The sequence below is a fragment of the Mirounga angustirostris genome, unplaced genomic scaffold, assembly GCF_029215605.1.
Source record: "Mirounga angustirostris isolate CCGP_5_RB_7025 unplaced genomic scaffold, mMirAng1.0.hap1 SCAF_2, whole genome shotgun sequence".
In the NCBI taxonomy this organism is placed as follows: Eukaryota; Metazoa; Chordata; class Mammalia; order Carnivora; family Phocidae; genus Mirounga; species Mirounga angustirostris.
The window spans coordinates 18,198,687-18,342,865 of NW_026991710.1; the positions used below are offsets into that span (position 1 = coordinate 18,198,687).

Genomic DNA, 144,179 nt, shown 5'->3' on the forward strand with positions numbered 1-144,179 from the left:
CCCAGAACTCTGGGATCACGACCTGAGCCAAAGGCAGATGCTTAACCGACTGAGCCACCCAGCCCCCCCACCCCAGGGTATTTAAATGGAAATCCTGGAAGGTGACTGGAAATTCGTATCTCCTTTTCAGGTTAGATTTGCTGGTAATCACCGGTGCCTAGAAAATGGTTGAAGTCATAATGGATGAGAGTAGTTGAAATAGGGTTTTGGAGGGAAGTGCAAAGAGGAGCAAAAGTTGCAAAGTCTGGATTGAATGCTGTAGAAGAACTCCGAAGACTCAGAAGGAGCCCACATGGAACTGACATTCTTTTAGGACATCAGACTGACTAGAAAGAATTCTAGAAACCTTCTAATCTAGTGGTTTTAAAACATTTTTTCATGCAGCAGAACTAGGAAAATCTAACTTAGAACTCTAACAAAAGAGATACTGATGCAGCTTCTCTGGTTGAAAGGTGGGTGGACTGTCCCCCCCAGCATTTCCTTCTTTAGTGTTTTTTCCCCAAGTGGCGACTCTTGACTCCACTTTGGGGAACATGGTTTTTAAAACATCTTCTGGAAGCAAGAGAGATGGATTGATATTATCGATGTCGCACAACTCATTAGTGACAGAGGGGGAACATGATGAGATAAGGCCCACAAGAAACAAAGCAACAAAGACAATGTGGAACTCATGGCCAAAATGAGTGGTGCAGAGGATATGGGTGTTAAGGCAGAGGGTTAACATTTTGGGTTGTGATATTCAGGGAAGGAGTTGAAGAGGTAGTAGATTTTTAGAGGATAAGAAAACATTTAGGGATTTAGTTTCTTGCCCATTTAAAAGTCAGAGCTTAAGGTTTGTGCTGGGTTGGAGAAAGTTAAAAGGTGAGTCTTTCCAACTTCTATAAAATTGAGGCAATTGTTATGTATGTGACATCATAATTATTGCTCAGACTCCATCCCAATTCCAATAGAAGTGGAAATTTAATGATGGGACAAGCTGAAGAGTCAGAGTGAAGGACACAGTAGCTCTCCCTTCCAAGGAGAAGGGACTTTGGGAGGGGCAGCTTGTTTGGAAGGCAATGTCTTGGTAACTTATCTTGAAGTTATATTTGCAAGGCAAGCGTGCTCTTCTTAGTAGAAGGCATTTATTTCAGAAAGCTGTTTTGGGAGGTTTACCAATGGAATACCCCTTTACACTGCCAATTGACATACTGTGGAAACGTTGGGGCTACCACATCAGTCTTTATCATGAAAAGTCCGGAAAACTCTGTACTCAGGGAGTTGTTTTGAGACATCAGCAGAAATCTGCCAAGACTGAAGACTGACCCAGTGATTCCTGGGGAACCTTGAGGAAAGTCAATTAGTTTATGAGTCAAAGAAACCTCAAATTATTCTAAAAGGCATTTGCTGCCATCAGAAGGTTTCATTCTTGAATTAGCAAGCTGCTGCAAGTTCCAAGCTGATATTCTTTCTTAGAAAGATGCTTATGGGGTATAAATCTTTTTAAGTGCATTTTTTGAACCAGTTGTTTCATTTAAAGAAGACCATTAGTTGGTTATTAAGGATCTATATAATAGTGTCAATACATTCTAAAATTGGAGACTGGGTATGTTGTTTTGGATATTTTAATGGTCCCGATTGTTTAAGTTACTTGGCCTTGACTCATTTGCTTGACGTTTGCTTGTTTTAAGGGCTTGGAAAAACTCTCCCAACTACCCAGAGTTGATGTAATGGCTCTTCATATATGGGATACAAATATGAAAAATATCTGAATAAGTTAACTAACAGTATTTGAATGATTGGATCAGGTCTACACAACCAAAGTGAAGTAGATAACTGTGCAAATTTTCGAGGAATCAAAAAGTTTATCTTTTTTTTTAAAGGTTTTATTTATTTGACAGAGAGAGACACAGTGAGAGAGGGAACACAAGCAGGGGGGAGTGGGAGAGGGACAAGCAGGCTTCCCGCCGAGCAGATGGGAGGCTCGATCCCAGGACCCTGGGACCATGACCTGAGCCGAAGGCAGATGCTTAACAACTGAGACAACAGGTGCCCTGAGGAATCAAAAAGTTTAAAGAAAAATTCAATTTTCTACCAAAAAAGGCTTAACTTAATACATTATTATTTTGAGTGTAATTGTAACTGTGATACCTATCCAGAAAAAGGGCTGGAAGATTATACTACAAAATGTTAATACAGAGATGTAATATAGTTGTTATAAGCACCAGTGCTTCTTTGCTCTACTGATTGAGGAAGAATATGAGTTCATATTTGACTTTCACAAGCAGTGTGGTCTTGTTTTTGTTACTTAACCTTTTTAAGATTACTTCCCTCCGGTGGGTAATATCTATATTTTGAAGATGATTGGGAATAGTACATGAAATAATATAGGCAACCTCTTAGCACAAGGACTGGCTTTTTTTTTTTTAAGGATTTATTTATTTATTTTGAGGTGTGGGGGCCAAGGGGGAGGGAGACAGAAACCCAAGCAGACTCTGTGTTGAGTGCAGAGCCTGGTGCGGGGCTGGATCTCAAGACCCTGAGATCATGACCTGAGCTGAAACCAAGAGTACGTGTGTGCTTAACTGACTGAGCCACCCGGGCGCCCCAATGGCCTGGCATTTTTAAAAGAACTCAATAGATGTTAATTATCTTGACTACCATCAATACCACCACCATCATCAACATCAACATTATCATCACCATCATCATCATCACCATCAAATGGCATGCGAGACTAGGTCCTCCAGGAAGCAGAAGCCAGGATGGTATTGAATATGCAAGAAGTTTATTCTTCATGACAGAAACGAGTGAGGGCTGGGAGAGACTGGGGATACAGGTCTTTTGAGTGAAGGAGAGAGGGAAGGAAAAAGGAAGTTTGAGTGAAGCATTTAGACTACAGGACAGGGCAAGGGAAAGCTCAGCCAGGTCTTTAGGGAAGTCGAAAGTCACCTGTCGGGAAGTCCCACCTCTTTCAGGGACAGGCTTGTCATAGTAGCCTCGCCACATTCAGCACTGCCTGTGATCGGCTCGGGGAAGTGTGGCCTCAGTGCAAACTGCACCTATGATGGATTCCAGGGCTCAGAGCTAGAGCCCTCGGTCAGCTGGTCAGCTATGCTCCCTGAGATTGGGGGTTTACAAATGTGTTGTTAATGGCCGTCATAGTTATGAGTGATTTTATTTTATTTTATTTTTTAAGATTTTTTACTTATTCATTAGAGAGAGCAAGAGAAAGCACAAGCAGGGGGAGGGGCAGGGGGGAGGGAAAAGCAGGCTTCCCGCTGAGCAGGGAGCCCGATTCAGGGCTTGATCCCATGACCTTGGGATCATGACCTGAGCCTAAGGCAGACGCTTAACCGACTGAGCCACCAGGTGCCCCAGTTGTGAGTGATTTAAAAAATTTTTCCATTTTTTTGGTATTTTATTAATTGTCTATATTAAACCTGCCTTACTTTAACATAAAGAAGCTGTAAAATAATGAATTTAAAGTATTTTCTTTTGCTTGCATAACCTGAAAGTGAGACTTGCCCAAATCTCACAGTAATTCCCAGCTTTCCACTTTGCTTGGATATTTTAGTACGGCCAGGCCATCACTGCAACCGGACCTTCCCATGAAAAGTTTTGCTGTTCTGCTCCAACTTTAATTTCTATTTAGAAACCTGATTTGATTAAAGAGTGAAAGTTTAAGTGTTTGTAACAGGATTCAATTAAAATAGGTCATACTTGGGGCTCTGAAAATGGTAGCTGGCCTTGGGCAAATTAGGAACAAAAGTGATAAAATTCAGTTGGATGCATCACAACATCTAACATCTTTAAGGAGGACGTTTTGTCTAATAGATTCAATTTAGAAATATTTAGTGTAGGTCATCAGCTTAAGCACCTAAAAAAAATGTGTTTGTTTGGTTTTTTTCTCCCTTTAGTTATAGCTAGGATCAGGATACCTGGACTCTAATCTACAAAATAAACAATTTGTGGTGGGACCTTGAAGAAAGTCAGTTAGTTTCTGTGACTTTACCAGTAGGTTAAAAAAGAGATTGTAATATTGGTGAATAATGTGCTTAGAGATGTTTGCATAAAAGATGCTTTGTCATTGTAAAGTATTATTGAATATTTATGGTCTACCAGACTGAGCCAAATGGCCCAGAGGAAAAAACAGTCAGATTTATGTAAACCTTGTTCAGTGTCCCAGATACTTCAGGATGGGTGCTCTATATATGAATGAATAAATAAATGGTATAAACATTATTTTAAAATTTGAAGGTACATCAATATTATCTGGGGTGTTAGCCAACGGGCCTGACCTCTGACGTTGAAAGGAAGTGTCTGCCTCCAGGTAACTATGTCGATCTCATAAATATTTTTAAAGCCACAGGCATTGATGGCAAGATACGTTTTCTTAGTTTTGTGTCTGCAAATAAAGGTAAATTATATCTTTACCTAAAAGCTACAAGAAATTATTGTCTCTCACCCACAGGATTGCTCTGAGAATTCGCAGACTGAAATTGCGAATCTTATACATACTTCTTCCCCCCCCTCCTTTTAAGAAGTGTTTTACTCACTATCTGTACTGTAGTTTTCTATCACTATGTGAGAAATCTGAGCTTCAAAGAAATAATAAAAACAACAGCCGTAAACACTGCCCAAGGACTTAATGGATCTTACTGAGCCACACAATGCAGATGTATTGGGACATAAATAGGTGATAAGAGAGAAGAGGCACAGAAGCAATGTGTTTGGAGGGGGTCACTGCTTAATCCAAATGGGTTCAGCACGAAGATTCATGAAACGTGACAGTGGGCCAGGAGGAGCTTGCTGTGACATTTCAGATTCCCCTACCTCTTCTAATTAACCATTTCAAGTGTATAACAAAACCTAGATCACATACAGATTTAGTAAGACCCGTCAGTACCAAGTGCAGCCCTCTCTGGGGGGGATGGATGGTTCTGCTCTCCTCAGGCAATGGACTATGACTCAGTAATACCTCAAGTTGGGCTTTTAATTTCTGTGATACATTGGTTCTGAAGAGCATCTGTCTAAAAGACAAAAACCGTAGCAGAGCTGCTTTATGACCTATCTGTCATCAAATGCATTTAAGTATATTGCATAGGTCTAAATATACCTTAGCGAGTCTAATGAGATATTTGAAAACATGAAAACCACATATAGAAAAAACTTGCTATCATAGGAACGACAGGAATAATAACAATAACAATAATAGCTGCCTTTTAAAATATTTTATTTATTATTTTAGAGAGAGAGGTTGTACGTGTGCAAGTTGGGGGGAGGGGCAGAGGGAGAGGGAGAGGGAGAGAATCCCAAGCACATGCCACATTGAGCACAGAGTCCCACGGGGGGGCTTGATCTCATGACCCTGATCTAAGCAGAAACCAAGAGTTGGATGCTTAACTGACTGAGCCACCCAGGTGCCCCAATAGCTGCCTTTTTAAACAACTACTATTTGCCACCATGCCAGACATTTTACACACTTCCCATATAATTATTCCCTTTTACGGATAAGGACACAGACTCAAAGAAGTGAAATTATCCAGGGTGAATTAGTTTGTGGGAGTTCTGGAAATTTTTTTTTAATACAGAAAAAAAGACCCCAAAGACCCAACAACCCCAAATTCTTGCTGAGGCAGGTTGTCAGGAGTTCTTGCCCCATTAGTCGGTGGGCTCAGAAATCTTCAGGGTGCTAATATCTGGACATGAACCACCTCTCTTCAGGTCAGCCTCTCCAAGTCTACTCACTCCCCAGCTCTTCTCGCTTGTCTTGCGAAATGGGAACCGGGATTGAAACCCCAGAGTCATGCCTCAGTATCTGCAGCATTGTGTGATCTATAAATATTAGTTGGTATGATCTGAAAGATTCAGCGGACTCTGAAGCCTGTGATTTTCATTAGTCAAGAAAAGGATGCCATTAGCTCATTTTCACAAGTGCCAGATTTATAGAGGTGTTCTAGAAAACATCTACTAAAATGGAATTATTTAAAATAAGACATTTGTATTTAACTGGCAAACAGAATCAATTTACCTGGTGCAATTCATAGATTAGATTTAGGAAGCCACCCCCCCTTCTTTTTTGCTTAGTTGTGTGATACAATGAAAATCTGATTGGTGATTGATAGGAAAATAACGAAAAGCAAATTAGTGTTCATAAAATTTTTGAGTTGATTTGCTACTGGAACCTGGCCAGGCAAACCCATAGGGGTTGAGGCTTTTAGGAGTATTTCATGTCTGTGGTGATGTCACTAGGAAGTTACAGATTAATAGCATGGTGCTGTTTATAATTTTCATGTAGCAGAGGGAGGAAAGAGTTAAAGGATTTAAATGTTGCAAAGGGTATTTCTTCTGGGCAGGAGAGGTTTGAATGTAGGGCACCTTTTGCATTTTAAGCACGGATGTTTGATCCCTTGTCCCACAGTTATGTAATAAAAGAACTTTATTATTATTTTTAAAGGGAAACAGAGAAAAGGCCACTAGGAAAAATACTTGTCCCTGGGGGACAGCTTTTATAATGCATGTTGTTCAGGAGCTACTTCCTCCTGCCCCAAGGTTCTGGAACAGGATGAATGCCCTTCTCAAGGTGCTGAGAGGCCAGAGGGACGACTGAGTGCAGATGTCAGAGTAACTGCACGGACGGGGTTCACTGCACGCCCAACAGGCTTGGATGGTCCCAGGTGCAAAGAGCTGATGCAGCCAGGCAGTCAGAAGAGGGAATCTCGAGGAGGCCAGCAAGACAAGGTGGGCTCCATAAAAGACTACTTACTCTGAAGTCTCTTCTTAGGAGAGCCAGTGTAGGTTGGCACAGTGGGCACAAAAATCATTTACTGACAACCATCATATACGCTAATTCCCGGAGAGTCATTTCCAAATGCATCCGCTCCAATAATACATCCAATACTTTTCGTCAACACCACTATCAAGTAGGAAGACACAGGTGTTATTAGCACTCTGCTTCTGCAGATGAGGAAACTGAGGCACAGAGAGGTTGGGTGAATTGCCTGAGGTCACAGAGATGGTAAGGCATAGAGATAAACTGATATACATATAGAGAATGTAAGAGCAGTCTCTGTTCAGTGACCCTTGGCTTACAGATTTACTTTAATCTGTTACCTATGCTCTCTTCCAAATCCTTAAACTCAAGGAAACCCCAGATTCTTCCAGTTTAACTGGGGGTGATATCAGTGGTATAAAGTATGGGATGGAGTTCAGGGCATGGTACAATACTTTGGAAGCTGAAGGAGTTTGAGAAAACATCAGTGTGAAGGTTCCTCTGACTTCCCCTGCCCTTCTCCCCTGAAACAGGTCATAAAACACTCATTGAAAGGTACCTATACCTGGAGGAAAGGAACATCCTTATCTCTGAAGACAGAGGGACACTGAGCAGAATCTGAATAAACAGGCCTTGCTAAGTTTCCCCCAATTTCCTCCCCTTACCTTATGCTCTGTGACCATCGTATTCCTCCACAACCGTCACTCGTCATCAAACCAGGCATGAAAATACTCAGGTTTAATCATTTCTTTGGGTCCTCATTTCCTTATGAAGGCTCCCAGGGCATATAAAACTTTAAAAAATCTGTATGCTTTTTGCCTGTTAGTCTATCTTTGTCAGTTTAATTTTCAGCCCCAGCCGGGGACCCCTAAGAGGGTCTAGGAAAACATTTTTCCTTCTCTACACATGTAGAGTGCTTGGCAAAGTGCCTGTCCCATCGTAAGGCTTAATAAATGATAGCTATTATTATTATCATGATGCTTTTTCCAGTGTACTGTTCCATCCTTCCAAATGGGGCTCAGATTAGCATAGTGGCAATCAGAAGCTGAAGCCAGTTTAGATTACTGCAGTGCTCTGATGGATGAAGAGAAGAGCAGAGATTTTTCTTCAAAGACAGAGAAAAGTGTCTTTCACTAGACAGCATATTTCGATGCATAAATGGCTGAATGCGAAGAGACTTAATTGAAAGATATAAGAATAATTACAGCAGAATAGCTGCGGCAAAGGCAGTTAAGACAAAAAGCCGCATATGTTAAACAGGACTAAAGTAAATGAAAAAGGGAGTCTTAGAAGCCTCTGTAGCTAAGCACATTAGGATCATCAGAAAACAACAACACGACAAGTGCAGGGTTGGAGCCCAAAGGGTCGAGTCCCAGAACCAGGGCTGAAATATTTCCTCTCACTATTTATTTCTAGGGGAATTTATCACTTCCCTGAATTACTAAATCAGTAGTTAAATTATATCCACATTGTTATACATTACACCGTGCCGTCCACAAGGAGGACACTCAGGGCACACTCAAAAATAACTTTGTTTTTCTCCACCCCCCCACCCCCGTCCCTTCACACTTAGTGGGGGTAGCTCTTCTCTTCCCCTCAGAAGTCAACACAGGTGGGCTCAGTGATCTTAAGGCTTAATGTGTGCTGGATATTTTCTCTGTTTAGATCTACTCTCCACCGCCTCTGCTCTGGGCCCTGGGCAGCCAATCCATATTGATGTCATTGTCCTTCGACTTCAGTTTGCATTTGATGAATGGGAAGTATTAGCAGGAGGTGGTAGAGTCAGGTGGGAGGAGAGAGAAGCCAGAGTATTTATTCTTCGGGTTCCCTCCCTCCTGGATTGCAGTGGGTTGGCTGTGTCCCTGAGCTAAAGGCCTCCTCTTCTGCCAGGCAGCCCTTGGCAAGTATCTACTCTCTACAGGTTTTGGAAACTGATTCTGCCCCAGCCCCTTCTGGGGTGCTAATGACTTCATGCTGTTGCAAGCCCTGAGGTACTGCACTCTCCCTTGTTGCTTCCCGCAAGCCCTGCTCACACCATTGTAAATAGTCCTTTATGAAACTCTCCTCAGTTACCCAGTGTGAGCACCATCTGTTTCCTGCTGGGACCCTGGCTGATACATATGGCCACTCTTGGTTACAAAACACAGGCTTATTTTATTTTGGTATTTAGAATAATTAGTCCATGAAATAGTTAAAACTTCAAATCTGATTTAGGGCTGCCTAGGTCTTAGCTTTTTGGAGGAGAGGGTGTGGTCAATCTTCTTTCTTCCCTTGCTTCTCTTATTTCTGCTTGTGTACTAAGTCTTCTGACCTGGTCGAACCTGATGGACCTGGGTGAAGGCAAGGTAATAAAAAGGAAAATTCTTAAGGCAGTTTCACGACATCTGATTTGGGCCCTTATTTATTTATTTATTTATTTATTTATTTATAAAGATTTATTTATTTATTTATTTATTTGAGAGAGAGAATGAGATAGAGAGCATGAGAGGAGGGAGGTTCAGAGAGAGAAGCAGACTCCCCGCTGAGCAGGGAGCCTGATGCGGGATTCGATCCTGTGACTCCAGGATCACGACCTGAGCCAAAGGCAGTTGCTTAACCAACTGAGCCACCCAGGCACCCTGGGCCCATATTTAGAACAAATTCTTTTTCTCACGGACATGCCTCAGAGTCCTGCCCATTGCTGTAGAGCATCCCAGGATACCAGATGCACGTGAAGCGTCTGCTCCAGCTCATCACTTGCTCTCTCCAGCCATTTACCTCAACTTCCATCTGTTGAGGGGAAATCTGTTTTAAAGCCTTTAGCTGCATTAAAGATGTTTGTTTTCAGGTTTCTGCCTTTTCTTAAGACAATTTTAATAACACATTTTTTTTCCTTAAAAATCATTCTGCTTTTATTTTCTCTTTATTACAAAATTTATTTAGAATTAAAAAAAAATCCAAGTGGATAAATTGACTTATTCTTTTCCTGTTAATCTTCCTCTCCCTCCCTCCCTTCATTTTCTCTTCCACTTTTTTCTTTCTTCTTTTTTTTTTTTTTAAGATTTTATTTATTTATTTGACAGAGAGAGACACAGTGAGAGAGGGAACACAAGCAGCAGGAGTGGGAGAGGGAGAAGCAGGCTTCCCGCCGAGCGGGGAGCTGGACGCGGGGCTCGATCCCAGGACCCTGGGATCATGACCTGAGCCAAAGGCAGACTCTTAATGACTGAGCCACCCAGGCGCCCCCTTTCTTTCTTCTTTTTATGTTTAATTGTCAGAGAATGTACCTGTGTGAATTCAAGGTGTTTGAAAATAATTTTCTGTTGTTGAATAGCAATCTCTGTCTCTCGTACGTCTGTATCATGTTATATACACATACATACATATGTACCTATACGTATAAAGTCAGAGACGTCTTTCCACAAGAGAATAAGTTTATAAACTATGTTAATTAAATGCTCTCTTTGTCATTTTCTGAGAGAGTCTCTCCTCTGTTAGTGGAGTTTTTGTTACATCCCTGCATTTATCACAGGTTTTTCTCTTGTGTTTGTCAAAACTCTATTGTCAAAAGTTCATGATTGCTATATGGTTTTGGTGGGCTGTAACTTTTATTAATATGAGAATATTACTCTGTCCCATTTAATGCTTTTCCTTTATATTCATTTTATGTAATTTTTAAAGTTTTATTTATTTAAATAATCTCTACACCCCATATGGGGCTCAAACCCATTACCCTGAGATCAAGAGTTGCATGATTTTCTGACTGAGCCAGCCAGATGCCTTTTTACACAATATCAATAGTCCTAAGTCTACTTTATTTTTATCAGTATTTACATCATAAATATTTTTTCCTCTTCACCTTTACTTTGTTCAAACAGGACTATTTAGTGGGTTTGTGATTACCAAGGTCTCAGCTTCTTTCTGCCATATTATTATTTTATATTTTCTAATGTGATAGTTTCCTTTTGCTTCTCCCTCTTCTCTTCTACCTCCCCCTCCCCCATTATATTTTCTTTACTCTTTTTCCCATTGAGTGGTGTTGCCCACTGGAGGTGCTGTTGGCATTTGGTCTCGTCATTTCTCGGTTCTGTGTGTGGCTGTCCTGCCCTTGGAGGGCCTTCATCATTGGCCCTGCCACTAAATATCAGAGTAGCCCAGTCTCTGGGACAATGGGAAGCTTATTGGCACATGCTCCCATGCCTCTGGGTGTTACACCGCTCCTAACCTCCAAACAGGGTCGACTTAGATCTGTAATTTCTTTTCTCTTGTGGTTATCTTGACTTTTCTAACTTAATTTTTAATTTTATCTTAGCAACATGTACAATGGTTTAAAAGCTCAAATAGTACTGGGGTGCCTGGGTGGCTCAGTCGTTAAGTGTCTGCCTTCGGCTCAGGTCATGGTCCCGGGGTCCTGGGGTCGAGCCCCGCATCGGGCTCCCTGCTCTGTGGGGAGCCTGCTTCTCCCTCTCCTGCTCCCCCTGCTTGTGTTCCCTCTTTCGCTGTGTCTCTCTCTCTCAAATACATAAATTTAAAAAAAAATCTAAAAAAAATAAAATAAAATACAGTGTAACACGGGGCACCTGGGTGGCTCAGTCGTTAAGCAACTGCCTTTGGCTCAGTTCATGATCCCAGGGTCCTGGGGTCGAGCCCCGCTGCGCGGCGGGAAGCCTGCTTCTCCCTCTCCTGCTCCCCCTGCTTGTGTTCCCTCTCTCGCTGTCTCTGTCTGTCAAAATAAATAAAACCTTAAAAAAAAAAAGCTCAAATAGTACTGTGAGAATTATAACACCCGACAACAAAGAAAGATCTTTTATGTCACTTCTGTCAACTTCTTACTTAGTTCCCTAAAGCCAACATATTTGAGTCTTTTCACCATCTTTTTCTAGTACTTACTTCTGTGTTTCTAAATAGCATGCATATACAGTCATTATTTGCACTTGGTCTTAGCCAAAAGGCCGAGAAGCGATTGGCAGTCATTATTTGGTATTCTAGTTGAAAGTATATCGGCTTCCGATTTTGTAAGATGAGGTTTTTTCAGCCTGTTCTAGTACCATACTCACAAAGCAAACTTTTTCGTCTCCGTTTTTTCCCACTTGGTTGTTTAACAAATTTTGTCTAAATCTTCATTCAGTTTTTACATCACTGTTTTATGTAAAAATGGTGCACGACTGAGCCACCTAATATCCTATGATTGAGTTTCTTGTCTTGTACAGTTTTTGTTTTGCCTGAGAGTTAATAATTGTCTGTTGTTGGTGGCTTCCTATTCTAGGATTCTTTCACTAATTCATCCCCACACTGTCGGCCAGAAATGTAAATTGTTTCTTACATGTTCAAACACATCAGATGTTTTATCAGTTTCTCTCTCTCTCTCTCTTTTTCTTGGAGACATCTTTTCTGGAACCCTCCATCCTCCTGTGACACGATATTGAAATGCATTTCCATAGAGTCTAGTGGTTTTTCTTGTCACTTTGGAGGCTCTGTCCCTTCTGAATTAGCTTTGGACACAGAGTGCTGTTAGTAGATGAGGGAATCTTTGCTCACCATAACCTCAAAGTTCCACATAGAATAGTTATGTCTAATACATTTGAACGTTAATTGCAAAAATAAACAAATATTTTTTGTCTGAAAGTACACCAGATCATAATTTATAAATGGTAACTACTTGAATTTTTAGCCACATTTAATTTCTCAAATAATTTGCAATACCGTACAAGCATTAAAATAACTCCTGCGTATTTCTGTGAAGTGATGAGATAGCAAACATCAATATTTATGTTTTATGCTAAACACACCTCACAGAAACTGTTTTACTCAGCACCTACTACAGGTAACCTCCACTTTCCTAAAGTTCATGGTATGCCACTTATCTGCATTAGTATGGTAATGGCTTTTTTCATGAAAGTGACATAGCATAAGCTAACCTTAGGAGAGCAGGGGGTACTCTTCGCTTTACACCTTTTCAGGTTATGAAAAGTTTCCTAGGAACGTTCTGCTTTCAGATAGCTGAGAAACCTTATTTTCAAACATTATCCGTGGTCCTGGAGAGACACAGGTAAGAGTGAAACCTGGCCCCTGCCTTGACAGAGCTCCAAGGGTGAAGGAGGCAAAGGTATTTTTCAAGATGACTCAACTCTCTGTGTTAATTGTACCCAGGGTGCACCCAGGAGGGCATGGTTCTGATGGGGAGTCAGAGAATACTTCTAAAAAGTGGTGTCGTGGTAATGCCACTTTTTTTTTTTTTTTTTTATAAAAGATTTTATTTATTTATTTGACAGAGAGAGACACAGCGAGAGAGGGAACACAAGCAGGGGGAGTGGGAGAGGGAGAAGCAGGCTCCCCGCTGAGCAGGGAGCCCGATGTGGGGCTCGATCCCAGGACCCTGGGATCATGACCTGAGCTGAAGGCAGACGCTTAAAGACTGAGCCACCCAGGCGCCCCCACTTTTGGTTTTTAAAGGAAGAGGACACACACACATACACACACGCTCACACACTTACTTTTTATTTGACCTGATTTCCTTTATGCAGAGGACTGAGATCTACATAGATCTATGTCCTCTCAAATGGCATTGTTATGGCAAAAGTGAAAGTTTCATGGCCCCATTTGTATTGATGACTTCCAAATCAGGAAGCTGAGGGCCCCACAGACAAGTCATGCAAGGCTGGACACCAGATCTTAATCACAGGCAAGTCTGCAAATATTTTTAGAGTAATTCCTATGTATGCACTATGGTATCAAGAGCAGGCTGCCAAAAGAAGAGAAAAAGAGCAACTGGTCACTTTTTGTGTAAATGTAGTTAGTGTTTGTTTTGAGTCTAGAAGAGAAGAAACAGGACACTAGTTGAGCACATACCTTCTGCCATGTACCTTGTTAGGACCTTTGCTTTGGCTCAGTTGATTTTTACTAAAGTACCCCACGATACAGATCTTATCCTCCCACTTTTTATGTACAGAAAAGTGAAGTGAGTGGTAGAGACAGGATTTAAACTCACCTATTACTGGATCTAAAGCTTGTGCTATTTCCGTCATACTTTGCAGCCTTGGAAATCTTTGATTTTAGGTTGGTAGGTAATATCAGTATTTTACATTTTTGTGGGAATCCCTTCCATGTCCTAACATGGTAAGGACTTCAGAGACAATTTTATTTTCTTCCAAATTATTAAAAAAATAAAATATAGGGCGCCTGGGTGGCTCAGTTGGTTAAGCGACTGCCTTCGGCTCAGGTCATGATCCTGGAGTCCTGGGATCGAGTCCCGCATCGGGTTCCCTGCTCAGCGGGGAGTCTGCTTCTCCCTCTGACCCTACCCCCTCTCGTGCTTTCTCTCTCATCCTCTCTCTCAAATAAATAAATAAAATCTTTAAAAAAAAATTAAAAAAAAATAAATAAAATATAGAAGCCTATCATTTCTTACCAAAAATATTGCAATAACCAGCTAAGTGGGGGTCTTTGGATCCCTAGTGCCTTCTTTCTGCAATTCACCCTGAGCATTACCACTGAATTATGCATTTGCTTTTTCCTTATCAGGTCCACTGTGAGAACTCTTACTCATTTTTTCAACACCTGCCTTAAAATCTTCTCTTGGGGGGCGCCTGGATGGCTCAGTCGTTAAGCGTCTGCCTTCAGCTCAGCTCATGATCCCAGAGTCCTGGGATTGAGCCCCGCGTTGGACTCCCTGCTCAGCAGGGGGCCTGCTTCTCCCTCTCCCACTCCCGCTGCTTGTGTTCCCTCTCTCACTGCATCTCTGTCAAATAAATAAATAAATAAATAATAATCTTTAAAAAAAAATGTTTCTCTTGGGCAAGTCTGACTCCCAATGACAAAAGTAACTCAAATGCTTTTCTTGATTCCTCCGTAGTGTTTTTACATGATCTTAATACAACTTTTATCTTGATGTAGTCTAAGAGTTTATTTGTCTGCTATCAACTGGATTGTGAGTTTTACATGTTTTGGATATTATGTAAATGGAAATATATTATGTATATTTTTTGCAATTTGCTTTCTTCTCCATATTACATTTGGGAGATTTATGTATGTTGATCTGAATAGATGTAGTTCATCCACTCTTACTCCTGTATGGTCTTTACTGTATGACTGTTCTCTAGTTTATTTATTCATTTATTGATTAATTGTCCCAACAAAGGAAACCTGGGCTATTTCCAGTGGGGTTTTTTTTGTCGTTTGTTGGAATCATGGATATATACGTTTCCTGGTTTGCATTTGTAGAAATAGGGTATATGGTGCTATGTGAATTATTGGGTTTTGGTTTATGTGTTTCTTCAACTTTACTAAATATTTCCGTATTGCTCTCTTACCAGCAGTGTATAAACATTGCTGCCATGCACCAATCTCTCAGATGCTGGATATTGCCCGATTTTTAAATTTGTACCAACTGTGTGGGTGTAGAATGGTATTTCATTGTGGTTTTCATTTGCATTTTCCAGATTTTTAATGATCTCTTACATTTTTTTAAATGTTTACTAGCCATGTGTTTTTCCTTCTGTGAAGGAACTGTTTGCATCTTTTTGTCCATTTTTATATAGTCTTGTTGGTCTTTTTAATTGAAATATCCAGATACAATCGTGAATTTTTCTATTTTTGTCAGTTCTATTAGGTTCTGCTTCATGTATTTTGGATCTCTGTCATAGGTGCATAAACATTTAGGATTGTAAATCTTCTTGATAAATTGACCCCTTTAATTTTATGAAATGACTTTTCATATACCTGGTAATATTCTTGCTCTGAAATCTACACAGGTATTAATATAGCCCCTCTAGTTTTGTTTGATTAGAATTAGCATGGTATGTCTTCTTTTCATTCTGACACTTTTGACCTACTTTTGCCTTAATATTTAAAGTGGGTTTCTTGGGGCGCCTGGGTGGCTCAGATGGTTAAGCGTCTGCCTTCGGCTCAGGTCATGATCCCAGGGTCCTGGGATCAAGTCCCACATCGGGCTCCCGGCTCAGCGGGGAGCCTGCTTCTCCCTCTGACCCTCTCCCCTCTCATGCTGTTTCTCTCTCGCTCGCTCTCTAAAAAATAAATAAAATCTTTAAAAAAATAAATAAATAAAGTGGGCTTCTTGTAGGCAGTATAAAGTAGAGTCTGATGTTTTTATTCAATCCGATTATCTCTGCCTTTCAATTGTTTAGACTCATTTACATTTAATGATACTGATATGGTTGGGTTTAAATCTATCATCTTGCTATTTATTTTCTATTTCTTCTATCTGTCTTTTATTCTCATTTCCCTCTTTTTCTGTCTTTCTCAGATAACTTATTTTTAATGACTCTATTATATATTCTTTGCTGGCTTACTAACTATAACCCTCTGTTTTATTATTTTAGTGTTTCCCGTAGGATTTATAGTATACATCTTTAACTTGCTACGGTCTACCTTCAAGTGGTATTATACTACTTCATGCATAACTAAGGACTGTTACAACAACATACTTCTATTTCTCCCTTCCTGACCTTTGTGCTCCTGTCACCATACATTTTATGCCTACGTATGTTACAAACTTTATACTACATTATTTTTCTTTACCTAATAAATTATCTATTAAAGAGATTTGAATAATAAAAAAATCTTATGTATTTACCCATGTAATTACCATTTCTGGTGCTTTTCATTCCATTGTGTAGATCCATACTTTCATCTGGCATCCATTGCTGACTGCCTGAAGGACTTCCTTTAAGGTATTAAGAGTTGGCTGGTGATGAATTATTTGAGCTTTTGTATGTCTGGAAAAGTATTTAGCCTTCATTTTTTTTTTTTTTTAAGATTTTATTTATTTATTTGACAGAGATAGACACAGCGAGAGGGGGAACACAAGCAGGGGGAGTCAGAGAGGGAGAAGCAGGCTTCCTGCAGAGCAGGACCCTGGCCCCTGGGATCATGACCTGAGCCAAAGGCAGATGCTTAACGCCTGAGCCACCCAGGTGCCCTAGCCTTCATTTTTGAAACATATTTTTATTGGTATAAAATTTTAGTTACACAGATTTTTGTCCCTTTCATTTTTTTTAAAGATGTTACTCCGTTGTCTTCTTGCTTGCATTGTTTTTGACAATAAATCCACCGTATTCTTATCTTTGTTCCTCTAGACGTTTTATATCTTTTTCCTTTGGCAGTTTTAAGATTTTTCTCTTCATGACTGTTTTTGAGCAATTTGATTATGCTTTGGCATAGTTTTCTTCATTTGTCTTGTGCTTGGGGTTCATTGATCTGGGATTTCTAGGTTTATAGTTTTCATTAAATTAAAAAAAAAATTTTCAGTCATTATTTCTTCAAAAAATCTTTGTCCCCTCCTTTGTTTTTTTTTTTTCCTCCTTTGGAGATTCTGATTACATGTATATTAAGTTGATTAAAGTTGTACCAGAGGTCACTGATCCTTTGTTTACATTTTGAGTCTTTTTTCTCATGTTTCATTTTAGAGAGTTTCTATTGTTATGTCTTCAAATACACTAATCGTTTCTTTTGCAATGTTTCATTGGCTGTTAATCCCATCTGGTGTATTTTTTGTTTCAGGCATTGTAGTTTTTATCTCTTGAAGTTCAATTTAGATTTTAAAAAAATTTCCATGTCTCTATCTACATTTGCAAATATGTTTATGAGTGAGATTGGCTTCTAATTTTTCCTTCCATGTAATGTTATTTTCTGGTTTTGAAATCAGGATATTCTAGCCATATAAATTGAGAAGTCCTTTAACAAAATTTTTTTTTGGAATAATTTATACAACAGTGGATTTTTTTTTGTGTTTGTTTTTAAATGTTTGAGAGAAATCAATATTAAAACCAACTGGCATGGCATTTTCTTTGTGGAACATTTTAACTACTGATTTAATTTTGAAACAGTTAAGATCTTTCAGGTTTTTCACTTTTCCTTGAATCAATTTTGTTAAGGTTTAATTTCCTAAAATTTGTCATTTCCAAATAATTTTTCGAACATGTTTTAATAAAGTTTTAAAAATAATATACTATTTTCATCACTATAATCTCGGCAGTTTCTGTAGCTCTATTCCCCTTTTCATTATTAATACGTACTTTCATCTTCTCTCATTTAAAAAAATTATTTTGCAGGGGTTTTTCTATTTTGTTAGACTTTTCTAAAAACCATTTTTGCCTCTGTTAATCCTCTCTATCCTGGTTTGTTTTCTATTTTATTATTTCTGATATTACCTTATTTTTTTCCTATTTATTTGTCTCTGTTCTCCTCCTCTTCCTTCTCCTCCTCTTCTTCCTCCTCTTTCTCTCTCTTTTTTACACATTTAAGTGAGATACTTAGCACGTTAACTCTGAGGCTTGCTTCTTTTCTAATGTATGAATTAAGGCTTTCTCTCTAAATACCACTTAAACTAGATACCACAATGTTTTCATATTTATCTTTCTGTTATGAAGTTTTTAATATTTTCTGGTGACCACCATTATGCCTTCTTTAAGCCTTAAGTTATTCAGATGTACCTTTTTAGATTCCTCAACTTTTGGAGGTTCCTTTCTTTCCTTCTTTCTTCCTTCCTTTCTTTTTTTAAGATTTTATTAACTTGAGAGAGAGACACAGAGAGAGCACAAGTAGGGGTGGGGCAGAGAGAGAGGGAGAAGCAGACTCCCTGCCAAGCAGGGAGCCTGACCTGGGACTGCATCCCAGGACCCTGAAATCATGACCTGAGCTAAAGGCAGAGGTTTAACTGACTGAGCCACCCAGACACCCTTCAACTTTTGGAGGTTTCTAATGTTATTTAGTGTTTGAATTCTAATAAAATTGGTGAAAGATTGTCATCTCTGTTTCTCCAAACTTTTGAAATTTATGGAGACTTTATCTATGGACTAATTTGTGCTCAACTTTCATAAAATTTTGTCTTCTTGACAAAATATATATTCTTCACTTGTAGTATTTATTATTGTGCAATGTCATATATATCCATTAGATCAAGATCGCTAATGTCTGCTATCCTTATTCTCTCTTTTTTCAGTTACTGAGAACGTTTTTGGTATCAAGGTTATTCTAACCACATAAAATGAATTGAGGAATTCTTTTTTATTTTCTGGAATAATTTCTGCAAGAGTAGAGTTTTTTTGTTAGTTTGTTTTGCTTTTAAATGTTCAATAGAATTTAGATTAATCAAAATCTCCCATCATGGAAATGGATTTGTCAATTTAGCTTTTCAGTTTCTTAATATTTGCTTCACATGTTTGAAAACCAGACTCCTGGGTGCATACATATTTAAAATAGTGCTGTCAGGGAGTGGTCCACGTTATCTCCAGGAATGCTTACTTAGTTTCCCCTTGAAGTCCTTCACTTTTTGATGGGGGGGGGGGGCAGGGGTATCTTTTCCATATTTTGATTTTCAAATTTTTCTGTATTTTTATATCTTAGGTATATTGGTAATCAGTATACCACTGGATATTTTTTTAAAAAAAAATCTGATCTGGTATCTTTGTCTTTTATCTGAGGAATATAGTGCATTGACTTTTATTGTTATAAGTGATAATTTATATCTTGTCATACCATCTTATTTTATGGATTATGCTTTTATTTTTCTTACCCTATGCTTATTTTTTTTTGATTTTCTTATCCTTCTTTTAGTTTATTTATTTAGTTTTCCCCATCTAGCCTGCCAGTTAAGAGTATGGGCTCTGAAATTCAATTGCCTGGGTTAGAATCTCAGCTTTAGTATATGCTAATCTGAGCAAGTTACTTACCCTGTTCGCTCAGTTTCCTTATCTGAAAATGGGGGTGATAATGGCCGTTACTTCATAATATTTTTGTGAAGGGTTAACATATATATAATGTGTAGAATTGAGCCTGGTACAGAACTTTTGCTATAGATGCATTGGACTCTTCTTTAAAACAATAAATTCCAGTTTGGACTTGAGAACACTTTAACTCTGATTTCTCCCTTTTGTGCTTATATGTTGTTTTGGTTCAGTATTTTAGTTCTATCTAGTTATTCTTTTTAATTCTCACAAAATAGACATTTTGTTATCCTTTTATATGTTAAGAGCTTCTTTAGATTATCCATATATTTATTAATGTCTTTATTTATCATCCTCTTCTAATGTTTCACTTAATATTATTTCTTTAATTTTCATGCTAATTCAAGTTTATATAATAAAATAATTTAAAGAGTCAAAATGAGACTGTTTCAGAAACCATCAATCCCTGGTCCCCTTCCATGTTCCTCTCCCTAGAGGAACCCCCTTTCCCTAGAGGAAACCCCTTTAACTGTTGCAGTTAATCCTTTTGCCATTGACTACTGTATTTTAAACATGCTTATATTATTAGTTCTTGATTTTAGTCCTGTTGTAGGCATATTCTATTGACTCCTTACTGTGAAAAGTGAGGATTTACCCATTTGTCCACTTTCTCTCCTTCTACCTTTCCGCTTTCACTGACCCCCATGTATGATTCCAATACCATAAAAAGTGGGGAATTACTGCTAACTTGGTATAGAGTTTCAGTTTTGCAAGATGAAAAGAGTTCTGGAGATGGATGTGGTGATGGTTCCACAACAACATGAGTGTACTTAATGTCACTGAACTGTACACTTAGAAGTAGTTAAGATGGTTACTCTTACGTTGTGTGTATTTTACCACAATTAAAAAATACTCTTGTCAGAGCACATACTACAATGTTTACAGATTGAATGAAGGAGCTTGGGTGGATACAAATGAAATAATATCGGCACCATGATGAAAACTGCTAAAGCTGAGCCATGGGTACACAGGGCTTTGCTGTATTATTCTGTCTACTTTTGTGCATGTTGACAATTCCATAATAAATTTTTAAAAATTTATTTGGGGGGGGTAGAGAGGGAGGGGGAGAGAGAGAATCTCCAGCAGACTTCCACTGAGTGCAGAGCCCCGTGTGGGGCTCGATATCACAACTCTGAGATCATGACCTGAGCCGAAATAGTTGGCTGCTTAATGAACTGAGCCACCCAGGTGCCTCTCATAATAAATTTTTATAATTAAAAAAATCATACTAGGGACACCTGGGTGGCTCAGTTGGTTAAGCATCTACCTTCGGTTCAGGTCATGATCTCAGGGTCTTAGGATTGAGCCCCGCATCAGGCTCCCCGCTCAGTGGAGAGCCTGCATCTCTCTCTCCCTCTGCCGCTCCCCCCTACTCATGCTCTCTCACTCTCACTCTCTCTCTCTCTATCTCAAATAAATGACTAAATCTTTTTAAAAAAAATCATACTAGATATTCTATTAGTTGAATCTTCTTGAAGAACTATTTCCTACAGCCTGTGATGTGCTTATATGGGCTGGTTAGTCCCTGGGGTTTGCTGTACAGGGATGTCCTTGGAGGTCTCTTTTTATTATTAGCCCAGAGATTTCCCTTTCTTGATTTTTTTCTGCTGAAAACCTGTTTCCTGGATCCTAGATTTTTATCTTTCTTGGTCTACATGATTATTCCGGTGAAACGTATCCTCCTGTAGTATCCAATGAGATGAAACTTTTTTCTCAGTATCCAATGAGAGCTCATATGTCTGACAATATCTTCTTTCATTCTCACACTTATTCAGTGGTTGGAGGGCTGGATGGTTGTTGCAACCATTGAGGAGTCCCTTCCACCCAAACTGTGTGTCAAGCTGGTTGCTTTGTTGTCTCTTTCGCAGGTGGGGTTTGTTTCTTCCTTATTCTTGTACGGGGTGTGGAGCCCTTTCATTGCCAGCCTGATGTAAGCATGTTCGTGGAGGCTTCCCATCCTTGGTAAGCTTTAGACTCTCTCCTTTCCGCCTTGTCCCACAAAGCCATTAAAATGGCAGCTCACATCATCTGGGCTTGGCAGATGCTCTCAGGACAAAAGCCTGAATCACTACTCATTTGTGCCTCTGAATTACCTCTCTCACTTTGTTTTTGAGTTACCTACTATCCCACCAGATCAATGACACACTTTTGCCTCTAAATTATGACTCCAGAGTACAATAATTTTTTAATATTCATGATTTCTTTGTATAGATACTTAGTATCTACCCTGATTTCAACTGTTATTTTTGCTTTTGTCAGAGCTCCTTCTTTTACCATCTCTACTGTCTCCCCATGGTCCCCTCCCATAATTTATAGCCTATGCTGTCCTTTTGTTGGTCTAAAAACTAGTACATTATTCAGTTTGAATTGTGCACAAAATATGAGTAAGTAGATGCTAAATGAGGACCTGAAAGACCTTCCTATAATTGTTTAGTTTATCTGTGACCTTCTTTCTTATATAAAAATCATTATGAAATATTTTAGGCATATAAAAGGGGTTGTGAATAGTGTAATAAACAGCTCCCCAAATACCCCTAGCCCAGTTTAAGTAATGAAACGTAAGAGGTGCAAACTCCTTTCTGGTTCTATTACCCTTTTTTCTCTCCAAAGGTAACCACTAGCCTGAATTGATAATTTCCAGACATGTTGTATGTTTATCTCATACGTATATGTTCAGAATATACATGGATTGTTTTACATATTTAAAATATATAAAACATGATAAACATATTATATATATTCTTTAAAAAATCAGTAGACTTTGTATTTTAGAATAATTTTAGGTTTACAGAAAAATTGAGCAGAACGTACTGTGAGTTTCCAAATACCCCATTCTCCAGTTTCCACTACTAGTAATATCTTGCATTACTGTGAGACAATTATTATAACCGATGAATGAATAGCGATACATTATTATTAAAGTTCACAGTTTATAGGTTTTGATAAATATATCTACCATTATTACAGTATCATGTAGAACAATTTTACTGCCCTAAAAATCTAAATTCTACCATTCTTTTGAATCTCAAATTTTTTTGGTTGTATAGCTTTATTGTTTTGAGGCTGAGTCCATTTGGAGGCCTATAACAAAACACCATAAACTGGATAGCTTATAAACAACAAAGATTTATTTCTCACAGTTCTGGAGGCTGCAAGTCTGAGGTGAGAGTGATAGCATGGCTGGTTGAGGGCCCTCTTCTGCATCACAGACATCTGCATTTTCACATGGCACAAGGAACTGGGGAACTCTGTGGGGTCTTTTATAAGGGCACTAACTCATTCATGGGGGCTCCACCCTCATGACTTAAGCACCTGACAAAGACCCTACTTCCTCCTACCATCACATTGGCATTAGGATTTCAACATAAATTTGGGAGGATACAAACATTCAGACTGTAGCATAGGGTTATTGATGCTCTGATTCATTCCCTTTAACTGCTGATTCGTGTTTCCTCTGTGTAACTATACCTCAAATTAATTATCTGTTCTACTGTTGGTAGAACGTGAGTTGTTTCCAGGAGTTTGTTATTACAGACATCTCTGCCTCAATGATCTCCCATAATCTCTTTGTGAAAATACATGAACATTTCTCCAGGGTGTGTACCTAGAAGTGAAATTAGGAAGTCATGAGATTTTTAAAATTACTCCTTTATACCATAAAATGGATTCTAACTACATTTTAAACAAGATTTCTATGTGTACAGATATTCCAAATGTAATTTTTACTTTCTGTTCTTCTAATGGGCAGCACTCTCTCTTTCCTGTGGGCTTATTTGGATCCAACTTCTCTTTTTTTCTATTTTATCCCCACTCCCACCTCCCAGCAATTCACCCTGATGACCCAATTTTTCCTTTAGGTGTCCATCTAAAAGTCATTTCTCTAAGAGACCTCCGACTCTAGCCCACATCTGGATGAATGCCCCTCCTTGGTTTTCTGGCAAGGCTTTTGCCCCGGCTGTTTTGCAATTGCCCATAGCTAAGTTCTCCAAGAAGCCCAGCAGAGTGCACCCTGTTGTCTCCTGTGTTCAGCACAGAGCCTGACACATAACATTTGTGGAATTAATGGAGGCGTGAATGAACAAAGGTAGGATACTAATATGTCAACATTGTCAGAAGCTAGTGCCCTCCCCACAATAATTGACTGGACCATTGCAGGTTCCATTGTTAGCTAACAGGAGAATAGAGTTCAAGTGTAGAGGACCAAAGACAAGGTCCTGAGACTCTGTCAGGCGCGATAAGGACAAGGCTTGTCAGTCATGGCCAGGAGGAGATATTTGCAACTCAGACATTCATAAGCTGGGGCCTGCCTCTGTTTACCAGCTGGGAAATCTTCAGAAAATGAACCATGAAAGCCTGCTATGCGGCATCACTATGCAATAATTTTTCATTTGCCACCAGTCAGCTTCAGGGATCAAGGACAGCTAAACACATAACTCGCTCATGCATGTTATTTTAAAGGCATATTTTAAAGTTATAAATATGGTACATTGAGTTAATGAGGTATGTTCTTTTGGCGACAAATATTTACATTCCACATATGCCCCTTGATGTCAAGAGTGTAACTGTTTCATTTTCTTCTTTTTCTCAGGAGGCTGGGATGCAGATGGAAAAGGCCCTAGTGTCTGGGACACATTCACCCATCAGGGAGGAGAGAGAGTTTTCAAGAACCAGACTGGCGATGTAGCTGGTGGCAGCTACACTCTGTGGGAGGAAGGTTTGAAATGTATCAAACAGCTTGGATTGACTCATTACCGCTTCTCTCTTTCCTGGTCACGTCTGTTACCTGATGGGACGACAGGTTTCATCAACCAGAAAGGCAAGTGTTTCTTAAAAATAGAAGGTTGCAGCTTTAATTCAAGGTTATTGCTGCAGTCTGGCATAATTAATCCAGTATGCTATTCTGCAGTGGAGCTTTGAAATTGCAAGTTTTTAGGTGATTATAGGATAAATTTTTTGAAATGGGTTTGCATTAGCTTTCTTAATAGTAATTCTGTTTTCCCTGAACTGGAGACATGTGTTGGGAGGGGACAAATAGATGGGCAGGAAGGGGTGGGAATAAGGGTTTCACTTATGGAAGATATTATTGAGTGCTAACCTAAAGGTGAATTTCCAAAAGTTATGTATTAAACTATTTTCAGTCGTGTTGTGCTGTGAAGAGTTATAAAAAGCCCTGCAGAACTTGAGAAGATTTTGAGCATTTCAATTGGAGCTGAATTAGTGGAGCAAATAACTAGCACAGAGATTAGCACTGAGGCATCTGGAGTCTGCTTAACTGGGAACGAAGGGCCAGCTATATCACTTGCTATCTGTGGAAGCATCTCTTGGGTGTTTTTTTTGTGCCTCAGTTTCCCCACAAGTAGAAAGGAATGCTCAAATAGTTCCTAGTTCAGAGAGTTGTTGGAAGATTAAATGAAATAATCTTTGTAAAGTGCTTTATACAGTAACTGGTATATCATAAAGACGTTCAAAAAGTATTAGCTATTATTCTTATTAAGTTTTGTAATTAAAAAGACTATTGCCCTATTTGAATGCCTTTTATTTATGAGGCATTTTACATACATTTTTTCTAATTCCCACAGTCAGTGAGGAAGGTATAAATAGTCACATTTTACAGTGGTGCATGTCCAAATCCAGATATTTCGTAAACGGTGGATCTGGAATTTAAACCTAAGGTCTGGCTAGTTCCTTCCATACACCGGGGTTGGCAAACTATGACCCAAAGGCCAAATTTGGCCTGACTCCTATTTTTGTAAATAAAGTTTTATCGCAGCACAGCTATGCCCATTCATTACATTTAGTCTGTGGTTGCTTTCCCGCTACAATGGCAGAATTGAATAGTTGGGGCAGGACCACAGAGCCTGCAAAGCCTAAAGTATTTACTACCTGGTACTTCCCAAGAAAAGTTTTGTGACCCCTTACTACAACATAAAGGTTTCTTAATAAAGAACCTCTATTGCTACTTTGTCCTGGAAAATAGTTCACCCTACTCCTACGGTTGGGACTAGGTGAGGCCTGAGTGAAGGCACCTGCTTGCTCATCCCTTTCAGCTGCTGTGCCTTCACTGATGGTCAGGAGTTCCATTTGAGTAAGTTATCTAATTTCCTACATAGTAAGAACAACCTGTGATAACAACTGCTAGTTGGGCTTGTGTACTTGTGTACTTGCAATGTCCATTTTCTGTAAGGTGGGCTAAGTTGGACATTGTGAAACGCAGCTGCACCTCTTGTCTCCCCCAGATAGGGACAACACAAGATTAGCAGGTCCATTGCTCGATTCTAAAGACATTAGCTCCCCTAACTGCTGCTGGTTGAATGTCTACTTTCTTGACATCATGGCCAGTTTTTTTTTTTTTTTTTGACTTTGAACAGAAGTTAATTTGTTTAGTTTAAAAGTGAATTAATAATTTCCCGCCTTCCTCATCCATCATCTATCTATGCCTTCTCTTTTCTCCAGCACCATCTTTGAATCTCTTTTCTTTGCTTCCTGCATCTAATTGGTTGCTAACTATGATCCGTTCCACTTACATCTCTTTAACTTCTCTCTCCTGGCCATTTTCTCTGCCTCTGCCCTGCTTTAGAGGTTTATCATTCTCATCAAGGACTTTTTGATATACCCTTGCTGGGTCTACCTATTTTCACTTGTTCTCTGTCCATTAATCCCTTGTACAAAATGCCACCCCAGGAATTTGCCTAAAGCTTTGCCTTCAGTCATGTTGGCTTGCATCATCTCCTGCTAAAAACAAAGCAAGATTTAAAAAAATTTTTTAAAGATTTATTTATTTGAGAAGGGTGGGGGGACGAGGGAGAGGGAGAGAGAAAAAAAATCCCAAGCAGACTCCCCACTGAGCACAGAGCCCGAATCTGGGAGCTTGATCTCACAACCCCGAGATCATGACCTGAGACAAAACCCAAGAGTCGGTCACTAAGCTGACTGAGTCACCCAAGTGCCCCTCATAAAAAATTTTTTTAGTCATCCCAAGACTCAACATATAGTGTACACTCCTTCTTATATCATTCCATATTTTATGTGACTTAGTCTTAATTCATCTCTGTAACATTACAGGCTGAAATTCCCCTATGCATATGACCCATGCAATTGCTCCATGTAATTCCCTAAGCACATAACCCTCTACTTTTTAAACATATTCTACAATTTTCCACCCCTGTGGGAATTTTCTTAAGCTCTTTCTCCTGCCTGGAATGGCCTTTCCTTAACTATACCCACTGAATCTCTACCCTCCTGATTCTAGGAGTTTGGAGTTTTCACTGAGTTTCCATTTGGATGGTAAACAATGAAAAATTTTGAAAAAACAACACAAAACAACCACCCCCTTGCCAACTTGTAATACAGGTTCATAACCCCTTATCTGAAATTCTAAAGTCCAAAAAGCTTTGAATACTGAATCCTTTTTAGCAAGTTTAGTTCTAAAACTAATTTGGCAACAAAAGCTAACCTGAATTGATGGGGGAGTTCTTTTTTTTTATTTGAAGAATAACTGACATACAATATTGTATTAATTTCAGTTATAGAACATAGTGATTTGACATTTATAAATATTACTAAATGATCACCACAATAAATCTGGTTACTATCTGTAATCATACAAAATTATTACAATATTATTGATCATATTCCCTACACTGCACATGACATCCCCATGGCTTATTTGTTTTATAATTGGAAGATTGTACCTCTTAATCCCCTTCATGTATTTTGCTAATCCTCTTTCCTCTGTCCTCTCTAGCAACCATCAGTTTGTTCTCTGTATCTACCGAGACAGTTTCCATTTTGTTTTGTTTGTTCATTTGTTTCTTAGGTTCCACTTGTAATTAAGTCATACAGAAATTGTCTTTGATTTATTTCATTTAGCATAATACCCTCTAGGTTCACCCATGTTGTTGCAAATGGCAAGATTTCATTCCTTCTTATGGCTGAGTAATATTCCATTACACACACACACACACACACATGCATATATACACACATATACCACATCTTCTTTATCCATTCATCCATCGATAGATATTTAGGTTGCTTTCATATCTTGGCTATTGTAAATAATGCAGCAATGAACACAGAGGTTCATATGTCTTTTCAAATTAGTGTTTTTGTTTTCTTCAGGTAAATACCTAGAAGTGGAATTGTTGGATCATACAGTAGTTCTGTTTTTTATTTTTTGAGGAAACTCCATACTGTTTTCCATAGTGGCTACACCAATTTATATTCCGACTAACACTGCATGAGGGTTCCCATTTCTCCACATCCTCACTAACACTTGTTATTTCTTGATAATAGCCATTCTGACAGGTGTGAGGTGATATCTCATTGTGGTTTTGATTTGCATCTCCCTGATGGTTAGTGACATTGAACATTTTTTTCATGTGCCTGTTGGCCATCTGTATGTCTTTTTTGGAAAAGTGTCTATTCAGGTTCCTCACCATTTTTTAATCAGATTATGTTTTGATATTGAGCTTTATGGGTTTTTTATATATTTTGGATGTTAAACCCTTGTGAAATTTTTTTTATAATCTCAGGTGATTCTACTTGGTAAGAATATTTACATATTTTACTGCAGAAATATTAAGGGAGACTGACCCAGACCCACTGGGAGGGTTAACTTAATATATGGTATTTGCTCTGTATTTCCTTTCTAAAAATCCAAAAATTCTGAACACATTTGCCCCCAAGATAGGGGATTACTGTACTACTATGTCAACATACCAAGCTATTTAAAATGAACTTGAGATGTACAGAAGTTCATGGAGCACAGCAGTCCAGGAGCAGGGCAGCAGAAAAGCTGGAGGGTGGTGGTGGGGAGACTGGAGATACTGGGGCCACTTGAACAGTGTTGGGAGATCACTCATGCACATATCATGTGGAGATCATGTGCCCCAGCACTGAACTCTTTATGTTTGGTCCCGGTTTTTGTAGAGTCATAGCTAATTAATATTACAGACTTTTCCATGAACAAGAGGCACTGGGGGTACTTCTAGGAAGCAGAATTTCAGTAAGTGGTTGCTCAGTCTGTTGAAGCAACGGGAACTGTTTTAACTCAGAAAGGGCATCACTTGTTTTTTCTGTTTAAACATTTTCTCAAAGAGCATGTAAAGAATTGGAAAACCCTTGTCACCATCCTTTACAAGGCACCCCAATTTTTTTGTGTGTGTTCAGCTCCCTATTTTAAAGCTTGATTAGAGGACATTTGGAAACTTGTAAAATCCTATGTTCCCAAACTGGAAGAATATTTTATGAAGCGGAATTGTTACACAGCCTTTCTCTTTCAAATGTCAAGTTTTCGAGGTTTAACAAGAAGAGATTGAGCTGGCAACTGAAATCACATATTTCTGTAGTTCTCAGCTGTTCAAGTGAATTTTCCTATCTGCCACAAATGCAAGTTTCAAATGATTAGTAGGGGACCCAAGTATAGGAAATAAAAAAAAAAAAAAGGAATGTTTATGCAGAATTTCTTATTCACTTTAGTATTTAAAATATGAGCCCAGTTAGCAGGAATGGTAAAGTAAATAACTAAAGAAACATTTATTAACCTCTTACTCCATATTGGGCAGTGCGTTAGGCTGAGTAATAATTCCCCAAAGATGTTCCTCCTAATTCTTAGAAACTGTGAATATATTTTCTTACATGGTAAAAGGGACTTTATAGCTGTTATTACACTAAAAATCTTGAGATGGGGAGATTATCCTGGATTATCTGGATGCTCCCTCCCCATGTAATTACATGAGCCCTTACAAGAGGGAGGCAAGACAATCAGAGTCAGAGAGAAGATATAGGAACTGAAAGAGAGGTCAGACTGAGAGGAGAGAAGATGTTACCCTATTGGCTTTGAAGGTAAAGGAAGGGGCCATGAGCTAAGGAATGCAGACAGCCCCGGAAGCTGGAAGAGGCAAAGCATTGGGTTCTCCTCAAGAGCCTCCAGAAGGAAGTTAGCCCTGCTGCCATGTTGATTTTAGTTCAGTGAGAATCATTTTGGATATCTGATGCCCAGAACTGTAAGATCATAAACTTGTGTTGGCTTAGGCCACTATAATTGTGGTAATTTGTTACAGCAGCAGAGACTAATCCAGGCAGTGTGCTAAGAGAACGTAGGGCAATTAAAGAAATTAATTGGTGGTAGAGTCTAGAGGGGAGTGACCTAGTTATCATGTGTGATACATGGTAGGCACTTGACCAAAATTAATTCTACATGAAGACCTTTATAGTTTGACTAGCGAGATTCCAGTTCAGTTATTTTCTGTACTGAGACATTATCTTTGCAAGTCCTAGCCATTTCCTCTTCTAAGGGAATTTCCCCCATTTCTTTGTTCTACATAAACCTGCTCTGCTTCTGGCCATAGCCGACTAAACAAGGGAAACACCTCTTTCCTTGTGACGTATTATTGTGACATATTTCCTCATGGAAAAAGAGAATCTTGCCCAATTGTCTTCACTTCTCAGAGATGTTTGGAATCAAGGAGTTGAGAGTCTGAGTTGATTGGTTTGGAACCAGGACTATAAAGTAGCTTTGGCAGATGGGATGGCCATTTGAGACCACAGCAAACAAGAAGAAATGGGCTTAAATACATCAGAGAAAGTGATACTAACTATGAAAGAAGGCTATGGAAGTTTTAATATTTAATCAGTTATGTCCTAAATACCAGAAGCAGAACAGGGTTCAAATATACTGTCAAAGTTTCAAGATCCTGGGGCGCCTGGGTGGCTCAGTCATTAGGCGTCTGCCTTCGGCTCAGGTCATGATCCCAGGGTCCTAGGATCGAGCCCCGCATGGGTCTCCCTGCTCCGTGGGAGGCCGGCTTCTCCCTCTCCCACTCCCCCTGCTTGTGTTCCCTCTCTCACTGTGTCTCTCTGTCAAATAAATAAAATCTTAAAAAAAAAAAAAAGTTTCAAGATCCCTAGATTGGTAACAAATGGTCATCTAAAAATATACATTTGTTCAGAGAATTAGTTACCAGTGAATTGTGCTGATAGAGCTAAAGAACTCTTTCATGGTTTGTTCTCATTTGATACTCAAAACACTCATGAGGTGGCACTAATAATATGCCCTTTTTGCAGATAAGGAAACTTAGGCATAGACAGGCCAAGTGATTTGTCCATGATTCCATGATTCTTTGGCAGAACTGTTTGACTCTGGAACTCTGCTCTTAAAAACCTCAGTTCACTGTTTCATGGGAAAATTGCATTAGAGCACCAAGCCAGAAGTGCTCTGTGCAAACCAGAAGTACTTGATTCAGGGATTTTAAATATTAATTATGCAATGCTTTGTTGCTCTGCCAAGCTGATAAGTGAGAAAAAAATCTTATTTAAAATTTTTTAAATCTTCAATTCAACTAAAGATTATCGTGTTGTTGGAATTACACTGATTGCCATCATTAATGATTGTGCCATATCTAACGATGCTCACAAGAGATAAATCATTGATTCCTCCAAAAATAAAAAAAAAAAAGGATCTGATATTATGAATCAGCTCCAAAATAGGTGATTGTGAAGACTAGTAAAACAGAGTCACCATGTTCCTGATTCTGAAACATTCATGGGAAGTGGAATGTCATGGTAGGACAGGCTCAGGCTTTGTAGTGAGGCAGAGTGGGTTACTGGGTTTAAATGCTGGTAGTGCCGTATGGCAACATTATCACTTAAGTCTGGTATTCACTCTCTCTGAATCTCGGTCTTCTTAGATGCTTAGTGAGGATAAAAATGCCCACCTCTTGGGCAGGGCTAGGATTAAACAAAATGTGTGACATTTGGTACATATAGTATGAATACAATAAATGAAAGCTGATATTATTTTTATATTCAGAGTCAATGGAAGGAATTGGTTGTGAAAATTCCAAAACGATTCCATCATACCATCTTTGGATATTATTTACTAGTGAGGACAAGTGGGCTTGCCGAGGCTCAGAGATGGGATGGTGGAATGTTCTTTCACTGAGAGGGATTAGAAAACCTTTGTAAATTTTTGTGAATGTATTAGTTTTCTGTTGCTGCTTCAACAAATTATCATAAGTTTAGCTGCTTAAAACAGCACCAGTTTTACACCTGAAAATAATATAACCTTGTATATCGATGATATTTCAATGAAAGCCCACAAATTTATTACCTTAGAGTTATGGAGATCAGAAGTCTGACATGGGTCTCTGTAGGCTAAAACTAAGATGCCTCCAGGGTCGCATTTCTTTCCAAAGGATCTAGAGGACAGCCTTTCGTGGCTCATTGAGATTGCTGGAAGAATTTAGGTTCTTGTGGTTGTAGGACTGAAGTCCTCATTTCCTTGATGGTTGTCAACTGAGGGCCATTTTCAGTTTCGAAAGCCACCTGCATTCCTTGGCAGGTGGTTCCCTTCTTCCATTCTCGAAGCTGGCAATAGTGGGTTGAGTCCTTCTTAAGCTGCTACCTCTCCTACCTCTTCTATTGTTCTGTCTTTCTGACCTACTCCTCTGCTCTACTCTTTCACTTCTAAGGACTTGTGTAGTTAGATTGGGCCCATTTGAACCATCTAGAGAAATCGTCCCATCTCAAGATACTTAACCTTAATCACATCTGCAAGTCCTTTTTGCTATGTAAAGTAACATATTCACATGTTGCATGGATTAGGGCATGGACATCTTTTGGGGGCTAGGGTATTCTGTTTATCAAGTGAGTAATGGCATACAAATGGGTCTTCCAAGTATGGAGTTGTTATGCATGATTCACATTATGCTCTGGTTTGCAAAAAAAGTGAGCTGTTGTTAAAAATATCCACTCTTACAGATAGATAGATAGATAGATAGATAGATAGATAGATAGATAACACATGACCTTGCATAATTTGGCTTCTGCTTACCCTGCTTATCTCTTACCATTCTTATTCTTTCTCTGCTCAGCTATACATTCTCATTAAACTGAACTTAGAGTTCCCAGACAGAGACATACTTGGCTAAATTACAATATACAAGCAAACAATGGCCAGGCCATATATGATAATAAAACTCAGATCCACAAAAGAAACCCAGGAAGCCAAACCACAGCCTCTGCAGCAATTGGTCCAGAATAATCAGAACTTGATCAACATCTGCCAACTTTTCTGTTTTTTGTTGTTGGTGGTGGTGGTTTGTTCCCCTGCTACCTGCTTCCAACTTAGGACCAGCCACAGAAAGCCAAGTAAGTGGCCCAAAGTGATTGCTTGGGATGCCCCTCTCCTAGTTATCTCACCTCCAGCCTCCCTGTGCCAAAAACTTCCAATCAGAAGGTAACTGAAGCCTTCTCCTTCCCCTCCTTTTTGTCACTATAAAGCTTTCCCTCTTCCCTGACAGCCTTTGAGTATCTGTCAAATGCAATGGATGATGGCTGACTCCCTTGGTACAGCAAACTCTGAATAAATAGACTGCTCACATTTAGGTGGTCTTTGTTTATTTCCACACCTCCTTTGCTCTTTCATGTATTTGTTTCCCTTTTTTCTCTTCTTGGATCACTCGTTCTTCCTTCCCTTACATGAGTAATTTATATTCATCATTTGACTGTCAGCTTAGATGTCACTAATGACAACAGTAACAGTAATTATTAAAATTATAGCTAACCTGTACTGAGCCCTTACCTTATGCCAAGAGCTGTTCTAACCATGTTCAATTTATCAACTCTTTAAGCTCTTGGAATAAATTATAAAGTAGGTTTCTATTATTGTCCACATTTTACAGACAGGGAAAGATAATTCAGAGGGATAAAGTAACTTGCCTAAGGTCACTGAAGTAGGTGAAGGAATTGGGGTAGAATTTAGGTAGCCTGGTGCTGTAGTTCATTTTTGAAATCATGATGCTGGGTCACCTGGGTGGGTCAGTCGTTAAGCATCTGCCTTTGGCTCAGGTCATGATCCCAGGGTCCTGGGATTGGGCTCCTTCCACACTGGGCTCCCTCTGCATCGGGCTCCCTGCTCAGCGGGAAGCCTGCTTCTCCCTCTGCCTCTCCCTCTCCCCCTGCTTTGTGTTCCCTCTCTCACTGTGTCTCTCTCTGTCAAATAAATAAATAAAATCTTTTTCTTTAAAAAAAGAAATCATGATGCTATATTGCTTTCAAAATGGATTTGCAAATATTCTCAGTTTGGAATGGGTACTCCTTATCCTATGCTTAAATGGTATTCTGCACTTTATCTTTACCAATATAATACTGTATTATAATTGTTTATGAATTTATTTGTAGTCCCTATTAAAATTGAAGCTCCCTTAGGCAAGGACAGTATATATCTTACATATGTTTGTAAGTCCAGCATATAGTAGCTTCTCTATACATGTGTATTTGAGGGATGAATAAATTAACGATTTAATGAAACTAATCTAAATGTCTGAATTATTTTTTAATTGGAGGATACTAAGTTAAAAAAAGAGAGAGGAAGGGACCCTACTTCTAGACAAACTTTGAAAGCAACACAGTTCTACATATGAATTTACAATTATTATCCAGGAAACAATGTCAAAATAGGATAGCTTCTCTCTCCTGAGCTTCAGTTTCTTCCATAATCTTAGACATAAAAATCACATGATGCACTAATACTGGTCTCTCCCCAGTAAGTCTCTTCCAGTTAGGAGTCATTATTAGGTTGGACCCAACATCTTCTTGGCATTGGTTTCTGAGGCAGAGTATCTCTAAGTTAATAACGTTTCTCTGAACTCTGCCTCAACCCTAAAAATTCTCCAACACACTTGCTGTGCTGCAGAATTAGCTGAGAGCGAAGGGTGGCTATGCATTCTCATGGACTACGTCAGGATCTTGAAGCAAAGTCCCCAACCATGTTCCTTAACATGCCAAGCCTCTGGCCAACTGCCCTTGTAACCCACATTCTGGGAGCTCTTATTCATGCTCAGTGGGTCTCCTTTTTAGACTTATAAGAGTGATATATCTGGAGAAGCACCTAGGCAGCCATCGATTCTGTTACTTTATATTTAATACCACTGAGAACCATTCATTCATTCAACTAATATTTATTGAGTATCTACTGAACTCCTGGTATTGTTCCAGGATTTGGGGAACCAGAAGTGAATTAGATAAGGCACCAGCTATTATGAAGCTTGTATTCTAGTGGGGTTAAGAGACAAATCAAGCATACAAACAAAATAAATTCACTAAGTGTGGCCATAACACAAATTTATGTGGTAGCAACTTGCCCAAATGTATCCCTGTCAGAACATATGTGTTCCATGTCTTCTGACATACCCCCGACCCCCCGATTCTTCCTTGGAATTTTGAATGTTTCCTTCCAACTTTAATTGATGATATGTAGGAAGTAACAAATCCTTATTTTGGATAAAGTTATTTAGGAAATTATTCCTGATCCTTTCCTCGTCTTTACTTACTGTTAGTGTTCTAGAAATAACTTTTCTTCAAGTACTTCCCTTTTGTTTTTCTCTTAGGAATTGACTGTTACAACAAGATCATTGATGATTTGTTAACTAATGGGGTTACGCCCATAGCGACCCTCTACCACTATGATTTGCCTCAGGCCTTAGAAGACAAAGGAGGTTGGTTGTCAGAGGCAATCATTGAATACTTTGATAAATATGCTCGGTTTTGCTTCGGTACTTTTGGAGATCCAGTCCAGCGGTGGATCACCATAAATGAGCCTAATGTTTTTGCCCTGCTGGCATATGATTTTGGAATATATCCTGCTGGTGTACCTCACTTTGGAACTGGAAGTTATCAGGCAGCTTATAATTAGATTAAAGCTCATGTCAGATCCTGGCACAGCTACGATTCCTTATTCCGAAAAGAGCAGAAGGGCGTGGTGTCCCTAGCAATTTTTGCTACCTGGGTGGAACCGGCAGATCCCAACTCAGTGTCTGACCAGGGAGCTGCTAAAAGAGCCCTTGCTTTCTGCTTGAACTTCTTTGCTAAACCCGTATTTACTGATGGTGATTATCCGGAAGTTGTCAAGTCCCAGATTGCCTTCATGAGTAAAAAGCAAGGCTATCCATCATCAAGGTTTCCAGAATTTACAGAAGAAGAGAAGAGAATGATTAAAGGCACTGCTGGTTTCTTTGCTGTGCAATATTATACAACTCACTTAGTCAAGTACCAGGAGAACTGTTTTTTTTCCAGGATGTGGAGATTCAAGTTTTTCCAGACCCAACTTGGATAACAAGTTTGGATTGGATCTATGTGGTGCCATGGGGAATATGTGAGGTACTGCAGTACATTAAGGTAAAACACATTGTTTCTGTTCATGTATACCCAAATATGTAGAAATGGGAAGACAGACATATGTGTGAACTTGGAAAAAGAATGATTTTAGGCAGTAGGTTATACATTTGTTGGCTTGGGAAGAGAGATTAGGATTTAAATTGGTGAGAAGTAACTAGCTGATAGGGGGCTTCAATACCATGATTAAAGTTGGGATTCTCTGCTAAAGTCAGTTGTGGGCATAGGAATAGCTTGGACATATTTTCCAGGCTGATGTCACAACTGTAATTATTAAAAGGCATATTAAGGACTGAAATAGCTGGATCCTTTTTGGGCCTCTGCTATCTGGATGGAGTCCAGGTAGCTGAAATTAAAATTTTAAGTTAATGATTTTTAGGACCCTTGCTGTGGGGGGATAGAGAGTGTAGCTGTTGGTGGGACCAAGGGGTTAAAGAGTAGTGACAATCAGCAGATGCTGATGGAAGAAAGATATTTCTGTCTTCTCATTATGACAAGAATCATTTGACTGTCTTCATGGACATTTGCACAGTTTTGCTTTTCCATTGTTAGTCATAAAAGGTCAGTGCGTGGAAAATTAAGTTAATAGGGTCAGTGCAATTTGATGAAAACTAGTTTTGGGTTGTAGCTTAGAGAAGATAGAGGGTAAAGCACCTGATTTTATGAGTCTTTTTTTTTTTTTTTTTTTTACATCTGTTTGGAATAAAAATTCCACTCTCTTGTTCCAGGATACGTATAATAACCCTGTAATTTACATCACTGAGAATGGGTTTCCCCAGGGTGACCCTGCATCTCTTGATGACACTCAGCTCTGGGAGTATTTCAGACATTTCAGGAACTGTTCAAAGATACCATTTGAAATGATGAAAGATCAATTGTGCAAACTTAATATAATTTTCCCATGTGTCTATTTGCATTCAGCAAAGATCAATGATTTTGAAAGCTGAAATTCATGTAAATCAGTGTAAAACCATGTAATTAAGAGAGAGGAGAAAAAGTATTTAGGAAAGAGGAAGGTGAGGATTTTGGCCTAGCTTCAATCTCCTAAAATTTAATCAAGTAAGAGACTGTCTTCCATATTTTGTGACTCCTGGGTGAAGGTGACATGAACAGAGGGTGGTGGCTGTTGAAAGAGAACATTAGTTATTACAAAAAGATTAGCACTGAACAACTGCATCATGCCTGTTTACATATTTTAATAACCGAACTATCAAGAAATGAATTGACAGAATTTTTTAAAGGATCAAAATTAAGCATTTATGCAATAAACATTAAAATGGCCTTCGATGAGTTTTGGCCTAAAATGAGTCTTCCATCACTGTATGTTTCATTTAAGCTGCAACCAAACAGTGCCATTTAGGAACATGTTTTTGTCATATAGAATCTGTGAATTTTATTTCAAGATAAGGTTATTATTCTGACAACTGCTCTTTCCCCATGGAATTCTTTTCATATTTGAAAACAAATGTGAAAGAATAATCTTTAACTGGTAACACATATTTTGACACCAGTTAATTTCCCCATTCCAGCATCTACTTGGAACACTATTGCTTTGTAAATTTAATTTCTCCTCCCTATAAAGGAACCATAGACACAGAAACAAAATCCAATGCAAAAATGAGACTTTCAATTTCCTTTTTTTACCATGGTAGGCACACTTCTCTCTCATCATTCTATTTGAAAGGTCCTAGAATTATTCTATTCAAAATTAATCAGTAATATACTGAAATCAGCCAGAGGAATTCTGGAAAGTGACACAAAATGGTCTCCTTCCCAAACCTAAAATATATTGTACTCAATCCCTCACCCTGGCTTGGAGTTTATTGGCAGAGAGCAATTGGATTCCTATGATTTGAACCAAATGAAATTCTTTCTCTAGGTAAGAATTCACTTTCTGATTAAAAAAAAAAGAAAAAAAAGGAAATGTCTGGTTTTCTGAGATTCCACTCCCCCTTCTCCCTGTAAATGGCCCTATTCATAGTTCATCCATTGATGTTCCCAGCTTCATTCCAAGAGGAAAGTAAGCTAGTAACCAACAGGCAGATTTATGGATGGTACAAGGACCACAAATGACTTGTCCAAAATTGTTCTGTGTATTTTGAGAAAAGAGAGAAAAATAGAAACTGACTTTCTTCATTTCCAGCATGGTACTCTGTTCAGTACTAACATAATGGCATTTCATTGTTCTTTGAAATAGTTTTAAGTATTTTAATACAGTCCCTTAGATCTTTAACAGTAAAAAAAAGGTAGTCGACCCACAAACTAAGACAACTTAAACTTAGAAAAGTAATTGAAAGTGAAAGTGGAAAATGTGAGAAGATTTGAGTTTCTGAGGGGCAGGAGAGGAGATAGGATTAAAAACAAAATTCTGTTTTTCTACTTGTTGAATTTCAATAGTGTCTTTAAACAGATGGAAAAAGATACCATGCACTTAAAACATTAATTGTTCACAGTATGTATGTTCTCTTCTGATTTTTAACATTAGATGATCTATATTCATTGTAATTAGCACATAATATTATATTTGCTTTACATTTTAAAAATGTAGCCTTTCAAATGTGCAGAAATCTACTTATTGACAAAAAAAGATACATGTTATCTCTTCTGGAGTGGGTATAGTGATAGCAATTTCTTATATATTGTTATAGTAGACACCAATTATTTAATCTTGGTGAAACTCTTTTCTAGTAATTATTCCCTTTTCTTCAAGAAATATCCACCTCTTTTTATCCTCAGGCTTACCACAGGGACAACCATGTAAGTAGAATACCCCTCATTGTTAACACAGAGTTGGTTGGTTTAAATGTAGGCACATGACATGATCTGAGCCAATTCCAGTTCTTCACCAAGATTTAGAATTTGGGCCAATCACTTTGTCTCTTAGCCTAGGTTGGGCAGGGGAATGTAGCTTTGTAAGCCATTGGTGGCTGTGTTCTGCCACGGAAGCTAAGGAGTAGTGTGAAGGGGAGCTGCAGGTGCATCGAGGGAAGTGGAGACAAGAAACAGGGAGAGCTTTAGGGTGTGACTAGAGCTTCTAATTCCAGTTTTTCCTCAGACCCAGCTGCATGCATGATCTTGAGAGACATTACTTTTACTTACAATGAAATGCTCTTTCTGCTTCACCTGAATTTGATTGGTTTTCTATCACTTGGAACAAAAAGAGTGTTAACTGATACCATCATATCACTTCATTTTCAAAGCAGTGAGATGAGGTCATTGCTCCTATTATACAGATGAGAAGACTGAGTTTCAGAGAGGCTAGCTAAGTCATTTGTTCAGGATCACAAAGTGACTAATATTTCCTGGAACCAAGCAGAATGCTGCTACTACTATTTTGGTGTTTGATGAGGTCTGTGAGTTCAGGGCTTTCTGACTCAGCGTGGTTGCTTGTCATACCATACAGAACCTTTTCCTCATCCTTGGTACTCAGAACTTGCATAGATTCTTCAAAAGGGCTCCATGCTGCACCAGCTTGCATACCCACAACAGTGTAGGAGGGTTCCCCTTTCTCCGCATCCCCGCCAACATCTGTCATTTCCTGACTTGTTAATTTTAGCCATTCTGACTGGTGTGAGGTGGTATCTCATTGAGGTTTTGATTTGGATTTCCCTGATGCCGAGCGATATTGAGCACTTTTTCATGTGTCTGTTGGCCATTTGGATGTCTTCTTTGGAAAAATGTCTGTTCATGTCTTCTGCCCATTTCTTGATTGGATTCTTTGTTCTTTGGGCGTTGAGTTTGATGAGTTCTTTATAGATTTTGGATACTAGCCCTTTATCTGATATGTCATTTGCAAATATCTTCTCCCATTCTATCGGCTGTCTTTTGTCTTTGTTGACTGTTTCCTTTGCTGGAAAACAGTATGGAGGTTCCTCAAAAAGTTGAAAATAGAGCGACCATATGATCCAGCAATTGCACTACTGGGTATTTACCCCAAAGATACAAAAGTAGGGATCCGAAAGGGTATGTGCACCCCGATGTTTATAGCAGCAATGTCCACAATAGTCAAACTGTGGAAAGAGCCAAGATGTCCATCGACAGATGAATGGATAAAGAAGATGTGGTATATATATACAATGGAATATTATGCAGCCATCAAAAGGAATGAGATCTTGCCATTTGCAAGGACGTGGATGGAACTGGAGGGTATTATGCTGAGCGAAATAAGTCAAACAGAGAAAGACATGTATCATATGACCTCACTGATATGAGGAATTCTTAATCTCAGGAAACAAACTGAGGGTTGCTGGAGTGGGGAGTGGGGTGGGAGGGATGGGGTGACTGGGTGATAGACACTGGGGAGGGTATGTGCTCTGGTAAGCGCTGTGAATTGTGCAAGACTGTTGAATCTCAGATCTGTACCTCTGAAACAAATAATGCAATATATGTTAAGAAAAAAAAAAAAGGTAGCAGGAGGGGAGGAATGAAGGGGGGGAAAACGTAGGGGTAGACGAACCATGAGAGACAATGGACTCTGAAAACAAACTGAGGGTTCTAGAGGGGAGGGGTGTGGGAGGATGGGTTAGCCTGGTGATGGGTATTGAGGAGGGCACGTTCTGCATGGAGCACTGGATGTTATGCACAAACAATGAATCATGGAACACTACATCTAAAACTAATGATGTAATGTATGGGGATTAACATAACAATAAAAAAATTAACAAAAAAAAAAGGGCTCCATGCTGCCCCTGCAGGAGCCAATAGGTCCTATGACCTTGGACACCGCTCAGACGCCCCCTATCCTGCCTTTCGTCAGGAGAGTGGAGCTTAATTTACTAATCAATTTCCTGAGACTCCTTTGAGGTAGTGCTGATGATCTTGATTGGCAAGAACTTTACTAGTAAGAAACACCCTGTGCGGAATTAAAAATAATAACAGGCCAAGGAAGACATTCGTGGGAAGCGCTGCAGGTGAGAGCTGGCCAGAACCCAGGGAGTCAGATGGATGATGGCTTTGTGATCCCCACAAACAAAGCCTTCTCTCTAACATCACACATACGGACAGGCACAGAATGACACTAGAGTTGGATCAATGACATCCGCCTGGAGGTCTTACTGATCTCTTCAGGTACAATCCCACAGCAATTAATTGAGCAGTAAAGAGTAAGCTAATGTTTCTATTTCCTTTTGGGAAGGAAAAAAAAAAAAAAGAAAAATGTCATTTCAAGAAAAAAAAGAGAAATCAGCTAATGCCTTTTTAATCATTGCATTATTTAAATGCCTTTAAATAGGTTGTGTCTTAGTTAATGTAGATATAGATAAGAGAAAAGCAACACAGGAGAGACACGAAAAACTTGCTGTAACATATAACTAGGCTTACATTTCAGCTCTGTGAATTATTCGATGAGGGGCCTTTGACAAATTGTTCAACCTCCCAAACTCTCAGTTTGTTCATCTATAAAAGTGGATTAACACTTTCCCCTGACAGAGTTGTTGTAAAGATTCCATTTAATGAGCTAATATGTAATCACCCCCAACCAGCAATTGCCTGGCACACAGTAGGCTCTCAACCAATGGCAATAATTATTGTTATTACAAAATGTGTACTCTTAAGGATATATTTATCACCCCAAGTTATTTAACTTGTTATTTTAAAAATGTCATCCCAAGACTTTTTTTTTTTTAATTTTCCACCAAGTATTTAAGTTATAGCAGAATATTCCTCCACATCTGCAGGTTTCTCCATCATTCTTTTTGGGGAACCCCTGAATGAATGTTGTAACTTTGGCCCTCTCGCTATCTACAGTTGACTCCTGTGGAGTAGAAAGCAGCAACGGCCTCCCTCCATTCACTATTTCCATCAGAGAGGTTGCCAGATTAGGTGAAAAATTAAATCATTGGCAGCAGAAATAACCATCAAGCAACTGGGTAGCTGGAATTGCTCGGCCACATGAATTTTTTGCAGAAGTTCAGAAAGCAGTGATCTTCAAAGAGTTAAGCCTTTGTCACATCATATGAATCTCTATTATATTCATAGAATTTCCACCAGTCCTTGCTGCTCCAGAGCCGGCAGACAAGTTTAAGTTCATATGTAAACATACACAAATAGATGCCTCAGTAATCTGAATGTTGCCGAGGAGGTGAGGAAGTGTGTGAAGCAGGGGAGGTTACTCCCAATGGGTAATACTCCAGCCATGACCTAAATTCTCCTGAAAGGCACATACGTGTTCCTCATGTGCCTGAGGATGTGCCCAGCATGGGCCTGCCTTTCACTTGGCACATGATCTTTCCTCAGCCTGGAATGCCATGGCCTTTGCCTTCTTCCCGGCCCAAATCCTGTTGTTTGGAGTATGTGAACTTGCTGGAGGTCAGACAAGACATGGGTTTGAAACATGGTTCTACCACCCACAAGCTCAATAATTTTGGGATAATTCTTTTCTTTTTTTTTTTTAAAGATTTTATTTATTTATTTGAGAGAGAATGAGAGAGCACATGAGAGGGGGGAGGGTCAGAGGGAGAAGCAGACTCCCCGCCGAGCAGGGAGCCCGATGTGGGACTTGATCCAGGGACTCCAGGATCATGACCTGAGCCGAAGGCAGTCGCTTAACCAACTGAGCCACCCAGGCGCCCTGGGATAATTCTTAAACAGACAACACTTCAGCCATCTAATCTTTAAAATGGGGATAATAAGACCATCTGTCTTCTAAAAAGTGGTGAAAAGTGAAGAAGGTAATGCTTATAAAGCCTAAATATAGAGTCTGGCACATTACAAAGGATTCTGTAAATGGTGGCTAATTTTTGAAGGGGGTTGTGGACCCTTCTGTGCTGGAACTGTGTCTTTTTCATGATTTTATCTTCAGCCCTGACTACCTATTCTGTCATGCAGTAGGTGTTCTACACATTTGTTGAATTTGGTTGTGTCTGTCAGAGATGAGTTAGCCAATGGGTAATGAGAAATAAATGATTAAATAATTGGAGACTGTATTTTCTTTCCCTAAAGAAATATACCCCATAGAGGGGGAAAAAAAAGAAAGAAAGAAAGAAAGCAGACTTCTGGAAAGTTTCTGAGCCAGCCCAACTTTCCAGTCAGATCCATGCCTGAGTTAGCACAGCAGTAGATGATTGCAGAGAAGGTTTGTTAATGACCAGCTTTAGGCTTTTAATGACAAAACCCCTCAGCAAGATGTCATCGAAGTTATTGAAGACTTCACTGAAAGTGTTGAAACTGATGCATTGTAACAAGAAGGTTATAAATCTTGCAGCTTGGGTGTACCACCAAGACAAGATGCTGAGCACAGAATCACCCTGCTGTTGTCTGTCAGCATCCTCCCTCCCCTTTCCTCTTCTTCCCATGGAGAGCCAGTAAAGGAGAAATACATCCATTTCCCGAAGTAGTGCAGACCTGGCAGCCACCTGCCTATGTCAATTTCAGATCACAGAGGCCCATTTAACTGGACAAAATGTGTTAAGCACCTGTGTTTTTCTAAATGTGCATTTAAAAAATCCTAAGAATTAAGGAAAGATCTCAAAGGTTAATACACTGACCTTTTAGAAAAACTAACCAATTAAAAATCCATCTCAGGCTCAGAATCGAGACCCAAGTACCTGAATATAGATTTCCACTCCCTATCTATTGCTTTATTGCTTCTTAAAGTAAACCTTTGTCAACTTAGCCCCAATGAAGCAGTTCATCTCATAGTTCACAGATCGCTCACAGTTTTGGATACGTGTGGGGTGGGATATCAGATCCACTGGGTACTGTTGCTTCTGGCTGAACCGGATGACAGCTAGTCAAGGTCGGAACAGAGAAGAAAGAACAAGATTAGAAGGCTGTGCACAAGAATTGTTAGTGTGTGCTAGGGTACAGACTTGTGGAATTTGAAAAGTCATGAAAAAAACAATTTTCAATATATTTGTGGTCCACCAACCTACACAGTCAAACCACAGACAACTCAGAAGCCAGAGATTACAGAATTCACCTTAAACAGAGAGATGCCAGATGACCTTCCCTGATTTTTTTCTCCCCTCCTTCTGTTCAGTGGCACACTTCCTTTACGTTCTATTCATATAAAGCATGGCAGAGTAAAAAGTCTGCAGGGCTTGGAGAGTGAAGACAAAGTCCTGTGTTCTAGTAATGTGCCTTTGGGCCAGTTACCGTTAGGACTCTGAATGTCATCTTCCTTACCTGTTAAATGGGACCAATGCTAATTACTATTCTGCCTAACCCAAAGTCAGTTGTGAAATAAAATGAGACAATTTATGTCCCTATGTGCTCTGAATACCTTAAACTATTGGATATTTTATTCATATTGACACATTTACTTTACACTTGTAAGGACATCTGTCACTCTGGTCAAAACCCACACTCTGGACCTCAGTATTCTCCACTGTAAAGAGAAGGGATTGGTGCTCATTATCCAGTTGCTTTCAACATCTGCAATTCCCAGATTCTATGGTTTTATTTTTCTGCACATTGCTAAACTGCTGTGATGGTTTAATTGTTTAGGGGTTTTAGAGAACACGTGCTATGACCAAATGACTGGTGTAGAGCTTGGTAACACTCAAAACTCTCTCTCTCACACACACACACACACACACACGTGGTGGTTGTTAAGCTACTTGGCCAGGCTTACCCGGGTGTGGGTTGTAACACAGAATCTCTCATACACACACACACACACACACTCAGAACCACACACACACGTGGTGGTTGTTAAGCTACGTGGCCAGGCTTACCCGGGTGAGGCACATACTGATATGATTAGGGACATTGACCATTTAGCAGATACACCCTCTTAGAAACAGAACCTGATGCATCTGCTTCATGGGAATAGGCTCCATGGAGTTGCCCAAGTGAGAAGCATCTCAATCACAACTCAGAGAATCTGCCCTTGTGCTTTGTGACTGAAAACCACTCTTTATCTTCTCCTTCAGAAGCATTCTAATACTTATGCTGTGCCCCTACAGATGGACATGCCTTTGAGCTTCTTTTTAATTCAGCTCCACCTGTTCTGAGGGGATAATTACTTAAGGTTCCCCACTACCTCAGGCCTGGTGAATTTTAAGACTACTATAAAGCCTTCTAAAAAATATTCAGATTATCTCAAACTTACCTTCTCCATTTTTTTGACAATCTGTCCAGTAGTTTTTGTGTGATGTGGCAGCAAACAGAAGCTCAGTTTTATTTTTATAACTGTAAAAGAGACCTGTAAAATAATTGAGGCATAATTTATCTGGAGAAAATCTACTTTTCCAATATGAAGGGTAGACTCAGTGGAATCTTGAAAAAGGTGAAAAAAGGAGGAAGGATTTGATAATGATTTTCAAAGGAAATATATTTGACATATAATATTTTGTAAGTTTGAAGTGTACAACATGTTAATTTGATGTATTTATATATTGTAATATGATTCCCACCGTAGTGTTTGCTATTATGTTACATAATTATTTCTTTTTTTGTGCTGGGTACAATTGAGATTTAGTTTCTTAGCAACTTTGAAGTTTATAATACAGTATTGTTGGCTATAATCACTCTGATGTGCATTAGCTCTCCAGAACTTATTTATTATGAATTCCCAGTTTGTACTTTTAAACAACATATCCCCAATTCGCTCACCCTCCACCCACTGGTGACCACCATTCTGTTCTGTTTTTATGAGTTTGGCCTTTTTTGATTTCACATATAAGTGATATCATACAGTAGTTATCTTTCTCTGATTTATTTCACTTAGCATAATGCCCTCAAGTTCCATCCCTGTTGTGGCAGATGGCAAGATTTGGCAGAATAATATTTCATTGTACACACACACATCACCCTCTTTATCCATTCATCTGTTGGTGGACACTTAGATTGTGTCCATATCTTAGGTTATTGGGAGTAATGCTGCAATAAACATAGGAGTGCTTATCTGTTGGCTGTCATCTTGGCAAGGATATAGAGATAATAGAACTCTTATGCGCTGTTGGCAAGAATGCAAGTTGGTTCAGCCACTATGGAGAACAGTAGGGAGGTTCCTCAAAAAATTACAAATAGAACTAGCATATGATGAAGCAATTCCACTTCTGGGTATATATCCAAAGGAAATTAAAACATGGGTTTAAAGAGATAATGATTTTTTTTTAACCTGTTTCAGGAGAGCGCAATGGTGGAATATTCAGGTGATGAGAGAGCTGTTGGAATTGAGAGAAGGTGAACTTCTCAGGTTTTCCCGGGGGCCAAGGTGAAGTGGTCCTCAAGCATCTGCTTACATTAGCTCTTATTTCCTGATCTCCGAAATAACCTGATTACTACCTGATTACTACCTACCTTTAGTTATCTTGAGAATGAAAAGGCACTGCTTTGGAACAAGGCTAGTAAAATTTATCTTCGTGTGATTGCCAGGAATGTTAATAAAATTAATAATGGTATTAATAAAGATTCTATTGGATACCTGTGGGTTCATGGAAAGAATAGGGAGAAGTGGATGGCCAGGTGTTAGCCATTTCTACTCAGGAAGCTTCACATGAGTTTCCCAGGGCTTAGAAAGGAATATTCCCCATTATAAATTAATACATTGACATTATGTTTTGTAAATCAAGGTCTTGTGAGTTCATCAGTGAGGATTAGCTCTGGGTGCACAAAGAAATGAGTGTCTGCATTTGCAGTGTTGGTAATTAGACTATAAGCAGTGCTAATTTCACAGTTTCATAACCTTTCTCTCTGTGCTCTTATCTTACCTATTTATAACTTTGATGTTACTTATGCTGGTCAGTCGCTCTACAGTGACGTAAATATTGTGTGTGTCAGCCCTCCCAGATTGGGTGAATAACTGGTTAACTACATCCTGTATTATTTTTTCAATAGCAGGCCTGCCTCTGTGTAGAAGAAAATCAGCGATTTTATGAATAAGGACATTAAAAATTGGTGCCATAACTGATTCATGGGCTCCTTGTGCAATTGCAGCCTTGTTGCAATTAAGTGCAGGTTGAATAAGACAGTTGAATAGGGGCGCCTGGGTGGCTCGGTCGTTAAGTGTCTGCCTTTGGCTCAGGTCATGATCCCAGAGTCCTGGGTTCGAGCCCTGAGTCGGGCTCCCTGCTCAGCGGGAAGCCTTCTTCTCCCTCTCCCAGTCCCCCTGCTTGTGTTCCCTCTCTCGCTATGTCTCTCTCTGTCAAATAAATAAATAAAATCTTAAAAAAAAAAAAAGACAGTTGAATAGATGGGAGTTGAGAGATATTTTGAGTCTTAAAGACCCATTATAATCCTTGGAAGTAAGGAGGAAAACCGTCTTCAGAAGAAATGGAAGTTATATAAATGTACAAGCACTCATAGACAGGATCATTGTGTATAAAGATTTTTTTTTTTAAAGATTTTATTTATTTGATAGAGAGAGAGACAGCGAGAGAGGGAACACAAGCAGGGGGAGTGGGAGAGGGAGAAGCAGGCTTCCTGCCGAGCAGGGAGCCCGATGCGGGGCTCCATCCCAGGACTCTGGAATCATGACCTGAGCCGAAGGCAGACGCTTAACGACTGAGCCACCCAGGTGCCCCGTGTATAAAGATTTTATTTACCATTTTTGAATGACAAAATTTGACCAGAATTCAATTTTGAAGTGTTTTGAGCTATATACTTAGCATTCAGTAGCCGGTTGGTAAATGCGTAATGGTTGATTAGGAAATTGAATCTAAACAAACAGGAAAACTGAATAACTCCTGGGAATTAGAACAAAATATTAGATTTATACCACCATTTTGCTTATTTAAAGAAATAGTGGATTGTTTTTGCTATTATGAGAATAATTTTCATGCTTCGGTATTATGCATAGGTGCTAATTATACCCTTTTGATACTAAATTTGGTTTTGCTGAGACAGTAATTGAAATCTATGCTGAAGGTTTTTAAAATCTGTATATAAATACACTTAACTCCTCTGTGCCTCAGTTCCTTCATTAGAAAAAGAAAAGGGTTGAACTAGCTATTCTTTTGGGATCCTTCCAGTTTAAGAATTTTGTGACCCTCTAAATATCCTTTCGACTCAGGTATGTCAAGGATCATATTTTCTTAGAACTCTCAATAATTTCTTCGGCTATAGAATTAAGTCTAAGGAATTATAATTAACATATTTTTTTTTAACTTTCTTCATTCTTCTCATTTAGCTCCTTAATTTGAAATGTGAACACCTTTCTTAGCTGAACATAAAATAAGACCTTACTCTTCAATGAACTGTTTCTGTCGATATTGATTCAGGTTCCGGGTCACATTTTCTTGACCTTCAGTCTGGGAGTTTCCTCTTCTATTCACTCATATTGAAAACGAACCTTACTTTTCCTGCCCTGAGAAAGTTATCCCTTGGAGTTCAGAGTCAGAAGGGTCACCCAGATTCAAGTTTAACAAAGTTACTGTAGAGAACATAAAATCTCAGAGAGGAAATAGAATGAACAAATCAGTCCAGAGCATTAGAATAAAATCCCCAGCTGAACAAGTGTTCGGCACTTACGATCACAAGTAGTAGAATCACCTTTCAAAACACGATCATGGCAAGCCCCACCTAATCTATCAAGTTTTAAGACAGTTAAGCTTCGCCATAAATGCATAATTTAATTCAGTCAGGCAGTGCAGTGATTTCTCACTTTCCTTAAATTTGACTTGAGCATGAAACTGTTGTGTCTGGGTGAGATCCTGAATTAGAAAGAGGATAAGGTTGCAGCCATTTTCAAAATTACCTTCCCACCATAATTCTGCAGAGACTTCATAGCTGGGAAATCTCCTCTTCCATTTGGAAATTTTGAACACAGAGTTTACGCCAATCAGGGTTCCTTTTACCCCAAGTTACTGTTTAGGTAGGATTTTCTTCAATACAATGAAAATATCAGCCTGGTGCTGGAGATGAAAGTAGTTTCTTTCAGAATAGAAAGAAATTCTTGAGGCTTATCTGGAAATGCTATGTGCAGAGGAGGAGAAGGAGGCCTGTCTCCCTGAATAGGGTCATCTCAGCAACAGCAAAGTCTCCTGTGTGTGAATGAGATTAGCTAATGAAACAGTATCATGGCCTGAGATTATTTTGTACCATTCTAAAGTTCAGCCACATTTCCCCCCTTGTTTGTGAAATTCCATTATAGGAATCACACCTGCTTTAGAGATAAGTGAAACCATTACGGGTGGAGGGAGAAAAGGCATTTGAACCTTGAAGAATTTTAATTGGCGCTGGTGAGTGAAGGTGAACAAGAAGCCATAAATGTTTCAAGGGAAAACATTAATGAGCTTGGGACAAATGTAGATGATGGGAGGAGGGATGCCTTCCATCTGTTGGTGCAATAACTTTTTCTCGCCTAACAAGTGGAATTCATTTCTTTAGTGGGTTTAAACCCAGCCTAAAGTCTTCAATAATTTTAAATGGCCACATTGTTTCATGACTAATAATCAAGTCAAATATGTTTTATAGTTAAAAATAAGCAAAAAACGGGGCATCTGGGTGGCTCAGTCGTTAAGCGTCTGCCTTCGGCTCAGGTCATGATCCCAGGGTCCTGGCATCGAGCCCCGCATCGGGCTCCCTGCTCCTCGGGAGGCCTGCTTTCTCCCTCTCCCACTCCCTCTGCTTGTGTTCTCTCTCTTGCTGTGTCTCTCTCTGTCAAATAAATAAAATCTTTAAAAAAATAAGCAAAATAACACAAAAATTAGATCACTGCATAAAATGGGAGTACATGAGTGTATATGAAGTGTGTATATCTTTATTGGTAGATCATTTTGTTCTGTGGCTGGGGCCATGCTGGTTTAGTCTTCTTAAAACGTTATTCTTCCAAAGATGTTCAGTCTATGTTGTTGATCCTTTGAATGAACAGTTGGCCTTTTATTTAAAAAAGAAACTTCAAAAATATTTCATGGCCAACGTTTGCTGCCCTCATGAATGTATGATAGTAATGTCAAGAGTGACTCAGAAATATCCTTCAGCATTTCTGGGAGAACAAACGGCATGACCCATTGTGAGTAGGTTTTGTACAGACAGGCAGCACTTTTTATGAATACTTCTATACAACAAGGATTTGCATATTTGACACAGTGAAAGAGCATATTCTTTTTTTTTTTTTAAAGATTTTATTTATTTATTTATTTGATAGAGAGAGACACGGCGAGAGAGGGAACACAAGCAAGGGGAGTGGGAGAGGGAGAAGCAGGCTTTCCACCGAGCAGAGAGCCCAATGCGGGGCTCGATCCCAGGGCCCTGGGATCAGGACCTGAGCTGAAGGCAGACACTTAATGACTGAGCCACCCAGGAGCCCCGAAAGAGCATATTCTTTAAAGACAAATAGTTCTGCATTCAAAACCTGGCTCTGACACCCTTTCGTGCTGTGTAACCTTGGACCTGTTATCCTGACTCTATGAATATCAGTTCGTCATTTGTGAAATTTTATTTTTGGTGAGGATTAATGACATACTTCATATCCTAGAAAAATGCCTAGCATATAAATCCCCCAAATGATAACTATTGCAGTGAATTCTTTGTTATCCAGCATCTATTAACCAGGATTTTAGAAAAACTGTGACTTCCTGCACAGTCATCAAGCACTGATAATTTATGCTTCTCTTGATGACCCTGAAATGCATTCTGAATAATTAGAGAAAGATTAAATTATAATCAGTTTAGTTTCAGTGTTAAGTGTATTTTAATTTATTCTCATTCTTTAAAAATTTGTAATCCTTCTGCATGTGGTAACAATTAACAAAAAATATTTGATTAGCTGGAGCACTCTACTTCCTGACTGTCAGACTAATAAAGAGTTTATTGTATGTTGTTGGAACTCAAATTCTGCCCTACAGATAAACTGGCCATTTGCCAGATGGATTCGCTTCACACGGGTCTGATATCAATTCTCAGACCCAATGTGTTGAATTCTTGCCTGTTGGAAATTCTAGAATTAGTCCTTAAAGATCCTTAAATAATACTCTATACAAGGCCCTGTTTGCATATTTTTTATCACAAGGTCATAATGTTGGTCATCCCATCTGATTTTGTGCAGATGAGTAACTAAATCTAGCCTTGAGGGTTGTCTGTTCTTTTCCTATGGATTTCTAGAGATGGACATCACAACTGACATTAGTAATCAATCTATCTTGGTGTTTCATCAACCTTTACTCTTATCCAATCATGTTTGAGACTTATTTTCATTGGACTTTTTAGGCTTTATAACCTTCCTGATGAAAACTTCACCATGCATTTTATCATTTCTGTGGTCTTTTGAACTTCCCACGTTCTCTCCCCCTCATCTCAACCCCCCCGCCCCAAATAAGGTCATATACTGCTTTAAAAGATGGCTTAACAACTGACTTGACTTAAAAATAGTCCCCTCAAAAAATTATCACTATTATTGTCCCTTTGTGATCTCAGTTAATATGGTTCATTTTCAGGCAAGCTGATTGACTTTAGTTGTTTAATTGATCACCATAGGACATAATATTCATTGGTTTCCCTCTGTCTGGTCTCATTCTGCCTGCCTTTAAATCCCTGCCTTGCCCTGAAATCCCTCTTCCAACACAACAGTCTTCTCTTCCATGATGTCCTTCACATCCCAGCTGACATCCTCAGCACTTGCTTCATGAGTTCAACAGTGGCAATAGAAGGAGGCTGATTGTCCCCCTTAAAGGGAGAGCAAGGCCAAGGGAAAAATAACTGGTGAAGATTTCATTTTGCTTTCCAAGACCAGGCAACTCTTGGCCCTGGTGTGAAGGCAGTATTGGCTAGGGTGCTCCTGTCAAAATGTAGAAGTCTTCCTTGGTAATGTCAGGGCGAGCACTAGGTAAGGATAGGAAGCCTGGGTGCATAGCCAGAAAGCAACAATTAGCATTCTATAATCCTGTGATTTCTCTGAGACTCAACTCACTAGGTAGCTGTCCTTCATTTGATAAGGTAAGTTTCATGCTATTGTGTGTAATTTTACCCCAAAGTTATTTTTTCTCATTATATAGACATATATTGAAAGCCAGCAACTCAATGGTATCACCATCACTGTTTCTTTAGCTACACCAAACTTACATCTATTTAGCTACCACAAACATGTTTCATGTTTAACAAACCATATTTGCATTATAGGGCTATTTTGAATTGTTTGGGAACCATGGGTTTGAACTTTGGTGTATCAGAATGGTCAATTGCAATATTTTATTGAATAGGCTTCTTTAACAAAATGTGACATTTTCCTAAGTATAGTATAAGACCATGTGGCAGAACAAATGAATATATGTTAATATAAATATAATGCTAAAACTTAAGGACATTAACAAAATTGAAGTTTAAATATCTTTACTAGCGTTCCGTACTGATACATCTTTAGTCACAAAAATGTCATATTAAATATTTGTGTTGGTCAGTAGTTGAAGGGTGTTTATATGATGTATTTTATTTTGTTGACTTTTGACATTACTAATGCTGTATTCTCTTATAAATATGTGTAATTGCATTCACCTGAAGTCTTTTATTACTTTCCTTTTATTTAAGGGAGATTTGCTTCTTGAAAAAATTCTCTTCGTGTTTCTATTTTTTAAAATATCTTTTGGTTAACACAAGCACTGTTAAATCTGTTATTGAAAATGATGGTAGAAAGGAGAGTTAAGAAATGCCAGTTTAAACTTGTTGAGAAGTGTTAAGTTTTGTCAATTATTGAAGATTGGTCATTTTATTATATTCAGGCTCTAGATAAAAAGAAATACCAGCTAATAAAGCTGAAGAGGGAGGGAAAAGGGGAAGAATGCAAACATTCTGACCATAGATTGTTGACATAAAGCTTGGAAACTAGCTCGAAGCATCCTGGCATCCAGGTCAAAGGGGACTCACCAAAAGTTACATCTGTGATTTCAAGTTGTGCTCTGTGGAGTCTTGGGTTCCATGGAGATATTTTTGGGGACTGTAAGTTTGTATAGAGGGAGGGTGAGAAAGTGGGGTTCCAGGGCACCTCAGTTTTTATTCGTTGTATATATTAGGAATCCATAAAAATTTTCATTTGAAAGGAAGACTCTGTTGCTAAAAAAAGAAAAATTGGAAAGCCGCTGAATAATAGGGATCTCATTATCAGAGGGGAAGCAACATAGTAGCTCCTTTGGGGAAATGAAGCTTAACTGCCTTTCTCTTTCACTTAAAAAAAAGTTATTTCAAACATACAGAAAAATACAGGTATCCACGTAACTGTGACCCAGATTTAACAAATGTTCATATTTTGCCACATGTATTTCACATTAAAAAAAATAAATAAAATTGACCCTGGTGAAACCCCTTTGTACCCTTCCTGTCCAAATCCCCTTTGCTCCCTCCCTGACCTTGGATAACCCAGATCCTGAAGTTGATGTGTGTCCGCTTGTGCACTAGATACACATCTTGTTACAAATGTATGTATCCATAACCCATTTGTATATTGTTTTGTGCGTTATACCATTTACATAATAGCTTCACAATATACTTATCCATTTTCAACAATACATTCTTTAAGATTTACCATGTTTATACTTTTAGCTTTAACTCATTCTTTTTAATGGATCTATGGTATTCTGATATGTGAACACACCACATTTATTTTTCTGTTCTCCTGCTGACAGATATTTGGAGTCCAGATGATGGATATATATATTTTTTTTTTCACTTTTACAAACAGTGCTGCACTGAATATCCTTGAGTAGCTCATGTTTGAAAGGCATTTCTTACATGGGAGTTTATGAAGCAGGCCTTCAGCTAGCCCACCTGGTGTCTTTGTACCATTTAGAATGAGGTTCCCTTTCCTTAAAACATTACATTTTCTGGGAAATGGTCGCAAAGACTAAGCAAATCTATAATCACTTTATTTCAAGGGTGTCCTCCATACTTTCTCAAAGTAGAACTTGCATGATCAGAGCAGTCACCCTGTATGCAGGGGACCCAAACTAAGAAAACCCGCAGGATATCAAGAGTTTGGGTGAATGAGTGTGCTTAACAGGTTAGCAGCTGTAATCTAAATCAAAGATTTGTGCTTAGAATTCACATGAGATCTTCCCAGCTAAAGGCAGGGGTTGGGAAAAAAAAAATGTGTCTTCTTCAGAGATAATACGTTGCAAATGAGGAACACAGGGAAGATGTGTAGGCTTCCTTTCTTTTCCAGGTCACAGAGGACCAGAGGCAGGGTCAAGTGATACCGTATGGAAGTGTTATTGTCCAGAACACGTCCCTCAAGCTCCTCCTATGTAGACACGTATACAGCACAGACTCCTACCAGACGTCATCTGCTAACTCAGCAATATGCTACTGGAGAAGGCAAGCTGTCCAGGGAGACATATATGTCTTTGCTCTGGGTAAGGAAGCTTGAATGGCATTGGGCTGAGGTGCCATGCTGTGAGCCTCCCACTGAGGCTAGCACTACAAGTGCCAATACATTGAAATGTGTTCATGGAAAGTTCCTTTGGTACTCCTTAGGTGGCTTTGCTGGAGAGGAAAACAACCCCACAAGAGGCAGTGCAATGTCCCCTTTGTTGTTTATGGGAATTTGGTAGGGGACAAACTCTACCCTGCTTTTGAAATCTTAAAAGCCTATTATTTGCTTTGCAAAGTCCTTGCAATTAGACGTTGCATGAGACAGTCTAGCAGGAAACTCCCTTAGGTGCCTAAACTTCCCTTCTTGAGCCTGTCCCAGGCAACATTTTCATCAATGATTTGGGTAAAGAGTTGAGGGAATGCATTTCCAATTTGCAGATGACAAAAAGCTCATTAGGGGAGAGCGCAAAAACAAGCTTGCTGCTACTTTTATGGTGGTTTGTTTATTTTCATCAAACAGGCCTTAGCTTAAATTTCACCTCCTCACAGAGGCTTTCCCTGAGGATCTGACTAATGTATGACCTTCATTTCCAATCAGTTTCTACCTGTTTTCTTTATCCAAAATTGTATTTCTTAGTTGTTTAATGGTTTCCTGACACATCTCCATAGGCTATAAGCTTGATGAGAGAAGGGACCATGCTTCCCTGATCATTTCTGCCCCTGCTTCCACCCCCAGGACATAGCATAGTTCCTGGCACATAATAGGAACTCAATATTAATTTTTGTTGATTGAATGAAAGTCATGGGAATCATTGAAGAATATTAGGCAAGGAAGTGACATGATCAGATTCCTGGTTCAGAAATGAAATTTGGAAGGAGTCAAGACTAGAAGCCTGGTATACATTATTGAATATGCTTCATGGAAGCAAACATATGTGTTGTAGTTGTTTAAAAATCTGCCTTACTTGTATTCACAGTGTCAGATCTCCTGATTATAAGGTATAATAGCATCACTCTTAATTTTGTCTGGAATATTATCTTCCATCCTTGGCACCATTGAGCATTAACATTAACAATCTAAATCATACCCAGAGGATAATGTCTAGGATGATCTCATAACAGGGAGAGGGCTTTTAGTTTTTGTTAAACTGTTAAAGAACTATCAGGTACAAGACTAAAAAGATTCATTTTGTGTTGTTGGAGAGGGCAGAACTCAGGCCAGTGGGGGCCCATTACATGAAAGCAAGTTTCAGTTTAACATTAAGACAGAGCTTTCTAACAATTAGTGGGGCTGAATAAGGGAATGAACGTCCTCAGGAGACCATTGGATACTTGTCAATAGATGGCGTGGAAGCAGATGCCAGATGCCCATCTGTCAAAGACGCTGTTGAGAGGTTGTCTGCCCCATGTGGGAGGGTCATTCCACAAGTGTGTGCAATCGCCTAATATTTATTGAGTACCCACAGTGCACTTGCTTCCATGGAGGATACAGAAATATATAAGGCACAGCTGCTGTCTGGACATGATCATCTTCCAATCCTAAATTCTGTGAATTTCAGAGAGTTTTAGCCAAGGCCCTAATGTAATTCTCCCATCCTTCACATTAGAGCAGTCTGAAGTTATGAAGTCCCAGAACATCGCCAACCTACTGGTCACACTTAACCTTATGCCCAGCAGTACGGACATGGTGCAGAATACCACTTCATAGCCAAGTCCTACTTTTGTCCCCCAGTTGGAGCTCTGGCTTTGCTTTTGTGACATAAAAGATTCTAGCATAGGCAAGTTTCTTTTCTTTGGCTCACTTCTCTTCTGGTTTTGAAAGTTTAATAGGAATTCTGAGCTCAGGATGACATGTGTTGGCTTTATTTAATCAAACTTTGTCAAGATAAATATTTTTGCATTAGAATTGGATCTCTGTGATTTTCACCAATGACAAAAACATGAATTATAAAGTAGAGACTTTACGGAATTATAAGTAAGCACACTTAATTCTTTAAAGTCAGATCTGCCCCAATCAATCACAAAGTGTTTGACTTGGAAACCTCCTTCCACACAGTAGAGAACATAAATAAATAAACATCTGAATGGAACAGTTTGGGTGGTTTCATCTGGATATCACATAATGACCTAACATTTTGGTTTGAATTCTCTGGCCTCTGTCAGTAACATGAAGTTGGCTGTTGATGTCAGAAGAAAAATTATTAAATTTCCTTACTATCTACAGCTCATTGACAAGTCTTTGAAACAGGCAGAGTGACATTCCTCCAGGGACACAGCTGCCTCGGTGTTAATACTTTGCTAAGGGCAAAAGGCAATCTTGGCCCAACCCCCAGGATCCGGTAAGCCAGATACTTTAACATATCAAAATTCCTTTGGAAATTTCCCTTATCTCTACCCCCTAAGATACATGTTGGCAATCATCCCTGAAGCATAGGACCCACTGTTATACATCTGAAGGGTCTCATGACTGAGTTTTTACTAATCAGTAATAAATGACCTTTCCTAACAATAGTTAGCCCCCTCAGGATCCTGGAAACCTTTTTTCCAAAATACCTGGGAGACTTAACCCTATCCTTAACCCCCTCCCAACTTGAAAGTATATAACTGGCCTCTCCTCATGACCCCAGTGCAGCTCCTTCAGCCCACGGGTCCTGTCCCCATGCTTTCATAAAACCACCTTTTTGCACCAAAGACGTTTCAAGAATTCTTTCTTGGCCATTGCCTCTGAACCCTAACGTCTTTTCCTACATCAGCTGTCACATGGATATGGCCTCTCTCTCTTTCACACACTTCAGAAACAAGTGTGTTGGAACCTCTTTATGTAGGTAATATCTGCTGTAGTCACTGATCCACCTGCTATCACAGTGATCTGAGGGATTAATATGCTTCCTTAGGCTATTTAACAGAACATTGGGAGCCACCTTGACCCTGAGTAGATTTACAGCCCCAGATATTTAATGTTTAATTTCATACTATATTAGTAAATATACAAGACACTTGAACAGTCCTTAAAAAATATTCCTTTGCTATATAGTCTGGGGACTTCGTTACTTCTTCCACTGGCCAAAGTCTCTTTGTATGTGCTTTCTTTTCATTTGTTGACCTTAAAATTAATCCAGATTAAAAATATGTTCTCCAAATGTAGTTCAGATTAATGTATTCTGCGTAAGGGATATAGTACAGAAGGAGCTCATGAGGGAGACAGCTTTCCCAAGCCATTGCTTTAAAGTCACTAAGAATGATTTGCCAGCAGGGCCTAGAGTGTTCAGTTAGTATTGTATGCAAGGATTTTTAAAGGATCTTAGCTGGAAAAGCAAAAAAATTGGGAAATTAAAAGTATTAAAATGGAAGTTTGCATAATCTCACCAGGGGGAAAACATTGCTCCTATATCACTCCTTTTTTTTTTTTTTTAAAGATTTTATTTATTTATTTGAAAGAGAGAGAGAGAAAGAGACCACGAGTTGGGGAGAGGGGCAGGCAGAGGGAGAGAGAGCAGCGGACTGTCCCCTGAGTGGGGAGCTCCATCCCAGGACCCTGAGATCGGGACCCAAGCTGAAAGCAGATGCTTAACCGACTGAGCCACCCAGGCGCCCCTACATCACTCCTTGTTAATAGTCTAGTTTTTGCTCTCTTGAGAGCAAAGGTTTGGAGCACTGCTTCTTAATCTTGCCTGTAACACTAGTGAGATTTAACAAATACTGACACCTGGATTCCACCCCCAGTGAAAATAATCTTTTTTTTTTAGTTAACATCCTCATCTCAGATAGTGATTCTAATTTATTTTTTCTGACTTTATTGAGGTGTAATTGATGGATAACATTGTATAATTGTAAGGTACACAAGGTGATGATTAGATGTATGTATATATTATGAAATGATCACCACAATAGGGTTAATTAACACCTCCATCAACTCATGTAATTACTTTTTTTTTTTTTTAGGTGAGAACATTTAAGTTCTACTCTTAGGAACTTTCAAGTATGTAATACAGTATTGTTTATATGGTTACCATGCTATGCATTAGATCCCTAGAACTTACTTATCTTGTAACTACAAGTTTGTGCCCTCTGACCAACATCTCCCCATTCCCCTCACCCCACATGTCCTGGCAACCACCATTCTATTGTTTCTATGAGTTTGGCTTTTTTTAGGTTCCACATATAAGTGAGATCATACAATATTTGTTTTTCTTTGTCTGACTTATCTCACTTAGCATAATGCCCTGAAGTCCATCCATGTTGTTGCAATTGGCAGGGTTTCATTTTTTTCTCAGAGCTGAATGATAATTTCGTTATATATGTACACCACATCTTCTTTATCCATTCATCTGTAGATGGACACTTAGGTTGTTTCCATGTCTTGGCTGTTGTGAATAATGCTGCAATGGAGAGATTCTAATTGAAGTGTCCAGGGTGTGGCCTGGGCAATGGGGATTTTACAAGTTCCCCAGGAGATTCTCATGTACAGAAAATGCTGAGAATCACTAATATGTGTATTTTGAAATATTCTATAGCAATATGAGGATTGGGAGAATTAGATGCATGTGCTCACACTGCAGCTTATCTAAAATCATGATAAATCTTTGGAGAATACCTTTAATTTTAATTTAGTTTATTTATTTATTGGAGAATATCTTTTATACCCAGCTTCTGTTTATGTCTTTAGGGTACAGTTCTAGATAGAAAATTACTGGATCAAAATTATGCACTTTAATGTGTTTCATTATATATTTTCAAATTGATTTCTAAAAATTAACTTTTTTTCCTTAATTCTTGTTAGGATACCTATTTAGTCACATCTTCACCAATACTGAGTACTGTCTTTAAAACAGGCACATACATGCAACACACACTTTGCTAATTTGACATGAGATCTATCTATCTATCTATCTGCATGTGTTTTTGTTTTCATTTATATTTAATTTAATTTCAGAGAAGACCAAATGTTTTATTATCAGTTATTTGAATTTCTTCTGTGAGCTGTCTGTTTATGTTATTTGAACATCCTCTTGCAGTTTTCCTGTTTAGCATGTGTTTTAAGAAAATAATAGCCATTATAATAAATGAATGTCATTTCCCCTATCGATCCCCAGAAAGTACTTAGAAACAATACTTATTCTAATATACAGGGCAAAGTCTTCAATTTTATTTATATCTTTAAACATCTAACCCATTCATTATAATCTTAGATGCAGTTTTACACATTTTTAAAAGCTTCAAATGAAAATTTGAGGTGTCATTACGTAAATGACATCATATGGAGCCATCTAAAGGAGGATGAAGTGAGACACAGAGAGAGAAAAGGACTAGGATGCTCTGGTTCCATGAAGCATGGTTTAAAAACTAGAGTTCGGAGATTTTCCTTTCCTTTTCATGGTAATGGAACACCTTGTGACCATTTCACTGTAACTTTGCCTCCAACGTCAGCAAATCAAGTGGCATACCCATAGCTGCATACTGCTGCAGAGATACATACATTATGGAAGCCCACTATAAATTTAGTGATGATGATGAAGAAAAACACACTGCTTGTTACATCCTAATTAAACCAAAGTTGTTTTTTGAGTCCTTAAATCTAGGCCAAATTTTGCTTTAATCTCACAGACATATCCCAAATCAGAGGCAAACATAACTATATTGCATTATCTTTTTCTGGCTATACATGATTTATGTCCTCTCTGGGTGAAAATATGTTCTCATGATTTTGCTATTGTGATAAATTGAAGGTGTGATATTACAAACTAGGATTTGGAACAAGAAAGACTATGAAAATTAAAGTTTCTGTTTACATGCAGGGTTCTTTTTTAGTTGTCACTGAATTTTTTCATCAATAACCAAGGTGTCTCTGTATAAAAGATGTAAAAATGCTTCAGTTTTCTGGAACATGACAATTTTCCAAACCTCCTTTTTATTTCCCTTGCTTATTTATGACTATGCCTTTACTTCCTTGATGTGCCTTTTCCTTTTCCTCATTTACCCTTGTATGTTCACTGCTTTTTTTTTTTTTTTTTTTTTTACCCTTCAAAATGGGCAAAGTATAAGGCTTGAGGCTCAATTCAGCCTGGCTTGGAATAGCTTTGTGTAAATAAGAGAATTGTGTTTTATGCTATTCAGTCTTAAGGAGTAAAAATGACTTTCACTTTAGTGAAAAGAAGCATCACCATGTTTTAAAATTATAGGCTTTTAGGGCTGAGAGGAACCATGGAAATCATTGAGTCCATCCTTCTTGTTTTATGGATTAAAAGTGATTGTGCAATCATTCTGTCATAGGTAAACTGCTCCCTGTACTCATGGGCATGCTTCATATATCCTGCCCACCTTACTTCCTCAGATTAAGTTGAGCTAGAGGTCGACTAAAATATAGTAGTTAAGAGTGTAAGTTTGAGGTTAGACAGACATGAGTTCAAACCAGTTCTCTATCTCTCAGCTCCTAGATCTTGGGCAAGTCCTTTTACTCTGCTGAGCTTTAGTTTTCTTTCACTAAAGTAGGGCTAATTGTATCAACCACATCAAGTCATTATGAGGACTGAGTTATGTCGTGTTTGTAGAGTATTTAGTTCAGTGCCTGGTACCAAGTGAGCATATAAGAAACGGAACTTGCTTTTGTTAATATCCTGCTTCTCATCCATCTCCTTGTCTAGACTGTGACTTCTCAGAGCCACCGTGTCCTGTTCATCCTCTGTATGACCTATGCATTGGCACAGTATCTCGTTCCATGGCAATTCCATACTTAAAATGACTTGAGACCAAAACCTATTTTGTCTTTTCTCTTTCTTCTGTCTCCCCTCTCTCTTTTATCTACAAATACCTAGGTGTGAGGTGCCATCATGTTTTCCTGGACTGATGTCACAGGCTCTTAACTTGTTCCCCATTTCTCTATCGTACAGCAGCCAAAGTTATCATCTTAAAACCTAAGTCAGATCGGGGTACCTGGGTGGCTCAGTCCTTAAGCGTCTGCCTTCGGCTCAGGTCATGATCTCAGGGTCCTGGGATTGAGTCCTCGGCAGGGAGCCTGCTTCTCCCTCTCCCTCTGCCCCTGCTTGCGTTCCCTCTCTTGCTGTGTCTCTCTCTGTCAAATAAATAAATAAAATCTTTAAAACAAAACAAACAAAAAACATAAGTCAGATCCTATAAATATCCTGCTTAGAGCTCTTTAATGGCTTTCCATTTCACACAGCATAATAGTGAAAACCTTTCTTTTTCAAACTCTTAGATCTTCTCTGCTATTATTCTCTCTGCCTCATTCTACTCCAGCCATACTTGCCTTCTTGCTGTTCCTTGACACTCCAGGCACATGACTGCCTAGAGTGAAGATTTTTAAAGAAAGGTCACTGATAGCCCATCCACATATTTTAGACTCTGTCTACTTGCTTTCATATAGGAATAGACATGGCTTAAAACAAAATTAACATGTTTAATTAGACGGATTAGTAACAAAGGTGCCAAACTAAAGGAAAACAACTCTCTAGGAATCTAACCTGGGAAACCAATCAAGACACTCACAAACATAGTACTTATACTGAATTCACAGGATTTTTTGTCCTGGTTAGCCCCTTTCTTTAGATTTCATTATCTTTAGCTAACATGTGTTTCACTCCTATTTTATTGTCCGTCGTTTCTCTCTCTAGTCCAATACACTATTTGTTCTAATTTTCTGGATGTTTATCTTGCTAAGATTTTAGTTAGTTCATCCCAGATGTAGCATAGGTTACCCATTACCAGACTCTCCACTCTTCATCATCCCTACATAGTTTCTTCCTGGGCAGCTCTGCCTGAAGGTGGCTTGAGCCCAGTATGGCTGGCTCAGAGTGAAGCATGCAAATATCCCAAAACATGTCTAGAATAATTCCTGTGATTGAGCATTACGTTTACTGTTGAGTCACCCATCAGCCAGGACAAAAAAGGAAAATACTACGGCCTGTGTAATTTTCTTTACCCAATAAAAGGATACATGCCAGTTCTTCAAGTAGCCAAACAGTATAATCTCCTGATACCAAAATTAACACTTGACTGTCTGTGACATTATCAGCAACTTACTGTGTGTCATGTAAAAATGAGAACTCATGTTGAGCTGACAACTTACTAAAATTAGTATTTCACTTTATCTATATTGAAATTTGATATGAAGTCTTAGGATCATTATAATAAGGACAAGAAAGACCCATCAGGGTAATTATAATTTGATTACATACTAGTCAGAGCATTTTACCTTTGAAATGCAATGAAAAATATCTATACTTTTTGGTGGAGGGAGGACATAGACTGGAATTGGCTATATTTACAAATTTAATTCACTTAATAACAACTATGAATGCAAAAGATGGCTTTTTGTGGCTACGGCGATAACTTCGATGGTCTTTAGGGACCATTGTGGTGCAGTGGAAAGAAACGGAGACTTAAACCAAGACTCCTGGGTCCAGTTTTTGTCAAAAACATGTGACCCTAAATGAGTTGCTTGACTTCTTTCAGACTCTTTGTCATCACTTGTAAAATGAGGACTCACTACAGCTCTTAAATCCTGTATGGTGTTTTGACTTTTTACTATTTGAATGAAGTGGCCCTAAAATTTCAACACATAAAGGTCTCTCCCAAGCTTCTAATTACAGTGGAGGCTAATCTTTTGGAATGAAGTTGATCTTGCTGACCACCCTGCATTGCTGTTGTGGTTCAAAGGCATGAGCAAAAGGGACGACACCTAGAGAGTCCATCCAGGCAGTTGGGCAAGGCCTTTCCGAGGACATTATCCTAGCCAGTGATGGCTCTGCTCTTCAGCTGTGCTTGTTCAGAAAATGAAGTGTTGTCAGCATTCCCAGAGTATATCAGTTTCTCATGTAATAGACACGTATCTAGCAACTTGCAAGACACTGATATATAAACCCAAATGCCAATTTATTAATTTATGACTTGAAATACAACTGTCAAGGACATAAGATATTTGTAGCAATTAATCAACACATTCTCTTTCTGGAAGAAAGCTGTAAGTGAAACAGAAGAAAATCTTAAAATCTGGCTAGGTGATCAAGGCATGGCAAGGACTAAGAGCATCTTGTAGCCTGATGCACCCACCTCTAATCTAATGCCATTCCTCCAAGGGGGGCCCAAAAAACTGTACTCGTTGTCTAGGGCATTTAGTCCCTGGATGTGCTGAGCACACATTTGGTCCAGAACTCTGTCCAACTCCTATGTTTTCACAGCTAAACTTCTTTCTCTTGCTACATCCTGACTTTAGGTGTAACCACACCTTCATTTTGACTATGGTCAGCTTTGTTCTGTACTGGGGAAAACTGTGTTACTTAAGAGCATCTCTGCAGTTGTCAGCTATCACCCATTTTTCTTTTTTATTATTAACATATAATGTATTTTTTGTTTCAGGGGTACAGGTCTGTGATGCTATCACCCATTTTTACACAGTAAGGCTCTTCTAATTCACTGAGCACTGGGCATGCCTTTTGTTCCCTTGTGTTGCGCCCACGTCATACTGCCTGATTCTCCCTCCTGTGTATTTTGGCAGTAATAAAAGGAATTCTCTCCAGGATTTGCATTCCCAGGCTGTGAGCTATCTCCAGGCCTAAATGCTAGGGGAGGGGAGAGGAGGATCAGAAGGATGGAGGTGGAGCAAAGTGGGGGGGGAGTGGTTACTCCCAAAGCCAGATCTTTTGTCTTTGCTTTGTCCTTGCTGGGCTCCAGCCAGGGAGAAGGAATGTTTGGTATTTAGCAACACTCACAGTAGTCTGGGACTCTTTTTTTTTTTTTGCAGACCTTGAATATATCCCCTCCTCAGGGAAAACAGGATTCTCAAGAGTAAAATGAATTATCTCCTTGGCTAATTAGCTAGGATATAACAAAATTCTCGGGAGGATCATCCCATCTGAGAATTTCTATAATGTATGCTTGTTTTTGCAGAATCTCTTTTCATTCTGTAGCCTGCCCATCCTACAGCTCATTCCTCCCAGAGAAGGCAAAGTTGTCAAGTAGGTAAAACCTCTCCCTCTTTCTCGCACCTCTCTGCCTTCCTCCTCTTTCTCCGCCTCATAACTTCTGATACTCAAGGGTGACCTAAGGCACTCAATTCCCCTCAGGTTGTCCCAGTTCTTGCATATGCCTGCTCTACTAATTCTCGCTTCAGGAGATGAAAGGCCACCCCCCAACACCCACCCACATTAACATCCTCTGCACACTCTTCTGCTCTTTGTCTTGTATCAGGTTAGGTGCCACACTTGGCAATCAGTGGATAGACCGATATCCTGATAAAGTATTAAAAACCTAAAATGGTTTTATACCTTACTCTTTCCTAGTGGACATGTGGTAGCTTTTCTAACATCGTCCGACATTTCCTTCGAGCAATTCATTTGGTCCCCATTTCAGCCACCTAATTTCAGCGAGAATGGCTCCATCGTTAGCTTCAAAGAAGAGATCTAATTAGTTCAAGTCAGAGAACCTCATTCCTGAGACACTCTGATTGGAGCATAGAAATGGGTATAACCTAATCAGAAATAAAGAGATGTAAGAAGACATTTGTTGGCCTTTCCACAAAGATTATTTTCCTCCCTTCCATTGGAGCTATGAAAGGAGACACTTGGTCTTCCTCATGTGGTATGGGAAAGGGAAGTCTGAGACTCTGGACACTGTGTTACATTCCCTAGGGGAGAGCCTGGAGCTTCAGGGGCTCTGAGGGAATCCTGAGACTGAAGCAGATATCATAGAAGTTAGAACAGACAGATGGAGAGAACCTGGGTCCTTGGGGAGATCATTTGAGCTGCTAGATCAAACCTTACCTTAGGCCGACTTGTCTCTCAACCTAGGTCTATAAAGTCCCTTTATTGTTTAGGTCTGGGTCTTTGTTAGTTACAAAAGAAAGAGTTTTAGAAAATACTCTGTTGTAATTTTAAAAGGTTTAGTGGAGTATAGTAATGCCATAACTCAAAGATTTCATTTTTAATGATGGAATTACATGCATTGTAACAGACTTTCTAGGATCCCTCAGCTCAAAATATGTAGATTATGTAAAGGTTAGCTCTGACCACAAGGAATGGATCCTATAAAGCATATGTCCATCAGCCCCTGTATACAAGTATATACCCAAACTACTAATTTCTGTCTTTGAGAAGGCCCCAACTCATATGGGAGTCTTACCTCTAACCATTCCAAATTCATATTTATGTAATACCCATATAATCCATAGCTGTAACTGAACCCAAGTCCATCTGTCTGACACACAGCAAAGCCAATCACTGAGACATCAGATACACGGGAAGGAAAGTATTTGAGAGGCAGCCAAATGAGAGAAGATGGGAGGGCAAGCCTCAAATCTGCATCCCCAAAGGGGGAGAGAACAAGTTTTTTATAACCATAGGGGTGGAGATTACATACATCTTGATAAAAGGCCAGGGAAAGTTAGATTATTCATGAGTGAAGTTGGGGAGTATGTGCATCAAGCAAGCACGTATGTACCATGCATCCCATGTTCACTTTAGGGTGGAGACTAAACATCAGAATGAGGCAAAATGCAGCCTGTGACGTCAGGAGGTTATTTTAGGACAAGGAGAAGGGGCTATGGGCATGCTCCTAGAGCTGGTACAAAATGAATGGGGTCTTGCGCTTATTATCTCTGGTAAGGATTGCAGGACCTTGCTTGTTTCTAGGCTGGAACCATATCAGTTGAGCTTGAGTCCAGGCTTCTGCAGAGACAGCTAGTGGATTTGTTAGTGGGGTCTGAAAAGGCCCAGTAGCTGATTAGGGGGAATCAGTTCTCTGAAAAACAAGCTTTAGACTTTCTGTGAGTTTCAATCTCCTTAACCCTACGGGACACAGTTTCACAGTAGATGATTAGCAATAGCGTAGAGTAGTGGAGACCTAGATTTTGGAAGAAGATGTGAATTCTCTCATTTGTTGTGTTGCCTAATCTCTTCTAAAGAGCTGTCCCCACATTTGTATAAAGGGAACCATGTCAACTTCACAAAATCGTTTGGCAGTTAAATGAAATGACGCGCAAAAAGTATGCACCGGCACTGGGGTATGGCCTATGTCCGATGCATTGATCTCACTCTGAAAGCAGTGTTTGCCAGGGCAACATTTCCCAATAGATACCTACATCAACTCATTACATTGTACATCTTAAAGTTACACAATGTTATATGATCAATTATAGCTCAGTAAAGCTGGGGGGAAAGTGGCATTTCCTTCTCCCCAGAACAGCGATAGAGTCTAGTTGAGTGATGAAGGGTGTAGAGTTAGAGTAGGATAGCCTGGTTTCAAACCCTGGTCACTCTCTTCAGGGATTAACAGGCAAGGGCAAGATAATTACACCATTTATTCCTCAGTTTCTTTATCTATAAAATGGGGGTAATGACAGCACTTTCTTCATGGGGTGATTGAGAGGATTGATAAAGCGGAGTGGGCACATGGAGGCCGGAGACTCTGGGAGCAGAGTGACACTGGGAGTGGAGGTGAAGGCTGGTTGCAGTGTAAGGACCACCAAGTAGGGGTTGTTTGAGGACTGACTCAAAGGAAATGCGAGTGAAGAGTGCAAACATTCAGCAAAAAGCTCCTGGGCAGAGGGAAGCTCCAGGACAGAATCTGTGAATTGGGATCTGACCTGATATGGCCCAGGAATAGCAAGGAGAGGCAGCATGGATGGAAAAGCATGGGTGAGGGAAAAGAAGTCGCTGAGAAAGAGAGGAAACCTGTGTGAACAGATCCCATAGGGCAGGGCAGGCCTTTAATGTATTGGCTTCTACTTTGACTGCAGTAGGAGTCATTGGAAGGTTTTGTGCAGAGGACAGCAGCATCCAGTGTGTGTTCTCAATGAACCCCTGGATACTCCACTGGGAAGAGATTTAGGTTGTGTATTAGTCTGTCAGGGCTATCACTCCACAGACCGGGTGACTTAAACAGCAGAAATTTTTTTCTTACATGCCTGGAGGCTAATGTCCAAGATTAAAGTGCTAGCAGGGTTAATTTCTTGTGAGGCTTTTCACCTTGGCTTCTAGATAGCTGCCTTCTTGCTGTGTGCTCACATAGCCTTTCCTCTGTGTGCGTGAGGGAGAGAAAAAGAGAGGTCTCTGGTGTCTCTTCCGCCTCTTATAGGGACACCAGTCTTATAGGATTAGGGCCCCACCCTCATGTAACCTTAATTACCTCCTCAAAGGCTCTGTTTCCAAATACAGTCACAGGTTAGAGCTTCAACATAAGTTGGGGGTGGGGGGAGAACAAAATCTAGTCCATAACTACCGTTTGATGGTTAATTTTATGTGTTAACCTGGTAGGCTATGGTGGCCAGAAATTTGATCAGACACCAATGTAGGTGTTGCTATGAAGATATCTTTTAGTTGTGATTAACATAAGTAGACTTTGAGTAAAGCAGATTACCTTCTATAATGGGGATGGGGCTAATCCAATCAGTTGAAAGAATTAAGAGAAAAAGATTGAGGTTCTTCAAAAAATAAGAAATTCTGCCTCCAGACTGTCTCAGGACTTGAGGTGCAATCTAACTCTTTCCTGGGTTCCTAGCCTGCCCTATAGACTTTGTACTTCCTAGTTCCCGCAATCATGCAAGCCAATTTCTTAATACTCTCTCTCTCCAGCTTCCTCCTTTGGTTCTGTATGTCTGTCTCAGGTGTACGTGGGCTAATACCAGTAGCAGGGGTGGGATTAGGGGCCTAAGTCAGACAGCCACTGTAGTGGTTCATCTAGGGGTCAGGTGAGATGTCTTAGAACATGATGCTTTTAACGTTAATTTGTATGATTTCCTATGTATAATAGTATTATATTTGGATTTGTATTAAATTACCATAATTTGTAGTATTATGTAATTATAATATTGCAGTGTGCATATCATATTGTAGTTTGGGTTATTTACCTCTTCTCTATAAGGTATTACATAATAGTCATACTATATTCTACAAAAGAACTTGGAACCCAACATGAAAGAAACAAAATGGCCCGTTTTGCCAAGTGTGGCATATATGGGCTTAAAGATATTTTGTTTTGAACTTTGTCCCTTTTGAGAAGATTTAAAGGCATAAAAAGTTTAGTGGACTGTACTTATAGCTGAGAATTACACACTGAGCTCATAGTAGGTGTTCAATTCATATTATTTAATACATAAATGGTGGGAGCAAGCACTGACTAGAAAGGAATTTTGGGGGATTCTCGGGGTAATGAGAGCTGGCATGTTGTTTCTCCCAGATAGCGGGGGATCTAGTTTATTTTAAAGTTATGAGTTCCCCAACATATATCATTCAGTCTCTTTCTAGTCTCTGTATTCACGATAACTTTATTCTTCAAGTAATTGTGTTGCAAAAGCCTTATAGCTTAGTTGTTTTAGGGAAGGAGACAGAATGCCAGCTTCATTATTCCTTGCAGTGAGAATTTGGACCAGTGGCCTCTCCTCTCTAAGACTGAATTTCTCATTTTAAAAAATGTAGATGAGGGGCGCCTGGGTGGCTCAGTCAATAAAGCATCTGCTTTCGGCTCAGGTCATGATCTCCGGGTCCTGGGATCAAGCCCTGCATCTCTGTGGGGAGCCTGATTCTCTCTCTCTCTCTCTCACTCCCCCCCGCCCCTCCCCACTGCTCATTCTCCCTCTCTCTCTCTCTCAAATAAATCAGTTAAAAAAAAATCTTTTAAAAATGTAGATGATATAGAGACAGAATGCAGATTGATTGTTGCCAGGAGAGGAGGGGAGAATGAGGAGCAACTGAATAACAAATATGGGGTTTCCTTAGGCTGATGAAAACATTTTGAAACCAGATAGAGATAGTGGTTACACAATATTGTAAATGTACTAAATGTTTGTTCACTTTAAAATGCTTAAGTCTATGTTATGTCAAGTTCACCTCAACAGAAAGAAGTGGGGATGAGAATAGTATCTACCTCATAGGGTTATAAGGAGACTTACCGCCATTAAATGCTTAGAACAATGGCTAATACTTAGCACAAGGCAACCAGTCAAAAAATGCCATTCTCTTCTTCTTCCTCCTCCTCTTCATCTTTTTCCTCTCTGTCATCATTGTTGCTAGCATTCTCATAACTATTCTAGAACCAATTCCTTCTCAGATAAAAATGCTAACCTGTATCGATGTCACCCAAAGGGGAATACCGGGGGGTAAGGCTAGGAGATTAGGTTGGGATTAGTTTATGCCAACCAAAGAGAATCCAGAATATATTTAGTAGGCAGCAGAGGACCCCTGGAGATGCTTGAGCTGGACAGTGAAGTGAGTCATACTGTGCTTTGAATCAATTAGCCTTAGAAACATGTGGGGGGGATGAGGCTGAAAGAGGGGGACATAGTTAGCAAGTTACTCTCAACAGGGTCCTTAGATTGCACTTTCTTATTTCCTCCTCAGTCACCTTGGATTTGCCTGGCTACATAGCAAACACTTAATAAATACTTGTAGATTAGTTATTTTACACTTGTTTAATGCTTTCCTTTGAAGTACTTCCAGTTGAGATTACTTCTACAAATCACATAATGCAAGATAAAATGCCCTATATATCTGTCAGTTTTCTCTAAGACTGTTTTCTAAGTATTATATGTGTTCAGTTCATGGACTGGGTGTTCAGTTCCTGGAAAAACAGAAATCACCCCATTAGTCCTACCTCTGCAAATTTCACATTTCATGTTCCAAGTTTTGTGGTGGGTGGTATTTAAAGCCTGTTTTTTGCTGGCTATTGCATCACTAAAACTGTATATTGCTCGTGGACATTTTGTGATCTCAGATCTAAGGAAAATGATGATGTTCTATTTGTTATCACTTTGAGGGAAGCACAGAAAGACCTTACAGTGAGAAACACAGCTTAATTAGCACGTTGGTGATTTATATTACCCAGTGTGAAATCTCCACTGGCACCAAAGGAAGGATCAAAACAAAAGGCATCATTTGGATTTAAATTTTTTTTTGTTCTTACTCAGAATTCACAACCTTATTTCCATGTCTCTAATCCACAAAACCCACAATGTAACATCATTGTCTAAAAGTTATCACATTTCACAATATCAGGCAAAAGTACACAGCTGCTTATTGATTAATCTCTGTGGACAGATGTCCCCTGTACCATTTTGTGCACAGGTGTATACCTTGATTTATGTAAGTCAAAGGCTTTTAAACATCATAGGATTTTAGAACCTAGACGGACTGGTGAAATTTTCTACGGTACCTTTGCTATGTATTGATTGAGAAAATCCTAATAAAAATTAGAAAAGTTTTACATTGATTTATACTTTATTTGGCATATTATTTATATATGTTATAGAAATATTTGTACATCCATGTATTAACCTGAATAAATTCTTCAATTTGTAGACCATGTGTATCAGACACATCTCTTTCAGGTACAAAAAATGTAACAGAAACTGGTTTTAGTTACAAAAAACAGAAATAAGGAAATTTATTGCTCAAGTGACAGATCCAAGGATAGTTCTTCAAATTAACTGGATTTAGTGGTTTAAAGAGATCTATTTCTTTTCCATATCCTGATTCTACTTTTATCTGGATTTTCTTCAACTCTCAGACTCTCTCTTTGTGATAGTTGCTGGCAGATTTAGGCTTATATCTTCTAGGATCAAGATCAGAGGGAAGAGAGTAACTTACTCTTCTCTGGGCAATGCTTGACTTAGCTCTGATTAGACAACTTGAATCAGGAGTTCATCCTTGAACCAATCACTGTGACTTTAGTTTTGGAAAATGTTGATTGACCAGAAATAGTTTTGGTGTTAACACCTGGATTCACAGGATGTGGCCAGTCCCATCCAAACTATGTATATATACTGACTGTGGGCACAATGAAAATTGGGGTGTTCTTACCAGTGGTTGGTGGGAGGTAAAGTAAATGCAAGGTAGGCAAAACTGACAGATGCCCATGAGAACTTCACAAGTGGGTTCCAGGTTACATTGCAGTAGTAAAAGGATGGGAGGTAAGTGGTATTAGGAGGAACCCCTCCCCAGAGGACTGTAGATCTGCAGATTAGGAACACTTTCTACATCCCAGCTCACCCATGAGGACATAATCTCTAAAAGTGAAATGACTTATTCATCAAATCATAGTTAAAAAGGCAGAGGCAGCCTAGAACCATTCTAATGCTTTTCCTAAAGACAAGGGTATTTCTTAGGTTAATCATATATATGATTTAAAAAAAAAAAAACAGTCCATTTTTGAAAGTGTTATTTTTGCCTTTTCAAAAATTTGGAGAAAACCCCCAAGAGCAAGTGAATACGACTCTATGAGAGAACCATTACAACTTTGTGTTGAACTGTTTTGAATTTAATTCTGTAAAAGGTGAATATATATAAGCTCTGTTTAATCATTCTCTCATGGTGGTGGTTTTTTTAATGTAGAAAATTTCACTGGGGTGCTTTCACAATTTGAACTGTATGCAGAGAAAACTGTTATTTGCAAGTTCCTCAATGAGATATCCCTAGAGTACTATTATTATCACATAAAAAGCAATACTTTTAGGGTAAGGGGCTTTTCAGGATTTCTCAGAGTCCTTTAGTCTGCCTTCGTTTATCAACTGATTGTCACCCTTCTGTGTGGCAGGGCACCAAAGAGTTACCTCTTTTTTTTTTTTTAAAAGATTTTATTTATTTATTTGAGAGAGAGAGAATGAGAGAGAACACATGAGAGGGGGTAGGGTCAGAGAGAGAAGCAGACTCCCTGCCGAGCAGGGAGCCCGATGTGGGACTCGATCCAGGGACTCCAGGATCATGACCTGAGCCGAAGGCAGTCGCTTAACCAACTGAGCTACCCAGGCGCCCCAAAGATTTACCTCTTAAGGATGCTCATGGGAGCGCTCTCTTCATACTTGCCCTACAGCATATGCTGGTCCAGGAGACCTGGCTCAGTGTCCACCTCTTCCTGCCGGCTTTAGCGCACGCCATGGACAGGCCACTCACTGTGTGGCCTCTTGCTGCAGGGTCCCCTCCTTCACTGAGTGACCCTTTTGGAAGTGCTGGAATCCCTCTATTTTCTGGCACTGGTTCACCGAGAAGGGCTTTCTCAATCTTTGCTTTGGTAAACCATATGTGTACAGGCTGCCCCCAAACACTGCCTATCATTCCTCGGTCATCCTGCTCTTGTCCTTGGTCCCACATTTGCAACACTGGGCACTCTGAGGATCCCATTGCTCAGGACTTCAGGCAAGAAATGATCACAGTCCCTGACTTTGCAGAGGTGGGAAGGATATTTGGGTCCCCTCAGTATTACAGAAAGAGATGATGGAGAGGTCTAAGAAGAGAGGCTGCTTGCTGCTCTATGCATTCATAAGGTGACCCGTCTCCCCTCCTGGTTCTGCTTAGCCCTACTGGGTTGGGTGGAGGTGTTGGTAGTGGTGTGGTAGTGGTTGATGAGCTGAGGTCTTGAAAGAACAAGTTCTGTGGGGCAGTGGCCACTACCAATTAGTGGCAATTCTCTAAAGTACCCTTTGCTTGTTCCCTAGTGCTCCACTCTTTCCATGTCACCCAGGTCAGATTATGCCACTTCTTTGCTCAGAACACTCTAATGACTTTCCATGTCACTCTGCATGCAGTCCAAAGTCCTTACCGCTGCCCACAAGACCCTACCTGATCTCGTCCCCACATCCCACTCACTCCTGATCATTCAAATCTAGCCTGGCCTCCTTGTTGTTCCCTGTACATGTCAAAAATGCTTTTACTCGCTGCTTCCCCTGCCTGGAATGCTTAGCTTATATATTCTCAAGATTTGCTCCCTTTCTCTTGTACATCTTGTCTCAAATGTCACTTTATCAGTGAGGGCTGCCTTGACCATTCTACATAAAATAGCATCTTCTGACAATCTTGGCTCTCACCCTGATTTCTTTTTTTTTTTTTTAAGATTTTATTTATTTATTTGAGAGAGAGAATGAGAGAGAGAGAGCATGAGAGGGGGGAGGGTCAGAGGGAGAAGCAGACTCCCTGTCGAGCAGGAAGCCCGATGCGGGACTCGATCCTGGGACTCCAGGATCATGACCTGAGCTGAAGGCAGTCGCTTAACCAACTGAGCCACCCAGGCGCCCCTGATTTCTTTTTCTTTATGTCATCCACCAATACCTGGTATATACATGTCTGCACGTGTTTATTGACTGCCCCCTCCCAGAGACTTTCTGTGCTTGGTTCATTGCTATACCCCGGCAGCCAGGGCCATGCCTGATACTTGGTAGCTCTCCGTAAATATTTGCTGACTTAATAAGTGAATGTGTGATGAATTCATTAGGATGCATATGGTAAAATTAAGTCAAAACAAAGAAACTCACTTTGATGTTTCAGTCCACTGGCACTGGTTATAACTAAATGCAAATTTCAAATCTCCAGCTGAAAAGCCGGTTCCTCTCTTAATTTTGACACAGTACTTTAGACTGTTTCCATTTTTGTGGAGAACAACCATGTACTTGCACAAACCCTGAAAAGCCCCACAGGCATTTGGCACCATGCGTTCATTTTTTCTTTGCCAGAGGGAAACCTTTTTGCACTCCGCATTTCCACTCTCACATTCTCTCATGTGATGGAAGCTACGAGACCAGACTAGGTTACTGGTAAGGTCTCTTTTTGCTCTAAAATGCACACCCTATGCATTTCTGTTCCTTCCATTCCACTTTGTATGCACTTTAGAGCAGACATTGTTCCTTTTTGCCTCATTTGTATTGTTCATCTGCTCATAACTTTTAGATGAGGCTATTGTGGTACATGATTTGGAAGACTGGTCTTGACTATGTCTTTCAAATATGAGCTAATGGTGACTGCAGAGGCTGCTAATTTAGGAATATGATTCAGGTAGTGTGGATGATGCAGTTATTGTTCAGGTTAGGGCTCTACTTGAGGCTATCAGTTTTCATCAGTAGAGCTCTGTGGAGTTTAGAGCTCCAAAAGCCATTAAAGATAGCTTCTCTCCCGTTAGTCAAGTACATTTCCTAAGGTGATTTTACAATTAGTTTCCAAAGCGCTGTTGACAGGGAACAGGGGGACATGGCTTTTTCTATAAACATTTCTCACCAGAATTTTTCAGACTCTCATTCTTGGCGTAGGATTTTAGTCCCACTTTGTCTAAAATCAATACAGTTAAATTTGTCTGGGTCTGGTAAGATTGTGTGTGTGTGTGTATGTGTGTGTTATTTTTCTCTCTCTTTTTCATTCACGTAGGGTGGAAGAAAAGGGATTTTGTGGTTAGAGTGACAGAATGTTTGTGTTAAGTACATTTCCAGCAAAGAATAGAACAAAAACAAAAATCCCTCTTTGGAATAAAGTTTGTTTAGAACTGGAATTAACCTGTCTTGAACATGATAAATGCCGTACTTTTCAAAGGTTTGTTATAGAATTGATTTCTTTCCGTATGGTTCTGGTGGTTTAATTTGATTGGCATAGCAAAATACTGCTATTTGATGTGGGAAAAGTTATTTTTAATGCACAGGACTGTAGGTGTAAATTTTATTTGTGTTAATGATACTGAATAAACTGCATTTATGTGTTGAGTTTATTTCTGGTTACTGTACTACTACATAATTTGATTGTCAAGTGTTCAGACATGGATTTAAATCTTTATGCAGCTGGGAATTAGCTAGTCACATTGTATTTGCTTCGGCTTGTGAAATCAGGAAAATGACCCTGCTAAAGAAAGGAAGCTATTTCAGGGTTTTCTTTTCTTTTCTTTTCTTTTTTAAGTACAAAGTTATTTCCGTAGAAGCCTGATAATGAAGGGTAACTTAACTCTTTACTTAAGCCTGTTTGAATGGTAGTCTGTTTGTCGATTTTCCATTCAACTGTTACCTATGCTTAACGAAAGACGTGACATGTTTTTTCTTATTTTTCCTTTAAACAAATTAACATATTATTTTTAGGCTTTTAAGGATGAAATTTAAAAAGATTAAATAGAGTTGGCTTTTACCACATTACAAAGTTATTATTTCCAATATTTACCTTGAAAACTCTAACTTTTAATCAATCATCATCAGGTACTCAAACCCATAAAATGGCTGCTGGGTTAATGTGGTTTCAGTAATACCAAGCACATTATTTTCACGTATACTAAAATGGTCTTAACATTTATCAGACAATGAGATTGTTTGATCAAGTTTGCACAACTTCCATGACAATTAACAGTTAATTTAGGCAGAACTTCAATTTAGTTTCCAGAGTCTATTCTACTTCTTAGGCTAATTGTTGCCCAGCTCCAGGGGAGTTAAGACAATGAAAGCTTTAGTATTCATCTACTTTAACTTTGTGTTGAAGTCCTCATAAAATAAACAACTATGATTCATGAGTAGAGTAACTTTTTGCCTTAGCTTATTTTATTACTATTTGCCGTATGGGTTTGACTATGCCTAATTTGACGCCAAATCATGAATAGAGATTAAATTCATTGGAAACTTTCAATCTTGAAGAATTAAGTATTCATAGTTAGTAACACACCAATATTCACTCCAGCTGATTTTCATCAGGAATGACAATTTACTCAAGGACATCAATAATACACAAATATCTACTTAATGTTTGGATGGTACTGGGGTGCATGTAGGTACCTGGAACTTGTCTTCAAGGAGCATGAAATCGAACTGATGAGGTAATAATGCTTAGGTATATGAAAAGTCACTTAGTGACATAGTAATGCAAACTAACAGTAAACTATATCTTAATTGCCAAATAAGGAGTATAGCAGACATCACAGATACCCTGAGTAAATATATTACTGAAACTTGAGTAATCAAACCTGAATAAATTTATACTGCTTCCTCTCACCTTCTTATATTACATTCTTTGGAATAAGGTGGTTTGTTCCACATAAATATGCAAGGGCAGTAAACAATACCAGGTAACGTTTATTTATTTATTTTTTTAATTTTTAATTTTTTTTTTAAGATTTATTTATTTATTTATTTATTTGACAGAGACATAGCGAGAGAGGGAACACAAGCAGGGGGAGTGGGAGAGGGAGAAGCAGGCTTCCCTTGGAGCAGGGAGCCTGATGCGGGGCTCGATCCCAGGACCCTGGGATCATGACCCGAGCCGAAGGCAGACGCTTAATGACTGAGCCACCCAGGTGCCCCAGGTAACGTTTATTGAATAGCTCCTATGTGCTGGACATAGGTGTATTACTTATCTGAGTCCCCCAAATCCCATGAAATAGGCCCTATAATCCTCATTTCACAGATGAAGAAACTGAGGCCAGAATAACATGCTGATGTCCACATAGCTGCTAAGTACCAGCTGTACCACCAAAGTCTATACCCCTAGGCCATTCTGCCTCTCCAGGACCCTGGTTCTGAGGTGCACCAGAGAGAGGAATCTGACCACAGAGAGCTAGCTTCTCACTGCAAATTTACTTTTACAGGGCTCCAATTAGTACACAGAAAGAGCTCATTTACTAAACGGGCTCTGAGTAATTGGCTAATGGGCTTTTGGTGAGTAGTGTCCTCCGGAGGGCTGTTTCCACAGCCTGATGCATTGGGCAGTCAAGCCTGAGGTTGTTTATCCTGCTCCAGGACAGCACAGCCCAGCACACTAATGCTGCTGGAAAATGGTTCCCTGTTGAAAACTCAAACTGGATCAACAGAGCCTGGCTCTAGCTCTCAGAAGGCCCAGCAAAGAGGTCCTGGATATCCTCGCCAACTCAAAGAATTGGGGTTGGGGGGAAAATGGTTCTCATCTTTCATATATGGGTTAAAACGATGAGGACCTGGGTCTGGATTTTTCCTCTAGACCATAGGCTCTGAAAGAAACCTGATGTCTGGTGAAGAATGCAAGGGGTCATGTCATTGACTTATGGCTGTGTGGTTCTGCTTGCCATGGTGCTTGGATCTGCCCCACAGGGGAAATTGTGACAGGTATACCCCAGCTGATACAGTTTACTGCTGGCACCTCTTTGTGCCCCATTTACTTCAGCTGTAAAATGGAGACAACAATGCCCACTGGATGTGGTTGTGGCGAGAAATCAACTGGGTTGATAAATATAAAGTTCTTGGAAGAGAACCTGGGTTCAACACGTATTAGCTATCATCATTACTACCCTGCTACTGTTATTATGTGTGTTGGATTATATAGTAGAAAGAAAATGGGATTTAGAAAGGGTTTAAGTTCTAGTTCTTCCCTCTACTACTTGTTGGAGCTTGAACAAGTCACTTGGCCTCTCTGCTCAGGGCTCCCTTCTGATATGGGGCTAGCCCTCATACGGTTGTTAAAAGCACTAATAAAATCATATCTGTAAATTTCATTTGTAAACTGAAAAGTCCCTTGTTCATTATTACTGTTAATGCCCCAAACATGATCCTTCTATTGAATTCTCTCTCTTATTAACACAACAGACAAAGCTATAAATGTGGGAGTCATATTAAACTCTTCCTCCCAATTAGTTGGCTATAAGATTTGATTCTTAATCTCTCTAGTATCTGGTCCCTCCTTATCCCACTGCAATTTCCTTAACTATAGGGCTCCAGCAGCCTCCTAACTGGCCTCCCTGACTCCAATCTCCAGAAGATTGTTCTAAAATGCAAACTCAATCTTCTTATTCCCCTTCTTAAAACTGGTTTCTCATTGCCTTCAGCATCAAATTCCAATTTATTAGCATATGGCAAGGAAGATCTCCCATGACATGGCTTTTTACACACTTTTTACACACTTTCTCAGGGTTACTCTTGCCCTTTTGCCTTTATCAATGCTTGTGTCATATCAAATTAGATATAGTTCTCAGAACATGTCCTTGTCTTTTTCTTGTGCTTTCTGGCCCTTTCTTCCTCATTATCTTCTATCTGCCCTTTAAGATTATTCTAGCATTATCTACACTAAAGAAGGTCTGATGTCTCCTTTCTTCAATACGCTTGCTGAGTCAGGAGTTTCTCTTCTGTGCCCCATGACATGCAGTATTTGTTCTGATTACATTGTTTCATAACTACTCCCTTATGTATCTTTTTTCTTTATAAGACAGAGGAACCCTTTGCGATTTTGATCTCATCCTACTTGTTTCTGTATTTTTGGTGGCTTGGAAAAAAAAAGTTGAATGAAAGAATAAATACTATATTCAATATACTATTATAAAAATATCCAATAAAAATAAGATGATGTAGTTGTCCTTCCAGAATCATTTCCAAGTTGCTAATCCACTCCACTCTACAAGAGGTTTACAAAGGAGACCGTATTTGAGATGTATTATCACATACGTGACCTTGGACAAATGACACAGCCTCCCTAAGTCTCATTTTTCTCTGCTTTAAGATTAGAATAATAAGAGTATCTATCTTGTTGTTGCAAAGGGCAAATGAAATATGCATATAAAACTCTTAAGTGCTTGGTATCCAGTAAACATGCAGCAAATGTGAATTACTACTGTCTTATTAGCTTCAAAATAGGAGGAAATTCACCCCATCTTTCATTCAAGAAAGTTGTTCTTCAAGGTGGTCAATGAAAAATTGTGTGGGAGAGGTGGTATGTAGCTTTTCTGAACCTCAATGAAGTAGCTCATAAAAAAGTGGATTTATTAAAATTCAAACAAAGTCAATATTTATCAAGAAAAATAATGGAGTTCAAAGAATATAGAGTTCTACCATAAGCCGGAGGAAAACAAAAATCTGTTGATTCCATTCTCTCTTTGAATGATGGTTTTCTCTGTCTATAGTTCATAGTAAAACAAAAGGTTTCCAATTCTCTACTCTCTCTCCCTTTCTCCTGACACCTCTTAGGAATATTTTTGTCTTTTTAATACTCAAACCAGGAAAGACTAACAGATATATGATAGACAGTGAGGTCAAATAAAAAGAGACACTGGTTGGACCTGCACCTGTCAGTGACATTCACAGTGTCAGGATACCTGTCCAGAATTCCTTTGACACTTCATCTGCTATGGCCACCTACATGGCTGTGATCAACAGTCTTTCAAAGCATAGGTTGGACAGAGACAAAAATGGCTAATCTCTACGTCCTATGCAGGGGTTTCAGGAAGATGACTTAGGAAGAGGGTAAAATAGGGTCTTGGAAAGAGCATGGACTTTGGAGGCAGACTGCTGGGTCTTCATCCTTTTTCTGTCACCTGTTCTCTTGCTCAACTTGAACACACTTAACTTTCTCTGAACTTCATTTTCTCTATCCATATAATGGACATAACAACATCAGTCTTGAAGGGTTGCTGTGAACAACACGGTGTTTAGCAATATATCATAGCTGTCCCTTTTTCTGTGCGCCTGGGAAGTATCAGGTGCTATCTTTGTACTCCTCTGCTGTTCTCCTTGAATCTAAAAAGCCTTGAAAGATAATGCTCTGGCTTGTACTGTGATTCCTTGTTGAGAGCCTGGAGATAAAAACAGTTTAAGGACACTGTTGATTATAGTAAGTAAATGTTCCTCTGCCTTCCTCCCTCCCTTCCCCTCTCCTTCTTTGCCTCCTCTCTCCTTTATTCCTCCCCCTCTCTCCCTCACTCTCTCCCTTCTGTTCCTCTCTTTTATTCCCTCAGTGCACTTGCCAAATAACAACCTGTGGTCAAAAAAAAAGCTCATCTTCTTGCATATTACTGATGCTTCCTCTAGGAAGCAGCAATTACTTTTTTCTTATGTCTCTAGGTCTACATGTAATTTCATAGTCTAAGTCTTTATTTCATCTACTATTATTGGTCCTACATTCTTGAAGGCCGAGTGTGATATTATCCTTCCATGATATAATCCAGAGTCTCTTTTGATGCAAGACCATAGGTTCAAGGGGAGTAAGAGGAATTAGCAGTAAGACTCAGCCACTCCATCACACTGCATAATGATAAGGCTAAGCTATCTTATGTAAAATCTACTTCTAAATCCCAAGATATACCAGTGTGCACTGTTTTGGGGTAGAGAAATAAAAAAGGTCCAAATTTCATGCAGACCCTTAGTTTGGAGAGAACCTTAGAAGGATTTTAGTGCCAATAGACCTATAAAGATCTTCAGTTCTAAACCCATCACTGGATCATATGAACAATCTCAGAGACACATGTCTTGTTAATGCATAAGCTGGTTAGAGGCAAGGATAGAAACAGAACTCATGGCCCCAGACTGTATCACAATGCTTGTAGTCTTGAGACAGGCCATTAAAATTGACATGTGGGCAGAGTTCCAACACTGATATGGCTCATACCTTCTCTTACTTAACTAGCTAGTGAATTCTTAACCTTTCAAGTTTTGATTCAGATGCCTATTTCCCTGGAAAGCTGTACCTGAAGTTCCCAGGAGAGTTAAATCACCCCATTTTTTTTTGTCCCTCTAGTGTCTTTTTGTATTTCCACATCAGTTCTTTTTGAGTCTGTCTTCCCAATGAGACCATCAACTCCTGAGGGCGGAAACTATGTGCTGTTTATCGCTGAATCACCACACCTAGTTTGGAGTCTATACATAGTCTACATAATTGCTGCCCAGCGAATATTTGTTGAGTGAATAATGAACAAACTGTGCTTCTCAAATATTTGGACTGGATGTAGAGTCACAGAGCTCACTTGTGAGGGGAAACTGTTCACGCCCCTTCCACTCCTGCCACTGCTGATGAATGAAGCCCAACCTAAATTCATGTCAGAAGGCTCTCTTGTCTTTGCAGGGCTGCATGATTGAGCTGCTGCTATTCCTTTCAGGCATCCTGGAAGGTTCTATATGCAATAATGTTGGAGTCCCTAAAATTTAGGAGGAGAGATATTTCATGGCCCTCATGCTGAGTTCTATACGGAGTTCTATTTTCTGACTAAGTATTGATTACAGCTTACAAAATACTGCAAACCTATATAATTAAAAAGAATGAGACCAGTCATTGGTGGGCAGTGCATAGCTAAGTGTAAGAGAAGACAAATTCTTCAGGTGCCTGCGATTTTATAATTGTACTTGCTTGGGAAGCTTATTAAAGCTTTGCAGGTGCAATGTTTCATCACAGAGTAGTGAACCTTTGAAAGATATGCATAATAAACAGAGTTTGAAATATGTTTTTATTCCAGGCCATATGGTCCTGTCTGGAGCTTTCCTGGATCTTTGGGTCAGTTCATTGTTGAAAGATGGGCTTGCAAGGATCATCCTCTCAGAGCAGTTGTCAGAGCCCTATCACGACGAATCTGCTTTTGCATGATTATTTATTTTATGTGAAACTAGCCCAGCCTTGCTCAGTAGCTGAAATGTGCTGAGCAGAGTCTCTTCCCTGAACAGCTTGTGGCCACATCACCAAGCAGTGTCCTTCCTTGTCCTTAAAAAGCAGACTAGCGAGACTTGTACAATAGGCCAGCACAGGCAGTCTGGGTGAGGTGTACCCACCTGGGCTTGAACTTGGTCCAGCAATATGAAAACTTACACAGTAGCAGTTTAAAGAGATGCCATTGTTCCTTCTTCTCAACTCTCTGTTACTCACTTTCCTGTATCTCCTGACTCTAGGCCATTATAGTGACCACTGTATGCAAACACTTGAAGTGTTTTTGTGGTGTTATTGTGGTGAGGATAATGGTAATGCTTGCTTACTCTCCTTTTGTCATTAGCAAAAGGTGGCATTGAATCCTCTGACAATGGCTTTTTGAGGAGCATTTAATATAATTTATTCAACATTTATTATATATATATGAATTCCAGTAACTGATGAGAGACATGGTCCTTGTGATCACACAGAAATATTCTAGAGTGCAAAATGAGCAGTGATTTGATCAGGTTGGAAGAAGATATTTCTTTCTCTTTATTTGGACAAGAGGAATTTGGAATTGAATTTTGTTACTGTGCTCAAGAAGATAATCTTGCCTTCTTGAGAACCACCTTTTCTCTGTTCTTCTATTGTATTCAGTATTCTGTATACATTTGTAGCATTCATTCATTTAAGCAATATTCTATTAAACACCCACCCTTCACCAGGATAAGATCCATGTGCTTAATGCCCTCGTGGAGCTTAGAGTCTGGAGTAGAAGACAGAAAATGAACAAATAGTTAGTTCCATGTCTTATTGATGTTACAAAAGGGAAGTTAAGGGTGTTCAGTGAATGTGCAAATCAGAGAAACTATGTGGGGGCTTTTCTCTTCTACTGGACTACTTGACCTTGAGGGTAAGGTCTACATCAGATTTTCCTCTCCTCTATGAGAATCACTCTGCCTAAAACAATAACTTGCGTTTAGTAGATGCTTAGTGAAGTGTTTTGTGGATATAAGGGAGGAATTAAATAAAGAAGCTAAGAAGGAAGTATTAATATTAGTCTATATGTTCAGGATTCGGTTTAACAAATTATAGTTCTAAAGCCCTAAATCAGTTTCAGATCAAAACTACACATTTTGTTGTTGTTGTTGTTGTTGTTCTCACAGGCAGTTATACTACTTTTATTCAGTCATACCGCTTATTTTTCCACTTCTAGAGCCATAGAACCTAGAACTTAGCCTTTCACCTGTGTATAGAGAAGCGGGACTCTGATATTTCTATCTGGGGCACCAGCAACTTTCTTTGAGGGTTATTCTTAGATGGCTATAGTTATTAGAGATGGACTTTTTCTATATACAGAAGATCAATATTCTTTTTTTTTTTAAAGATTTTATTTATTTATTTGAGAGAGAGAGAGAATGAGAGAGAGGGGGGAGGATCAGAGGGAGAAACAGACTCCCTGCCGAGCAGGGAGCCCGATGTGGGACTCGATCCAGGGACTTCAGGATCATGACCTGAGCCGAAGGCAGTTGCTTAACCAACTGAGCCACCCAGGCGCCCCAGAAGATCAATATTCTTATGAACTAAAAAAATGATAGCTATTCCAAAGTGCGTGCCTCAGGCCTACAGATAAAGTTATAAGTTGGGAGATGTTTTCTCCTGGGGTTCTACTCTGGTACCCTGGGGGATTTCTGGCACCAAGAGCCACCATTCAAACTCATACTGTGTCCAGGAGAGTGGAGTGACATTGCTCAAGAGGGTTGAGAGCTCCCAGATTTCTCAAGAAGGGAAAACACTCCAGAGGACTATGCCAGACATGCAACTAAGGTCCAAGTAAAGAGTTATCTGAGAAATATTAGGAATTAGAGGTGAAGTGTGGTAGCAGCAGCTGAGATGGTGGAGAAGCTTTTGGGGAATGTCAGAGAGTAAGAGGCTAACAGAAAGTGATGAGGAATCTCAGGTCTGAATGGATGGAAACTTGGAATCACCAGGTTGGGACTGGAAGCAGAGGCTGGATAGGGACAGCCAGCAGCGTAGTAACAGGGATTCAGGTGTTGGGAATGGATTTTGTAATCAATACCTGTTGAATCTTGGTTGTTCAGCCTGAAGATGCTATGATTCTAATATCCAGGTGATAATAGTCCAACCAGAGTCTACTAAGATCATATTAAGAGGACTTCCTTTTTCCCCTTCATTTGTTCATTTGTTCCTTCATTCCTTCGTTCCTTCTTTCCTCTCTTCCTTCCATATATTGTTCCCTCCCTCTCTTCTTCATTCCTTCAACAAGTGTTTATTTAGCATCTACTATGTGCTAAGTACTGTTCTCAGGGTTGGGCATATTGAAGATAATAGACAGATGTCCCTTTTTCTCATGGGATTTTCAGTCTTCTGGGGAAGATAGACAATAAAAAATAAGTAAATACATGAATAAGACATTTTCACGTAATGATAAGGGCCACAGAGAAGATATGTACAGGATAATATGAGAGACAGTAGGGTGGTTGGGAATAAAACTTTAAGTTGGGGCATCAGAAAAGATAGCTTAATGGAGATGAATTTAAATTAAGACCCATTGGCAATAAAGAGCCATAAAGTGAGGACCTAGAGGAGTGATCCAAGCAGAATGAAAGTCAGGGTAAAGGTCATGAAATGGAAAAGAGTTCAGCACATTTCAAGAAGAGAAAGAAGCCCAGTGTGTCTGGACAATGGAGGTAGAAGACAGCAAGGAGAAGGCAGAGGGGAGCCAGGCAGAGGCCAGATCATACAGAGCCTTAAAGGTCATATAAGGATGTCAAATTTTGCACTAAGTAAGATAGGAAACCATTGAGTGGGGAAGTTAAGCAGGGAAGGACATAAGCTAAACTGGTTTTTCAAAAATTTACACTCTGGCTATATTGTGTATAGGAGTTGTGGCAGGTGACCAGTAAGGAAGCTACTGTGGTAGTGGAGAGGGATAGAGAGGGGGATGGAGGCAGAACCAGTTACAGACTGGCAGTGGGAGAGAATACAGCAAAAGGAGAATCAAGCATGACCTCTAAGTGCCTGGTGTCAAGAATGAGATAGATGGTGCCATTTGCTAGGATTAGAAAAGCTGGGTGGGGGGCAGTTTTGAGGAATGGGTTAAAAAGCAAGAGTTCTACTTTATACATGTTACATTGTATTTATTTAAATTGATTTAAAATCAGTTTTAAAATTTTAAAATTAGACCGCACAAAAATAAAATGTACCATTTTAACCATTTTCAGGTGTACAGGTGAGTGGCACTAAGTAAGTACATTCATGTTGTGCAACCATCACCTGCATCCATCTCTAGAACTTTTTCATCTTCCCCAAACTAAAACTGTGCCCATTAAACAATGACCCCCCCCCATTGCTTCCTCCCCTCCATCCCTGGTAACTACTATTCTACTTTGTCTCTGTGAATTTGACATTGTATATACCTCATACAAATGGAATCATACAATACGTGTCTTCCATGCTTAGTGTATTTCACTTAGCATAATGCCTTCAAGGTTCATCCATATTGTAGAATGTATCAGAACTTCATTCTTTTGTTAATACCAAATAATATTCCATTGTAGAAATATAGCACATTTCATTTAACCATTCATCCAGTGATGGACATTGGGTTATTTCCATCTTTCGGCTATTGTGAATAATGCTGATTTGAACATTAGTGTACAAATATATATGTTAAAGTTTAAATGTCATTTTGACTGAAAGGGGAGAAGATAATTAGTCAATTATATAGAGATTTTGCAGGTAAGGGAGATGAAGGAGCTGGAGATATAAATTTTGGAGTCACCATATGATATTTGACAAGAGGACCCATGATCTAAATTGGGTCATGGTCCTCCATTCTCGTCAGAAGTTTAGTGAGCTAGGCTGAATCACATGGCATAGTTTTTTTGCCCAGGTAGAGACAGGTTAGAGTTAGTCTAAAGCCCAGAGTTAAAACAAACTAAAAACCCACAATTTTTCCTAAATTCATCTTAGGATCTCTGAACTTATCCTTCTAATAGGATAAAAACCAACAGCACTATTTCATACCCTAGGAAATAGGACCAGAGCAGCAGATAACAGGAGAGGGTGCCTCCCTCCCCCACTCTCCCTACCTGCTTCTGTCCTGGGCCTAAGCAAGTCAAGAAGCTATGGGCCTGTTGTCAAATAGGAAAAAGAGAGACTCTGAACAAAGTATGTGCCTTGGCAAAGTATGTTCCAAGGGGAAAGAATCCATGCTATCTTAACCACTCTGACTTCAAGAGTACATGAAAGAGAGACCCCTACCTATGTAGGTCATTGCTTCATAACCTGATCCTCTTTAAAACTATCATCCCATAAAACTAATGATGTAATGTATGGGGATTAACATAAGAATAAAAAAAAAAAAACTATCATCCCAGCAAATCCTGGACCAATTGCTGTCCACTAAATTGAGTGCTACTCTTTCTCAGTGGGGGCAAGTTTTTTGGTTTTGATCCTGAATCTTTCCTGGAGTGATAGAAGGGGATTTTGAAAGGAGTGGAGAAGACTTGAGAATTTTCCTTACACTATAAGCGCTAGATTTTTGCTCTTAGGATATTGATGTTACAGGTGCTTATCTACCTCCATCTACTTTATGCTCTCCACATGGTCTGGTTATGTTCCCATAGTGGCTTTGACCCTTGCGTATCACCCACAGTCTTAGATTTACAATCTTTCCATGCTATTCTGATAGAAGCATTGTGGGCTTTGGAGTCAGACAGCCTTAGTGTTCATTTCCAAATTGTCCCTCTTCAGCTGTGTGACTTTGGTCAAATTATGTCCACAGAAAGTGTCATCTATGGTTATATCAGGTCAAGGATATAGAATATTTCTGGTCCTCCTCCTCAATTTCCTTTTCCAGCTTATTTTTAAATGTTGGAATACCATAAGGCTTGCACCAACAACTTGTTTTCTTATTCTCTAATTGTGTTTGACAACCATGATTTCAATTACCTCCACTATTTGATGACTCCAAAATTCACATTTCCATCTCAGACTCTACTTTGAGTTTTTTCAACTCTTCATTTGGAGATCAAAAAGAGAAACCTAAAGTCATCATAACCAGAGTTTGATTCATTACCTTCTCTGCCTTTCCTCCAAAACTTGTCTTTGCCCAGTATTCCCGAACTCAGAGACTGATAATGATATCCATTAAACCATGTTATCTTTGCTACCTTATCTCCTTTGCCACTGATCTCCAGTGAATTGTTCAATCCAGTTGATTTTATCTGAATATCTATTTAATCCATCTGATTCTCTCTTGTCTTCCCTTACACCACCCCAGACCAAGCTCCCATCATCTCCCTCATGCTTTACTGCAGTCACTCCTAAATATGCTCTTGGATTCCATTCTTGCTACACTCACATTTATTCTCCATAGAGGTCACAGTAATCTTCTAAAAATGCAAATTAGCTAAAGTCACTCCCTTGCTTAAACTCCCTCAATGACTTTTAATGTGGTTGGGATAAAGATCAAAATCCTTAAAATCTTTATAAGGACCTGCATGTCCCCTGCCTTATGGCTCTCTCTCCACTATTCTTTTTTCTTTTTCCCCCTCAGCTTTTTTGAGATATAATTAAAATATAACATTGTATAAGTTTAAGGTGTACAGTGTGTTGATTTGATACATTTATATATTGTGAAATGATTTCCCCCTGTAGCATTAGCTAACACCCTCCATCACCTCACATAGCCATTTATTTTTTTGTGGTGAGATGATTTAAAATATACTCTTAGCAACTTTCAAGTCCATAATACAGTATAATTATCAAACTAATAACTATAAATACCATATAGTATATTAGATCCCCCCAAATTATTCATCTTACAACTGAAAATTTGTACCCTTTGAATAACCTCTCCCCATTTCCCCCAGCCCCAGCCCTTGGTAACCACCATTCTACTCTCTATTTCTATGAATTCTTGATAAGTCTTTATGATCCATTGAACCGCCACCTTCTTGGAGTTCCTTAAATACGCTGTGAACTTTCCCACGCCTGATCTTTCACATAGTGGTTCATTTTTCTCGGGTTGCTCTTGTCCTTGTTCATCTAGTGAAGTGGACACCTGTCATGTTTTCTGGCTGCCTAGCCCTTGTTGAACACCCCAGCTACACTTGAGGAATGTCCAGATATAAGAGTTTTGTCTAGGGCGCCTGGGTGGCTCAGATGGTTAAGCGTCTGCCTTCGGCTCAGGTCATGATCCCAGGGTCCTCGGATCGAGTCCTGCATCGGGCTCCCGGCTCAGCGGGGAGCCTGCTTCTCCCTCTGACCCTCTCCCCTCTCATGCTGTTTCTCTCTCGCTCGCTCTCTAAAAAAATAAATAAATAAAATCTTTAAGAGTTTTGTCTAGCCCAGGTAGAGAAGGACATTCCTCAGGTTTTGTCAGAGCAAGGGCCCACACCTGTGATTAAGTCTCTGCCCATCAGACTTGTCCATGTGAGAAGATAATCTGAAAGTGAACAGCTTGGGGAGGGCAGAACCTAGTGTGCTGGTGAGGATAGCAGCACGTGCATCCAGCCTTTGAGAATGGTCGTCAGGTCCAGCTTCTGGTGCAGAGGTGGTGGCTTCTCTGCTTGCAGGAAGGTCGGGTCTTGGCAGCAATGCGCTGCAGGACTTAGTGCCTGTTGGTTGGGTCAGTAGCAGTTCAGGAAGCTTCTTCCATCCACCAGTTCTGAGTTGTGTTTTTGGGCACTTGTCCTGAGATCTTCGTTTGAGCCTACTTCTCCAACTTGACCCTTTTAAGCTTCATCAATCAAGGTCCGTTTCTGTTACTTAAATTACGAGAGAACCCTGGCTGATGGCAGTAGATAACCCCAATGAATGCTGAGCTCTCAGCTCGTTTGCTCCAGGAAACTGCTCCATTCCCCCTGTTCTCCCGCCCTTGCTGACCGAGCTGGATCTTCCCACCACAGCACAAGTCAGGCAGGACTCAGTAGAGTGTTGTGGCTCGGCATGCAGCCTCTGTGGTTATCTTGCTTGGGTTCCAACCCCAACTCTCGCACTTACTTGCTGTATGAATTTTGTAAATCTTACCTCACCTCTCCGTGCATCAGTTCCCTTATCTGTAAAATGGGGACAATGATAATGTCTATCTCATAGGTTTCCGGTAAAGAGGAAATGAGTTAATGTGTACACAAAATGCTTGAATCAGTACCTAAATGCTCAATATATGTGAGCTGATATGTTGTTCTCTCTCACAGTTCCCATGTCTTTCCTTCCATAATACTCCTCACAGATTGCAATTAAAGGATCACAGGGTGGTAATTGGATTAAGATATGTCTTCCACATGCGCTGTTACGCTCTACAAAAAGAGGGGTTGTTTATTTTGCTCTCCATTATATTCCCAGTGCTAGCACAATATATATTTATTTAATAAGTGTAGGGTGGCTGTTGTCGTAGGATCCCAGAAACCCTGAGTGATGCGGTCCCCACCTCCCAGCACACCGAGGCCGGGAGGCTTCAGCAGCACCCAGTGTTCCCAGCAGCTTCCCCCTAAGGTCCTTGTCTTTAGTGATTTATTTTTCATGACCCACAACTGACCCTTTCCCACAGAGCACAAACCCTGGCTCAGATGCTGCTCTTTCCCTTGATGCCCTGATTTCTCTGGTTCTCAGCACTGAGCATTTTTTGCTGACTCTACACCCTCTGAAAGCTGTTTGAAGCCAGATGGGAGGTAGAGATAAAAGAGGTTTCATTCATCGCCCTTCCAGACTCGGAGAGAAGTAACAACAACAACAACTGTACCAACAAGTAGAATATGTTGTGTTTACTATAAACTTGGCATTATTCATAGAGCTTTATATGTATTAATTTATTTAATACCGCAATCCTAGCAAAAAGATACTGTTGCCTCCATTTTACAGAAGGGGAAAGTAAGTCCCAGAAGGAAAGTAAGGGGAGAAAGGAAGAGGGAAAGGGGGAAGGAAGGATTTCTGGTAGAAGAGAGTTGTTTTTTTTTTTTTTAAGATTTTATTTATTTATTTGAGAGAGAATGAGTGGGGGGTGGGCGGCAGAGGGAGAAGCAGGCTCCCTGCTGAGCAGGGATCCAGACCCGGGACTCGGTCCCAGGACCCCAGGATCATGACCTGAGCCAAAGGCAGACACCTAACTGACTGAGCCACCTGGGTGCCCCTAGAAGAGAGTTTCACTTGCTTAGAACTTTGGTTTTCATAAGAACTTCTCTATTTCACAGAGGTAACTGTAAAAGTAATATTGATGGAGACATTATAGAAGGTGACACTGAATGTGTACCTATCCTTAGATCAGCTCTATAACTAAATAAAAATATATTTTTTATACCTTTCAACTGCTTGCTATTTGCAGTTTTTTTCCTCCCAAATCTAACGTAAGTAATAGGAACAATACAGATAATTAAGAAATCTTTACAGCTTATTTCTGGCTAATTGGCATTTTCCTATAAAATATTTAAAACTTAGCCTTTGATTTTCAGGTTCTCTTCTCAGAGAGTCATAGGTTTTGCTACTAGGAGTTCCCATGTGCAGGTGGGGCCTCCTGTGTTGGGATTATTTGGACATTTTCACAGATGCTGTCCAGCCACTGATATTCACCTGGAGTTGGGGTGGGGGGCTTGGTGTGCATTTTCTATGTTTAGATCTTCCTGATGTTATTCTATTTTATTTTATTTATTTTTTCCAAAGAAAGGGAAAGACAGTGTGCCAGTTCCCTTGCAGGCAGTCTTACCCAGCTAAAGCTGTCCTCCAACTGTAGTGCTCTGTGCAATTCAACTAAGCTCAGAGAAACACATTTGCAAGGTTGGTGGGGGCAATTGCCAGAAAATCTGCTTCAAACTGTGTCCTGGGAAGGATTTCTCTCTCTTTGGCCTTGAGAAAAGATTCTCACAAGCCTTCAGCAAAATCAGGTGGGTGGTTTGGGACTTGGAGCCCAGTTGACAACTACTCTACACAAGCATGTATGGTGCATGATCTGTGGCTGCTGTAACAAATGACTACAAACTTGGTGGCTTAAAACAACAGACATTTATTCTCTCACAGTCCTGGAGGCCGGAAACCCAAAATTAAGGTGCCAGTAGGATTGGTTCCTTCTGGAGGCTCTGAGAGAGAATCTGTGCCATGCTTGTCCACCAACTTCCTTGGCTTCCAGACCTAGCACTCCAATCTCCGCCTGTGTCTTCACATTGCCTTCTTCCCTGTGTGTCTTCTCCCCTTCTCTTCTCTTCTAAGGACATTGGTCATTGTGTTTTGGACTCACCATTATCCAGGATGATCTCATCTTGAGTTTTTTTTTTTTAAGTTTTATTTATTTAACTAATCTCCACCCTCAATGTGGGGCTCCAACTCATGACCCGGAGATCAAGAGTCGCATGCTTTTCTGACCAAGGCAGCCAGGCATCCCTCTCATCTCAAGATCATTAACTGCATTTGCATAGTCCCTTTTTCCAAATAAGGTCACATTCACAGGTTTTGGATCGATAGATCTTTACGGGGAGTCACCAATCATCCAGTTACACATGGTGAATTGGAAAGATGTCTCATGATCCCTGGGGTAAAGTGAGGCTTTGATTAAATGGCAGATGACAGGCATTGGGCACTCCTGAGCTTGTAGGATTCCTCCCTTGGTCTCTTTGTGGTCCCCTATTTCTGAAAGGTGGTGTGGCCTGGCCTGCACATTGCTGTGTCTCTTGGCATAGGGCTTCTCTGGCTATGAGTGCTGAGGGGCTGAGGGATTCATCTACATTTATAACCTCAAGAGGGATGCCTCTGTTCAAAAAATTTTAGTGGACTGTTAGAGCTTATCCTAGGCTTAGTAGTCTCAAACTTGACTAAGTGTAACAATCACTCAGGTTGTTTATTAAAAACAGAAATTCTCAGATCTCAACCTAGTTTCTAAGAGCTGCCATAACAAAATGCCACAGACAGGGTGGCTTAAACAACAGTAATTTATTTTCTCATAGTTCTGGAAGCTGGAAGTGTAAGATTGAGGTGTCAGCAACTTTGATTTCTCCTGAGGTTTCTCTTTTTGGCTTTCAGATAACCAGTTTCTCACTCTGTCCTCATTGGTCTTTCTTCTGTGCATACACACCTCTGGTGACTTCTCTCTTCTTAGAAGGACACCAGTCCCATTGGATTAGGGCCCACCCTAATAACTTCATTTTAACTTAATCACCTCTTTAAAGACTTTATGTCCACATAAGGTCATATGCTGAGGTACTAGGGGCTGGGGCTTCCACATCTGGATTTTGAGGGGACATAATTTAGCTTATAACACAACCCAAAAGATTCTGATTTTAGTAGGTCTGGGGTGGGGTTAACAAACTTTTTTTTAGCTATGCCCTAGGTAATTCCAAGTGGTTCAGGTGGTCAGAGCCAACACTTTGAGAAACAGTGCTCTGCTGGATTAGTAATCATACCGATGCTTGCTTTGGCTCTGTTTTTTCATCAGCCGGGTTCTTCTATACACCACATATTCAGCAATAAGTTAATGCAAATAGAAAATACTCCGTGACCCTTTGCAGACACTCCCTAAGACTGTTCTGCAACTTCTGTCTTTGTCTTTGATCTGTTCCTATTTTATTTCAATGACTTTGAATCTGAGCTTGTTTTGCATCCTGCCTTTTGGACTTGTTATGACATTGACTTAGCCACATACCACTTAAGGATTTTGACTCAGACCCATTCTATTAGTGTTTTCCATACCTGGGATCAGATTTGCTGCTCACAAAGTAAATTCCAGGATGCACCCACTCAACTAACATCTCAGAAGTTTGAGAGCTTGGACATCTGAAACTCAGTGTCGTAGAGGTCTCTGAACTGCTTCCTGGGACTCAGGGAGGCAGGAAGCCAGGCAGTGACTTTGAGATGTCACCCTGGAGAAAAGAAAGGAGTATGTTAACTGATGTAAAGAGCCCTGTCCTCAGATTTATGCAGTTTGTGCCTCTCCCTTTGTCCTTACACTTTCTTAGACTTAAGTTTGTCCTTCTGACTCCTCTTCCCCTTTTACATTGTCCCAAATGCTCATTGAAACCCCGTTTTGACTTCATCAAAATATCTGGGTTGATGGGGAGAGGGCGCATCAAACTATATTTTTACTTTGGATTCTGTATTCTCCCAAGGGGTGGCCAGAGAGGAAAATGACATGGGCGAGGTATTGTGCTGGAGTCCATGCTATCCCATTTAATCTTTACAGCAGCTCTAGAAGCAGATAATAGTGTCTACATCGCACTCATGAGAAACCAGAGGCCCCTTCAGCTAGTAAGTGCTGCAACGCAGATTCAAACCCAAGTGTTAGTTTCCTTTCCCAAATCTGCCACATCATTTTTTATGGGTTCCTGAACCTTGGAGATATTTCAAGTTTGTCTCTATGATATAAACATAGTGACATGGATATTTTATAGTCTTTCTGATAGTTCTAAAAATAGCTCTTTGTGGGTTTGTTTCTGTTGTCTGTTGATTTTGCTGATTTTCTAACTGTCATTGTTTTCCTGTGTCTTTCTGGTTATTTTTGTTTTGTTTCCCTTTTTAAAGATTTTATTTATTTATTTATTTGAGAAAGAGACAGTATGCATGAGCAGGGTGTTGGGGGGAGGCAGAGGGAGAGGAAGAAGGAGAAGCAGACTCCTCACTGAGTGTGGAGCCTGATGAGACTCAATCCCAGGATGGTGAGATCATGACCTGAGCCAAAGTCAGACTCTTAACTGACTGAACAATGCAGGTGCCCCTGTTTCTGTTGTCTGTTGATTTTGCTGATTTTCTAATTGTCATTGCTTTCCCACGTCTTTCTGGTTATATTTGATTATGTGCTGATGATTATACTTAAAAATGTTTGTGATAATAGTCGAAGGTTTAGAATATAGGTATCTCCTTTCAGAAAGTATGTGAATGTGCATCTTCTAGGCACTTGGGTAATCCCAGTATGGGATCACCTCTATTCAAGATCCAGACTTGATGTTTTCTGAACCACCAGATGACTTGAGACTTTCCATTGACTGCTTTGTTTCTGGCTCACCCTTCCCTTGAGGGATTAGTCTTTGGGGATCTTAGTTTTGTCTGTGTGTGGTCTCGGATTTCCTGCCATGTATCTCTGGGCTTTGACTCTTAACCTCACCCCAGGAAATAGGAAAAGATTCTGATTTCCTCAGATTGGAGAACTCCATAAGGTGAAAGTAGCTGCCATGCCTATCAATCTTCATTTCTTCGTTCTGCTTTGGCCTGATAATTCCCTATGAAATTGTCAGCTTTTCATTGTTTTGAGGATTTGCTTTTAAAATTCTATGCAGCATGCTTACTTGTTTTCATTAGGAGGGCTTGCTCAAATAATGTCGTCTGCCATTACCAGAACACGGAAATCTAGATGCTTCTATTTTTCCTTCTCACTCCTTCCTGGAGCTTTCTCTCTGTCATTTTTCTTCTGTGGAGCTGCTGCATTTATCACTGTCTGGAACCTTTCCACTGGTTCTCACCACGGCAGCTTGGGTCTGTGGATGAGTTGTTTGTTTGATAGCTGAACTGTTGTGCCACAGTCATGGATGTCTTATATAGTCCTAGTTAATCTTGAAAACAAAGGCTATCTCTGTTTATAAACTGTTGGGAAATAAATCCTACTGAAGCCGAGTGCCCAATTTTTAGTAATGTGACAAACATGGGCATAATCATGGCACTTCATAAACCAGTAATTTGAGAAGATTGTGCACAGTATCATGAAATAATGAACTTCTAAAAGGTGTGTGTGTGTAGTAAAGAATTGGGTTTTGCCCAAATAACGGCTTGGCCTTTGCCCTCAGCTTTTGGGGAGGAAATCTATGTCATACCTGACAGAATGTCCTTGTTGAGGGTGGGGCTAGTAACATCAGAAAGACCAGCAATGTGACTGAAGGTGGGGGTTTTGGGTGATACAGTATCACTTGACCTGGAGTCTTAGTTCATCCACATGGACAACCAATTAATTAATCATGCCAGTGTAATGAAGTTACAATAAAAACTCTGGACACTGAAGCTCAGGTGAGCTTCTCTGCTTGGCAGTGCTCTGTGCATTGTCACATGTCCATCCCAGGACTCCTAGGGGAGCGGATGATTGAAGCTTCATGTTTGGAGCCCTTCTGTCGCTGACCTATTCATTTCTTCCTTTGGCTGATGTTGACTTGTATCCCTTGCCGTAATAAGCCACAACTATGAGTATAACGGGTTTCAGAGAGTTCTGTGAGTTCTTCTAGCAAATTATTGAAACTGAGGGTGGTTTGGGGAACCCCTTGAACTTGTAGTTTTGTCAGAAATGAGGGCGGTCTGATGAAAGACTATTCCCTCAACCTTCTCAGTTCAGCTAAACCTGGGCAGTGTGTGTGTGTGTGTGTGTGTGTCCATTTAGTTTGGACTAAATGGACACTGGCGCAGGGTTCTTCTAATTAGAACAGCCTAAGACTTTGATATATTAGCAAGTCTTAGACATTTTTCTCCTTGCATCTTTATATGCAAACTGCTGACTGTGAGGCCTTTTCCACTGGCCTTTGAGTCCAAAACCAAACTCTGGCTCTGTATGTTTGTCATTTTTATCCCAGTGTGTTTTGTACCCATCCATAGTCCCTGCCAGTCTGTGTTTACTTTGCCTGCAAACTCTGGTTCAAGAAAGAAAGAGAACTCACAGAAGTGATTTTTTCCCTTCTCATATTTGGGACCTCATAAATCACACTGACAAGAAATGTGATGATGGTCTCTTTCTGTTCTTGAGATTGGAAGAGGAGAGGCATGCAGGCTCTAGCACGGTTTTGTCATTTTTCCCGGTGGTAGCACAATGAGAAGGACTCCAGCAGGCCAGCTCCTCAGCCCTAACCACGTAACTCTCTATCTGAATGTTCCTGCAATGAAAACACAGAGACACCCACCAGGATCATTGGGGCACTTTAGTACCTGCTGCTGAACTCCTGGCAGTTATCAATGAACCTGTCAGCATTTCCCTTTTGTTCCCTTGCAAGCAGGCAAGGCATCGTTTTTATCCCCTGGTTGAGCATATGAATCAATCCTTTGTGCATGTTCCGTGGGACTGTGCGTGTTTGCAGAAGCTGTCTAGCTTTCTACCCGGCAGGCTTTCATGTCGGGCAGTAGTTCTGCAAATGAGAAAAAAACTATGCAGATTCTCCCATGTCCCCAGACTGAATTCTAAGGCAGAAAAAGGAGATGGCTATTTTCTGACCTGGTACTTGGTTTTGGTTATTTTAATTCTTAGATGTATGCCATGCAGAACTTAAGTTAGTTATAAAATTATTTTTAAAAATTGGTATTTTGCAGTTGTGGTTGACAGAGAGGGGAGGAGACACAAATGGCAATGTGGACAAGTAGAAGAAGGAGTATCTATACATGTTTTAATTCCTGCAAAACTTGATGTGCTTGAATCTTATATATTTCATTTTCCAACCATACTTTATTTAAAAAAAGCCAATCTAGCTTGGCTTAATTCCTGCCTCGAGGCCATTCATAAGGCACTCTCTAAGTACAGTGCTTTGCATGCCTCCATGCACAAAGGCAGAGGGATTAGGTATCAATTAACTGCTCAGGAACCTTTTGTCTACGGAGTATCCATAGTCAAAAAAAAAAAAAAGAAAGAAATTCCAAGATGATTCAGAATGTACACATGTGTCATAGTTTATTGTTATAGTTCCTCTAAAAGACCCCCCAAATACAGATTTACAATGAAAAAGGTAGAGTAGATCTTGCTTTGCTAATGCTAGAAGAGTCATTGTGGTTGAGAATGATCCCTAATATTGTTAAAATTTAGTATATCATATGAATGTTCATTTTCACCCAACTTATTTAGGAATATGTCTATCTTGTAAAGGAAACATGTCTTTTTATTTAATTTCTGCATTGGGAAATAGATATTAGTGCATCCCATATATAGAATTTACTTATTCTGGTTTTAAAAGAAATGCTCAATGCAACAATTCATGCAACCCCAGAGTTTTGTTTTGTTTTGTTTTTGCCATACTTGAAATATTAAATTAAAATACTAATTACTAAATATTAATGCTAAAATAATATTTATTAAAATGTTTAAAATACTAAAAAATGAGTTAAATTCCCTAACATGATGGAAATCAGTGTAAAACTACTTAGAAAATTCTCTACATTTTGACATCTTACTATAGCAGTCCATGGATAGGCTTTGGGGTATCCACAAATGAAATCATATAGAATATTGTGTATGTGCATATGTGTATTTGGAGGAGAGATGGCCCATTGCTTTGGCTCTTCGAGGGTTTAAACACCACTCCGAGTTTAGATGTTGGGCAGAGGGGATGCCATAACATTTTGTGCCTACTCAGTCTAAGATATATGTACAACCAGAGCTGTATGTTGATCCTTTTCACTTTAGGGTCCTATTTCCAGAATTATAATACATGGCTCAGTTTGGTCATAGGGACACAAGGTAATAGCTGGGGCTGCCTCAGCCTTAGTATTATCACCTCTTCCAATTTACTTAGTGATGGACTTTCTGGATTATCTGGAGGTTGCATTTAGAAGCTGAGCAGTGTCTTTTCTTTCTTTTTTTTTAAAGAATATTTTATTATTTATTTTTTAATTTTATTTTATTTAAATTCAGTTACTTAACATACAGTGTAATATATATTTCAGAGGTATAGTTCAGTGATTCATCAGTTGCATATAGCACCCAGTGCCCATTACATCACGTGTCTTCCTTAATGCTTAATACCCAGTTACCCCAACCCCCACCCATTTCCCCTCCAGCAACCCTCAGTTTGTTCCCTATAGTTAAGAGTCTCATGGTTTGTCTCCCTCTCTGCTTTTGTCTTATTTTTCCCTCCCTTCTCTTATGATCCTCTGTTTTGTTTTTTAAATCCCACATATGAGTGAAATCATATAATTGTCTTTCTCTGATTGATTTATTTCTCTTAGCATAATACCCTCTAGTTCCATCCATGTCATTGCAAATGGTGAGATTTCATTTTTTTGATGGCCGAGTAATATTCCATTGTGTGTGTGTGTGTGTATACCACATCTTTATCCATTCATCTGTTGATGTACATCTGGGCTCTTTCTATAGTTTGGCTATTGTGGACGTTGCTGCTATGAATATTGGGGTGCATGTGCCCCTTCTTTTCACTACATCTGTATCTTTGGGGTAAATACCTAGTAGTGTAATTGCTGGGTCATAGAGTAGCTCTATTTTTCACTTTTTGAGGAAATTCCACACTGTTTTCCAGAGTGGCTGCACCAGCTTGCATTCCCACCAGCAGTGTAAGAGGGTTCCCCTTTCTCCGCATCCTGGTCAACATTTGTTGTTTCCTGACTTGTTAATTTTAGCCATTCTGACTGGTGTGAGGTGGTACCCTTTGTGGTTTTGATTTGTACTTCCCTGATGCTGAGTGATGTTGAGCATTTTTCTATGTCTGTTTGCCATTTGTATGTCTTCTTTGGAGAAATGTCTGTTCATGTTTTCTGCCCATTTCTTGACTGGATTATTTGTTTTTTGGGTATGGACTTTGATAAGTTCTTTGTCGATCTTGGATACTGCCCTTTATCTGATAAGACATTTACAAATATCTTCTCCATTTCTGTAGGTTGTCTTTTGGTTTTGTAGACTGTTTCCTTTGCTGTGCAAAAGCTTATTATCTTGATGAAGTTGCAAAAGTTCATTTTTGCTTTTGTCTCCCTTGCCTTTGGAGACGTGTCTAGCAAGAAGTTGCTGCAGCTGAGGTCACAGAGGTTGCTGCCTGTGTTCTCCTCTAGGATTTTTTTTTTTTTAAAGATTTTATTTATTTATTTGACAGAGAGATAGAAGAGTATAAGCAGAGGGAATGGCAGAGGGAGAAGGAGAAGCAGGCTCTGCACTGAGCAGGGAGCCCAATGTGGGACTCGATCCCAGGACCCCGGGATCATGACCTGAGCTGAAAGCAGACGCTTAACCATCTGAGCCACCCAGGCGCCCTCCTCTAGGATTTTGATGGCTTCCTGTCTCACATTTAGGTCTTTCATCTATTTTGAGTTTCTTTTTTTGTATGGTGCAAAAAAATGGTCCAGTTTCATTCTTCTGCATGTGGCTGTCCAATTTTCCCAACACCATTTGTTAAAGAGACTACCTTTTTTTCCATTGGATATTCTTTCCTGTGTTGTCAAAGAGTAGTTGACCATAGAGTTGAGGGTCCATTTCTGGGGTTTCTATTCTGTTCCTTTGATCTATGTGTCTGTTTTTGTGCCAGTACCATACTGTCTTGATGATTACAGCTTTATAATGTAGCTTGAAATCCGAATTGTGATGCCACTAGCTTTGGTTTTCTTTTTCAACATTCCTCTGGCTATTTGGGGTCTTTTCATACAAATTTTAGGATTATTTGTTCCAGCTCTGTAAAAAAAGTTGATGGTATTTTGATAGGGATTGCATTGAATGTATAGATTGCTCTAGGTAACATAGACAGTTTAACAATATTTGTTCTCTCAATCCATGAGCATGGAATGTTTTTCCATCTTTTTGTGTCTTTCTCAATTTCTTTCATAAGTGTTCTATAGTTTTCAGAGTACAGATTCTTTTCCTTTTTGATGAGGTTTATTCCTAGGTATCTTATGATTTTTGCTTCAATTGTAAATGGAATAGATACCTTAATTTTTCTTTCTTCTGTCTCATTGTTAATGTATATAATATAACTGATTTCTGTGCATTGATTTTATATCCTGCCACATTGCTGAATTCCTATTTGAGTTCTAGCAATTTTTGGGTGGAGTCTTTTGGGTTTTCCACATAGAGTATCATGTCATCTATGGAGAGTGAGAGCTGAGCAGGGTCTTTAATGAATATAATTCTAGGTACTAGGGAGAAACTGTGTGTGTATGTGTGTTTCTTTGTGTCTGAAAAGTAGTAGATATTGAAAAAGATATTTATTGAGTAAATGAATGGAGGAATAAAACATATATCAAATTGAATGAATAATCAAATAATTAGAATGATATGTAATTTAACTTCTTGAATGGAACCCCTACTTGACTAAAAGAGAAAATTGGAAAAGAGCATTAAGAGGTTTTTTTCTGTGATCCTCTGTAAAAGAAAGATACCCAACTAGTTGTCAGCGATTTTTGTATGTTCACAAAAAAACTTCCCAGAGATGATAATTTTCCTCCTTTTTTTCTTTTCTTTTCTTCATTTTTTTTTTTTTAAATTAGCTATCCAGACTGATAAAGTAAATTGCAAAATATATTGTGCATGGTCTCTTCTGGATAACTTTGAGTGGATCCAAGGGTATAGTAGCTGGTTTGGTCTCTTCCATGTTGATTTTGAGGATCCTGCTAGACCTCGAGTGCCTTACACATCAGCCAAGGTGTATGCCAAGATCATCCAAAACAATGGCCTAGAAAAACATCCATAAAAAGTGGCTGGCCCACATCTCTTGGAGAAGAGGCCTCTGGTTTTGGAAAAGATATCTGCTTTGGTGATCCTTTAGACAATCTCAAATTGCCTTTGTAATCATCTCCTACCAGCTGATCCGTGATTATGAAGTCTGAATATGGAATGCCTGGGGATATATTTAATGATGGCCTTTACTCTATTTGCATTTGGATCACTGAGGCTTTAAAAAAAAAAAAAACAGAATAGAAAACCACTGAAATTGATTTTTATATTAAGAAATCAGATAGACTTGAAAACTTCAATTTAAATCCTTAGAATTTTTCTAGAAAAAAATAATGCAAAATTTACAAAGATAGTATGCTCATGGTTTGCAGCCCTAACAGCAGGACCATGTATTATAAGAATACTTATTTATGAGCCTAGTTTTTCTGGTTATGTCAGCTATTGTTTGCTTTGTAGATCCATTTTCATGTGGTCCAAAATTCTTCTACTGTTTAGTATAAAAAATCAGAATTAAAAGTTAGTCACATATAGTTATGCATTCTATTCAACAAAGGGATTAATTGATGACACATTTAATAAAATGGATTTGTTGATGAATTTGGCGCATTTTCTTTATGCACGAACAAGTATGTCTTTCTCTTGCCTGATGAATTATTTTTGAAAAATAATAAATTAATAAAACAAATTAAACTGTGAATGGAAGAAAAAGTATTTGAGTGGTTGTTTAGCAGAAACAGAATTTCTACTCCAGAGTGACACCAATGAAAGGCAAAATAATAAGCAGGACATAGTCTCTACTTTGGGGTATTTTTTTAAAGTTTAAGATCTATAAGAACATTGATGACACCTAGGAAATACATGAAATATATGGATTGAATGACCTATGTGAGTGTAAGATGTCTACACATGTCTGAGATATGTATGGGGTTGCATTGGAGTTGAACATTTTACTGAGCTTCCTCAGTTGGGGTCAGTAGTAGATGGAGGGCTTCTTCTGGATGTAATGTGTCCACATTAGCAAACCTTTCACGTATATCTAATTTGGACCCTCACCTCCATATTTGAGTAGTATTTACTCAACATTCATTTGTGTATCATACTTGAAGCTAAGAGGTAAATATTATCACCCCCATTTTGCAGACTGAGAAACTGAGGATGCACTGATGTGGATTTTCCTCAAGTCATATCATCTTGTCTGCCAAATCCAGAACTTCTTTGGCATCAGCTCTCTGGTCTGTCCAGCACACTGTAGGCCCAGGTGCCATAGAAGTATTTTCCCCTTCTTTTGAATAAAGGAAAAAAAACAAGAACAACAAAGGTGTGGGGTTGCCTTATGGAGGAGGAAGTGGGGAAGTGTTTTTCTGTGTTCTCATTCTGTTTCTCTGAGGAAACTACCCATACTTTGCCATTCCCATAAGGCCTTTGGCCCTGAGCAGACACTATGTCATTTTTAAAAAACACTGTGGTCAATTTCTAGATCGTTTTCATGTTCATAATCAAGGAATTATTTACAGCAAAGCACATTGTCTTGGTAACTTTGGACAGAGTGAGAAAGAAATGGTCGTAGTAGTTCAATAAACATGGGTGCACTGGGGAAAATTATATTAAGATTAAAATGGTGTATATAGGAGATTCTATTACATCTTTGCCACTGTTTTGTTATTTTTATTGTTCAATGAGACATTATCTCACAATTTGTGTTCATTTAAAAAGCACATTTCCAAATCTTATTTCATTCCTCTCCTATCCAGCCCGTCTTTTTCATTTTTACTATGTATCTTATTTACAATTTATGTGCCCTCCTTATATTATCTTGCAAGATAACTGAGTTTTCCTTTTAATTAGGATGTTGTTTTGAATGTTATTTATCCTACAGGGCATATTTACAAGTTTTACAACAATACAAATGAGCACTGTATTTTCGTTACCAAAACCAGAAAATTAATATTCGCGCTGTAAATAAAATGATCTGTCACATTTGGTCTACCAGGTGAAATAAGCATCGTTGCTGCAGCGTGCCCTGGGTTCCTCACAGAGCAGGGGCTTTCTGCAGCTCTTGGCTGGGTTTCAAGGGCCAGCTCTTTGTCCCAGAAATGAATCAAACCAAGGGTGTGTCCTCAATTCGTCCTGCAAATTAGAATCGTCATGAGTTTAGGTGAAGAAAAAAATCTCCACCACCCAAAATCTAACAGCTCCTGTAGTAGTTTAATTAATGTTATTTGTAATTGCTTGTATTAGCATTTGAAAACAAGATGGATTGGCTTTTGCCTGTCAAGGAAGCAGAACTCCCGATTCTTTAAATGGAAAAACAGGAGTTGTTAATTATACTTAAAAATCCATAGATACTGTACTCAGATGTCTTGAAGGTCATCTGAAGCTTGTAAAGTACATGTTTTATGTCTGTTTTATCTAAGGAGGGACTTGGATATCACAATGATGGATTGGATCTACTCGTATTTCTTTCTCTCTTACCTTCCTCCCTTGTTTTATTATTTATTTATTTATTTATTTATTTATTTATTTATTTATTTATTTATTTATTTATTTATTTATTTATATTTTAAGAGAATGTGAACACATGTTATTAACATCCCGGGCATCACTTCTAAAGAATTGTGGGTTTTTTGGGGGGGGGCTAGTTTTCATTTTAGGGTAAGTTAATTCTGAATTGCTAAGAACATATAGAAAATAACAGAAGCCCATTTTCATTTTGATGTGTAGGACTTTAGTTTTATAACTCCTGTGAAAACCAGCAGGAAATGTCCATCTAAGCCCTTTATTGAATGAGAAGGTACGAGTTCTCATTAAGAAACCCGTAAACTAAGAAGCTAGCAACCTTGGAATTTGGCAGTGGCCTGCCAGTCAGGCTTTTGTGCTCTGGGTATTTGTGTTCGGCCATAGCTTTTAATTATTTTTATGAACGAGGGAATAATGAATACATTTGTAATATATTGAAAAAATTCCCCAACACCGACTGACCAAAAAGTAGTTTTATATGATAATCCTTAAACACCAATTCTATTGCTCAGTGCTAGGCAGAGAGAAAATAGAATACTGAGCTTCATTACTGAGAGAGCAGAATAAATCAAAGCTGATAGAATTAATACTGTTTAATTACTAGCAATACACCTTACCTGGAGAACACATATTCATCACTGATGACAATATTTTAGGCTCTAGTTGTCCTGGGAGGGATATGGTACTTAGCACAAAGCATGATAAGCCTTAAAGAATGAAATTAGAGGAAAATTTGACATAGAGACACTTTATGGTGGCCTTCATGAGGTGAGAATACACCTTATTAATTGTGGCAGCGGTGAGATGGGGAGATGTAGAAGCACTGGGTTAGGGTCACGGGGAAGAGTGGTGCCTAATGATGAGAGTGAATGAGTAATGAGTGCTTCTTGTAGAGAGTAAATGTCCAGTTGTCCTCAGTTTTCCCAGAGTCTGTGTCACGTGACACATGACTGGCTTATGTGACCTTGCCCGAGAGGCTATTGGTAACTGGTATGAGGCAAATGTAGTGTACTTATCAAGAATGCAGTCTCTAGAGACAGTTCACCTGGATTTAAATCCTGGCTCTGACACTTACTAACCAAGCCACTTACTGAACTTCCCTGTACCTCAGTTTTTCTTTCTGTAACATGGGCTCCTCGTAAGGCTGTTGGGAGACATAAGTAACCTGATAGATGTAACGTGTTTAGACAGTTCCCAGGACATGGTAAGGGCACAGTTAGTGTGGGCCATTGTTTTTCACTCTCCAACTTGTTCACATGGATCCTTCAGCAATTTGTCAATTACAGTTTAGGTTTTTCTTCCTCTGGTTCTACCTCCATGTCTTGCAGACGTTTCTGCTCTGGTCAGTTGGGATTCACTGTCACTCCGATTTTCCCTCTCTCCAATTGTTGTGGCAGTGGTTTTCCTTGTGACCTCAATTCTCTGCCTGATCTAAGAAGAATGGCTATTATTCAGCTTATTTGGCTTTTTTCTTGGAAGAAATAACTTCCAAGCTCCTTACATATTGGGCCAGAAACAGGAAATTGCCATTGTTTTTGTAATCATTAGAATTGAAGGTTTCCAGCAGCCCAATCAGAACATATTTATTAAACTAAACTGTGCAATAGTTTGTGGAGATACAAACCTGCGCATAAGACAGCACTTCTTCTCCAAAGAAGTTTATGATCTGGTTGGGGAACTAGAACGGAGACATGAAACGATAACAGATGATGCCAGGTGAATTTTCTAGACAGTAGGAGTAGGGTGAGCTCTCTGCTAGATGGGGGTGGGCAAATGTGGCTTCCTGGACAAGGGAAATAATACAATATTAAAAAGAGGGGCGCCTGGCTGGCTCAGTTGGAAGAGCATGCGGCTCTTGATCTCGGGGTCCTAAGTTCGAGCCTCATGTTGGATGTTGATTACTTAAAAATAAATAAATTTTTTAAATGTTAAAAATATTAAAAACAATATGGTAATATAAATAATGTAAGTTAAAATATGGAAGTGGAAAGCATGAAGCCTTGGGTGTGGGAGGCAGTGCCCAGGCCAGTTCACCTTAGGGAAGCGAGTGGGAAGATTGGATGTGGACAGTCTGATGTTCTTGGTCTTGGTTTTCTCTTGGAACACATTGAAGATTTCTGAACAGGGTGGTGAAGATTTAAAAGCAATATGTTGAAAGATGGCAAAGAAACTAGGATGAGGGAACCAGTTAGAAAGCTGCTTGTAGCAGAATATAGTTGATGTGTTAAGGGCTCTATTTAAGGTAGGAAGTGCATATATGAAAAGTTAATATATAATTATAATTAATGTATGAAAAGTACACAGGATCTTAAATGCAACATGGTCTCTTGGATCAGATCCTGGAATAGAAAAAGAGATTAGTGGAAAAACTGGGGAATTCACATAAAGTCTTTAATTAATGGTGCTTTGCCAATGTTAACTCCTTAGGCGAATAAATAAAGCATGGTCAAGTAAGATGTTAACATTAGGGGAAGCTGGGTGAAGAATGTCTGAAATGCTCTGTACTCTTTTTGCAACTCTTTTGAGTTTAGAACAAATCTAAAATTGTTCCTCCCAAAAGTCTGGAAAAATGTACATGGAAGAGTTCATAATATATTCAGAGAATATATTAGGGTATAAGCATATATTATAACCTACATATACCAAGATAAAAGACAGCTGTCTTTTATAACCACTGTTATAACCACTGTTAATGTCTTGATATGTCCTTTTTTCTCTCTCTTGGGGTTGTGCTATTATGGTTAATTTTTTCTTCTTTATAATTTACTCTTAAGTTTTCATTAGTTAGCTTCTGTTTTCTTTTATTATTAGAATTTTTTTTCCTAAAGATTTTTTTTATTTAATTGAGAGCAAAAGTGAGAGAGATCACAGAGGGAGAGGGAGAAGCAGACTCGCCACTGAGCTGAGAGCCCGGCGTAGGGCTTGATCCCAGGACTCTGATCAGGATCATGACCCGATCTGAAGGTAGATGCTTAACTGACTGAGCCATCCAGGCACGCTTTATTAGAAAATATTTTTAAGGACAAACTTCAGTGGTCAAGATGAGTCAGGGCATGTTGGAGTCATGGATGTAGATAAGTCAGTGATGGCTCTGTAAGAGAACAATGATACCGTTGATGAAAACTGGCAAGCATACACATTCCTTGTCTAGGTGATACTTTAAACTCATCATGCAATGAATATTTCTTAAGTACTTTTACAGTTTTGAGATATTTAAAAATTAATTGCTACATCTTGCTGTAATCACCAATATATTCTATCCCTGCTACATGTAATGTTTTTTTTGTTTGCTCTCCTAGATGATGAACAACTTGAGGTCTTATTTATCTTAATATTTCCAGTACCTTGCATGATATCTGGCAATTCTATGCAATTTATAAATGTGTATTAAATCGTTGATGCAGTGGATGTTAGGTAGTCTGCAATGGAAACTTAAGATATGGATTGACTCATTTAATCCTTACAAGAACCATGAGGTAAATTCTATAGTTAATATCCCCGTTTTATAGATGAGTAAGCTGAGGCAGAGAGAAAGTAAATAACTTGTCTAAGCCATAGAGCTAGTAAACAGTGGAACCAGCATTGCAACCCATATATCTGTTTCCAGACATCAAAAGCTACTATATTCTTTCCTGATACCTTTGTGGCAGAATCAGGCCTGGCTCCCTGGTTATTTTCAGTAGGCCAGCCTGACACATAACTTAACCAAATTGCAACGTTTCAGTCTAAGATCCTCTGAGACTCTAAAACTTCAGCTGATTTCCCATTCCTCACAGCTACTCACTTCACAAAGTTGTGATGTGTAGTTTCTTTCTTTCCTAAGACTACCATTGTCCATACCAAACATTTACTTTGCTTCTGCACTGATCCAGGCCATGTTGTTTTTGAATCCTGTCTTCTGAGAAACTGGTTACTCTTCCCAGCAATGGCACTTACCAAAATAAAATTACTCCCATGATAAAGGTGCTGCATTTACAATCAAAACCACAGTGAGGTATCACCTTACATCTGTCAGAATGGCTAAAATAAAAAAGAGAAGAAATAACAAGTGTTGGTGAGATGTGGAGAAAAGGGAACCCTCGTGCACTGTTGCTGGTGGGAATATAAATTGGTACAACTCCTGGGAAAAATGTATGGAGGTTCCTGAAAAATTAAAAATAGAAACATCATATTGATGTGGTTTTGGAATACAGGTGAGGTTTGGTGGGGTGAGGTCCAGAGCTGATGACCAAGAAAGAATTCTTGAGATATCTTTGGTGCAAAATGGTGGTTTATTAAAGCGTGGGGACAGGACCCATGGGCAGAAAGAGCTGATGCACCGGGATCTTGAGGAGCGGTGACCATATACTTGTGGGTTGGGGGAAGTAAGGAAAAGGGAGGTTTCGAGAGAACTCTCATATGCTAAAGAGGCTCGACTCTCAAGATACCCGGAAGATACCAGAGGTCTTGCCATTGTCAGGTTAAGGTTGTTTTTCCCTCTAGCAAAGTATTAACATTAAGACTTTGGGAGTCTTAATGTTGGGAGATTCCTGGAAGAATGTCACACATGTCCTACCCAGGAATGGGGGTGGGGGGAGGTTGCAGGGTGTCGACTTATGCTTTGTCCTCAGCTTGCCTTCTGCTCCCTCATCAATATGATCCAGTAATTCCACTAGTGGGTATTTACCCAAAGAAAACAAAAAGCTGTGGAGTTATTCTTAGAAAATGTATTGTAAGCCCTGAGGGGTGACTCTGGAAGCAGCTGAAACATCAGCAGCGTTCCTGGTCTCGGGCTATTGAACGCAATAGCCTGGTACGAACAGGATCCCATGATTTCCTAGGGCAGGGCATAGGTGAAGAGCTATAAAAGAATGTAACCCTCAGTCCCCCTTGCTGCACCTGGCGATTGCTACCACAAACATCCCACTCCTCCCTTATCCCATGACTGCCTCCCTGCGTACCGGAGTGTAGGGGAGTGTGTAGGCCCGCTTTATGGCTTCAAGATAGTTGCCATCCCTTTGTACTCCTTTCCTATGCTGTGATGCATCTGTCCTTGCTTTTCTGATAAAAAATAAAATAAAAGCTATGTGCAAGATTCAGCTGCTGCTGTCTGTCACGGAGGCGGCCCTGCACGGCTGCTCAGATCAGTATCTGAGAACTTTATTTCAGTATAAGACGACAAAACCCTAATTCAAAAAGATACATGCCTTGCTATGTTTATTGCAGCATTATCTACATTAGCCAAGATATGGAAGCAACCCAAGTGTCTACTGATAGATGAATGGATAAAGAAGATGTGATGTGCATATACAATGGAATATTACTCAGCCATAAACAAGAATGATATCCTGCTGTTTGTGACAACATGGATGGACCTAGAGGGTAGTATGCCAAGTGAAGTCAGTAAGTCAGAGAAAGACAAATACCATATGATTTTACTTGTATGTGGAATCTAAAAAACAAAACAAATGAACAAACAAACAAAAAACCAGAAACAGAATCATAAATACAGAGAACAGACTGGTGGTTATCAGAAGGGAGGGGATTGGGGGGATGGACAAATAATGGAAAGGGATTAAGAGGTACAAACTTACAGTCGTAGAAGAAATAAGTCACAGGGATGAAAAATATAACATTGGGAATATAGTCAATAATATTGTAATAATGTTGTGTGGTGACAGATGGTAACTACACTCATTATGGTGAGTATAGCATATTGTATAGAACTGTTGAATCACTACGTTGTACACCTAAAACTAAAATAACATTGTGTGTCAGCTATACTTCAACTTAAAAAAGGGGGGAGGGGAGGAAGGGCCTCATTTTCGGTCAGCAATTGAGCAGATATGGTGGTTAAGCACATAGATAAGAGACAGATAACCCAGGGCTTGATTGCAGCTCTAGCATTTATGGACTGCATAACCTCAAGCAACTCACTCATATCTCTGATTTTTGTTTCCCTCAGCTGTGAAGCAAGGATTAAAATAAAACTAGCTCTGGGGCACCTGGGTGGTACAGTCAGTTAAGCGTCTGACTCTTGGTCTCAGCTCAGGTCATGATCTCAGGGTGGTGGGATCGAGCCCTGCGTCAGGCTCCTTACTCAGCGGAGAGTCTGCTTGGGCTTCTCTCTCTCCCTCTCCCTCTGCCACCCCCTCTCCACCCCCGGTGTGCTTGCTCTCTCTCTTTCTCACTCTTTCTCTCTCAAAAATAAATGAATAAATCTTTAAAAATTAAAAAAAATAAAACTAGCTCCTTTATAGAGCTGCTGTGAGAATTAAGTGAGACGATACAGGAAGGATAACTTAGCCTTCTCCACTAAGTGGTAATTACAATGTCTTATAAGTGGTAGCTATTATTTTCTGGTAATAGTAACATGAAGACTCTAAATCAGGGAAATAATTTCAGGCAACGCACTCTTGCTCCATGACTATCTTCCTTCCTTATTTCTTCCATCTGTACTAAAGCAGTGATTCAGCGAAGGGCATCTTCAAGAAAGCAGCTCATCCTTCTTGCAGTGGAGGCTTATTCTTCTCTGGGCTAGAGTTCATTCCAGTGCTCAATTCTCCCATGACTTTTCTAGGCCCACCCTGCACAGGGGATAGAGGGCTGCCTTCTTCCCAATGCCACTGCTTGCAGAGTGACGATTTGGGAACTATCCTGCAGCAAATGTAAATCTGCCGTGGGTGCCATGTGCCCTTTGTACTCTCCATGTCATATAGAACTGAAAGCATTTTACTTACCACTACATCACAACAAAGAACTGGCAGAGAGATCACACCATGTTTTCCATTCTCCCATAAATCGCTCTCTCTTTTTTCCTCTCTGTAAATGACAGTACATGGTTCTTATTACCTTAACAGACTGTGAATTGATTTGCGTGAGAGATGGAACCAACGAAAGGATTTGGCTGAGAATAAATTTTTTTCTCTTCTCCGTTTCTTTCTTTTTTTTTTTTTTTACAGTAGAATTCACCCCTAAAAACCTTCCAGATTTTCTACCTTCTGATCATACTGTCTATTATAATTCCGCTCGATAGCAAACTTCTCCTTATTGACTCCAAATTACATTTAATCCTGTTAGGATCACTTTTTACTGAAAGGCATGTGTTGTGATGGCGTTGACAGGAGTCCAGAAGCCGAGATGCCCAGCCAGAGGAAAATAAACTCGTGGAGTTTTTGAATGGTTGTCATTTTCATGCTGGGCCCAGCTGTGTAGCCTCTTGAAGGATGTAGAGGATTGGGGTGTTTGGTGCAGATAATGGTGGACTCCCGGGTGGTATGGAGAGCTCTCCACACAAGAAAATAATCTTTTGAGCCCAGTGGACTAAGAACCAAAGGCCATTTTGAGCTAAGACAGTATAATTCTATTAGTGAAAAGCCCTTGCAGCGGGAAATTGCCTGTGCTAAAATCTGTGCACAAATTAAAATAACAGGGCTAAGGGGGGAAATATCTCTATAAAAGGCTTTATGACTCTAGTGGATAATAATATCCTTGTCACATTAGGATCTGGGGACCTAAAGATATAGAAGCTTTTTTATACAGCATATGGGCCTTCTTTACTCAACTTTAGCCTGTGCAATAAATCCATTCTTGGGTGCTTATTTGATGAATTTGAATGCTGTGCCAAAGCATACTTTTGTTCTCATCAGGAAAAAGTAGAAAGTAGGGTCTGCATATCATTGCTGTGTGTTGACACCTTATAAGATTGCTGTCATCTAAAAGTCCCATTTTGGCTAAATGTATTGCATGTGTAAGTTCTCTGTAATTTGCATGGGATTTTACGGCGACAAGTACTGTTAATATTGCTGTTTTGATATGGCGTGTAAAATTTATTTAAATGCGTAACATGGTTTAGAATAGATTCATTAGAAAGGGGTGAATTGGAAAAAAAAAAGCTGTCAGCACAAATGCTGTTCATTTTCCAGGGTGACAGAAATCAAAAGTCCCAAGGACTGCAACTGTTGAATAGCTAACGTCATGTATCACAGCGCTATCTGTAGGGTGGGCCCTACTCATCGATTGGACAGCAGCTGCAAATTTAAAGCTTATGCTACATTTCCCTAATTCTATGACAAAGACATGAGCAATGGGCTGTCACGTATTTGAAAATTGTGCCATGTAAGTAAATAAAGACACAGTTCATAATTCTATAAAAGGATGATGGCAACATTTATTCTAGAATTAAGAGGTAATGAAACAGATGATTCTTTGAGCTCTAGCAATAGACTAGGGAGTTTAGTACCAGGACCTCTCTCTCTTAAACTACCGCAAAATTAAGATAGTAACCAACTGCATTTGTCTCTTGCCTTTCTGCCCTCTTTCCCTGCCTGCCTCATATTTACTCCCAATTTTCTTTCTCTCCTCCTTTCCTCCCGGTCACTTTAACTTTTCTACCTCATTCTCTTCCTCTTGCTCCATCCATCCACTCATTCACCCTCCTATTCTTTCATAGGACGTTTCCTAAGAATGCATCTTGGCTCAAGCATTGGGACCACGCAGTGACTAAGACAGATGCGGCTTGATCCTCATGAAACTTACAATTTATGAGAAATGGGGCTGGCTTACCCAACAAGAAGACCCCTGTGCTTAGGGCACCAGCAAAGGAGGAGTCGCGCCCCACCCCCATTAAGAAAAAAATAGTATGCTCAGTCTCTGCTATTTGGAGGAAAGCATTGAAGCAGTCATCATGGGCAATATCAAAACCTGTTGAACACCTTCAACTTATTTGAAAGTTTTGATTTTTTTCCCCCTAATTTCAAAATCCATATGGTGTTGGAGGAGACACCATTATCTTGTCAGAGCTTAGGGCCTCTAAAAGTCTTAATAGAGAACATGTGGGGGAAAAGTAATTAGACAGTGACATTGAACAAGTAATTAGAAATGTGATGAGCACTGTAAAGGAGAAGTACAGAGTGCTGTGGAGCATATGACAGGGGAGCCTAACCTTCCTTCTTTTCTCTCGATGAAATCCAAGACATGCACAGTTTCAACTAGTGGAACAAAGCCCTTGAAAGAGGATGTGTTTACAGTGTGCCTGGAGTGGGTGAGGGGTGGGGAGAAGGAGTCACTCCTTCGGGCTGCCCATGAATTGGATAAAAACACTGTTCTGGGCAGACTGAGAAGGACCTGAAAACCCTTGAGAAAGGACTTCCATAGAATAAAGTGTTTTTTTTTTTTTTTTAACAACAAAATCAAATAGTTGGACAATCTTGACTTCAAGAAATGAAAACCATTTCCTTTATCTCCAGATGATAGGGGTAGCGGAAAGAAAAGCTGCAAGTAAGGGCCATAGCACCTGCATGATATGGATGAGCTTTAAACATTCTGCTCCTTCATGGCTTTGAAGTCTTCTGGAAGCTTTTAGAAGGACTACTGATAGAAAGTCTGTTTCTGGGATGACTTTACGGTACCATACCTAGGAACTGTATGCCAGTGGTTCTCAAACAGCGGTGGGCATCAGTATCCCCTGGACAGTTTGTAAAAACCTGGATTGCTGGGCCCCATCTGAGAGTTTCTGACTCAGCGGGTCTGGGGGAGGCACCTGAGAACTTGCATGTTTCACGAGTTGCCAGATGCTGCTGCCCTGTACTTCGAGAGCCCCTGGTGTATTCCGGTGGGTCAGCTAACCTTAGTGGTGGGGAGGGAAACAGTATTGGCCTAAGAATCAGAAGACCTATGTAGATTCTCAGCACCACAGTTTAAATGCCTTGATAATCTTTTTTTTTTTTTTTTTTGAGAGAGAGAGAGAGAGTGCATAAGTGGGAAGTGGGGAGGGGCCAAGGGAGAGGGAGAGAGAGAGAATCCCAAGCAGGCTCTATGCCTCAATCTCATGACCCTGAGATCATGACCTGAGCTGAAATCAAGAGTCTGATGCTGGGGCATCTGGGTGGCTCAGTCAGTTAGGTGTCTGCTTTTGGCTTAGGTCATGATCCTGGGGTCCTGGGATTTAGCTCAGGACCTGGGATCCTGGGATCCTGCTCAATGGGGAGACTGATTCTCTCTCTCCCTCTGCTGCTTCCCCTGCTTATGCTCTCTCACTCTCTCTGTCCAATAAATAAATAAAATTTTAAAAAAGAGAGAGAGAGAGTCTGATGCTTAACCCACTGAGCCACCTAGGCTCCCCAATGCCTTGATCATCTTAATCTTGTCATTGAACGTCTCCAAACTTCTTCCCTCATTGTAGCATGCATGTTCCGATAACAAAGTTGTTACAAGGACCAAATAGTACATCTGAAAGCATTTCGTAAACTGAGAAAAGAACTTCTGAGATTTAAAACTCTTGCTTAATTCTCATCATGATCATATCCCTCTATCTAGCATGTCTGACAAACAGAGGTCCAAAGATTGGATAATGCATCCTAGAGGGTGTGAAGAGCAAATCTCTAACCTCCAACAACCACGGTTATGGGAAGAATGCGGTGCAGACTCTCAACATGCTACAAATCAGACATTATAGAAATGTGAGTGTGACCAATTCTGTGGTGTTTCCAGAAGGTCCTGTCTTTGTTACAGTTGGCAATCAGTCAGTTTTGGGGGAATCAGAGTTGCTCATATTCTCAGTCAGATTCGATTCTGGGTGAATGAATGAAGCCTGTTGGCCAAGAGTGGTTTGACCTCCTTCAAGAGTTATAAAATGCTAAGAAGGAATGGTATAATTTGAGTAGTTAATGTTGTAAAAACAAAAATAAAAACCAAATAAGAAGCTATTGTGGCTGTGTGAGCTGTTAGCTGAGGAATCCCAGGGGTCATTTTTATTTTCTGGCATATTTACCCATTGTACAGTTCCTTTTATTCAAATTTATTAGGGCTTTAAAAAAAAATCAGACCTTATATGAGAACCTTTTTGTCACCATCAGTGAGAAACAAGGCCCCCTATTTTGTTGACCGTCAACTTCCTAAGGTGCTTTATCCTTAGTCTGAGCTGAGCCCTGCCAGTGCTGAGCTGTTCCAAGAGAAATAGACAATTCTGAGCTCTGGTGGAAATTTGAACATCGATGTGTCCTCAAAGCATGTCTGTGAGATGTAGTGGGAGCACAGCAAAACTGAGAATCCTCTCTATGGGCGTTCCAGAAATCCTTTATTTGGTCATTAAACTGTTCATAGAACTTACCACTTTCATGTGGTGACAGAAAGTCATTGAGAAAGGTCCCTCCTGTCCAGCAATGACAAAGAAAACATCCCTGAGTATCAATTGTCCTGGTGGTGTTCTGAGCCCTGGGTACATGCCAAGTGGCTTTCCAGGTAGCCCCCAAGGTTTGACTTGAAATATGGTTTTCCCTCCAGCTTCAGAGGTACATGTTTACTTGTGTTTTAATAATTACGGCTGGAAGATTTCCTGCAGGAGACTGAATTGTTATTCTATAGCATTTCTAAGGGAGAGTAATAGACAAGGGAAGAAAACATGAGAAAGTGTCCAGGACTGAAGGACTAGCAGGAGATCACTGAGGGCAGTCCTTCTCTCTCAGAAGAGCAAACACCAGTAGCTGAAGATGCAAGTCCAAGTTAATCCCTGGACTCCAGAGGCAGACAGACAGGATCTTGAAGTCCCTGCTCTACCACCCTCTAGTTCTCTGGCCTTGAGATGAAGAACCTCAGTCTCTTCCTTTAAAAAATTAGCTTAAAAATATTTCCTTCCTGGGCGCCTGGGTGGCTCAGTTGGTTAGGCAGCTGCCTTCCTCTCAGGTCATGATCCTGGAGTCCCGGGATCGAGTCCTGCATCGGGCTCCCTGCTCGGCGGGGAACCTGCTTCTCCCTCTGACCCTCCCCCATCTCGTGCTCTCTTTCTCTGTGTCATTCTCTCTCTCAAATAAATAAATAAAATCTTTAAAAAAAAAAAAATTTCCTTCCTCACAGACATCTGGTGAAGATTGCATGAAGGAAGGTCTGTTAATTCCAAGTAGGTTGTATGTTGCTTTGGGAAAGGGAGGAAGGTCTTTATCCATTTATTCAAGAATCTTGTATTGAGCAACTACTGTGTGTTGGCACAGGAGGTGTCTTCCTCCAGGATGTTATCCTGTCCTGCTGTGATTAGCTTCACGCTGAACATGCACTTAACACTCCAGTATACTTGCTGTATGAAAATTTTCCCATTTTGCTTTAAAAAAATGATATGGGGTGGCTCAACTCCTTTATTCACCTCTCAGACCATCCTTAAAATATTCACAACCTTTAATTTGGACACCCTATTATTAAAAAGATGGAATGGTACAATTTCTTCCTAGATCTTCCATGCCATAGTATTTCCTGGGGACATTCTTGATTAAAACTTGACACAAGGAAAGTTTTATTTTATACAGGATGAAATATATTCAAAGGACCATGACTATGTTACTATTATAGTTTGTATTTTTGAAGTTTGGATCTAATTTTTGATTTAGGCATTTTGCCCCCAGTGAAATATTATATGTTATAATGTAGCAGCTAATAAGATCTGATACAGTGACTTTAAATTGAATTTCATTAAAAAAATAAGAGCATAAAATGTCTTCCTAATAGTCTTAATTAGGGAAAATGGAAGATCGTAGTATTTCTATATTAATGCACTAACTTAGGTAATTGGGATAATATGAAATGCATAGTGAGAAAAATAGGAAGTTCGGAGGCCAAGGGAAAAATAACCCACTACTTTCCAGTTTCTAGTATTTTTGTTTTTGGACCAAGGAAGCTCACCAAATGTCAGGTCTCATGTCTTAAAGTAATTATTCTTTTTCATGTGTACAAGTCACAGTATTGTCCTACTGCAGGCCTTGTTTTGTAGTGACTACTTCCCTGGGAAAGGCATTGTTCTGAATCTCGTTGCTTCATAACGACTGCCACTTGTCCTCCTGATTAGGGCATTGTATGAAAACAGTGCATTCATTGCAGCGTCCTCCCTAATCTCTCTCCTTTCATCCAGAGCCTCCCAGTTTCTCAGAGAGCTCTGCCTTTGCATTTTTAATCGAATGCTTCTAAAAGTTGATATTCATGTATTCTGCTTGCCTGAAATCTCTGTCCATGCTTCACTATGAAGGTCTTATCTGTCTCTTTTATATTTCAGTCTGGTTGGGGAGTGAAATTAGGCTCAATTCTCTAATTGGAATCCACATGGGGCATCCGCATGATGATATCTATACCCGGAACTCAATAGCTACCCAGCACTCTGAAACAGAAGGTCGCCATTTTGTAAAACCATAGAAAATGCTACTGGGCATTTTACAGAATTGTCAATCAGGATAGAATGGACACTAATTGCTTCTCCCACAGCTGTTAACATTCCTCTTCAGTGGCCAAGCAACCCTTAAGACAGGAACAAACTCTCTCAGACATCTCTAAATTTTCTACAGACCTAAGTATAGGTTTCCAAGGTGACATCTGTGATGAGTTGTCCACTGATTAACAAGAATGAAGAACCAACACTTCTGAACAAATAGAATATTTTAGACAGAAAAATCTGATTCTATTGAAAGGATATAGTGATCATACAAATAAAATTTTATGTTTACAACTTTGGAGAGTGTTTGTGTCAATCTTATATGTTATTCTATCACAGTGATCTTCAAAGTAGATGTGGGCACGTCAGGGGATGGACAAACCAATCCGCTAGGGTTCATACCCATAAAAAGTTATTAAAACTTACCTCTGTATTTATTTTTACCTAATTTTTTTAAACAGTGTAAGCTTTTCTAGTAATTAAAGTAAAGTGTGTAGGAGTGCATGTTATAATTCATAAGTAAATATACATATATTGGGACTGGACTAGACACTCTAAAAATTTTTACTAATGGGAATGTGTGTTAGTTATCTCTTCGTAGGTACCAATTATCCCAAAACATGACATCTTAAAATAGCAGACGTTTATTATCGTACAGTATTTATGGATAAGGAATCTGGGTGTAATTTAGTTGTGTGCCTCTAGCTCGAGGTGTCTCATGGAACTTGAAATAAGGCTGTTGGCCAGTGCTGTAATCATGTTTGAAGGATCAACTGGGGGAGGATCCATTTCAAGTTCACTTACCTGGTTGTGGGTAGGATCCAGTTCCTTGCAGACTGTTGGACTGAAAGCCATAGTTCCTCCTTAGCTGTTGACTGGAGGTCTTTCTCCTTTCCTTGCCCTTTTATAGGGTCAGAAATATGGCTGTATTTCACAATAGGGGAGCTGATCTCCCTCAGAGTGGGCGAGTGAGAGAGGGCAAGAGAATATCCAGGTCAGAAACCAGTCTTTTTATTACTTAAGCTTAGAAGAGACATTCCATCACTTTTGCCATATTCTATTCAGCACAACAGAATAGAAGCAAGTCTGTTGAATAGGGTGGAATGGAATGGAATGGAATGGAATCTAATAGAAGTGAGTTGCTAAATCTAGTCCATGCTCAAGGGGAAGAGATTATACAAGGACTTGAACACAAGGTTGCAGGGATCTTTTGGGACTACCTTTGAGGTTGCTTAGCACAGAGTACACGTTCAAAAATTCTGGAGACTACTTCTTTAAAGCACAGGTTCTGCAAACTCTTTTGTAAAGGTCCAGATTGTGAATATTTTAAGCTGGGTGGGCCACATATAATCTTTGCTGCATATTTTTCTTTGTTTTTTTTTTATTTTACAGTGTTTAAAAAAATACGAAGACCATTCTTAGCTTGAGAGCCATGCATAAGTAGGCGATGGGCCCGATTTTTCCTGCAGACCATTGTTTGCTGACTCCTGTTCTTAGTGGACTGTGAGGTGATTTCAGCTCAAATTCCAAAAGATCTCTAATGGTTATCCAATGATAGAAACAGTTTGTTAAAAAAATAGGATGAATCCTTTGGATAAATACCTAGTAGTGCAATTGCTGGGTTGTAGTGTAGCTCTATTATAACTTTTTGAGGAACCTCCATACTGTTTTCCAGAGTGGCTGCACCAGTTTGCATTCCCACCAAGAGTGTAAGAGGGTTCCCCTTTCTCCGCATCCTGACTAGATATTTATCCAAAGATACAAACATAGTGATCTGAAGGGGTACGTGCACCCCAATGTTTATAGCAGCAATGTCCACAATAGCCAAACTATGGAAAGAGCCCAGATGTCCATAGACAGATGAATGGATAAAGAAGATGTGGTATGTGTACACACACACACACACACACACACACACCCACGCACACACACACAATGGAGTATTACTCAGCCATCAAAAAGAATGAAATCTTTTGCAATGATGTGTATAGAACTAGAGGGTATTATGCTAAGTGACATAAGTCAGTCAGAGAAAGACAAATACAGTTTGATCTCACTCATATGTGGAATTTAAGAAACAAAACAGATGAACATGGGGAAGGGAAGAAAAAATAAAATAAGATGAAAGTTGAGAGGGAGGCAAATCATAAAAGACTCAACTCTAGGAAACAAACCGAGGGTTGCTGGAGGGGAGGTGGGTGGGGGGATGGGGTAACTGGGTAATGGACATTAAGGAGGGCACTGGAAGTAATGAGCACTGGGTGTTGTATGCAACTGATGAGTCACTGAAATCTACCTCTGAAATTAATAATACAGTATATGTTAACTAAGTTGAGTTTAAAGTAAAAAATAGGATGAATCACTTCATAGAATTATTTAAGCAGAATTACAAAGTTCTCTTTTGCTAGATGAAAGGTGGTTGGGATTGAAGGATAAAGCCAGGAAAATGGACCAGTCGAGCCCTTCCCAGTTCAGAACATTAGTTTCACAAGATGTGGCTCAGTAAAAGTGCACCCTGGACGAATAAAGTTGAAAATATCATGTGCTATATCTGATTTTGAAATAAATACAAAATTAGCATGTTAAAGTCTTTGTGAAGTAAAGAAACTTGTTTGATTCTGTGTTTTTCCAAACTTCTTTGACCAGTGCTATGCAGCTTTGGTAGTATGGTGGTGAGCATAGCTGCCTTCCAGACTTACTCAACCAAGGAATCTCCCACTCCCAATCCATTACTTTTATTACATGAAACAAACTTAGGAAACATTAGATCCAATGACATATAAAGTCTCTTCCAACTTCTTTAGTTCATGATTCTAAGCATATAAAATATTATTTGATTTTCTTAGTTCATAGTTTCATGTATATCTGCCTCCCTAAAATGTTCGTTCGTCTTCCTATTTACCAATTACAAAAATTAGGTCAGGCCCTCTTGCTAGACATAGAAATGTAAAGATGATATAGCTCTTGTCCTCAAAAAGTATATCAGTGTCTTTTAGGCTCTGAACTTTAGCACAATGCTTTCTACACAGAAGGTACTTAGGAAAGGTTAGTTGCATGAATGAAGGTTGAAAAAACAGGGCTCTTTGGGCCATTTGGGATTATGGAGAACTCCTAGGCAAACTCAGTAAATAGCCATAAAATGAATCAGTGAATTCTAGATGAAAAGTAACAATGCATTCCGTAACCCTGGTGTTGTCATAAATCTGGAAATATGTTCCTGAGCAATCAAACTAAGTCAATCACCATTATAAATTAAGAAGTTTAAATTAAAATTGTACTCCTGAAATTCAGACTCCTATTAGAGTCTGCCACTTTAAAAATAACCCTTGCAGATTCAAGTTGGTGTCTTGCGACTAGATGGTTTGATATGACTGTGGCTTTCATCTCTGTATAATAGAGTATTATCTGGTTACAACACATAATTCAATTAACATTATCCTTTAAATTTCTCCATCCTTTGTTGAAATGCTTAAATTTATTCCTCTTTTATCCTTGCCTCTCCTTTTTCAATCTTAGAAACTACTGTCATTAATCTATATCTTTTGAGGTTATCATCTTACTTTAGTTAGGCACTGTTTCATTCTTATCATCCACAGTGCATCATCTGGGCCGCTCCTCTCTATATTGTGTATTGCCATCAATATTCCATCCTTATATATTTTTAATCTCAGCCGAGACTGTTGTATCATCTTCAATTCTGGTCAGATAAAATAAACGTTCCATTGGATATGTAAATGATCCTGTAAGCCAGATGAATTAGAAGGTTTTGCTTTCAGTGTTGAAAAAAGATCTTTATCCTTAAATCAGACATTATGGAAACAAACGAAATGTTACATGCTGCCATATTTTTAAATGCTAATTTTTTTTACCTCCCCATGAAAAAAAAAATGTCATTTGTGACTCAGGATTTGCTTTGGAAAATGAAGTCTTTTCATTTATTTACAGAAAAGGAGGATCAGGAGCACTTAGGGAAGCTTTTATTCTTTGTCTATCTCTCCAGCTGTCAGGTTATAATAGCCTTGGCCTCTGCTTGCCGGGCTGGAAGCAAATGGATGATCCCAAAAGCAACCTGGGAAATCAAATTTCAGAATGTTTTAACTGGAGGAAATCTAAAATGATAGCTGGTCCAACCCTGTTTTTATAGTTGGGGACACCAGGGCTGAAGGAGATTATGTGTTATTCAAGGCCACCCAGCTCTCAAGACTGTACCAGCCTCCTGACTCCTAACTCAGTGCTCCTTCTACTTCATCACATCATGATACCTTATCTTCTTCATGTTTTGTTGAATGTTTAAGTGAGGACTTCATGAACAAATCAGAATATTTGGGACCCCCCCCCCCCCCGCAGTTGGGAATATCAAAGCCAGAAGGTCTTACGGAAATAAATGGAATTCCAACTTACAACTAGGTAATCTATGATAAGGCAGAAATATGAGCATGGGAATTATTGGTGGCTGGGACCCTCATAATGTCAAAATAACTAGTTGCATCAAGACATAATAAAGTCCACCAGAAGGGAAAAACATAAATGAAGGAGAATGTTTGAGTTTGGGGTCCTTTGATGCTCTTTGCCAGAAGCCTACTCTATACTCATTTTAGAAAGATATTTAAGATGTTTTGGGTTGTTGAAAGAAGAAAAACAAGTGATTTGGATAATTGTATACCTGAAGGGTACCTTTGTTAACTTTACGTTTATTTATTAAAGATCCAAGATCAAATTCAGATTATTAATGGAATACAAAAAAAATCTATGAAGATCAGCAATAGAAAGAAAACAATGGAGGGGTGCCTGGGTGGCTCAGTCGTTAACCGTCTGCCTTTGGCTCAAGTCATGGTCCCAGGGTCCTAGGATAGAGCCCCACATTGGGCTCCTTGCTTGGCAAGAAGCCTGCTTCTCCCTCTCCCACTCCTCCTGCTTGTTTTCCCTCTCTCCCTGTGTCTCTCTCTGTCAAATAAATAAAAATCTTTAAAAACAACAACAACAACAACAACAAAAACCCCAATGGAAATCATTCTGATATCGAGACGCAGTTATAACCAAAAATTCAGATTATAACAAATGTAGTTACTTCCATTATGATTAGGTTTCCATCAAAACTACATCTGCATATGATTTTAGGTCACGGACCAGCTTCTGGTAGTCTTACACTCCAAACCTTGTTTCCTACCCCAAACCTCCATATTTCCAGTTATGGGTGCTTTTGCTCATATTGCCATATGGCCTCTGGACCTGCACCTTCATGTCAGGGGATCAGATTAGTTGTTATTTTGGGTGGGAGGAATTCCTTAAAGCCATCCCTACATCCCAATGGCTCTCAATAACTTAGTTATACACAGTCTGGCTTTTAGTTGGTGACCTTTTCTCCTACTTCATTCATGGGTGCCCAGGATTTTCCTGGGCTTCCCACTACACTTCCCCCTGGGAACTGAGGCAAGGAAGACCTCAGGACTCTTCCCAATTTTCCAGGTGGAAGATTCGCAACATTTCCTAAAAACAAATTTTTCATTATACTCACTAGATGGAAGATTTTCAATGGATTCCTCTAACTTTGTTCGTAAAGTTGCAGGAAGTTTCTTCTTTACAGAAATTTAAGTCGTTTACAGTCTGGTCCCTGTCCAACCCACCAGTCTTTTCTGTTGTACTTTTCCTATACATACTACAGATTCTCTTTGTTAGGAATTTTTGAAGTCCTCTGTTGTTGTTGTTGTTGTTGTTGTTGTTTTTCTGACTTGCTTTTTTTAAGTGTGCTTTTCTGTGTGGAATGCCCTTCTGTTTCTTTTCCTGCTTGGCTAATTATTTCTAGATTCAGCTTGGGGTATGGATGAAAAAGTTGTATATCCCTCACTAATTTTTCATGTTCTGGAAAACTTTGTATGCAGCACCATGTGCCTACAAAATTGCCTTCAAATATGGCAAATGGTTGCATTCAAATATCACCTCTTAGTCCTAAGTGGAGACTGTACAAATATTCCAAAGAGATGGTTTGTAGTTAGTAGGCAAGAGTGCAAGCCAGCTCTTGTTTTTAAATGTTATGCCCAGAAGAGATCTTTGAAATTTTATAAACAGATGGATTCTTTTTGCTTGATTCACTAATGTTTTACAATTAACTAATTAACAGGTTTATTGCCAAAATTAGCAATAAAAAGTGTTCAGGAGCTTCGACCAAAGCAGCCTTTTGCAATTACATACATACCAAAACAATCTGCATGATAGTTTGAGGCTAAACGTTGCTCAAATCAGAATTTCACCTGCTGTTTTCAAATAAAAGTTGACAAATACAAAAATGAACCCTGCAGATTTCCACACTCCATTCATATACGCGAGTCTCTGCCTTAATTAATAATAATTACAGGTAATACCAACAATAGAATGCCTAAGTATACCCAGATTGCTTTCAAGTGTGCAAAATTGCTTAGCAAACACAGTTCTGAAGGACTAGTAGGAACCTGTTTATGTCAAGTCTGTTTGCTGTTCTCTAGCCAGCAGGACCTTAGATGACCATTCAGCCTTCTCTGCTACTACTCCTGCCTTGAGCCTGGTCTGTCTCCCGTCCTGGGAGTCATTATTGCACTTCTCCTTGGATTCCACCCCTTGCTCCCCTCTAGTACCCCAAGCCTCTGTGTACTCAGATCCTTGTAATTCCTGGAATATGCTACACTCTGTATTTTGCTTTGGTGTGAGCTATAGTTCTGCCTGGAGTATTTTCTAGGCTCCTTCGTGATTTAGTTTGAGCATCACCTCTTATGGGATATATTCCCTGATCAATGCCCTATTCCTGTCTCCAGAAGATGGAATTAGATTTAGAAGGAAAGAAGGGCAGCGTAGTTTCTCCTTTTGGTGTCGCTTCATGGAACTGCAAGCAACTTGCCGTGAAGAAGTAGGTTTTGATTAAAAGAGAAATTCTAGGTTCAGTGAATATCCACTGGAAGAAGGAAAGAAAGAGAGGGGGCAAGGATGGGAGGCAGGAAGGAAGAAAGAGAAAAGAGAAAGCCATGCTTCTGCTCATTCCTAGGTCCTCTACCCAGAATATTCCCTCTGTCTGGGATGCTTTAGTCCACATTTCTCAGCTCATCTCTCAGAAACCCCATGGAATTTTCGGTTTGCACCAAACTACTTACTTCTACTTTGTATAAGCCTTGTTTTAGCCCTTTATTCTTTTCCAGCATGAAAAATCTGCTTCATCAAATTAGGTTATAATCTTCTTGAGCTGGAAGGTGGCAGAAATGCGACCTTGGTATTCAAAGGGACTTAGGGAAACAGGACCCATTCGAACCCCTTTCCAAGGTGGGAATCCCATCGGGCATAATACTGGCACTCCTGAAAATTATCTTGAAGCTTCTTTGATGCATAGTCCTTGATAAATGTTCATTGTGTATGATTAATCAGTTAAACATTCCTTGTGCTTAACAAGATTAAATGCTGTTCTTATGATTTTATTGATTTATTACATTAATTACTTTCATTCATATACCCTGCCATGTTCCCCCAAATACATGCCATTGGGTAAGAATCAGTTATGAACTCTTAACCTTAGGTTGTAGTCTGAGCTGTGAGTTAAAATACAGTGTTTGCTTTTATTTCCTGATTTCCTAGGCTCAGTTCACCTGTCATTTCCTAGAAGCCTTCCTTGACTTCTCCACCATGAGGTAGTAGCCCTCCTGTGTATTTCCAAAGCACCACTGTTATCACGGAACTTAGCCTTTGTATGGCAATTATCCATCCCCTGATTTTACCTGCCTTCCCCACTTGGTTTCCACTACCTAGAAGGCAGTGATAGTGTCTTCTTCATCAGTGTGTGGTCACTAAGCCAGGGTCTACAGCATGGCACCTCTCAACCAATCCATTCCCTATTATGCTGCAGGAGCTCTCCCCCCTATAGATACAAACCTGCATGCCTGCTCCCGTGCATGCAAACCTCTCAAAGCCCTGTATCTTCTGTAGGAGAAAGTACAAACTCTCTAATGTGGAGTAGATGGTTCTCCTACATGGCCCAATGGCCTCCCAATCTCATCTCCACCCTCATCCTCTGTTACAGGCACTCAGAATCTTCCAGGACTTACATGTCCATTTATACCTGTGTTACTGTACATTTTGAATGAAAAAAACATACCTTTCTTTCCATTGATCTCTGTTAGCAGAATATCTCTCTTCTTGGAAAGGTCCTGTCCTTCCTTGAGGATTCAGCTCAAATATTACCTACTCCTTGGTACTCTGAAAGCACTTGGACTCAACCTACCACACTGCCATCAACCAACTAACATTTGGAGTAAGCACCCACCAAGAGACAGAAAACTGGGAACTGGGGACTCACTTTACTTGTTTGCTTCACTCACCAATGAGGCAGGGATCCTGATCATCTTATTCTCCTATTTCTCTCTAACAAAGCACAGGGTCTGGCCAATTATGATAGTTTGGATGGATATACTCTTGGGCATTTCTTGGTTGTTGATTCATTATCAATGTGATGTCAATATTGGATCTTAACAACTAGTCATTTTATATATCATTTATGAAAATGTAGATGATGATAGGAAGACCTTCCATGAATGAATGATTTTTTCAGAGTGCTACATTAGGAAACTATTAATTCTAGAAGCTGAAGATATCTTCTTGCTACCATCTTTCTAATCTGTTCACTTAGAATTCCATTCTTTCACATTTGTACTTTCCTGTAGTTAATTTTTACATTAACATTATGTTTGACATTGTATTAGATATAATGCTTTAATTTTTTAGCATAATGTATGGAGAATTAGGTATACAACTTCTCTACTGATAATGGTAATACTGATAATGGCAGTTTTAATGTTCAAAATCCCCACATATTTTATTAAAATGTATACTGTTATTTTATCCTAGTTTCTTCAGGGAACTGAGCAGACACTATTCAAGCAACTTTAGAAGAAATACGAGCCTTATTAACTATCTTTTTTTTGGTTGCTGTTAAGCAATAACCTGTTGCTGTGCTTTCCACGGAGGAACAAATGCTGTATAGAAAGAGACATAGACCATAAAACTTGAAATTCAGTGTTTGTACCATATTAATGCCATGAGCATGTATAGAATCTAACACCTTGCAGTCAGACAAACCCAAACCCAAGATTCAGAGTAGTTTCTGAGAAACCATACCAGGAGCAATGAATTCTACTGGGTCTTCTCTTCTTTCCTTCCTTCTCCAGAGAGAGCACATCCAAATGGTTCTATATGCTCAGAGTGGAACCACTCTTAATTGATTTCTACTTAATCAAATAGCTGGATTAATGTTTTTCTGGATTGATTGATTGCATTAATTGACAATCTCCATTCCTTCTCTAAAATATATGTGCTGACAACCTATACTGATTAATAGTCATGGCACTTGGAATACTCAGAGTTGGCGGGTCATGTTGTAAGTCATTTTCCTTGTTTATTTATTTATTTGCTTATTTATTATTTTTTTTCAGTTTTATTGAGCTCTAATTGACAAATAGAATTGTAATATATTTAAAGTGTACAACATGATGCTTTGATGCTCATATGCATTGGGAAAGGATTTCAATAATCAAGTTAATTAACACATCCATCAACTCACATCCTTACCATTTTTTAGTAGATTTATTTTTTGATGAAATATACATAGAAAAGCATATTTAAAACATTTTGGATTCCTTTTCAAGATTATAATAAAATAACTACCTGGGTACTCACCATCCAGCTTTAAAAATAGAAACCTGGGTCCCCCTCCCTTCCTTCCTTTGTATCCCTCTTGCTGCCCCTTCTCCCCATGTACTCTCCCCAGGGTGACCACTATCCTGAATTATCTCTACATTATTCTCTAAAGTTCCTTTATGGTTTGATATATACACCTAAAAATATATTGTTTTATTTTACTGCTTTCTGATCTATATGTTGGTAAAATAATATGATTATGTTTATCATTTTTCTCATTTCTTTTTTCTTTTTCTATGTTTGGATGTTATGTGTTCAATGTATTTTTTTGTTACTCTAACATCTTTAACAGACTTATTCAGCCAGCAGCAGCACCACCACCACCACCACTTTATCATCTTCCCAGATATTCAAGGGCCCTAAATACTTGATCACCCTTTTTTTTTTCTAATTTAAGTCTTACTGTTATTCTGCATTTTAATTCTCTTCTAGTTTTCTCTAACAATTAAAAATTCTTGTAGTTATTTTGAATAGTCAATGTTGATTTAGATTTACACACATTTTTCTCAGTCTTATTCATTTAATTTATTTTTTGTTCACCATTCTATCTCAGATATTCTATCTGTGATCATTTTCCCTTTGTGTAAAGTACATCTCATAGATTGTAATCTAGGGAGGATCTTTGCTAGGTTAGCTTCTCACGTATTATTTATCTGAAAATGTCTTTGCCCTCTTTCATGAACAAGTTCAACTTTCTTTTTTTCTGATAACATTGATGGCATTATTCCAATATAACCTGACTTTCACTGTTGCAATTGGTAAGTCATCAGTCAGTTTAATTTCTGTTCCTCTGTGGGCACTCTGTCTTTTAAGACCTCTTTTTCTTTGGTGTTCTTCAGTATTATGATGATGATTGGGGTGTGGATTTCTTTTTATTTAATCCTCTTGGGATTTGTTGCAATTCCTAGTTCTGAGAATTGGTGTCTTTAAATAGTTCTGGAAAATTCTCAACAATTCTTGACTTGAACATTACCTTTCCTCCATTCTCTGTTATCTCTGTGGCAGAGACAATGCTTTGAACACTCCAGGCACAGAATAAGAGTAACTGGTCTAGCCTCTTTTTCAATTAGGTTAGGACTATGTGACTGAGTTATGGACAATAGAATATGGGTAGAAGGGATGGCTCTCCCATCCAGCTTTGGCAGACATATAAGTGGTGCACCTGGTCATCAACTTTGTGTGTTCAGAGAAGTGACTACCTCAGGTTAAAAAATATATATGGATTCAAGGGCATATTTGATTATCCCGGACAGTTAGTCAGAAATTTGCAATGAGAAAGAGTAGAAGAATAGGAACAGGGTGATCTGGGATAGAAACATGTGAGTGAATTAATGGGGGTAGGAGCTAATTATAAATATATTTATTAGGACATACTAATATCCGTCAGAGAACAGCCTCCATGAAAGAGATACCAAACAACCAAGTATTCAAAATGACTTTTCTGTCATTGGCCTCCTCAGTGCTGGTAGATGTACATATGAATGAGGTAGCCATGGTAACAGAGGTGGAGGCCATGAATGGCTTCAACAACATGAAGTTAAACTTACCAAAGCTGAAATAGCTATTCCCACTGTCAAATGTCTGATTGATCAATAATAGATACCAAGGAAGGGCCCCAGATATAGCACCATTTTTTGAGGAGACGAATGGGCCACTTTAGTGGGAAGTTGACTATATTGGGCTCTTTTTTACCATTAAAGATCCAGTAATTAATTCTCATAGGAACAGATATATATTCTGTGTGTGCATTTTCTTTTCCTTCCTGTAGGACCTCAACCAGTGCTACTATTGAAGGGTTTACAAATCTTTGATTCACTGGTCCACCCCACATTATATTATGTCAGACCAGGGGACACAGTAGATAACCAAAAAAATGTGCAGGTGGGTTTACAACCATGACATCCATGCATTGTATCCTATAGTGGAGGATGGAGACATTGTATATCAGTTGTGGCCCAGAGACCATCTGCTGCAGTAAGGATTGTCTTTTGTTCCACTAACCTTCTAATAAGTTTTCCCCCAGGAAGAGAGGCCTACCAGAATTTTAGAGAACCTGCTACTCAACATGCTGAGAAGTATAGTGGAGAAACACAAGGGTGGACTGGTATGGACAAGATATTTTGTCTAGATCTCTCTTCATAGAAGGACTTACTCCCCTGTTTCTGGAAGTTCCATTAACAGCGACCCTTCAGATAATAGCCTCTCCACAGAATTCATTGGCTATCGTTAGCTAGCTTTCACAAAGGCACAAACTTCACGGGGTGGCTCATATCCAATGACTGATCAATACGGATACATAAACATACAGGCATTTTGGACCAGCATGTGAAAATTTTCTTAGACCATTTTAGTTCCAGAGTTCCCTATGGGGTAGGCTGAAACTGTCATGGGCCTCCAATTTTCAGTCCTCCTATTTTTCCTTCTCTTTCACAGATGCTGATCCCAAGGTGCTTAAAAAAATATCCTGTACACTAAACCCCACATTAGAATCTGCTCTCTGGAGAACCCAACCTGTGGCAATGTTATGAAAATGGGATTTATTCAAGAGAGATAGGGCCAGTTTGCACAATAAAAGGGAATAGAAACTCAAACCCTACAGAATTGGGAAAGCCAAAAGATCTACAAATGGCAACTAGCAAAACCTATCAATAGATAAAATGATCAAGGATGAAATCATGTTATAGTTTCCCCCATCCCCACACCCTTCATTGCTCCAGATAGCCTTAAAATACCTACCATTAAATCAAGAGAGAGAGGTATGAGGACAAGAAAATAAGGAAATCATATCCAAAAACAATGTCTTTAAGAGTACTTCTGGTATCATTACTGGCACCTCTAACTGACTGGAAACAAATAGATCAGAAACTTAATAAGTTTTTAGGAAACCTATAATGACAAAGAAATTATGAGTCTGGATTTGGAAAAAGTATATGACTTTTAAGATTTGAAACAACCCTTGGGTTCCAACTTTTAATAAATAGAAAGTCAGTTTTGAAACCTATGCAGACCACAATGGTGATTGACCCCCAAAGCTCACTCCAGATGTGGTCAAGGATAGTTATTAAAAAAGAGTAACTTCATGGAGTGTGACACCATGAAACATGAAATCAATGGACAAAGAGGAGAATCAGAGATGAATTAAGGAAAATCTCCCTTGAGTAAGGAGCATGCACAGTGTCTGCCCAGTGGATTTCAGTGAAGGGTATATTATATTATATGTCTCCCATTCATTTCCTTTCAGATGGAAATGTTTACTGTAATTATTTTGTTCCTGTTTCACAGTCACTGATTAGATAGGATGTGGCATAATGGTGACTTTTTAGTTCATAGATCTCATTAGAAGAGAAGCCATGTTTGGAAAGACTAAGTGACTATCACTCAGAATTCTTGAATCATGAGCTGAGGTCAATAACCAGATGGGGCTTGGGTTTGGGGCTGAGTATGTTCTGTGTGTGGGTAGAAGAATGGAATGATTTTATGACTGAAGGGCAAACAGAGGCAGAAATAGTGCTATGCATTCACTGTATCATTTATGCCTCTTCCGTTAACCTCCAGGCTTCTCTTCTCTTTTGGCAGCAACTGTGGAAACCACTTGCTGAGGTGGAAGATTCATAAGATTCCCGAGGTACCACTGAGGGGGTTAGATATTTCCCTGAAAAGTTGCCTGATACACACTGAAATTTATATGAATGAGAAATACATTTATTTTGTTAAACTACTAAAATTTGGGGCTTACTTTGTTGCTGCATCATAGATTAGCCTATTCTGACTAATATGTCCTCTTTCTGGACCACCAGTTAAGGTTTATGTCAGACATTATCCCTCTATCCTCTATGTCTCTTACCTTCTTTAAAGTTTTCACTTTTCTTTCTAGGATGCAGTCTAGATAATTTATTTGGATTTGTCTTTCAGTTCACTAAAACTCTTATCTGTTTCTTCAATATCCTATTTAATTTACTCATTGTATGTTTAATTTTAATTAATTTATTTTTCATGTCTGGGAGCATAATTTGTGTGTTTCCAAATCTACTTAGTTGTTCTTTATAGTTTCTCTTCTCTGTATTTTCAAGCTTCTCTCTTATTTTTTTAAACATATTGAATTTGTATTGTATATTTTATATTCACTATCTTATTATTGCAATCACTGAAGACTTTCACTTCTAATCTTGCCATCTCTTTGTTCCTGCTGGCTGTCACTTTTGTGTTTTGTGATTTTTGGCTACAACCTACTCATTTTAATTGGCACTTTGTGAGAATTTCTTGAGGCCCAGGTTGTAGTTGGATTCCTTCAGGTGACATTTGTATGTGTTCATGCTATTTGGCAGCATTAGTAACCCAGCACCACTTTATTTCACTGTGGGATTTTTTTTTTGACCAAAATGAAAGCATGAATTTGGATTGTATACTTCTCTAAAGATTGTTTAATGATAGCAAATTCTCAAATATGATTTTTTTTCCCTCTTCACTCAGCATAGAATCAATAAATTGATAAATGCAATTTTCTTGTCTCTTTTTACCTCAGTCCTTGGGGGCTGAGCATGATGGAGTTTGTCTTCATAGGCTCTATGCTTTGGCAGATCCTAGATTTTAACTCCATTCCCCTGTACCTTTTCTAGCATCAAAACAGAAGCTCAAGAACTCCAGGGTTTACCAGAAACCTCTACATATAATCTGATTTTGGTATCCTCTTATTTGCCAAGGTTCCTGCTTTCACTTTTTCTTTGGCCTCTATGAATTACTTCCTTCTGTGCTAATTCAGCAATGCTTTTTAGAAGATTGAATATATAAGTTTTATCTGTCACTTTAGCTGTTTTAGCCAGGAAGATTGTTCAGAATTATCTAGTCAGCCATACTGCTGGAAATAAGTCATTTCAAGCCACTATACTTATGCACATACACCTCTACCAGTCAAGTTGTATGCTTACCAAAATTAGACATGTCTGTTACCAAAGTTGTTTATTACAGATTATTTTAGTATAACTAATTAATTTATGGAAATATTATCCTAACTAAATAGTTGAGTAAGAGAGCTTTTGTTTATTATGAAATATTGATGGCAAGTCTCAATAAAGGAGGTTGTTAAATAAAAGAGCACTCAATTAAACCTGGGGAAAACAACAGTAAAAGTTTTTGGAAAATTTGTAAAAACTAAGAAGGATTATGTACTCAGATTATTTTGCAATTGTTTTTAATTTCTTGCTCCACTTGAAAGAAACCAAAATGAAAACTAATGTTGCATTATAGGCATTATAGGTAGAGTTTTTGTAAGAAAGATGGCAGGGAAGCCAACTGTAAGAACTTCACTTGATGAAAAGGCATTGGATTCACATGCAAAGATTAGTAGATAAAAATATTTTAGATATGTATGTAATTTTTTATTCCTCAATCTAACCTACTGCTCCCCTCCCCCCCAATAAGCCAGTCCTAACTATGGAAGAAAAGAGAGTTGCTAGTAATCTTAAATCCATATAAACATATTAATTAATATGCTTGGTATTAGCAAAGTTTTCTGTAGGTATTTGTTTTTTCCCCAACTTTATTGAGGTATAATTGACAAGTAAAATTGTGATATACTTAGAATGTACAATGTAATGATTTGATAAACATATACATTGTGAAATGATTCCCTCAATCAAGTTAATGAACACATCCATAATGGAGGTGTTTGTTTTGTTGTGGTTTTGGACATAAAAGAAGGGGTTGTATCTCGGGGCTGTCCAGCAAACAACTTTTTTTCAAGAGAAAATTTTTTACTGTTTCAACGTGAGGAAGGTCTTCAACCCCACTAATGATAAAATATGCAAATTTAAAGTTATCAAATACAACATTTTTCAAAACTTATTGCCAAAATTTAAAGAGTGACAACATCCAATTTTGGTAGGATGTTGGTAGCTAGGAAAAAGCCACTTTTATTCCAGCTTTATTGAGGTTTAATTGACAAATAAAAATTGTATATATTTAAGAGGACAATGTAATGATTTGACACACACATACATTGTAAAATGATTACCATAATTAATTGCATTTACACGTCCATCACTTCATATAGTTTACTTTTTTTTTTCCTTGGAAATGAGAACATGTAAGATTTACTCTCAGCAAATTTCAAGTATAGCATACAAAATTAGTAACTATAGTCAACATGCAGCAAGTAACTTTTAAGTGGTTGTTTCATATTCCTCATTTTTGAAAAAAGTTGTTGGGACAGTTTTTTTTAATCAGCATTTTGCTGTTGTTGTTTGGTTGTTAATTCTTACTTTCTTCATAGTTTCTACCTTTTAGAGTTTTTTTTCCATTTTCAGTTGCTGGTCTTGGGTCTATCTCTTCATAGTCAAATGGGACATTGATCTATTTTACTTAATAAAATACAGTTATCATCCTCAGAGGAATTTTGTCTTCAACTTCAGAAACAATTAACATTTTTTTCTTTATGAAATTTATCAGCTACCTACCTTGTACCATTATGATTTGCTAGGCTTTTCCGTATCTTATTTAAAATTACATAACAACCCTGTCAGGAAGGTATTATAATCTTCATTACACAGATAAGAAGATAGAAGACCAAAGAAATTAACATGTCCAAGGCCATAACCTAGAGGCAGTTGAATTCAATCTTGAAACCAGGGTTGCCTAATTCTTATGTTCAGGTTTCCTTATTATAATGTTGCATAATCATTTATTCCACATGGTATCACCTGAGCCTAATCCAGGTACTTTTAGCTCTAAACCACCAGCATTGTCTAACTTCTTTCATAGTCCAACCAAATACACTCCAAGCAATTCACTTTTCCTAACCTGCTGTGGGTGGATTTTGAGCTAGATTTTGAACTTTTTTTTTTTCCCCCTTTCCAGTAAAGCTAAACTTTAATAAACCTTCTTCTATAATTTTTTTCTAGGATGACTTTAGTTTAGGCATTCAGTTCTCTCTTCAGCCATTCAGTTCTCTCTTTAGCATGATCACTAGACTGTTAGCTCCAAGATGACAGTTTTGTGTCTCTTTCATCTTTGGATCTCCACTATCTTCCCATGTTCCCAGTATGTAATAGGCACCCATGTTTATGCAATTAAAGAGCTCCCTTCTCCTTCTCGTTCCAACTCAAACCTTCCCTTAGACTTCCTCTCCAACCCTCATTTAGTCTAATGGCCATCTCCTAGGGTGATTTGGCTTGTGTTGTAGGATATGTTTAACTCAGAGTTCCACAAAATTCTGAAAAGTCTCAATCTTCCATAAGAGGCAGTTACTAAAGGAAGGGATACTAGAAATCTGAAAAATGCAAATTAAAATAAAAAATTATATCCAACCTCTCAAATGCTCAAAACTAGAAATACAGATAATATTTGATACTGGCAAGGTTGCAATGAAATGAACAAGCTCATATATTGTTAGTGAAACTGTAAAATGGTCCAGTTGGTTTTGGAAGTAATTGCTCACTCTGATGTAAAACTCACTGACTTACTAATTCCATTTCCTAAATAAGGAACATCTTTACATGTGAAGATGATCATCATAGCTTTATTTGTAAGACTGAAAACTATAAACCACTAAAACATTCAGTAATACTGAAAGTATTACACAGTATGTAGTAATTCATATTTTACAGCCAAAGCAAGTGGGGGTGAGGCATTCTCCAACTACTCTTGCATGAAGTTCATGAAACCCTACAGGGAACTCGCCACTTCTGCAGTACTTGGAATGAACAGAAAGATTGAGGATAATGTAGTGACATACAAGATGTGCTCGTTATACTGTTATGATGTTGGGAGAGAAATATAAGATTTAATGTTACATGCTCAATTGGATCTCAATTGATTCATGCATTCAATAATCTATTGAGTACTGAAGTGGTCCCCAGGCTCTATGAAATCAAAGAATAGGACAAAACTCTTCTCCTTTTGAAAGCATACTTTCCAGGGCAAGAGGAGGGTTTGGGGACAGGGGCAGGGTGACAGATAATAAATTAATAAATAACCAAAGTAATTAAAGACTGTGATTAGGTTTAGGCTAGAAATGAACAGATATAAAATAAATTGACAATACAACAATGTTTAAAAAAAAGATTATGTACCTGAAAAGATACCAAATATTATCAGTGATGATCTTTGAGTAGTAGAATTTATTCCATGACATCCCTGTGTTTTCCAGATTTACTATAATGGGCATAAATTTCTCTCAGTAAGCAGAAAAACCACAGTAAAATTATTATTAAAAGTTATTAAAAGAAAATGAAATCATTCCTCATTATCTGAGTGGCTCCTGGAAATGACTTCATATCTCATTTTATACTTGGTCTTCCTTCTGCCTGGCTTTGGCTTTGGGTCCCCCTCCCCCACTCCCACTTGTTTGTCACAGCCTTCTAGAAATTTCACAGAGGGGAAGCAGATGTATAGGCCTGTGTAGGTGTATGTGCTCGAATGAAAAGAAAATCCCTGAAAACAAGGACATTTCCAAAGTTGCTATGCCCTTAACAAGAACTTAGTGAGCCAGTGCTCCTGAAATATAACTTACCCCATTCGCTACTTGTTAACAAGGCCAGTGATCCATGAAGTTGATTCTTTTTTGGGTTTTGGTGTCTGAGTGTTTAAATTAATGGTTTGAGAGTAAAGTCTATCACTGTATGTAGCACAGCCAGCAATTGCTTAAATTCAGGATAAACTACGGATAGACTTAGGTTTTCAGTTTTCAAGGTGCCCACATAGCACAGCGATTGTCAACTCAACATTACTTTTATGTTCCCCATTACAAGGTGTCACCAGAAACACAAATCTATAAGGGGCTCTGCCGCTTACCATCTGCTTGATTCTCAGGGTCTCCAAATGGCCCCAAAAGGTGGTGGCTGTTTGCAGCGCTTGGACTTTTGAATTGCATTAAGTACCAGTCTGAATTTTCTGTTTGGCTGACCTCTAAAGAATGGCAGAGGAGACCAATGCAGACATCAAGTGCCCAGCAAAGGAACCTTCCGGGACAATTCTTGCTCCCGTCCCGGATGCCAGTGTGACCAATTCAGCAATTGTGTCTTTCCCCAGGATAAAATGAATATTGTGTCAGTGAAGCTAGCATCATAGAGTGATGATCTGAGAATCAGTGAGAAGGAAGACGCTGACCTTGGAGAGGTTTAAGAATGCCTTATGAATAGCTATTCGGAACATAATTAAAGGCATTTTAACATCATAAGCCTTGAAGAATGCGAACCATCACCACTGCACACTGGGGAGTAAAAGATATTGCTTTTATAGCTGCAGAGCTTATGGTCAGAAGTGATATGAAATATTAGAAATGTGACAGTTTTATAATAATTTTATTCTTGCTCATTGTGATAATTTTCATTTGCAGCTTTTTACCTTTGAATATCTTGAATTGCATTAAGCCTTTCTCACTCCATTCTTGTCCTGTAATATTAGAAGCTGCGGTTTTAATCTGAGGAATTACAGTAAAAAGCTACAGGCACAAGCAGACAAATAGTGGTGTTTATGATGCCTGTTATTTGAAGAATTAAAAGTTCTGAGTGAATTTGTCTCTCAGCTAATAAAAGCAGTAGAGCTCTGAGTGAAGTATTTCCTCTTCTTACTTTTTATAATATCACTATCTCTTCTTGTATCCTGTTCCCTCTCTTAGCTGCTTTTTGTTTTGAGTATAAGAGGAGGAGGAAGAATCCTTTCTGTCACATAATTTGTTGTTGTTTTTTCCTTGTCTATATTTTTCTTTCAGATACCATCTGCGTGTTCTTTACTGAATAACCCAAGTTAGAATTAGTGCTAGAGATCATCTGGTTTAAATATTTAAATATTTCCCATCCTCAGATAAGGAAACAAAATTACAAGACTCAAGACCAGCAGAACTAAGACTACAGTCTATGTCTCCCAACACTGCAAAAGCCATACCTAATACTCACTGAGCATTTGCTAGGGGACAGGCAAAGCTCTAAGCACTTCACATGCATTAACTCGTGTGTGTTCCAATAAAACTTTATTTTAAAAAAAACAGGTGGTGGACCAGATTTGGGCTGTGGGCTGTAGTTTGCAAACTCCTAATTTCTTTTAAGACTCAGAGTGTCTAAAATTAGATAGGGTCTGCTATTATCATCACCCTCATTTTACAGAAGAGTAAACTGAAGCACAGAATAGCTATCTAACTTACCCAACTTTATATACTTAATGATGGCCTCCATATGAAGAAGCCAGGCCATCTGACCTGAACCTCCACACTTGGCTGAACCCAAGGGTCTGCAGATCGTCTCCATATTTTTTCCTTTCCCTTCATTTCCAGGGTACTTTCTTGAAGGGAAAACATCTGGGTTAGCATGCAGAATCTCATACACATATATTTACTATGGGCTTATACTGATGATGATTTTTCTAACTTGTTCTTTCTGTAGTTGACGATGCTATTTAGTGCCTTGCTTGGCCATTTGAGAGGGATGTACAAAGAAGCAGTTAATGTGTTTCTTCCCTTCGAAAGGGTTAAAATTTAGTTTGGAATCAAAGAAATTAAAATAAAATCAGATCAAAATGTACAGAATCCTTACAACATAGAGTGGATGGTCCAAAATCATCTTTATCTTATGATCAAGTCAGGATCCAAAAGGCTGTTCATTAGCTTATTTGTTCTGAAGTCCCAGATACTTGAAAGCAATCTCTGTCAGCATGTTTATGTAAAGTTTTGTAAAAGAACTGTGACTATTTGACAGTTCTGATTTTTTTTAATCCTCAAACATTTCTCCCAAATAGGCTTGCATTTTCATTTTTTTAATAAAAAATAAGTTGATAACATGATGCAGCTTCAGACATGCAATTAATTAGTGAGAGACTTGATCACCACATCTTAGGGGACCATACCCAACCATCTGTTGATGGCTGGGAGATTGCTTCACTTTTACCCAAGTGAAAACCTTTGTTACTACAAAAGTTTGTAAATTGAATGTTTGTAAGAGAGGGAATTTTTGGATTATACATTATAGGTGATACAAAGATTGCAAAAATATTCCAAACCAAGTTGCTATCTTCAAGGAATAGAGAATCCAGTTAGGAAGACAGGCATAGCCACATTTTTAAGATCCCTCTGATCATTCTATGAATTCATGCAAGGGTTAGACTCCTTTCTAATGAGTACAATCATTTATAATCTGTCAGTAGGTGAGCTGACAAATGAATGGTATAGATGTGTGCCCTATGATCAGAGGGGAAGAATTGCCTACATCAGTTTCAGGCAGAAGAATGGGTTTGAGGTGAACCCTAAAAGATGGGTAAGGTTTAAAAAGCAGGTCGAGATGAGGAACAGATTGACCATGCCATTTCTTTTTTTTTTTTTTAAGTTTTTATTTGAATTCCAGTTAGTTACCATACAGTACATACTAATATGTAATAATAGTTTCAGGTGTACAATATTCAACCTGAAAGGTGATTCAACCCTTCCATACAACAACCATCACAAGTGCACTCCTTAGTCCCCATCACTTATTTAACTCATCCCCCCATTTGCCTCCCTTCTGGTAACCATCAATTTGTTCTCTATAGCTAAGAGTCTGTTTCTTGGTTGGCCTCTCTCTCTTTTTTTTCCCTTTGCTCATTTGTTTCTTAAATTTCACATATGAATGAAATCATACAGCATTTGTCTTTCTCTGACTGCCTTATTTTGCTTAGCATAATACTCTTTAGCTCCATCCCTGTCAATGCAAATGACAATATTTCATTCTTTCTTTTTTATGGGGGAGTAATATTTCAGTATGTGTGTGTGTGTGTACCACATCTTCTTTATCTATACATCAGTTAGTGGACAGTTGAACTATTTCCATAATTTGGCTATTGTAGATAATGCTACTATAAAAATCAAGGTGCATCTATCCCTCTGAATTAGTATTTTTGTATTGTTGGATAAATACCTAGTAGTGCAGTTGCTGGATTGTAGGGTAGTTCTATTTTTAACTTTTTGAGGAAACTCCATACTGTTTTCCAGAGTGGCTGCACCAGTTTGCATTCCCACCAACAGTGAAGAAGGCTCCCCTTTCTTCACATCCTCGCCTACACCTATTGTTTCCTATGTTGCTAATTTTAGCAATTCTTACTGGTGTGAGGTGATACCTCATTGTGGTTTTGATTTGCATTTCCTGTATGATAAGTGATGCTGAGCATCTTTTCATGTGTCTGTTGGCCATCTATCTGTCTTCTTTGGAAAAATGTCTACTGTCCATTTTTTAATTGGATTATTCATGTTCTGGGTGTTGAGTTTTATAAGTTCTTTATTTTGGGTACTAACACTTTATTGGATATGTCATTTGCAAATATCTTCTCCCATTCAGTAGGTTCCTTTTTAGTTTTGTTGATTGTTTCCTTTGCTGTGCAGAAGCTCTTTATTTCGATGTAGTCCCAATAGTTCATTATTGCTTTTATTTCCCTTGTCTCAGGAGACATTTCTAGAAGAAGTTGTTACCACCAGTGTCAGAGAAGTTACTGTATGTGGTCTCTTCTAGGATTTTTATGGTTTCAGATCTCACATTTAGGTCTTCAATCTGTTTTGAATTTATTTTTGTGCAAAATATATCATCTTAAAGCCAAATCTCTCCCTTTAGTACATCAGTGGATTCGCTATAGTGGAAGATACCACTCCTGACACTACCCCACAGATCATATTAATTAGAAGAGTTTCGTCTTCTAAACATCCTACAAATAATCTCTTCAAGCTTTAGTAAATGCCAATTTAATGGGGCCATATGATGCCTGTCTTGGTAAAGCAGGAGGATTCCAGAATACAGAGCCAGTACACCTTCTTCTTTATAGATTTGGAACACGGCATGAAATATTCCTCAGTATTTTTTCTCTTTAAAGTGGACATCAGTGCTTTGGTCTTGAAGTGCAACTTCTTGGGCAGGTCCCCTGGGGAAGTTCCAAATTCAGCAACAGTAGAGGCAAGGCTGCCACATACAAAGGGTTTCCCCTTCGGACTAGACACCTCATGGCTTACAGGGTCCTGGTGCTGCTCAGGCTCATGGAAGCCCAGTCTCCCAGTGTCCGAAGCACCGTGGCAGCCCCAACCCGGCAGCACTGAGACCAAGGAAGTAAGCAAGTCATCACCTAGGCAGTGGTGGCTGAGGCGTTCCAGCAGCCCCTCCTCAAAGCCTGAAAAGAAGGCCTGAAATAGGAGGTGGAAATGGTATGGGCCTTTTGGGGGGAGGCAGGCAGGCTGCCGCAGACCACGCCATTTCAGTGTCAAATCCAGTTATCAGGTGAATCATAGCCAGAGCAATCTTGGACTTCTCTTCCACTGCCACTACCCCATCCCTTTTGCACTTGACACCAAGGAGGCATGCTGCTATGATCGCTAATACGATTTAGCAGACCAAAGCAGTTCTTGGAGCCATACTGTTGTTACAGGTGGGCTTACCATCCTTAAAGGTGGAAATAGCACCTTTCCTTGTCTCTTGTGAGTTTCCTTTCTATACTAAGCAGATCTGGGCAGGACCCATCATCCTCCAGAGCCGTGGTTACTTACTTTTTAGTATCTCTTAGCATATGACTATGTGGGTACTTAGGTCAGGGCCAAGGACCATATTTACCCATTCCTTTTCTCTCTCTCTTCTCTGAATGCTCCCTTCTGTGTTCCCTCCCCACCTGCCCCTCTACCCCCCACAGATTTGACTGTGTATAGTTGTCTCATAATTTAAATTTGCAGGAGGAGGGGAGGAATTTAAGGCCCCTCCTGGGTGTTCCTCCACCAAAAGCAAACTTGCTCTAATTCTGCCATTTAACAGAGTGAAGTGGTAGGAGGATTTCTTGTTGCTATTAATTTAGTGGTTCTGGTATGCTAAATATCCCGCTTCTGTATTTTGCATGTATCTCTCTTGGAAACCTTATGGGGAAGTAAGGAAATTTGTTAGGGTAAGATCTGAGAATTCAGAAGCACTTGGCTACCAAACATTTACCCATATTCCCAAATATTAATATAGGTTTTATCCTGGAAGAGGGCATTTCAAGTTTATCTTTGTTATACCTGCAGGCATAAAACTGTTATGTGACTTGATTGTAGGAGTTTGTTGGTATCTTAAATTATTTAACATTTTCTTTACATTATGTCTCCAGTATACTTGATAATTCATTTGTTAAGTGATTGAGATGAGACGCTCTAATAGCTCTGCCTCTGTTGAGTCACTGGGCTGGTGTGGGTGTGTGGGTGTGTGTGTGTGTGTTTACAAACCACATGCCAATCAACATGGTAAGGTTGCATTGATTTTTCTGATGTCTAGCCATTATATAACTTGGCATATATGATCTCAGTTTTAAAGGAATTCTTTTTTAGGCCAGCTTCACAGTTACTTGCAAAGACTACATTTTATAACTTAAAGTTGGAAAAGTAGATGCCAACCAAGCAGCATGTAGATTAGTGTTTCTTAAATTACGATCTGTGATCTGGTCTACCTGCATCAGAACCACATGGGGTGTGCATTAAAAATGCAGAATCATTTACTTTAACTCAGATCTACTGGATACCCATCTTAGAATAAGACACAAGAATCCATATATATTTTTTTTTTTTCTCTGATGTTCCTCCCTCTGTATGTAAGGAATCTCTTCCTCCTAACTGCCCTTAAGATGGTTTCCTTGATTCTAAGATTTGCAAGTTTTACTATTACATGCTGGGGTGTTGGCCTGTTTTCCTTGATCATGGGAGGGGTCCTCTCTGCCTCTAGGACGTGAATGTTTGTTTCATTCCCCAGATTAGGGAAGTTCTCAGCTACAATTTGCTCAAATATATCTTCTAGTCCTCTCTCTCTCTCTCCACTCCCTCTGGGATTCCAATTATTCTGACATTGGAATGCTTCATGGTGTCACTTATTTCTCTGATTCTATTTTCATGGATTCTGAGTTGTTTTTCCCTGGCCTCCTCTTTTCCCTTTTTATCTATTACATTGTCTTCCAGGTCGCTTATTCATTCTTCTGCCTCAGTTACCCTAGCTGTTAGATTATCTAGATTGGATTGGATCTCATTGATAGCATTTTTATTTTTTTTTATTTTTTATTTTTTTTTTTAATTTTTTTATTCTTATGTTAATCCCCTTACATTACAACATTAGTTTTAGATGAAGTGTTCCATGATTCATTGTTTGTGCACAACACCCAGTGCTCCATGCAGAATGTGCCCTCCTAAATACCCACCACCAGGCTAACCCATCCTCCCACCCCCCTCCCCTCTAGAACCCTGTTTGTTTTTCAGAGTCCATCGTCTCTCATGGTTCGTCTACCCCTCCGATTTCCCCCACTTCATTCTTCCCCTCCTGCTACCTTCTTCTTCTTCTTCTTTTTTTTTTTTCTTAACATATTGCATTATTTGTTTCAGAGGTACAGATCTGAGATTCAACAGTCTTGCACAATTCACAGCGCTTACCAGAGCACATACACTCCCCAGTGTCTATCACCCAGTCACCCCATCCCTCCCACCCCACCCCCCACTCCAACAACACTCAGTTTGTTTCCCGCGATTAAGAATTCCTCATATCAGTGAGATCATATGATACATGTCTTTCTCTGTTTGACTTATTTCACTCAACATAATACCCTCCAGTTCCATCCACGTCGTTGCAAATGGCAAGATCTCATTCCTTTTGATGGCTGCATAATATTCCATTGTATATATATACCACATCTTCTTTATCCATTCATCTGTCGATGGACATCTTGGCTCTTTCCACAGTTTGGCTATTGTGGACATTGCTGCTATAAACATTGGGGTGCACGTACCCCTTCGGATCCCTACTTTTGTATCTTTGGGGTAAATACCCAGTAGTGCAATTGCTGGATCATATGGTAGCTCTATTTTCAACTTTTTGAGGAACCTCCATACAGTTTTCCAGAGTGGCTGCACCAGTTTGCATTCCCACCAACAGTGTAGGAGGGTTCCCCTTTCTCCGCATCCCCGCCAACATCTGTCGTTTCCTGACTTGTTAATTTTAGCCATTCTGACTGGTGTGAGGTGGTATCTCATTGAGGTTTTGATTTGGATTTCCCTGATGCCGAGCGATATTGAGCACTTTTTCATGTGTCTGTTGGCCATTTGGATGTCTTCTTTGGAAAAATGTCTGTTCATGTCTTCTGCCCATTTCTTAATTGGATTCTTTGTTCTTTGGGTGTTGAGTTTGATGAGTTCTTTATAGATTTTGGATACTAGCCCTTTATCTGATATGTCATTTGCAAATATCTTCTCCCATTCTGTCGGTTGTCTTTTGGTTTTGTTGACTGTTTCCTTTGCTTTGCAAGAATCCATATTTTTAACATGCTCTTTACATGATTATCATGACTACTCAAGTTTGAGAACAAATGATTCTAGGCTATGATTGTGCTGAGCCAATGCATCTAGAAGTGTAGACATAGCCAAGACAAGAAACCTTGTACAGTTGGCTAAGCCACAGACCTGACACCACCCTTGGGCCATGCTGAGTGATGAGGAATCTGTCTAGCCTTATTGGACAGTCTTTCCAATAACTTTCTTCATTGTAATCATAGTAGCTTCTACCACATCTGCAATCTGACCATTTGCTTGAGGGTGATGGGGTGTGATGGTGACAGTTTTAATAAAGTCTCCAAACATTAATCCCTTGAACTCAGCAGATTTAAAGGCAAGCCCACAGTCCAAAGTAGAATATGTTGTAATTCATGAGTTGCAAATAACCGGCAGAGTTCACAATATTCTTCAAATATTTAAGCAAATTGGAAGAACTTTGGGACTTTTCATCAAGTCCTAGAATGGTCCTGGTGAACTGATCTACATTCTTGACCAATGTCTCATTTCCCAGGGAGTGGTCAGTTTATTTGACAGGAGAATGCCGGATGTTTCAGTTTTTCGTTGTGCTTTCTGTCGCCATTATCACAATCGATTTGAAGCCGTAGCTGAAAGCTAAGCTAACACTTTATGTCGTTTGCCCAAGATAATAAGATGTCTGCCGGCTGTAATGTTGATTCCTGAACATGTTGAAAATTGATTCACAGTGCCTTCTATCACCCAGCTTTATTTTTATTCATACTAAAATGCAGCGCTTTGGAAGGTAACAAGCAGATGACCAGCAGTTTTCGGAAAGCATGCTTTATTAAATGATATAATGTGTGCCAAGCACTCAACAGAGAGCCTGACGCGTGGTAGAATTGAATTAAATAGTAGTTACAACTACTTTTTCAAAAAAGTAATTAACACTAACCTACTTCCTCTGCAATGCAAGAGGACAACTCAACAAGCAGTCAGGACATAAATAAGCACATTTAAAGAAGAATTTCACCACTAACTTGCCCACAGGACAATTACAGAAAGTGGAAGAGGGTTCCTGCAAAGATTGATGCCTAAAAGCTCTGCCAGCCTACACCTTCCTTTTTTGCAGAGCCCACCTTTCACAGCCTACAGAAAATAAAAATAAATGTCAGTTCATTGCTTGCTTGGCCTCTCTTGCTGCTAGGTCATTGATGTGTTCCAATACTGACCAATGGGACCTGAGACCAAAAGTGATAAGGATACTTGTCAAAGACTTTCACCCTGAGGTAAGAGGAAGAGAAACAAGGAGCATATCTTTCTCCATTTTTCTTATTTTACATATTATTTCTGTGAGACTGGGATGCTGATACTATGGCAGCCACTTTTATTTTATTTTTTTATTTTAATTTTTTAAAAAGATTTTATTTATTTATTTGACAGAGAGAGACACAGCGAGAGAGGGAACACAAGCAGGGGGAGTGGGAGAAGGAGAAGCAGGCTCCTGGCCGAGCAAGGAGCCCGATGCGGGGCTTGATCCCAGGACCCTGGGATCATGACCTGAGCCGAAGGCAGACGCTTAACGACTGAGCCACCCAGGCGCCCCACCAGCCACTTTTAGATCATGAGGAGAGGGCCAAGGGCACCACAGAGAAACTGATACAAAGCCCTGATATTGCTGAGCCACCGAATGAATCCTGGAACCATCCAGATTCCTTTTGATGTGAGGCACACAAACCTTTATTTCGAAGTCTCTGTTTCTGGTTTTTCTTTCTTGAAACCAAAGTATCCTATCTGACATACCTTTATAACAGCTACACTTTCCTTTTAGAATGCAAGCTCCATGAAGACAGTGGCAGATTCTAGTTCACTGCAAATACAGTGACTTCAACACAATGGAAGTTTATTTTTCTCTTACGTAAATTCTGAGCTGCTGTGACTATGTGATGTTATCATGTGAACAGGCTCCTTTTATCTTGTTTCTCTGCCATTCCTAGGGTGTTGCTCTCATCCATGAAGTCTAAGATGACTCCACACCATGTCTACATTCCAGCCAGCAGGAAGAGGGAAAGAGAAGAGGAGAGGGGGGCCTCTTCCATTCAAAGGTACCACTTAGGAGTTGCCCACATCACTTGGCTTATTACCCCATTGGTCAAAACTTAGTCTACTGGTGATAGTTACAAACATAGCTGAGAAAGGAAGTCATGACTCTGTACGGTCATGTATTCAGCTTAAAATTCCACTATCCTGTTTGAAAGAAAAAGTAGATATTGGGGAACAAGTAAGTTTCTTTCATAGCATCATTGATGAGAATAATAGATGTAAATAGATTTGAAGATATATATATCTTGTATATATATATACAATGAGTACCTAGTCTTTGGGAATCACTCCACTAACCTCTTTCCAGAATTATCTCATTCACCCTTCACATTAAACTTTCAACATAGATGGCATTCTTATCCCCACTTTGCAGATGTGGACAATAAAACTCAAGGACTTTGAGCAAGTTGCCCAATGTCATACATTGAATAATTTATGGCAATTGTGTTAAAATTAAAGTCCATGCCCCTGACGTTTTACCCTTGAAGATCTATCTGGCTCACTACCACCTGTCCCTGTGCCAACTGCTTCACCCTAATCTTACATTCTGTAGTATGTTTACATCCTCTTCAAATTTTGCTTATGAATTCCAGGGGGTTATTTATTTACTTATTTTTACTGGCTGCCTCTCATTCCAGTGTTCTTCTCCAGAGTCTTGTTCTTTACTCTGTGCCTTTAAAGCACCAACTCCAAATGGTACACATCTCTTTTTCTTCTTTGTTATCTTCCAGTGCCAATTTTTTTTTTTTTTTTAAGATTTTATGTATTCATTTGACAGACAGAGACACAGCGAGAGAGGGAACACAAGCAGAGGAAGTGGGAGAGGGAGAAGCAGGCTTCCCACCGAGCAGGGAGCCCAATGCGGGGCTCCATCCCAGGACCCTGAGATCATGACCTGAGCCAAAGGCAGACGCTTAACGACTGAGCCACCCAGGCGCCCCCTTCCAGTGCCAATTTTTAAGGAATTGTCACCACACTCCACACTGACCCTTCTCTGTTCTTTGTGATGCTGGCACTGGGGTTTAGCAACTACCATTCTGCTTTGCCCACTGCTGCCTGTTAAGTCCTGCCAGGTAGAGGGAGCTTAGAGGGAGACTGTGAGCAACACAGGAAGGGAGAAGGCACCTGCTACTTCCTGTTTCTTTCCCAGGAGCTACCCCTTCACATATCCTCAGAGACACCAGCTCC

At 39.2% G+C, this 144,179-nt stretch overlaps 1 protein-coding gene across 1 annotated transcript; it reads left to right on the forward strand.

Annotated features, from left to right (window-relative positions):
- Window positions 1-2,620: 2,620 nt before the first annotated feature.
- LOC123848987 (cytosolic beta-glucosidase-like) lies at window positions 2,621-99,289 on the forward strand. Its single transcript, XM_064581934.1, is given in 9 exon segments — window positions 2,621-2,789; window positions 8,420-8,540; window positions 19,097-19,104; window positions 24,065-24,292; window positions 34,869-35,537; window positions 35,540-35,655; window positions 36,381-36,480; window positions 56,526-56,549; window positions 99,087-99,289. Coding segments are annotated over 9 exon segments (1,638 nt in total).
- The last annotated feature ends 44,890 nt before the right edge of the window (window positions 99,290-144,179 follow it).